Source organism: Excalfactoria chinensis, chromosome 3 (assembly GCF_039878825.1).
Source record: "Excalfactoria chinensis isolate bCotChi1 chromosome 3, bCotChi1.hap2, whole genome shotgun sequence".
NCBI classification, from domain to species: domain Eukaryota; kingdom Metazoa; phylum Chordata; class Aves; order Galliformes; family Phasianidae; genus Excalfactoria; species Excalfactoria chinensis.
This window is the reverse complement of record NC_092827.1, coordinates 67171595-67315773: the sequence shown is the minus strand read 5'-3', so window position 1 is coordinate 67315773 and position 144179 is coordinate 67171595. Positions and strand designations below refer to the sequence as shown.

At 40.7% G+C, this 144179-nt stretch overlaps 1 protein-coding gene across 1 annotated transcript; it reads left to right on the top strand.

Moving 5' to 3' along the window:
* The first annotated feature begins 46001 nt into the window (after nt 1-46001).
* On the top strand, nt 46002-134853 carry GALNT2 (polypeptide N-acetylgalactosaminyltransferase 2). The gene is made up of 16 exons (XM_072333084.1): nt 46002-46205; nt 91814-91904; nt 96595-96748; nt 102478-102576; nt 103146-103213; nt 104048-104113; nt 106954-107075; nt 113048-113135; nt 116835-116922; nt 118053-118156; nt 122693-122819; nt 126303-126395; nt 126566-126649; nt 128459-128585; nt 131758-131877; nt 133196-134853. The coding sequence occupies exons 1-16, from the start codon at nt 46089-46091 to the stop codon at nt 133349-133351; spliced, it is 1704 nt and encodes a 567-aa protein (XP_072189185.1). The 5' UTR covers nt 46002-46088; the 3' UTR covers nt 133352-134853.
* Nucleotides 134854-144179: the final 9326 nt, after the last annotated feature.

The window sequence follows — 144179 nt, the reverse complement described above, 5'->3', positions numbered from 1 at the left end:
ACATCTCACTCGGTTTCTCCCATCCCACTCCTAGAGACTACAGCTGCACAGAATCACAGAATCATAGAATTGTAAGGGTTGGAAGGGACCTCTAGAGATCATCAAACCCAATCCCCTGCCAAAGCTAGCTCCCTACAGCAGGTACAGCAGGTATCCCATCCTCCCCCTTCCACCCTCCAAACCCAACCATGTTTTTTCTTATACATTCACGGCTCTTCTGCTCAAAGCACACTTCAGCCAGCAAGTGAGGATGAGGGGAACACCTCAGTGCTGGAAGAGGCAGGGGTTAGCAGGAAGGTTTCTCGTTGGCTTTCTCATGCTGCTGCCAATTGCACTGCATATTTTGACACCTCTGGTGGTTATAGCTGTGGATATGCCATTCCCCAGTGGAGACTGTTTCTCAATTTAAAAGCCATCATGTTTTGTTAAGATGAAAGAAAAGCACCTCTAAGTACTAATATTTGCAGAGCCACATAGGCAGATGGCAAATACAAGTTGAATGTTCTTTATCAAAGCACACTTTCAATGTACCTTTATGAAAAGGGTGGGTTTGTTTGTGCACTGGGCAAGGGAGGTGCATGTATTTGTTTGCATTTTAAGGCAGGTAGGTAACTCTTACTGATGACTTGATCATTCCTGCTTCTCTGATTCTGTTACTCTACTGCTTTTCTGAATCCAGTGCCTTAAGTTTTAACCCTGATACGAGGAAGTACATTCAAGATTGAACCTTAGCCAGCAAGCTGCCAAACAGCTGTATTTCAGCAGCAATTAGTGTTATGCCTGGGTAACTGTGTCCCAGAGCTGAGCTCCCTGTCACTGCAATACTGTGGTAGAAAATGTCATATTGGAAGTAAGGGTCGATGACGTCATTAACAAAGTGGCCTTATGCAGTGAGGAGTCAATGCATGATGGTGCCCAAGGGTTTTCCTTAAGAGAAGGCTCTATGGTAATGACTGGTAATGCGGAGAACAACAGCATATTAAAAAGGATTTTTCCAGCAAGCCCACTGTGACTGAATTTCCAGGAACAAAAGAACTTGCCTCAAGCTCATGCCAGCGTTTGTGTCACCTAATACATGGGCGATATCAGGAGGCTGTTCTGACCCTGTCAGAACCTCATGGATTCCCTTTCTCCTCTTGCTTCCCAGCAGGCTTATGGACAGTGTGGGCACTCCTGAAGACCAGGCAGTGAAAGGCAAACAGCAGGTCTGCAGAGGATTTGGCACAACAAAGCTGTGAGCAAGGCTTTACCACCAAGCCATAAACTGCTCCCACAGCATATCCTGGCTGGATAATGGCACACCTAATAGACTGAGTGAGTACACATGGATTCACTGACTTGAAAATCACTGTCCCTATTATGTATGCACCGAATGAGGTAGAAGCTCAGGCTCTTCAAGGCAAAGTAGATAAAATAACATTAAGATCTAATCTTCTCCAGATTCCTACAAGCCTCTGGGAAGATGTGGGATTCATGATGGGTTTTTATTTTCCGACAGATTTCTAGTCATACTTCTGTTGCCTCCTATGACACACATATGTTTCTGCCTCCTCCACCATACAAAAAAGAGAGAGAGAGAGAGAAAGTGAACTGGGGGGAGTCCAATTACTGGAACTTAATTAAAACAATTTAAAAATTACTTAAGCAATTATCTAACAAGTGATCTCTTTGGTAGCAGCTGTACACAGGCAATTTATTAGTTAGTGAGGCCAGCCCTGGTTTTTTAATACAAACAGAGTAATTAATCGGTGGTTAACTCTTGTAATGACCAACTCTGGCATTTAATTATTGCTGCTGTCATCAAGCATAATCACTTATTTCCCAGGGTTATTATACAAACTGCCAACAGTGACCAGTCCGTGTGAAGTTTAAAGTGCTTTCCCAAATTGTCTCTCATTTCCACATCCTCTGGATTTGTTTAGTGCACACGTTTTTCCCAGTGTGAAAGGTTCCACGCAGCTTTTCAGCTCTGTGGCAAATTTCCAGGAATGCTGAGAATTTTCTGGGAAGAAAACCTTCCCAACTCTTCCAAGCTTTAGTTGCTGGAGTGGGAAAAGAGAAGAAAAAAGCATTTATTTCCCACATTAGAAATCATACAATGATAGAACCATAGAAAGGCTGGAAGGTTAGAAGAGACCTCAAAGATCACCTTGTTCCATCCCCCTGCCATGGACAGGGCTGTCTCCCATCAGATCGGGCTGCCCAGGGTCCCATCCAACCTGGGCTTGTACACCTTCAAGGATGGGGAATCCACAACCCTCCAAAGGAGGCACAAGCATTAGGTAAGGCACAAAAAATCTCAGAGGTGAACCTGCCTGCCTGGAAGGTCCATCTGTGACCACCTGAGCAGGTGCAGAGTGCTGACCCAGTGTAAGCTGTGTGCTTACACTGCAATTACCCAGTCCTGTGCACATTATCTGGGAGTTAAAGATTTTTTAACAGATTTAATAAACCTGAAATGCCCAGCAACAGATGCCAAATTTGATCATCTCGACAGAGCTGACAATAAAGAGGTTCACACAAACTCAGTGGGAAAGAAAGCAGAGAGAGCAGAGGAACTATTAGTGATGGCACTAGCATGAAGCAATTGCAAGCGGCAGTCAGTAGGGCAGTAAAAGCTAATAAAATCTTGATGTACAAACCAGACTAATCAAAGAGCAAGTCCCGTGTATGTATCTCCAGTCTCCTTGGCCTTCACGCTGCAGCCAGTGGGAATAGCTTGATTGCTTCTTTAGATAAATGGATCCCAAGAAAGCAATACCCGAGCATCTCTGTCAACCCACTGGACTGAAACAAGACTTCAAAACTGCTGAAATGAAGCAAACAGCTTCCTCGAGTTTTTAGGCTGTCAGCTCTCCGCAGCCTAGTGACAGAAAAAGCCCTGGGTTGGCTTTGAAGGTCTGAGTCAGCATGGAGGAAGGGAGAGGCTGCCTTTTTCCAGAGCACGCCTTCTGCAAAGGGCAAACAAAAAGCGTTGTGCTCTGCTCCACAGAACAGGGCAGGAGAATGAGCCTGGATCCAGCCCTGGTCATGCAGACGCAGTGTGGAGCTACCAATGGGGACTTATGCCCAATATGCCCTGGGGAAAATGGAAGCAGACGGGGGTCTCTTTTGCCCACATTTTCTACAACCAGACTTCTTCCCAAAGCCAGACTCCGGCTCTGACCACACAGTGAGTAATAAGGGAACATTTCTGTGTGAAACCTATTACAGATGATGTCAAAGCACTGCTGTTGCTGCGCTCCACAAGTGCCACCTCCCTGGCCTCGAGAATGGCAGACCTGGTCCTGCAGTGCTCTAAATGAAGAATACAAGCAGTGTCACATCAGTGCTGGTGAGACAAGAATTGGGCGATAAAGCTGTGATTTGCAAAGCACCAGCCTATTAGACAGCCTACATTAATCTGATGAATGCAAAGGGAGAATAGGTAGGAGTTGCTGTAATAAACCTAAGCTAGTAAAGACCCTAAATCCCCATCTGCTGTAAGCACCTTTGTCTAATTCTTAGGCTGAAAACACCCAGTCCTCCTTCTTCATCAGATGAACTCCCCCATGTCTGCACTTGAGGGAGATTAGATCACATCTGGGGATCACATCTGGGTCTGCTTCCTCAGGGCTCTGAGTACACATCATCACTGGTCATGATGGGACTGAAACTTGATGGAGGCATCCAGCCCTGCTCCTCCACCAGCAAGGGCAGAACGGGCAACTTTAATGAGCGCTTTGAACTGAGACTGTTATTCCTGGCAGGGAAACGGTATTAAGTGGCTGAGCATCCAGATCTGGGGTTAACTCTGCTTCCATCTAACTCAAACAGCAAGCCCAAAAGGGAAATGAACAGCAGCTTTTCTGGCTGAAAACACTGTTTTTGTTTTTGGTTTTTTTTTTGCTGGTTGGTCATATTGCAATAAAGCAGCATATGGCCTGACAGCACAGGCTTTACTACCCATCAGTGCATGCATACACAGCTGTAGGCAGGCTGCCTGCATGCCAGCATGTGCTCTCCTTGGTGAGGAAGAACCATAAACCAAACCTTTCTCTAGGGTCATGCTGTCACTGGAGGTGACAGGAGGTACTTTGCTGGCATCAGTGGCTTTGTGCAGGTGCAAAAGCAGTCTCCTTGTACAAAGGCAGAAATAACTCCTGCAGCAATGGATCAGGCACCTGAAATCTGCACCTCCCAAGCAGCAATGATGCGTGACCTACCTATGATCTCTGGGTTAGCCTGTGCACTAGGCAGGACAGCAGATGCATTTCTGGGCTCCAGCTGCCATCACTGCAAATTTCTCAGTCATCTCAAAGCTCTGATGACTAAGAAGTTCAGAGAGGAGAGGGCAATCATGGCATTATTTCTTGTTTCTGTGCCACAGGATGACTCTGGGAGCACAGGTGCTCTTGCGGCCCTTGATGCTGGTGGTGCAGAAATTAGTCTGACCTCAAACATCAGCTTTATGCTGAGCGCTGGGAGATACTGCTCCCTCCAGGTGCCAGCAGTGCCAAGAAGTTTTGTAAGCAGTGTTAGTATCTCCCAGCAGAAAGTGCACAGAAGTAGGGCAGCCATAAATTTCCTCCAATTTGGCATTCAGCTATGGGCAGAGAACAAGCATCATTTCCATGCCAGGCTGGAGGTGTAATGGGAAAGCCATCCAAAGGTGAAAAATGAAGTGGCCCCTGACACATGCAGATACTCCCTCCCACCTACCGCATCCTTCCTCTGCTCCCTGGCATCTCTGTAATATAAACTGTGCTCATTTTGCAGGCGCACTGCAGGTTGAATAGCTGTTTATTGGCCCAGCCTGTACTGCAAACACCTGCAGTCCTTCATCTCCTAGGTGAGGCAGCGTTTCCCTACATGCTGCAATATCCAGGCTGCTTGCAAGCCAGAGCGGACTGCAGGTGCTGCAGAAGCACAGGCTTCACTGGAGGCTGTCAAAGCATGATAGGGTTCTGGGTATATCCTGGTCAAATGAAAGCCAGGCTCCTTCAATCCCACTGCTGCTGGCAGCTGAGCCAAGCAGCTCAGCCATGCCTGTGCTCATCCTGGCCACGCTACTTGGCAGTGGACTGGATGTCCTGAAGATGCACTTGGAGGACAATCTTGGCGATGGCAACACAGCACTTGGTGGGCTGATCTTTAAGCTAGCAGCACCCCTGGGGTATTGTCCTTGGGCAGCCCGTTCTATGCCCACCAGCAGAACCTTTCTACAACCCCCACTGCCCCTCCCCTGGCACAGCTCCATGCCGTTCCCTCGGGCCCTGTCGCTGTCACACAGAGCAGAGCTCAGCGCTGCCCCTCTGATCCCTGTCAGGAGCTGCAGCCGCCATGAGGCCTCCCCTCAGCTCCTCTGCTCTGGGCTGAGCAGACCTAGGGATCTCAGTTGCTCCTCATACATCTTGCCCTTCAGAGCCTTCACCATCTTTGTAGCTCTTCTTTAGACACTCTCTAATAGCTTTGTGTCCTTCTTATATTATGATACCCAGTGCTTCACACAGTCCTTCAGATGAGGCTGCACCAGCACAGTGCAGAGCAGGACAGTCCCTTCCCTCAACCATCAGTGCAAGCCTGGAGGAATCAGTCTTTCCACAGTGGACCACTTTTAGATATATCTCCTCACCACCAGGGATGTGTTCCCTTGATCCTAAAATCATTTAAATGAGTTTCATTATCAAAAGAGTATCTGCTTTGAAAGAGGTTATTTTATTTAACACGTTCCTCTTTGTAGTCGTCCTATCTTGGTACCACAGCCTTGTTTTTGTAATATTTAACTTCAGCCTTTGTGAGGTGCCTGTGCTCTTATTTTGTCTGCTGGTATGCCACACATCCTCACACGAGTATCAACTCACAGTGAGAGCAGTCTTATTTTAATATCTTGAGTATGTGCTGTTTTGATTAAAAATTAATATTTGATAATAATGAAGTTTTTTACAACAAGGTGGTGAGACTCTGGAATAGGTTATCCAGAGAGAAGGTGGATGCCCCATCTTTGAAGACACTCAAAGTCAGTCTGGAGAGGTCTCTGAGCAACCTAACCTATCTGTAGATGTCCCTGTTCATTGCAGGAGAGTTGGACTAGGTGACCTTTAAAAGTCCCTTTCAACTCAAATGATACTATGATGATTCTTTGAATTTGTTCATCTTCAAAACAAAATGCATCCTTAGACCTAGACCAGCATAACTGATGAGCAAAATGATGCTGTCACTATGGCTTGATTTGACTTTACCACTTAAAATAAATGCATCTGCTCTGGTGAGGCTTGCACAGTGTTTCTGCCGACTCCTCAGTAGCCATTACATGGTGGAGCTTGATTAAAGGAATGTGGATTTCAAAATCATGCTCGTACACATGTTCACTTCAACTGAATGTGAAACATTTAAGTATGCCTGTCTGGATTGCCTTCATGCTAATCAGTCACCGAGGGGAGCTGACACATCATCTGTCCTCTAGCCAGCTAGGAACCATCACTCACACATTCTGAGTTCAGTATTGGGCAAGATGGCTGTCCATCAAATGTGAATAATAGATTGGAGGAGTTAATGGTCTGTTCCAAGATATTTTATGAACACAAAAAAATGCCCTACATTTATAGAATCAATTATTCACTATGAGCAGTTCTCCCCATTTTTCTCATTCAAAACACAAGGTAGTAAAATACATACCATTACCCTCACTTTTCTAGATTCATGTATCAAAAGGCCAAGGGGGTAATTAAGATCATCTAGGTTGACCTCTAGCTTAATACAGGCTAAAAACTCTATTCCGATTATTTCTGCATGGAGACCATCCTTTCTGCTTGAGCAACAGCACATCTTTTAAGAAGACAGCTAATTATGATTTGAAATCATCATGTGTTACGGAGTCTGGTACATCCCTTTAAGCTGTTTGTATAATTAGCCTTGTTGCCAGCATTTTTATCTTGTTTCTAATCTGAATTTGTCCTGCTTCAGCTTTCAGCCACAGGATCTTATTAGATCCTTACATCACTAGATTAGAAACCCCTTTCATAATGGTGTTTGTGAGTCACCTTTTATCTGCTCTTGAATAATCTAACTACATAAACTTCATTGGCCTTTTACTATACAGACAGTTATCTGATCTCCGATTATTCTTGCAGCTTCCATCTGAACATTTACCGGCCTTTGCTTTTATGAGGCAAGCACAAAATTTCCTTAGAACTGCCAACGAACCATAGCTGGCAATCCCCTTCATGGGGATGGCATCCAACCTTGCAGAGTTCTGAACTAGACTTTAACTTGACAAGTAAAACTCTTTGGGTACACAGCTGAAAACTGCTGGTTGCTGAAACTCGGGTGGTGGTGGATTGAGAGTCTGCTATATTCAAAGTCAGCAACACGTAAATATTTCACAGCTTAGAAACCCAGTTTCATGAAGCTGCAAAAGAGTGCCAAATTATCTTGGAGAAAGAATTTAACAGGCAAGATATCATAATGGTACAAGCAGTTTTTGTTTCCTTACATCTTTAAAAGAGAATAAGAGAAGAAGAGAGGTTCAGCAAAGGATGAGAAAAGTGAGCACAAAAAAGGCCAAAATAATTTTGTTCAGTGAGCAATTAAATAGGCCAAACTGTGTCAGCTTGGAAAGCAGTTGATTGAGGAGCAAACATTATGGAATACAACCAAAAATGATGCAAAAAAAGTGATTGGAAATGACTGCAAATGAGGATGAGGAGGCTCTCATAGTGCCTGTGCTGCTCTGTTGTATGCACCCCAGGCAAGCTGGCTGCTGCTGGAGGCTGGCTTAGTGGTCCTTTGATCATGCCTGGTCCAGCTGTTCTCGCCTTCCTAAAATGTGAAGTGTAATTGGGAATTTTATGCAATAGTTTATTTCATGCCCCAAAGCCACACAGCTGCCCAAGTGAGAGAAAAAAACTTACACTGGTAAAAAGAAGCAAGCTAACTTGAAGTAAGCGAATGCAGATGAATACAAATGCACATACATACACACATAGGGAAAAAAGAGGTAGTAGTGAATACAAATTAGAAGGGTGGAAAATCAGAAAATGTCTTTGTGAAGTGACAGGACACAGGGAAAAACCCAAGGCAAGAGAGCTAATGACTGTTAAACTAAGTTTTTAATATGCCTGTTAATACTACAGTATCCTGACAATGATTCTAATCTGCACAAACATGTTTTTAATGTAGAAATGGCAGATAGATTCAATATATCTCATTGCTCCAAATGTTTTTTGAAAAGTCTGCATGAAGAATTCACCAAGGATGGAGATCTGTTCCCTTCCAACTTGGCAAGGTGCTAAATGCACTAATAAGCTGGCTGTTTTTACCCAGTAGGGCTGGTTGCAGCAGGAGTTTTAAAGGGGCTGCGTGAGGAGAGCTGCAGACTATTAATCCAGTAAACCATGAGGACACTAGAAAAACTTGCTTGTCTGGAGATACAGAAGACAAAAATAGTGATAATTATAGGCATGCTGACATAAACAGCGATCCCCAGCAAAATAGTGCAATGTCATTAACAACAAGGCAAAAAACAACAGAAACAACAAAAAGAAAAGAAAACAAAAGAACAGCCGAACAACTTTACTCAACAATAATCAGCTTAGGCTCAAGGGAAACAAGTTGCTCGGTATCAGCATAGTATCGTGTCTGTCTGATGATAGAAATGTAGGGAGCTATGCATTTCTATTTCTCTCAGCCGTTTGTTACGGTACTGGAAAACCTTTATTTATTGAGAACTACCCAAATGACCATGTCATGGTAAGTGGGACTAACAATAATTGAGTAAACTAGGCTCAAAACATACTGTTAAATATAGAGCTATAGTGCTTTTCACAGACCTTTTGCAACCTAAATGACCTAAAAGAAAATTTACAAATATTGCTGGAGGCTGAGGGGAAAGGATGGTGAAGAAGCCATGCCACTGTGCTGAATTACTTCTTAAAATGGGAACCTGCAAATATTCCACTGCAAACAAAACTGAAGCAGTTTGCCTCAGGAGAATGCAAGTAGGCTGCACCTACAGAAAGGTGATACCCACTGCCTTGGGTATCAGTGGCCCTGGAGGGACTGGAGAGCTGGGGTGCAGCGTCAGCTGAACACAAACCTCCACTTGCTTTTCTACAACGAAAACAGTTGTAGTCATCCCTGGCTATAAAAAAAAAAGCTTGTTTTTGCCAGCAACATCCAGTTCTCTTCATGTGCCTAGTTCTGGAAGCGTTAAAGGCATCAGAGGAGATCTACGGTAGTGGGAGAGTGTGCTTAGCAATGGAGGGGGTTGGCAACAAGAAGGGTCAATGTCTGACCTCGCTGCAGCCCACATAGTTACACCAAGGGCTCTGGTGACAGAGGCTCCTCAACAAACAGCCTTAAAAGGATCCAATAATTTGAAGCTGAAGTTAGAATCTCCATTTTGAGATAAGATTTACACTTCTCAACACTCACAGACTGAACTGCTTCAGGACTTCAAGCAGAATCTTTGTCACTGTAAACCTTCATTTCAAGAGAGCATCTCAAGGTCTTTTATTCAAGAGATAAACTGGATCAGCAACTTGTACTTTTTTCAGTTTATGAACTTCTAAAATATTTCATATGCCTACCGTTCTGTTTATGCTCTGCAACAGAATCTCTAAAAGTGCTCCATGGACCAAAATTTTCCTAAGGAGACCAAATTGGGCAACTCAACTTGTTTCTACTGCATAAGGAGCCAGTGTGTGCCAATGGCTCTGAGCTGGCCTCCCCCTCACTGCTTTGTACTGAAAACATCTTTGATGGTTTTTATGATTTGTTTCAGGTGAAAATATGAAACACAGATGGCTGCAGACCGATTACAATCGAAGAGCTTTATTGTCCAGTCTAACTCCTAACCATCTAAGAAGGCTCTTTGACTTCAGTAAAAGCTGAATTAGGATTTAATCAAGAATGTAATATTAGAATTGGGATTACGAATTATTGATTAGTTTGATTTTTCTTCTTGGACTGCTAGACATCAGTTCTGTCTCAGTTATAACTGAAATGAGTGACAAAGCCAGGATTCAACCAAGTACAAGAATGAAAGGTACAAGAAATGATCTTCAATCTGACAAGATTGTTTCTTTCTGTAAAAGCTCACTAAGTTCTTGTTTGTTGTGTGTGTGTGTTTGCCAAACTGAGAAGTTACAGACAATATTGATCTGGGAGTTCCTTGGAAGCAAGCGCTGGATGGAGACCAAGAAGGCTGACATTTCTATGTGATGCCACTTGGGTTCAATGGGCTGTTCTTCAAGGGGGTAGCCTCTTCTTCTCAGCATTTACACCTCTGTGTGTTGTGAGGCTGTGGGTAAAGCTAACAGGTGGCAATGTTGTCTAGAGACCAGAGCTGGAATCTGAGGGAAGGGCACTAGCTGTTGGCTTGTGATTTTGAGCTCTCTTGCTGAGATGGCAGGTGATCCATGGGAAGTCCTGAGCCTGTGGGATGGGCATAGTGTGGCACGTGGTATGATTGAAGTGTACAGGGGGCTGAAGATGAAAGCTGAAAGATAAACAAGGCCTAAGATTCATTATGAATTTTCATAAATCCTTTCGATCAGTATTATCTTTTCATATCACTTCATAATTGTGTAAACCAGTAACTGAGACCTTCTTTCTCCAGCCATGGGATGACTTAATCTGAATTGATTTGATTTTTGTTTTCTCAGATAAGCCCTACAAGATTCCACAGTGATTGCTCAGAGGTGATTTCAGACAGGTGAGAAGAAATAACACTTCTTGAGCCCTTCTGGGCTGAGCGCTTAGGCTCGTTGTGGAAGGTGATGTCTATGTAAATTAGCAATGTTTTGCCATTGGAAAAGGGGAAAGCTCATTGTCAGACCCAGCATTTCTCTTTTACCAAACATCTTGAAGATGTGAATTTGAAATCTGTTTTCCTCTTTTATAAGCAATGTAATTCCTATAATAGCATTTGCAAAGCTTATGGCTATATCCATTTTATATGGGCTACAATCATTATAAAGTGGGCCAAAGAAGGGCAAAGCACTCCCAGAAATGGATACAGTATGAACGACCCTGCATGGCCCACAGGAAAAATGTGGTTTACAAATTCTTTGCCTCCCGCAATGTTCCGGGTTCTTGGCTAACCTCAAGCACACATCCATTTCAGCTGCGTGTGGAAGGCAGGATTTTGCTCACATCAGCATTGTCTGACCTCTCCCTTTCTGCTGAATATCTGTGTCCCCTACTGATTGCTCTCTCTGTAAAATAATCCTCCTTAAATTATTTAGTTGCATATTCTGCCTGCCCCTTGGCTTGTGTTCTAATTCTGGTGAGCAAAATGACCTCAATTAGAAATTCTTGCTTAAACATACAGTATCATGGAGATGGTTTCAAGTTGTCTCGTCCCTTCTTCATTTTGTTCAAGCCTCGTTTTGTATGTTTTTGTTCATCTGCAACTCGTGAACTCCTGTCATTTCCTTCCCTTAAAACAAAACTTACTCAAAGATAATTATTTAATTTGCAGAAAGGAATTAAAAATACCATAATTAAGGTTGCAGTTTTCCTTTTTAGATCTTGAGGGGATAGTAGCTGCTCTAATTGTATAATCACACTAAACCAGGCTCCATAGAAAGATACATGCATTTTTAATATCAACATAATTTATTTGGTTTCATTAGAAATGCTTGTAATTTATGGTGGTAAAAATGAGAATGGTATTAGGGCCATTCATTTTTTAAGCTGGAGCCTTTTATTGTTGCTCAGGTTACTGTACTAATTGAGGCACACAGCACTGCATGTCTCTTAGCCACTTTGTTTTATTCTCATTTCCAAATAAGTTTTACATATTATTCCTATGTCAAAATCAGTAATAGAATCGTTCCAGAAGCAGTTGTTTCCTGACAGCCAGAGAGAAAGGACTGCAGCTTACCAGTTCTTGAAAGAAAATCAAATTTCACTCCAGCATCCACTTACTTACACATTTTTTGAGTTACTTACAAATTATCTGGCACTTAACTCTGAAATTAAGTTCTATATCTCAGCAAATATCTTACCGCACTTGTATCTTTTAATTCAGTTGCAGTAAGCTTCTGGTGCTGCTGCAGTCATTCTTTGCTACCCCTGAGAAAACCAGGGTCCGTAGTACTGAGTAGTTCTGACATTAAAACGAACCACGACTGGACAGCGTGTTTGAGGCTGCGCATGGCTGTGACATCCACGTGGTCTGGAGTTTATGTTAGGGGAGAATTTGGCTGCATTTTTACCTCATCTTTCCCAAAGACAGTAATTTTGTGGAGGAACCATGTCTGGCTGACATGATTTGCCTTTCAAAAAACTCTCCTGACTCATGATTAATAAATAATTCTCTCAGAATGTACAGCTTGTGGTCCAACTGTTTGATCCCCAATCTCCAATATTAACTGTGAGTTAACTCATACTTGCCTGGTGTTTTCTATCTATATCTTACACAAGAGGGTCTTTTGCATGTTCATTAATCTCCATAACCTCCAGTTTGTGCTTGTTAGTACCCACACATTCTCTGCAGGCTGTTAATATGTTTTCCTAACAAATTCAGAGGCAAAGAAAACATTTAGCACCGCTGTCACTTTTTCCTTCCAAAAGCTCTATTTATTGACCCATTATTTTTCTGCAGTTTTCATTCCTCTGTTATATTGATGGCATTTCCCATTTTTAAATATTTATGTGCTTTCTTCTTGGTTTCTTTCCCCCCCCCCACTTTTCTCTTCATGTTCTACAGTTACTTACGTTTTTGCTCACAGACTCCTCAGATTGCTGCACTGCTTTTCTCTGGACCCACAGTTACACCATGGCTTCTTTACTGGAATACTCCACATATGGCCGAATTCCACCCCAACAGGATTTGTTGGATTTGGCAGATGAAAATCAAACAAACCACATCTGGCATCAGTTTAATATGCTGATAGATTGCAAACTCATTCTTACATTCACTTCAGATATTTACTGACATCAAAGGATACCTTTCTTTTTCTTCCTTCCTTACCCCTCTCCTTTCTCCTGTAAGACAAGAGCCGTATATATTCTATTTATCCTAAATCACTGCATGCTGAGCCCTGGACAGTGTTGTTGGCAGCACCTCTCACATCTCATTTGGGTGGCTTTCTTGCTTGTAATTCCAAATACACCTACCTTGCTCCTGTTTAAGAAGGCTTAATGAGAAGAAGGCTGCTGCCTTCTGTTCAGACACCAGGGTGACAAAAAGGCAGTGGGACCTGACACAGAGCTGCTTAGAATCATAGAATGATAAAATCATTAAGGTTGGACAGACTACTAAGGTTGTTTAGTCCAACCAGCAACTCATGCCTGTGACCATTCCAGACCATCTCTCTCAGTGCTACATCTCCATGTTTCTTCAGCCCATACCAATATCTGACCACTCTTTATGAGAAGAAATTTTACACAATATCCAACCTGAATCTCTTCTGGAACAACTTTAATTCATTGCCTCTTGTCCTACTGCTAGTTACCTAGGAGAAGAGGCTGATCCTTGTCTTTGTAAAAGGGAAACAAGGCATTTAGTGACTCTGGAAACTGTTCAGATTTGAGTTTTTTCCTGTCTTGTGTAGCTTCTCAGTGAAAATCTTAAAAAATTATCATTTAATGAGAAAAAGGGATTGATTAAATAAAGTTATTGTGGTAAAAATTCTGTAAAAGAAAAATATTTGCAGAAAAAAAAAGGAAAAGAACTATTTCAAGCTCACTGAAATGAAGATGACTTTGCTCTATTTTGTAAAGCAAAGTCTCTGATTTTCTATCGTTTCTAGAGGTATTCAGGAAGAATGCTGATGGGAGCAGAGATTTATCATGGAGAAGTGTTCTCTATGGCCAAAATATGGGTAGGCTTTCTTGCTGTCCACAAACAAAGTTGTCTGAGATGACACAAGCCCAGCAGCCTGCAGCCTGTGGTGTATAACTACAGGAGAATGACCTGGCAGGTTTGTTATCAGTGTAAACTTACTGTGCAGATAAGTGTAGAAATAGCAGAACTTGTGCCTGAGTACACAAATGTTCAGGACCTTGGTATTCCCACTGCTGGTTACTGCATCCTCTACTTGTGAAATCTCCCACTGGCAGCAGCATTTCCCATCAGTTTTCTCCACCTGTGGGAGAACAGGAGTGACAAACCAGAGTGGGTTACTTACACCTACTGTCAGTTTTGGTATACTTATGGTGTTCTGTCATTTTGATTAGCGACAGAACTTTGAGACTCCACCGTGTACTGAAGCCCCGCTGTGCTATATGCTGTGAAAGGACAAATCAAAAAGATAATCCTTGCCCTGAATAATTTACCATTTTTTTTTTCCTTCTTTTTTCTTTTCCTTTAATAAAAATCCTCCCAAAGAATAGAATGAAGTAAGGGAAGAACAATCACCAGAGCAATGGTGAAGCTGATTGGATCAGGATGCGGGTCTGTGCAGCAGCAGCCATTCAAAAGCATGGGGACAGGATCTCTTTAGTCAAGTCGTAGCTGTAGATGTTGCACCAACAGAGATGTGAGAAGATAAGGAGCCAGGTAAGCTTATCACTGGGTGATTGCCTCATATTCTGTTAGATAAACTATGCAAAATGAATCTCCAAGTTCTTCATAAGCTGGTTATGTCAGAAGTGACTTGGGTAGATGTTACACGCATGGCAAGCTGAACCAGTAAGGTGGTCTGCAGTGATTAAGCAAGGGGTTTCTCAGGATGTTTGACAGAGTGGAGGACAGAAGAAGTATCTTATTTAGACCTCTGTGTGTTGAACTGACATCTGAAATGGAAGACTGGCCATGATTTTAGTCTGGACTTTAAGAGACGAAACTGGCATACCCAGTAGATGTGAGAATGATGAGGAATGTGAATTCTGCTTGCAAAAGGAACCACCTAGAGATAGAATGAGAGAAGAAGGTGGGACAAAAGGCAGAGCCTTGAAGCCAAAAAAGCTGAAGGAAGGGCAAAGAAGACCTCCCACCTGAAGAGGTGGGGAAAAGACATGAAGGGAAGGGTGTGGTTGCTGGTGTTGGGTGTGATGGGCAGGCCATGATAAAGGAGGATGAGGAGGGTGGAGTCCTGCAGTCTGATACAGAACAGATCAGCACTTACCTGTTGGTAAATACCTTTGCTTACCTCTGACCCTAGTGACACCTGTACAACAAAATAATGCAGTGTCCATGTCCTCAGTTCCCATGTGTGAGGCAAAGAAGTATATTTACAGCTAGATAGAATAAGCAGACATCAGGTTTCCTGATGGATTTCCTGATTCTCTGGTGGAGAAGTGGGGCTGTGCAGGAAGGAGGAAAAGGAAGGAGGAGAAACAAGGTATTCCTAGCTACCTGGTGCTGGGAAGAGGGAGTAGTAGGAGGCACTCCCAGAAGCTGAGAGCAGCAACAATAACTGAAGGTGGAAATGGTGTGGTCCAGCAACAGTGCTGAGGCTCTGAAATGCATGTGAAACAAGGAACATGAGGAAGGTGATGGATAAGATGATACTATCATTGACAAGGGAAGAGCTGAAGCCCACCAAGAGATCAAGACCATTGCTTTGAGGTGGGAGAGGAAAGAAAGAAGCCCAGAAGATAAGGGATGGGATCATGCCGGCACATCCCCATGTGTTTGTGGACAGCAGCTCCTGGTTCCTGTGCTGTGACCAAAAATATCAATTTGCTGTCTTCTCCAAGGAGGCTGTGCAACGCCAATTCTGGACAAAGAGCTTGGCCGGAGTCAAAAGGTGCATGGCTGACATACAGCCAAAGGCTGTTTGCTATGATCTTGCTCTGTTAATTAACCACCTCTGCCCCAAAGCACACGTGTGACACAGTCCACTTTCTAGCCATTGCATATGTTTTTAAACTTTCCACCAATTGCTATTTACACAGACTTGGTGACATTTATATCCAGTTCTGTTTCTCTGTTTCCTCAGATTTGGATTTACACTGCTGCTCTGTGTTATATGAGATGGGGAGAGACTGTATAAAATATATAGCAGACAATGTTTGTTAAGAAAGGGAGAAAAAAATGGGAAGTGAATGATTTGGTACAGCAACTCAATAAGCCATGACATATTTTACAAAAAAACAATCGGCAGTCATGTAGTATAACATCACACGCTGAGTAGGATTCGTGGCTGTGCATAAGTTAGAGCAGTACATTGACAGATAAAAAGATTAATGAAACCTCCCCTCCCTACTCGCAGAAAAAAAACAGTTCTCGCAGATTCCTTCATATCTTCAGTCATTGCTGAACTCCCCTTTTCCTTCTCCATGAACTCAAAAGCTGAGGGTGAGAAAGCTTAGAGGAATGTTGCCAACCTCCAGCTTCATATTTTCTGGCATCAACATGTAATTATCTCTGCAGGAATGTGGCAGGCAAATCTGTTGCTGTACAGTTTTTATATACAGAGGATGAAATTTCTTGTGCTGATTAGAAGGTGACACCTGAGGTGAGATGAGGAGTTTCACTGACTTTTAAAATAATTCTCTGTGCATCAGCGGTAGCATGTAGGATGCTTAAGAAGGAAATAAAATCTAGCTCCTGGTGGTTATTTTGAGCCTTTGTGCTGGAACTGCTGGAACTGCAGGACCAAGAAGGAGCTTGTCCCAGGTAACTCTGGGAGTCTGGGGCTGGCCCTTGCCTCCTGGTGAGGACAGGTTTTAGATGCCTGCAGGTTTATGGGTTATGTGGGCCAGGTGGTGCTGAGCCAACAAGGTGGGCACTGAGCTGGCCCTGACGGTCCGGCTTTCCTCTGGCACCGCTTTCCACTTCCAGGTCACTATGATAACACGAGGGACAATGATGGGAAGAGATGAAATATGAACATGGCACCTGTTGCTTTTCCCTGGGCAGGACCCAACTGCTAGTTCTACTGAGTGCCCTGAGTTGTTTAAACCTTGTCCTCCTTCACAGCTGCCCTGTTTGCAGCTCCATGGATTGGCAATTGATTTACTTATGCTTCTTTTTTTCCCCAATGCAAGAATAAAAATTGGAGTATTGAGCAGATCAGTTTTGTATTTACAAGAGATAGACGTTCTGGCAGAAGGAATAGCTACCCAGCCTGCACTGCCTTCCTTGAGCAGTGCCTTTTTGCCCCCACCCATTTCCCTCCCAGCCCAAGGTCTGTGCCATGCTGTCACTGTGCAGACAGGAAGGCAGGGTGGGCTCTTCTGATCTTTGATGCACTTACCCAGAAGATCCAGCTGACGAATGATCTTTTGGATACCACAAAGCAACATCTGCAGTGTGACAGTGTCAACATGGCCAGTGTCATACAGAGAAAAGAAGGTGCTCTTTGACAAACAATACCCGAAAGAGGACAGAACTTCTGAAAGGGACCTTTGTCCAACTTTAGTTTTTGATGTTAAAATGATCCCTCTGGTTTATTTGGAAAGCTCTTCCCCTGGTAGACTTTGTTTTCTTTTCCTTCTTGCACAAAAAAAGAAAAAAAGAAAAAAAAGTAATAAAAAAAAAAAGAGGGAAATAAAAGTGTGAAAATATGGAATGATGTATTTTCCCTCATAGAACAAACCAGAACTGAATATTTTCAATCAATTCCCCTAACCCACAGAGAAACAGAGACATGCATGGCTCTTTACAATGAGAAGAGTGTGTAAAAACGCTTAGCAAGCTCTTGCCTAGACAAATATAAAGCTGTGAGCCCAAATTTTCCATTTGGGTGGGTCATGCTGTTATTCTGGCGTTGGGGTGGGCTGAATGCCAGAACCATTTCTCTTCTACCTTACTGGATCTCCTGTCCGTGCACAGCCTGTTGCTCTGAATCCCTGCATCATCCCCAGTTTACTGCACAAGCACAGGCTGTTTGTACTGTGCACTGCCTGAGGAAGGTGCCTAGACACCAACCTCAGGTTTTCTATGAGCACACTGGGTAAACATCTGTTAGGACAGCATTGGGAAGGCTTTGAGTATGCTGAGACTTGATGGACTTCATGGTTTGCTGGGTCCCCACAGCCTTGTGGTTATGTGTGCTCTCCATGACACTCATGGCATTCTGGGAGGCCACAGGAGGTGGCCATCACCAGGACAGTCAATGCTGCCTGGTCCCCGCAATCTTCTTTCTGAGAAGCGCCTCCAGACCAACTGCAATGTGCTGCCTATTGTAGCTGGCCCAAACAACTCGATCACTGTAGTCATTCTCAAGAGAAGTAGTACTGGGAGAAGGCTGTGGGCTGGGTGAAAAGTCCCAATGGTTTGTGTTTGGTCTAAATATGAACTGTCCATTTGGTTTGCAAGATGTGGGTGCCTCAGAACCTCTCCAGGTGACACACAAAGGTCAAAACAGGAGTAATGCAGAGTAATAAGAGTGGAAGAGACCCACAGCTATAACTGTCTTGCGTAAGCCTCACTTCATGAGCCACTTGATCTAAGATTTTGATGGTGGATGTTGGGATTTTCTTGCCATTTCTCTAAGGAGTTAGTTGAATAAATATACAGTGAGGAAGCTGTCCTTGAGGCAGGAGGTGACAGGACAGACGGCACTAAACTGGAGTGGCCAGTAGCATGCAAATTTTCTCTTGGAAGAACACCAAGGGCAACAGTAGATGAGGGATGGGGTCAGAGGTATGAGGAAGGGCAGTGACAGTGCATAACAAGGGTTAGAATGTGCTATAGAAAAGGTGGTACATAAGATCCAGACCTGTAGAGGAGAAGGGAGGGTTAGATTGCCAGGAAAGGAAGGTATCCATTAGACGGACTTATGTGTGTGGTGGCTTGGGGAAGGATTATGATTGTTCTATGGAGATGGGGATGAGGTGACAGTAACAGCCTAGAAAGTGTTTGGCCCAGTATGAAATTGCAAGCTGTGTCCGTAAGTTTTAATCACTCTGGGAAACATCTGGCTGCAATTAGCATGTCTATGGCCAGAGCAGCTCCATTAGCCATCCCTTCAGGGAGGGTGAGCCAGCTGGGTGGCCATGGGTGGCACAAAGGAAAAGGAAGGGATAAAGGCTGAAGCTCATAACACAGAGAGAGGTTTCCGCCAGGACCTCCAGGCAGCAGTGTTGTTGGATGCTGTTGCCACTGCCACATCAGTGCCTGAAAGTCTTGCTCTTCTTAAGGGTTTGTTCACCTACACGGTCTGCGGTGAAAGGGTGACACAAGCAGCAGCAGCACGTTGGTTGACCCCAGTGTGATCTGAGCAGTACTCAAATTTTCAGGGTGCTTGGTGATTGCATGTAGTGGAAACCAGCAAATGGTTTCCATATGCTATTCATGTTCTTATTGTTCATCTGACAGGTGATACCTTTTTTCCACTGAAATGGTATCCCCTCATCGTCGAGCTGTGGGTCTGTGAGGGGAAGATGTGGTCTGTTCCAGTTAATTCTGTAATTGCGATCTAACTGCTGACAGAAAGCGTTTGGAAAGCTTCTTAAGCAATCCTAATGATTTTACATTGTGTACACCTAGAAGAGCACTCAGCCTTTCCAGCTCCGTTGGTGCGTTAACATGTCATGTAATGAAACTATTCAGCTGAGATTAGAAGGAAGCTGGAGGAGCAGGCAGTGGGGGAATTGGTTAGATGCTTGGCTGTGTCTTCCTGACACTTGTATTACCAGGGTCACCGACACAGGTAGAGTGGGTCATAAAATGAGTACATTGCTGTTAATTTGTTAAACAAGACAAGTTGATATTAAGCTGTCAAAAAGAGAGTACCTTTATCCAAAAAACAGCTGTTGCAACACCACCCACATATACACCTATACAGTGGTTTTTGCCCCAGGATCTTGAAGCAAACCTTGCCTTAAACACTGCAGCTCTCAGTTTGCAGATGGGGGGTCAGGATATCAGGTTTCAGTTGCCCACTGCTGATCCACAACCTGAGAGCAATACTGGGTTTCTGTGCAGGGTCTCTGTGCTGTTTCAGTGCTGAAACTCATTGGTCACACTACTTCACTTGCTATATAAATAAGCAACAAATCATCTACCTAAAAAACACCCCTCTTGTTCAGTGATGTCTGTTCATTTCAGACAAGTATTAGCATTTCTGCACGACAGCCACCAAAGATGCCTATAGACCATTAAATTGCAGTGGAATTAGATGGCAGTTTTTGCTCCCCAACAGAAGCCTCCCCCACATCCCATTATTAATAGATTTCAAATGTTGAAGTTAAGTCAACAAAATTGCAATTGTTTTCCCTCAAATCTTCCAGCCAAGGGAGGGAGGATTTACACAGATATTGCTTGGACTGTTTGAGAAAACGTTTGTTTGTGGTTTTCAATACAGGACAGCAGAGCTGTCCTGGGTTATTTCACAGTCCTGTGCATTGGGAATTTGGCCACAATGGAAGAGGAGGGCAACCATCTGCAGCCTCACAAATACTTTTGCTCCCATGAGTCTCTCCCAGTGGATTCAGGGGGCCAAGTGTGTGAGCACCACTAAATACTCGCATGGATCTCAGTATTTTCTATGGACAATCTGGAAGGGAAAATTCATAGAGAATGGAGTTTCTGTGAACAGAAGAAATTATCTTTCTTTTGTCCATTCATTCATTCAGTCCTTCTCTTCCTTCCTGCCTTTTCACCCTCCTTCACTTCCTTTCCCTTCTTTCCCTCTCTTCTTCAATGCAGATAAATGAAAATCTGTCACCTTGGAGTTCCTTTGTCCCTTCAGAAGGTTCTGAGCAGTGATTCCAAAATGGCCCTGTCTGCCCTTTCAGTCCATAGTTCATCATCCTGATTATTGCCTCCTCGCTGCAACCCAGATACTCAGATGCAACATTAAGGAGAGGAAATCAAGAAAATGGAAAAGGAACAAAAGGAAAGGTGGGAAACCATCAGGATATATTAGAAATAATAATAATCCAGAAGTCTCCTTAGTTCTCATGCAGGTGTTCACTTACACACCTTACACCCTGGCATAGTAGTTTGCATTGCTATGTGATGAATGCACACAGAATTAAGCTATTCTCATCACTGAGTGCCTGCTGTGGCATAACACCTTAAGCCATGAGTCAGTGGGTGGAATTATGTGAAGACAGAACTATGAACGACACTAGAGATGGAGTTTTGCAGTTGCAACCTCTAATCTGCCTTTAATTTTAGTCACATTCAACACTGGAAGCTGCAACCTAGCATCAGCTCCTCTCTGTACTCTGCAAAGTGTCACCAACTCCAGCATCAGGGGAGAGGGCTTAGGTGGAATCATGAGGGGAGACAGCTAGAAAGCCAAACAGGTGAGAAAGAATCCTGAGAGCTGGAATAATTGCATTAATACATACAGGTCTGACTGCCTGCTCCTGCTCCCTTTGACATGAGTGGAGAATTCTACTGTGACCTCAGGAGAAACAGGATCAAGGATGAGCAGATCAGGACAGGGTACAGAAAGCTTGGAAATGTGATATGAATCCTGTTTGTTTCTGATAGGCCCATGCAAGGATGTCTGAGTGATTAGATTAGAAGACAAGATTTTCAGGTCCCCTTGGCAAGAGAAATGAAACAGAGAAAGCCATGGGGTTAGAAAATGTAGTGATTATCCATTCATCTTGCCTATTCCCTTATGCGTATGGTGTTCAGATTAGTGTTGTGCTTTATGCAGACTGGTTTTAGTCTTGATGCTCCAAATACTGCCAGCAAAAAGAAATAAAGACAGTAGCACACTGAAAGCCTTTTGAAAGCTTGCTCAGCTGTGAGAAAGAGGGGTTAAGTCCTTGAAGTCCTTGATCCAATAAAGTGTTTGAGCATACACCCTTATTTTGAGCACGTGAGAGGGCCCTTTGATTTACACTCAGTAGTCCTGGGCCCCTGGCTGGGAAGTGTAGCAGTGCACATGTTTGGCTTTCCGCTTGTGCAGTCCTGTGACTTTCCTAAGGAAACTCATGTGTTCAGCAGGGCCGGGCCAAAGGGGTTTTCTGGGAGGTGCTCAGTGCTGCACTGGAGCCAGGGCTGGAAGGAAAAATGTCTCTGCTCTGTGTCTCTGGCTCAGCCATCACTTCTCTTCTGGCTGTTGAACTCTGTTCAACTACTCGTAGCTTTGGGATAAACAATAACCACCGAGAGAGTTCCTTAGGAAAAAGAAACACAAATTTTTACTCAACATTTTGGCACTCAACAGTTCTGGCCTTCAGCAGACATGGAAAAGAGAAGATGTAGCCAAGAAGTTTAGAGTCTTGAAGGAAAAGATACTATAAAAGTGGTTTTAATCAGGCAGGGGTGTTTCAGGAAGCAGAGAGGAAACATCAATATGGGTCTAATTCTGCTCCTTCTGGCAGAATAGCCTCCCCTGCATGAGATCACTGGTATGGCTCCTCTTCAAGCTGATAACAGCAGTGCCTGCTTTGTACGCCTTGTTCACATGCTCAGATGAACAAACTGTCAGATTTGGAGACATGAGGGAATTTCCCCTCGGGTCAGGCGTGCCGACTTGGTTTACCCCTCCCCTGCTCCTTCAGAATCAGGGTGCTCCGCCAGCTGTCTTCCTGGGGCCATTTGTGGGAATATCTTTTAGGCTTTTACTGCAGAACTGAGACTCATAATAGGATTTTGGGAAGATCCGCAGGGTGGGGTGGGCCATCCTCCTGTGTTACATCTCACAGGATATTGCCTGGGATGCCAGGGGCCTGGGCTCAGCGGTTCCAAGATGGCCCCTTCCCACCATAGGCTTCTAACATCTAACTAGACCTAGATCTTAGTGGCGGGAGTAAGGCCTGCTACAGAGAGTAGCAGCTGGGTGTCTGAGAGTAAATAATACCGTAGGAAGGGGACAAGGTGAATGCACAGCACATGTTTCGTTGAGTCATTTTGACAAGTGAAATATCTTCAGATTTGCTGCTCATGCACGAGCGGAGCTCTCCTTTCAAAGCAAGAGCCAAGTATCTGCACAGGGCAAGTCACAACCTCTTTGGCGGGAGCTGAGAAGTGTGAGTGCTTTGAGCAACCCACGTGGGGAAGACAGATCTGCCAGTAGAAGGAGTCAGGGATGCTAGGGATGGAGGATGGAGGAGCTGTCTGCAATCCCGTTTCCTTGGGTCTTGCCCAAGCCTCTGCAGTTTGTTTATACTATAGTAATCCCAAGCACTTCACGTGACAACTCCCCGGTGATACATTTCAGAGGAGTTAGGTTGATTTACACTGCTGGAGGCCTTGGCCTATATTTTCCAAAGGATTTTCCACAATTTTCTAATAAAAAATACCAGAGTGGTCTAATCAGCAGAGGGCTGGATTACCATGGTCCTTGGGGCTGGATGTGCAGAGCCACTCTTCCCCTGGCCTCCCATGGGACAGCCCCAGCCCCAGTATGCTGAGTGTACAGACTAGGTCTGTGGGCACTGGGGCCACATCTGAGGGGTCTCGCCCCATCTGTGATGCTCCCATTTGGAAAGCTTTAGTGAACCTCTTGGCAGGCACCAGGTATAAATATCTTGAGGTTAATTAACTCCTTCGGCCTCCCTCACCACTCTCCATCTCCTTGCACAGGGCTTGCTATCTAGGCAGGAGAGATGTAGTTCTCTCGTTTCTGTGGAGAAGGGTTGCAGGAGTGGGGAAGGGCTGATGAATAAACAGAGTGCAATCTGAACCATACTGTTCATCAGGATTCTGAAGTCTGTCTAAAGGTATTATTAATACCTTGACAAGGCTTGCTTATTTTTCCGTCTTCCTGTTACAGGATTGCAAAAATCTTTTCCAAACAGACTTCTTTCTTTCCTGTTATTAAAAACAACAGAAGTTATTTATATGCACATTAGAGAAACTGGGATCATATGAAGAGAAAAAACAGCCGTCCTCTCCTCCACCTGTATATGAACTTCCTCTCCTTCTGTATTCTTCCCTGGAGGTCAGACACACAGTGAGGCTGCTGTGGATTCTGGGCCTGCTGTCATAACTTAAGAGCACGCATGGACCCAAGAGGAGCCAAGATTTGCCTTGTTCAAGACAAAAGCCCTCCCTTTTTTACTAACTGGAAAAGGCTGAAATGCTGAGTTAGGAATATTACTTTCCTACATGCAGTGAGGCTCAGTTTAAAATTCATTCCACTCCCTTGTCCTTGAAGACAGATTCCCAGGGGCTTTTGTTGACTAACTCCCTGAAGAGCTGGAAGTTGGCTTTCTTAAAATTTACCATCCTGATTTTACTTTTTGACTGTCTGTTATCCCTCAAGAGTGTGAAACAGCATTGCACAGTCAGTACAGCCCAGGCAGCCTCCAATACTGATGTCACCAATCAGCTCACTCATGTTGGTAAGCTACAGGTCCAGCACTGCTTATTCCTGATGGAGTTGTCTACTACCTGGCTCAAGAATTTATTCTCAGTGTGTTTCAGGAGCCTCCTGGATTGCCTATAACTCCCCATGGTACTTTTCCAGCAAATACGAGAGTGACTGAATTCCCCCAGCAGGACAAGAGCCTGCAATCATGACACCTCTTGTAGCTGGAGAAAGAAGGCTTCATCAACAGGCTCCACTTGATCAGCGACCTGTGTTAGACACAAACCACAAGTCTCCCTTTGTTGCCTTGGGCTCTGACTCTCACCCACAGGCTTTAGTCTCACAACAATTATTTAGGGACAGCTCTTTACACTCAATTCCTTTCTTGACACAAAGGGCAACTGACGTAGAGGTGTACAGCCACTTCAGATGGGCTGCCAGCCTTGTTGCTTTCATGGAGGATACCTCCTTATTTCCTTTGAAGTACTGCCCTTGAGTTTCTTGGTTGCCTTCTCCTATTGCCTCAGCAGCCCCAGGCTCATTGTCCTAAGATTTCTCAGGGTAGCGGGTTGAAGGCCTCTACTAGCACCTCGTCCCTCTAACCTAGCTATGCTGCTTAGACACACCTTTTCATGGACAGGTTCTTTAGGGATCCGCTGTCCCCTTCAAACCTAGTTTAAAGCCCTGCCTATGAGCCCTGCCAGCATTTTCCTGGGCCTGACAAAGCCTGCAAGTCAAGAGCAGCACATTCCTGAAGCAGAAGCTCAATCAAATACTGCCTCTGTATCTCTGTTCTGTATTCTCATCTTCTGTCTGAATCAGATAGTGATTCACCAGCAGACTTGAGGTCTGGTGTTGGCTACTGCAGACCACAAGCAGGGGCATGAACCTACAGACCCTGTGTGGTGGCCTGGGGTTTTGCTCACCACTTGCACTGTGTCCATGTGGTGGGAGACGGGTCAGACTTGACTGAAGCGGAATTCCTGAGGTGAAAGGAGTGCCCAGGGAAGGGATTTGTCAGGCTGGAGCAGAAGTTAACAACAGATGCTGTACCTAATGTGGGTGGGAGGATTTTCTATCTGAGGTTGGCAAGGGTACACTAATGAGTATCATCAGAATTAGGTAACAGCGCGCTTCCATGTAGGGTTGCCTAACTCTCTTGCTGTGCTTTCAAGCTGAACATATGTTTTCAATTATTAACGTGATTAATGGGAATGAGGTGACTTGAATCCCAATGAGCTCTATCTTGCCATCGCATGCAAAGCCAGCAATATGATAACAGTTACACAGTGTGGAAATGTGTAATTTCTTTCATTGAAAGGGGTCTTCTAAGTTCTGGGTGCCTATCTCTTAGCAAGTTTAAAAGTTCCCTATTAAAGCCACTTGCTGTATAAATCCCTGGGAGGCTCTTTGGTACTGTGATCTGCAGACAACCAATGCCCAGATGGTTCCCACTTCTGCCTCTCCAGGAGCACAGGATATGGAAATGGCTGTGTAGGAGCCAGTTCATACAGCACTGTCCCAGCCTGGTGTGGTTTTTGGTCCCATCAGAAGGACTGGGAGACATGAAACTGTCTTCCATCATCATCTAAGACAGCTTCCAGGATTCATAAACCTCTGGTTTAGGTAAGACTCTCTCACCATTTTGTGTGGGCTCTAAGCTACCCTGTCTGCTCTTGATGGGCAAGTGTTCTAAGGTGTGCATCATTTTCACTACACCCTGTGTCTTTGGGAAGGGAATAAATAAGGCTCAGAATGGGGAACAAAAAGAAATCAGACTTGGAAATTCTTGTATTGCTTAATACCACTCCAGCTGCAAAACTCAGAAGTCATCGTTGCACTTGGACCATTTTCCTCCCATCAGTTAAGTCCTGGTCTAATTCTTTCTGACATAAATATGTACATCACTCACCCTAAGTATGAAATTCTCTCTGAAAGGGAGTCATTCAACCCCTCACAAGCAGAAAAATGTTGGGTATAAGAAGTATTGTACAAGATGAGAGTGTTTGCTGAATGTCCAAGCCAGAAATTGACAAAGAAATACTGTTCAGAATGACAGAACAAAGCTGAGTTTTGAGTGCTGGAATTGATAAAGTCAGTAGTCCCATAGTGTTGTGTCTGGAGGTTGAGCAGAACCTTAAACTTCCCTAAGATTGCTAGAGTTTTAAATTTGCTTTATCTTACAAATTCGATTGGTTAAGATGAAGGTAATTCATATTGTAGATTTTAAATAAGGCATGATGTATGTTGGGGCTTTCTCCTGTCCGGATGCCTAATTTTATGGATTTTGTAGGAAACACATTATCTCCAGGTGTGGTTGAAGCTGTTAAAAAGGTGTGGAATTTCAAGGAGAGTGAGCAGGCAGGATGAAGGATGATTTCATAAATCATAATTTCCATGGGAAATGTGACTAAGTATTGCTATACAGTGCAAGCACAGATGGTTTTTGCAGTACCAGCAACATATGCACATGTGTATGTGCAGATATACAGCGTCAGTCACCATCAAGAAGCTGTGTGACTGAATTTTCAGTTTTGAAATATTCTCTCTATATATGTGCATATGGGTATATGCACTTACATACAAATGTTATATCCTTGTCTGTCTCTATGCATACATGTGTGTACGTGTGCGTTTTTCAATCAGAGCACTCCATCTAAATTTAGACAGAGTGCGTAGCAAAGTTGGCTGTTGTGGGATTATTTGTCCTGCTGCGTGATTATTTGTCCCACTGTGATTCGGATATGGGCTTGTTCTTTTCTGATTAATCAAATAGGTTGCATATAAGGACCCTTAAATTCAACAAAAGAGGAGTGTGTGCATGCTAGAGCATGTGAGTGTGTGTGTGACAGGCAATGAGTGGCCCAAGGTTGCAGGAATTTACATGGGAGATGGTGACATAAGGAAAAGCAATAAGGCCATCTCAGGTGAGCACCTATGGCCACAACACTGACCACAGTCTGAATGCCTGTATGCTAAGGGAAACTCCACAGTAACCTGTACATTTTCTGTCCTTCTGTGAGTAAATTTCACTGTTAGCAAGCCCAAAAACTGTGGCTAGGGGAATGATCTGAGAGTGCTTATGAGTGGAATTTCCATGTGTGACTGTAGCTGGGATAATACAAATAAAACCTTACCTAACAATAACCTATGGGTTCCCAAACTGTAAAATACTTAAAACTGAATCGGCAGTCACTGCTGCTGTGCTTAGGCAAGCTGACCTGGAGGAGACTGGAGCAACACTGGTTTAGTAATAGCACATTAGCAGGGAATGCACTCCCTGCCATCACTGATCAGTGTGTGCAATCACACAGACGATACTGTCAAACAGTACCAATTTTTGATAATTGCCAAGCATGGTGGGAGGCAGCAACACCCTATATTCCATTACCCACCCTCTGAGACATCCAGTTTTGCTGAGGAAGGGATTTTTCAAAACTATTTTTAAGGTCAATTGGAGCCTGAAGAGATTCCTTTTTTCTGAAGCTGCATAATGCACAGCATCTGCGAAAGGCGAGGTGGGGATCTGCTCCTGCGCTGCAGTGTGGGCAGGGGAGGCTCTGCAGGTGAGAAGAGACAGAGACCCCCACGTGCTGGAGCCAGCACTCTGCATTACCAAGGTGCAGCGCTGGGGCAGTGCCCTTACCTACCTCATGCACTTCTGCTCACGTTTGTAGTGAATTTTAAATAGTTGGACATCGTTACACACGAAAACTTCGCTCCTGTTGTTGTTTTTATTTATTTATTAATTGTTGTCACTTCCTGCACATTTCACTTTGTAAGCAGTACTTGAACCTCCCAGTTTGAAAGATTCAGACCTTCTTTTATAGCTAAGTGTAGACCCTGTGCCCTCATTTCAGTAAGGAGCATTTTGATGAATCCCCACGCAGACTGAACATAAAAAAGGCAAAGCATTAAAAAGACCTCACATTTACTTCTGAAGGGACCACACAGATACAGCTAACATTAGAGATATATTGATGGTGGTGTAAAACTGGCAGTCCTGTGTTTGTTTTTGGAGATAGAACAACACTGAGAATGCAGCATTTATTATGTCTGCACTGCTGTTTGCATGGGTCAAAAATAGCCAGCTCAGGCAGATGAAATCACTACTGGGTGTTGGGAGGTGGTACAAAAATCACAGCTTGGCTGTTGAAAACTGTGTGTTTAGAACACTGCGGTGGGGGATCCATGTCATATTTTTTAAGCACGTTACATTTAAATGTTTGTTTGAGGGGTTCATTTGGAGAATACCCCCCAAAACCACTGGCTGCTCATCATGGCCAGGATGGGAAGCATTTGGCACCCATCCCCAGAGCCCCCAGCAGTGTGAGTTACAAACCTCTGTGGGTGCAAATATAACAAGGTGCAGGTTTTTGACCAGTAAGTTTTCACTCAGTAACTCATGGAACGTGTGGAAGAGAACCAAACTATTCCTGAATTTCAGTCAAATCCATCCATCAAATCCCAAGATTTCAAAATAGTTTGTGTTCCTAGTTTGAAGTTGAATGTTTTGTTTGGGGAATCCCATGGAAACATTTATTGTTATTGTTATTATTACTACTACTACTACTAAAGGGTAACATAATTTGAGACAGAAACAAAATATTTCAAGTGAAGCAAAACATTTCTGGGGATGATATTTGTCTCACAGAAGTTCTGATGCATTCTGATTTGCTTAGATCTGAGCTCAGATTGTGCACCACACTGAAAAACCAGGCACAGCAAGCACGCATCTTTCAGCTCTGCTTCCCCAGTTTGCACAGCCCTCCATGAATCCTGACACAGCTTGGGCGGCTGTGGCAGACCCTAAAGGAAAAGGACTCACCTCTGATATGTGGGTTTTGTCTGACACCTGTTCTTCTAGTGCACAGCCTCTTTGGAAAGAGCCTATGATCTTCCTACAGGAGATCCTAAGTTCTCTCTATTGCCCAAATTTTGGCCTAGGAGCTGTTGTCACCTGGTGCAAACAGTTTTGGGGATCCTTATCATCTGGTCATTCAGAGTAATTTACTGGCTTTTACGTGAGCAGGGCAGGAAAGTCAGGAATCATCCAAAGGAAATTCTGTATTGGAAATAGTGTGTGGGGGTAAACATTCCTTTCTGCAGAGGGATGGAAGACAAGACCCTATAGCAACTGCTTTTCCAAGAGGTGACTTCTGCACTTTCTTTCCTTCCTGCGTTTGTTTAGCTTGGAGAAGAGAAAGCTATGGACAAACCTCATTGTGGCCTTCCAGTACTTAAAAGGAGCCTACAAGCAGGAGGCTGACCAACTTTTTATGTGATCTGATAGTGATAGGACAATGGGGAATGGCTTTAAACTAAATAGGAGAGATTCAGATTAGATGTGAGGCAGAAATTCTTTACTCAGAGAATGATAAGGCCCTGGCACAGGCTGCCCAGAGAAGCGGTGGATGCCCCATCCCTGGAGGCGTTCATCACCAGGTTGGATGGGGCCCTTGGCATCCTGAGCTGGTGAGTGGTGTCCCTGCCCATGGTAGGAGGTTGGGGCTGGGTGTGCTTTAAGGTTCCTTAGAGCACAAAGCATTCAGTGATTTTATGATTCTACCAGTCCTATGATTCTATCATTCTATGATTTTTTTTGCTCTGTCACACGCAGAATAAATTTCTCCAACTGATTCATAGAAGCATTACTCTGTCTTCTGCAAATCTTATTTCAGTTGTGAAGCGCAGTCAGCTGTTCTGAGTAAATACTTATTAGACACTAATAACATGGTTCAGTATTTCTTAAGTGTATCTCTAAAGAATAAAACCATATAGACACCTGGCCGACACAGAAGTGTCTTATCATTTCCAATCTTCTTTCTCTCTTTTCTTTCAGTACAGGTTTTCTACTGGTGCTTGATGATACCCCCTAAACCTAGTTTAAATGTATTTGATCTAGGGACATTTGTCTGTGTGATTCCTGTCTTGCTGAAGTATTAATAACAAGACAATATTTTATTATCATAGCAGCAGGGACGATGTGGCCCTGTAGTTTCATCCTGATCCCAGCTGGGTTCTGTGGGAAATCACCCTCATCTACAGTGGGCGCAAGTCTGAGTCTATTACAGTTACAAGTCATTGGTACTGCCTGTCAAGAATTTCTGGCTGGTTGAGAGCAGAGCTCTGCTGCCTTGGTGTCTGCAGGGATGTCCTGTGCCTTATGCCACCCCAATCATAGCTGAAGGCCAGCAGCCAAGTCAGAGGAAGGTTGCTTACTTGTTCCAATCCAGCAATGCTTCTAGTTACTCTAGGCTGAGCACTGGCTCTTCAATGCAAACCTGAAGTAGATGAGATGCCAACTGGTGTCCAGTAGCTTCCAATACACAATACTGACTTGCAGTGTGAGGCTGTGCAATAAGACCTGGACAGACTGAAGAGCTGGGCATAAAGGAGCCTGTTGAGATTTAACAAGAGTGAATGTAGAGGCTTGCACATAGGGAGGAATAACATCAGTACAGGTTAGGGGATGACATGCTAGAGACTAGGTCTGCAGAGAAGGACCTGGATGTTCTGGTGGACAGTAGGTTGGGCATGAGCCAGCAGTGTACCTTTGTGGCCAAGAAGGCCAATGGTATCATGGAGTGCATTCTGGGCCCCCCAGTTCAAAAAAGACAGAGATCTCCTAGAAGGAGTCCAGCAGAGGGCCCCAGAGATGATAAAGAGCCTGGAGCATCTCTTGTATGAGGAAAGGCTGAGTAACCTGGGTGTATGGTAACTGCTGAGTCACAGCCTGAACCACTGATTGAGCACATGGGAAAAGGAGCCGGTCAGCCCTAGGAGCACAGGTGAAGGCAATTCAGCTGTGAGAGTGGAAGGGGGTGGAGCCTGGCTGAATTTAAGACCTCATTTAAGGGCTGACTGCCACTGGACAAGGGTCTCCTGGAGGTCCCTTCTTGGTGAAGTTTTATCCTGTGAACCTAGACTCTTCTAATATAGGTAAGCAATCTTCATTTACAGCACCTTTCTATGGCAGTGGTCCTTCTGTTACCACACCTTTGTTGTAATGCCTTTCCCTGTGTGTTGCTCTGTCCAATTGCTACACCTGGGTCTGTTCAGCCTGGGGAAAAGAAAATGGAGTGGGAGTCTGATTAATATTTATAAATATCTAAAGAGGAGTGGGAGGTGAAAGGAGGTGGCCAGGCTTTTCTCAGCACTGTGTAGCAATAGGACAAGGAATAGTGGCCTAAAACCTGGACATAGGAAGTTCCATGCAAACATGAATAAGAACTTCTTTATGATAAGGGTGACAGAGCACTGGCATAGGCTACCTGGAGAGGTTGTGGGGTCTTCTTCTATGGAGGTAATCAAGATTCATCTGGATGCCTACCTGTGTGACTTATTGTAGAAGACTTGCTTTAACAGGGAGTTTTGACTAGATGATATCAAGGCCCCTTCTAACCCTAGCAATTTTGTGTTTCTGTATAGCTAATACCAGCTTGCTCCAACTGGAGCTTACCTGCTTGGCCATAACCCTGGATTGTTTATCTCACCCATTAAACTTCTTATTGATAGAATTTTATCTTTTGCGGTTTGCATTCACTTTCAAAAGAGAAGTAGCAATCCATAGAAAAATCTCTTATGTCAGTATCCTGTGAGTAAAAATCCCTTGCTTCACTGCAGCATTTTGGAAGAAACAGAGTAGAAAGGATAATTTCTGAGATGGATGTTGTACCATCAAGGCCTTTGTGCCTTCTTGCTCATCCAGCCTTTTTATTTTCCCCCAGTCCTCTCTCACAAGTAACAAGCAGTGCACTGTAAGCAAGCCTGGCAGATCACCAAGATGCAAAGGTTGGGCTGTATGTTAAAGGAAGAATTCAGATATCTTTAATGCGTCACTCATTATCTCTAGAACATCTTCTGTTTGGTTCGCAGACCTGCACTATAATCTGCCTGATGACTTATTGACTATTTGACCCACCATAGCCTCAAATTATTGTTATTACTGACTCAGAATAATAGGTATGAAGTAACAATTGCCTTACTATAAGACTACAATGGAAGTGTATTTCACTGTGCTGAAGGCAAAGAGTTGTATCTAAGGGAATCTTGTGCACAAGTCATTTCCATGTATCTCATGCACAAATCACTTCCATGTATCCTTCTGGTTATTCTTCAGATTTTGTTATTTATTTATTGAGCACAGCTAATGTGCTCAGTTTCCTACACTGTGTAGGAACAGCATACAGTGTTTGACTCTCTGCCAAATTAAACTAGAGTGTTGTGCTCTGGTGAGTTTGAATATCACTCCCTTATCTTCAGGGCTTACCATCAAAAGGTTTCATACAGCTGTATTAAGTACCAACCTTGTCTTTGTTTCATGTGCTAGTTCTACATTCAAGTACCTTTGGGGATCTGGCCCTGCTGAGAAACTGGGACTTAAATCAGCATCAGTGGAAACTCCAGGACTTCATTCCTAAACCGCACTGGCCTGGTTTTCCTGTTATTTTCTTTCATATTTTTTCTTTTTTTAATCCCCTTTCTTGTGTGTTGTATGTTATGAGAATTAAATGCCACAAGGCTTCTCTTATTCTTATGAACACAAAAGCAAAATCCTCGTGGGCACAACTATCATGTGATCAGCTTTTGGAGATGAGAGCTGTTACCCAAAACATCAATCTTCATTACTCTCTTTCTGCTGTGGACCCCTGAACATTGCTCACTGTGGGCTGTGGAAGGTCCTGGTCTGCCTTGGGGAAGGTTATTTCTTTATGAACTCTGTAGGGAGCAATCATAAGTCTGTGAGACCAATGCCCTGTACTCCCAGGCATCTGGTGAGCTCTATGTAAGGATGTGCTGGGTCATCAGTGAGCTGGTAAAAGGGTGCGTTGGGGAAGGAGTGCACTCCCTCTGCCATCACTTCTAGGCAGGATCATTTCTTCTGGATGCATTACACTTGGACTGCATTCCAGCTGGGCTGCTTCATTACTTGGAGTGTTTTGGAGCAAGATGTGATGGGAGAAAGTAAAAGTATCTAAAAGCTGCCATGATCCAATCATTACTTTGGGACCCATGCTGCTTCTGTCAGTTGTTTTACTGCATAATTATGGCTCGCTTGGGCCTTGAGCAGCTGTTGTAGCATGAAAGTGAACCATCATTAAGCCCCCATGCATTTATTAGGATCTTAGGAGGATCTTGCAGTCTGTACTATATCCTTCAGAGCTCTGGTCCCACTGTTAAAACTGATCTGACTGAAGTCTGGGTGTCTGGTCAGCCGCAGCTGTGGTATGCCCATAGCCGGAGGGAAACTTCCTCCAGCTGCAGGGATGTGAGCCAAATCTGGGAGCTGATGGGAAATGTGAGGGCTTCTGTGAGGACAACAGCCAAAAGCAGTAAATATATAAGTAAATAAATCAGTAAGGGGCTGAGGAAATGTATCCCTAGGTGTAGTAACTAAAGGAAGTGGAAGAAAGGATAGGCTTAAAGAATAGGGCTAGAAGAGAAGTGAAAGAGACTGGGGGGGAAAAAAGTGAAATGTATTGAGTTCATCTCTCTTAAGGGAAGCTGGGAGGGGAAATTAGGGAATGGGAAGAAAGAAGCTAGTGAGAAAAAAGCTATTAAAGAAAGGAGGAAAAAACGATACTGAAGGATATTAAAAATGTTAACATTTTGCAGGGTGGCCTGAGCTCGCATGTGTGCATTGACTTCTCACTGATGTCTCAGCGGCTTGTTAGGAGCAAGTTAGAGTTTCTGGAGCCTTTCATTTTTCAAATTTGAAGTCTTTTTTTGAACTAAAATGTCCTGTGAAAATGCAGGCAATCACACATTCCTCCTCCAACCCCCCCTTTTCTTTTTCTTTCATTTAATTTCCAATAGAAAGAATCATAGTGGTAAAGCTTCTACATCTTATTTTATTACCTCTTCACACTGTGGGGGCAGAGGGAGGATATTCTCCAGCCGTAACAGAAGCCCTGCAGGGTGATGCAAGCAGTTCTTCTGTCTGTTTACCTGGGTTGGCTGTGCTTCCCAAGGCTGCTATCCAGCTTTATGCTCTGTGCTAATTGCATTGCTGGGTTTTTTTAGGGTTGTGAACAAAATTGTTTGTAAAAGCTACCATGAAGCAGGGCAGATCAGCCTGCATGGTGCTCCTTCCTCCTTCAGCTGAACTGTTTCTCATAATTTAAAGCTATCTCACATACAGATGCTGCACCACAGGCTACAGCACGTGGCAGAGCAGATCCAGGCAGTGTCTCATGATCAATGCACTGCATCCAACAGGTCAGGCTGCAAGGCGGCAGCATTTTGGGGGCTCAGGCTTTGCGTTCAGTGGGGTGGAGATCAGGGCCTGAGGGTCTCCATAGGCAGCTGAGCCCTGAATAAACCTTCTCTACTTTCCACTTTCAGGATGACCTGGAAGAAAGGATAGACTTAAAGAATAGGGCTAGAAGAGAAGGTGGAGTCCCAGCACAGAACAATATCTGAGAGTGTTTGGGAAGGAATTAGTTATGATCACTCAATTGTAGCTATTCCATATAGCTGGTAGCTGGACATACAGTGCACTGGGGGTAAAGGGGGGGTGGAATGCAAGCCCCCACAGCTCTTACTGCTGGGAAACCTATGTATGCAAGCAAGGAGCAGAGCAAGATTATAGGAGTGCTTACTTCTTGCTCACCTAGAGCACAAGAAAGGAAAGGCGTCTGATTCCATATTCATAACTGCTGAATAACTGAAGAGACAGAAAAGCACCTGCAGCTGAACTTCAGCTGTATGCAGCTGCAAATGAAAGCTATTGGATGGAGCTGTTGATGAGTCTGAGAAAGCTGAGATGCTGGATGAGTGCACTGAGCCCATGTCCCTGCTCCAAGGGAGACTGAATACACCTTTAGTACTGCCAGATCTACTCCTAAAGTCTTCTGCTAGCAAGGGGTCCCTAGCCTCTTCCAGAAGATTTTCACTTGATGCTATATTTCCTATGTAGGATTGTGCTCATGTCTGAAAATCCAGTGAGTAATTCCCAAGGATTATTAGGCAGCCTTGGATTTTCTGCCAGTATCTGACTTAAATCTGTTATTCTGTAGGATCTAGTTGATTCTTTCCTGAAAACTAGGCAAAGGGAGTAAGTGGTTGTTGTCCTCACTTGAACAGTTCTTCCACATACTGGTAAATTATTATCCAACATCCCTTAAAAGCTTCTGGAAGAATCAACCTAATTATTGGAGCAGTTTCTGACTGATCACATTCTCTAAGTCCCTTATATTCTTGTTGCTCTTTTTCAGGCTTTGCAGAACTAGATCCAATTCTCCAGCTGTGTGAGGAGCAGTGCCCTGCAGAGCTGAATAATCCTGTTGTATGTGATGCTCATGTAATAATATATCAGTATGAGATTTGCCTTTCAGGAGCTTTTTCTGCTTTGCTCATATTTGCTTGGAGTCCTACCTGTAGCTCTCACATCATTTTTTTTTTGCAGTCTTTTCACCTCTTCTGCATTTTGTATTTGTACATTTGATCTTTCATTTTCTGTGTGCAGTGCTTTGTACCGCTTGGTACTGAATCCCATCTTGCTCATTTTGGACTATTTCTCTAATGTCTTGAGATCATTCTGAATTCTGGTCCCATCATCTGAAGTGCTTGCATCCACTCCCACCTTCGTGTCATCCACAAATTTTATAAGTGCACTCTCCACTCCATCATCTCTGAAGATGGCGAGAAGATATTGAGCTAGGTAATAAAGCATCCTTTTTTTAAATCTTGCAAGATAAATAGTGAGTTACCCTCTGATAAAGAACACTTGAGGGTGGGGAAAAAAAGCTGTAGGTATATCTTAGTTCTATGACTTCTAATCCCTGCTTGTGTGGGTAGTTCACGGGTGTTACATCCACTAGCAGAGACTGGAAAAACAACCCTAATTTTTGTGAGTGGATTTCATCCCTTTCTAGCATGAGTGCAAGTGAAAAGGAATGCCAATAAACAAGAGCATAAAAGGAGCCATATTGTAGAGCACAAGGCAGTCCTAGAGAGAAGTTTAGTATTCTGGGAATATATGGCACTAAAGTACTTGTCAGTGTTGTGGTATTTTGACACATAAGTGGGACACATCTGAAACCTTATCTTTGCCCTCCGCTGCCTAGTGCAAAGAATTGGCACGGTGACCAAATTCATCTTGATCAGGAGTCAAGATGTTACAAGAGCCATCTTTAGAAGGGGGGAAAAAAGGAGAAATAAAGAAAAGACAGAAGTATCACCTTTTTTTTGAGTCTTACAGCCCTGGGTTGGCAGTTGCAGCACCTACTTGTGACAAGCCTGAGAGATTTTGTCTCAACTCAAAAAATGTACAATTTGTGACCTTGCTCTCTGGGGAAATGTCAAAGAAGCACTGAATGAAGAGGATACTTTCATTAGCCTTTGGGACTTTGCCAGTGCTCCCAAACTGTTGTCAGCTTTGCCGCTGCTCGTAAGATTTTCCCATCTGTGTAATCAGTTGTCAAGATGTATCTTTTTGCTTCCAGAAGGTATTTGTTCTGCCTATACCTGATTGCTATTTTTCCTGTGTGGGGTTGTTTTCATGCCTGAAATTCTAGAGGAAATAATGAGCTGAAAATGCAGTAAATTCCAATTGCATCTGTTTTGTTATGTTAATGGTAGTGTTTTTTTTTCTGTGTTTTTTTTTTTTCTTTTTTTCCTATTGGTCCTACTTAAATTAGTGGTTCTGAATGGTGCTGTTTTAGCAGCCTTTATACTGATGTCCTTCTTTTCAGTAGAGCAGATACAGGATCTGTGCTGGCTTTAATAAAGCTCTCAGCAAGACTGAGGGCAGAATACACCCTTGGTTGTATTCTTGCAACAACTAACAGTGAAGGAGGCTATTTACTACAAGTGCAAACATTGTTCGTAGCATGTACAGTAGGCTCTGATCCACCACAAATGGCCCAACAGAAGCCCATTTCACAGCTCTCCCAGCAGCAGGATGGGAGTCCATTTGTGGCTGCAGCTCTGAGTGCTTCATGTGGAGTCAAAGGAAAGTCTTAGCAGGGAGACTTAGATGAGATGTCAGTGACTGGTTGCGTATTATGGAGAGGCCTTGACCCAGCTAAGTGATTTATTCAGACTTACCTCAGCTCGTGGTAATGTCACTTTCCACAGGGAGTTCAAAATAGCCTACTACAGCTGTGCTTCTATCTTACATTGGAGAGGTCTCTGTATGAAGAGTTCATTCCTCTGGAATCAACACAAGTCTAGAAGAAGAAGCTCCTGCATGTGATGAATCTCAGTGCAGACCTCTCATGTCTGTGTAAGCATGAGCCCTTTTATTTTGCATTTCTTCAGCTGTCAGAAGTGTATTGACTTATCTCAGACATTAGGTACTGCCTTCAGTTCGCTCTGGGACAGTGGGCCTGAGGAGTCAGAGAATCACAGGATCACAGAGTGGTTAAGGTTGCAAGGGACCTCTATAGGTGATCTGGTCCAACTGTTTGAGCAAGGATACTCAGAGCAGACTGCCCAGACCCAAGTCCAGGTGGCTTTTGAAGATCTCTGTGGATGTGACTCCACAGCTTCTCTCTCCATAGCAACCTGTGCCAGTGCTCTGTTACCCGCATGCTAAAGAATCTTGTCAGGACTTCTGGTATTTTATTTCAAGCCTTCTTTTCTGTGCAGTATCTTTGTGCAATTTTTCAACAACTGAAAGAATGACATGTGCAGACTGACCCCGATGAGCATTCGAGATCTGAATCCGTTCATGTCTTCCAAATGCAGACATCTTTCCTCTCTCATTGCCAGCAATTATATGAGCTCATTGCTGATCAAATCCAGCAAGTAAAGTACCAGTGGGATTCTGAACTAATTTGGTGTCCCATCAAATTCTTTGATATAGCTGTACAACAGCTCAGTGTTTCAGTGAGTAGAGTTTAAAAAAACAAAACAGAAAGCCACCAAACAACAACCTGCTCTCCTGGGTGTGTTGGGCCTGCTGATGTTTTCTTGGCTTTTAGAACAGAAGATCTAACTAAAATAATAGCCATGTGAACTAGCTCATTTTTTCCTATTTATTGTTACTCAAGCACATGGCATGCCTTAAGGTAAGCTAGCCAAGAAAGCAGTGTAGACAAACTGAGAGCAAGCAAGCACTATGGAGAAGCCAGCGCAGAGCATCATGATCCAACCCAGGGAAACTCCAGCTGCTGGGTTAATTATTGTTATTTAGTCATATGCCAGAAAGCATGTGATTAATTGCAGTGAGAAAATGCACTGTCCTTCATTGACTTTAAAAGAATTCTGCCTGCCAAGAAGAAAGATGAAATCTGTGAAGTTAATAAGCTGAAACATTAAAAAGGAAGAGAGAGATAGAAGTTGATAGTGGTTCTGCAGCAGGTGAGGCTTTCCAATTGCATCCAGCCCTGCCAAGGTCCCATTAGGGAGCAGGAAAACTCTGGCACCCAACATGTGGAATATTGCTTTTGTTCTGGCTGAAGTCCTCTGACAGAGCTTTGCAGAAGTGTGGGAGTGCAGGGAGTTATTTCTGAAGCAGAGGGCTTGTCTGTGGTGTGTAGATGTGTGCCTGGCTAGTATGCTGTGATATGAGCTTCCTCCTGATGGGATCTTTGCCTTCAGGTGTGGCAGTGCACACAGTTTCCTGCAGCCAGCTGCTCTGCTCTCTTGTCAGCAGGAGCCTCAGGTCTGACCTGCTCTGCAGCACTTAGCAAGCATGATACTGAAAGGGCAGATGACTCAGATCATGGTTTGAGTAAGGTGCTGCTCAGCTTGGCAGAGATTCTGCTGTTTAGAGGTAGAGTTTCAACTATACTCCATGTGGCATATGGCTGCCAAGGTCAATATTGCATGTGCGCATTTGTCTCTGCTCTGTCCTACTGCACCTCTGCAGGCACATGTGTCCCTAGACAAGTATCTAGTGAGCTCTTCTGTAGCAAGGACACATAGAATTTCTGGTTTTATACTGTGCAATGCAGCCAAAGATGTTTGTTCCTGTAACATTATCCTGGGACACTCATACAGAAGGGATCACTCAGGTAAGGCAATCAAGAAGTATACAGTAGAAATGCTACTTACAAAGCTGGGGAATCAGAAACAGCAGTTTTCTTGTTCATCATCTCAGCATTCCCAATTCCCAGCATTGCAGCAGAGAGTGCTTCCTAGAATGTGAGATTTTCTCCTTCGCCAGCAATGGTGGAAGACAGCAGTGTGTAGGCATGTCTCTTGTGGTGGGCTGTCCTAACACAGTCAGAATATGTTAGCATGTGCCCAAGAAGAGGGCATGTCCTCTCTTATACTCTCACTAAGAAAGCTGCTTAATTTTCTCTACTTACATCACTTTCATCCTGTTGCAGAGGAGAGGCCTTCTGTAGAGTTGGTGCCCAGTTTACATCAGTGCATGTGAGATGACAGCTAGAGCAGGTATCTCTCTCAGACTCGAAGAAGGAATAACCTTGCTGGAGAGTTTCTGATTGCAAAAATATTATTTCAGCTGAGAAGGCCTCATTTACACCCATATGGACAGGAAGAATCTAATTTACAAGTAAAAGTCACATCATTATCTGGCCATCTCTCCATGCCGTGCACGTCTCTCTCAGTTCAGCAGTAGTTTTGAAAGCCAGATAAAACAGCGCATGGTGCTGCAGTAGAATGAGAAAGGAAAAAAGATGTAGCATCAGTTCACAGACCTGCAGTTCTGCAGTTCTTCAGCTCATAAAAAACATGATAGAATGGTCTTTTATTTTCTGTTTGTCTTCTTGGAAGAAAACACTTGCTACTCTACCTGAAACTCTTGAAAACCAAAGGGCATGGAAAATACACAGTCTCTGTGGGGCAATCCTTGTTTCTCTTTTGAATTATTTTGGGTGGTAGGTGCTGGCGCCAAGTTCATCGTGGTTCAGAAGTGTTACACAGAGGGTGGATCTGGCTACTGCCATGGGAAGGGGAACGCTGTGCAAGTGATTTCTCATGATTTGTTGGTTTCAGCCCTGTTTTCAGAAACAACATCTTTCACGATTTCAACAGATGATGATAAAGGTTTGAAGCCAAAAAGGTCACAAAGGCTACAAAGGGGAGGGTCAATTTCCATCCCCTGTGGTGAGTGAGCCTATTTACTGTCTGTTCCAAGGTACTGAAAGATTAAATTTGGGAGGAATCAATATATGACTTCTACAGAGTATGTGAACTGAAGCAGCTATGAGCATCTCTTCTGCCTTGCACAAAATATGCTCTTAAGCGTGATACATAAGACCTATGTAATTTGTTATAAAGACTGTGAGATCTAAACACCACACTTTATGAACTCGCAAGTATGCAAAAGACCGGGATAAAATGGCATGTTTGTTTTTAATGTGCTGTGGGAAGAGACTTTTAATTGCGCAATGCAGAATCTTCTTGAGCAATATCTGAGAGTACAATCTAGAGTATTGATAAAAATGAATCACTGGGATTTATTTGTTTGGCTGTGCTTGTAAAGGGAAAAGAAGGCATGGTGCTATGGCAGGTATGTCTCACTTGTCAAACATGGAGGAGTCTTTGGGGATGTGCACCACTTCTGACCATCTGAACTCTATTCAGCCTGTCTGCTATGGCACCTCTGGAATTACCTTGTCACTGTCAGTGATTAGGGCACCTCTTTAGGAAGCGGGAGACCTGCTTTCAGTGGCTCTGGCTGAAATCACTTTTTTAATGCCTACCATAAGGGAAGTGAGGACAAAGTAAGGAGATATTTTCCACTATCCAAATGAAACTGAAATATTATGTAGAAAGAAAAGATTTGCTCTCTCTACCTTTCTGAAACACGTACAGTCACTGAAGAGAAGCATTTATGGTACCTACATTAAGTAGTTGATAAGCATCATCCTCTCTCTGTTGTCTATGTGAGAAGGGAGGGTCTGACATCCTGGGGAGCAGGCCATCTGAATCACCATTCACCCCACTACAGATGCTGAAGACAGATAGTCTGAATACAGCCCTGTGATTTTGAAAGGGAAGGCCCTCCATGGCTTCCTTGCACACTGAGCTCCCTTCCTACCGGTCTTCCTTCATTCCTCTTTCTGTTTTGCCTTTTCTTCTTCATTCTCTCATATCTCATGTGGTGTGCTGGTGTCAGTGCAATTAGCTAGGAAAGATTTAGTTAAAGAGATGAGGAAAGCTGCTTCTGGCAGAATGCTTTGAGTTGGGGAAACCTCTTTCCTGTTCTCCAGGAATTTTGCTGTCAGCTATTTTAGCAGAAGTTTCTATGCTTTTCTGTATCATGGACAGCCTCACATTGTTGATCTGGATGATAAGTTTGAACATATAAAACACCAGCTTGGGTTACAGAGACATTGTGTGTTGAGTTTACATCCATTTTTGTTGCTCAAAACCAGACTGCTGTGTGCATTAGCACTCTGTGTTCACCCCTAGCCTCAAGTGCTAGTATATAGTACTGTGACTGCACTCCAATGTGACACAAGTGCTTGGGAGGAGAGGAAGGAATTTCCTGGTGATCTACAGTATGAGAAAGGGCAGTCTTCACTGCCCCTGGCAGCAATGAGGAATCCAGCATGACCCTGAGAATTCAGATAAATGCAACGAATGGGGTTCAAATTACCCCAATCAAAGGTGAGGTCATTGATTTAGCAAGTCTCTCTCCAGGGCTGATTGTCACCCACCTATCATCACTCTCCTGTGAGAGATGCTTCTGAGTCATATCCCATTTGGAAATCTGACCACCAGCCTCCAGAATGCTTCAAGAGGGGTTTTTTGTGGTTTTTTTTTTGTGTGTGAGTGCTGCTGAAGTTCAGTCCGGCTCACTAAGTGACTCAGCTCAGGAAGAATAGTTGGCAGTGTATCTGTAGTTTGTACTGGTTGCTGCCATCCTTAGCAGGAAGCCTACCGAAGGCTGAGTTGTTCTTTCTTTGTCTTGTTGTGGTTTAACCCGGCAGACAGCTTAGCACCACAGTGTTGTTTGCTGTGTCCTCCCACTGTGGAGTGGGGGAAGAGAAGTAGAAAAATAGTGAAACTCGTGGATTGTTAGAAAGACTGTTTAATAGGACATAGAAGGAAAGGGAGATAATAACGATGATAATAATAATGACAGAAGAACATGCAAGACAAGTGATGCACAAAACAATTGCTCATCATGCTTTCACTCTGCCCACTCGGTTCTTCAGCTGTGGCAGTTCTCTTAGCCAGCTCCCCCAGTTTTATTGTTCTACGTCACCCTGTATGATATGGGACATCCCTTTTAACAGTTGGTCAGCTGTTCTGACTCTGTCCCACTCCCCCAGTCTCCATGTGTGTTCCCAGCCCCTCGCTGGCAGCACAGCACCAGAAGCTGAAATGTTCACAGCTTAGCGTGAGCACAGTTTAACAACTTAAGTATGGTTGTGTTAGCAACACGTACTTAAAACCTAAATCCAAAACATAGCACTGAACCAGCTACTAGAAAGAAAGTTAACTCTGTCTCAGCCGAAAACAGTTTAGCCTTCACCACCCACAGGGAAAAAGGCCCATTTCCTCTGTTCATAAAACAAACAAACAAAAATCCTGCAAGGAATGTTGAACTCACAACTTTAATAGGGAGGAAGAACCTCCAGATTTGGATTATTTGCCTTGGAAGCACATGGGCTTAAGGTGACGCTGTAGACCTTTGCGAGAAAATACAGCATTTGCTTTACCCACATCGCATGATGGAACACATGGTTTGATCTCTAGTGAGGAAACAGCATAAAAAAAACCCTGCTTCCAGGGGAAATAGTTATTGCTGCATGCTTTAAAAGCAAAGATACTGCCTTATTGATGTTAAAGTCTGCAGTGAGAGAGAATTTCAGCTCTAATGGACCTGAAAGTACTCCGGCATTGCAGGGCGTACTCTGTGGTCAGGCAGGATGACACAGTGTTCTCAAGGTAAAACTTGCGTGATACAATATTTGCTACTTGGGGTTTTAACAGCTCCAACAGCGTTCTTGGAGGGTAACAAGATTTTCTGGAAGTGAGCCACTCCAGAAGTCTGTTGCCAGCCCGTCTGCCTACTCTGGGTAGCATCAGAAACTGCACTGAAAAATTAAACAAACACAGTTCTTGTCATCTTAACAGATGGGAAAGGACACGTTGACTCCCATGTCTTTTACTAAGGAGGTAGGCTGTGTCTCATTGTTACCACTGTGCAGTGAGGAATTGCAAAACACCCACATAGATTTTCAGACCTGTTAGCTGCACTTAACCTTTAATCCTGCAAGTACTCAGCCATGAGCGTATAATTTTAAACATCTGAGTAGTCTGACTGACTCCGGTGGGAATATGCGCTGAATGAAGTTAAACATTTGCATAAACGTTTGCAGGTTCAGGATCTTTCACTACAAACACGATTCTCTCACTACAAACACAAACTCGGAGCGGGCTGAGTATTGAGCTCAAGCTCTCTATGTATTAATAAACCTTTATCCCCGCAGATGTATTTTACATTTCGTGTTAATATGCGGTTTCTGTGTTATAACACGTCTTACATCAGCCTAATGAGTAACCATTTTCTTGAGGGAGAGGGAATGATATACCTTCTGACATAACTGTATGGCTTAGAAACAATATAATCTGAAATGGATCATCTATGCGCATTAGCTTCTGTATACCAAAAAGGTTCAGGTAGCTTGCTCAGAATTTGGGCCTTTTAAAGTGCTTAAAGCCTATTTGCTGGGTTTTAGACCTGATCTGATAAACTTCACTCCCATCTTTCCAGGGGCAAGATTGTGTGCTTGAGTAAGTGACTGACTTGCTTATTCCTAGAGAGGAGGCCTGCTTTCTGTTCTTGCTGCTGGAGGATTCATTTACCTCAGGCTAGGTCATTTCACTCCAGAAAAGGATGAGCGATGTTTGTGTGGTATTTAGTTACAAGAAAGTGAATGCTAACACCCCAAATTAACCTCTGATCTCACTTGTATCTGTTTCCATACCTGCTCTCAAATGCACGTGGAGGAATAACCTCTGGTTTATTCCCTAGCTAAACAGAGCAGGATTCGGCCCATTGAATCTAGGTGCCGCATTACAGATCAAAGAAAAACTTTTGATGACTCCTTCTGCAAATTTCACCCCTATTTGTACTCTCACATGATTGATCTCCCTTTTGTTTAAAGCACCGGTGGTTGATACAGAAGCATTTGGATTCAGTGAATCATTCCAGCAACGCTGCTCTTGAAATATGCTAATATTTTCTTTTGAAATGAGCTAGAAAAAAAAAAAAATCAGTTTTAAATGTCTTACATTTTTGTCTCCGATTCCTTGCTTTGAAGGTTGCTTTTTTTGTGTGTCTTTTTGTTTCTTCTTTTGTGTGTGTGTGTGTGTGTGTCTGATTTGCTTTGCTGACTAAACATGCCAGGACTTCTGAGGCAAATGCATCGTAATACAACAGGCAGCTTTTCCTAGAGTTAAAGCTATATAACATTTTCCACCCTAAACCTCTGTGTTTCCTGTGGTCACTGAAATAAAAGTGCTTCAGAAGGAAATCTTCCGGCTTTTTGGACTCTTTCCAAATGCGAATAATTTGGAAGGATTTGAACAGAACTGGTTCAGCCAGTTCAGAATATCAGGAGTGGGGGGGGAGAGGGGGAAGTTTCTTAAGCTAAGTAGGTCCTTACAGCATTTATTGAGCACTTCTGCAACTTTATCAGTAGAAGGCCGAGAAGTGAACTCTGACATGGAAATAGCCTTCCTTTAAGTAGATGTGCCTTTGCTTGTTCAAGAGGAAATTAGTTTTGATTTGGCTGAGTTATAAGCCTTTGAAAACTGCGATTGGGCATGTGCAGTGGATTATTTCGGTAAGCTTGTGAAGTGTGCAGCCACAGAAGGATTTTCTGTACATGCATGGCTGGCTAATTTTGCTGGAAAGGGAAAAAATCTATCTAAGCGCATTGCTAAAGTCAGTGAAAATACCTGAGGCTTCAGGAGGACCTTTGAAGGCTGTCTCAACATCTTTTAGACTATGAAAAGGGCAAGAAAAGATTCCATAGGCTTTGCAAGGCATTTGAAGAGTAAGTGGCCTGCAGAATGTGTAAGGTTAAATGGGATTATGGCTCCAGAATCGAGTACTTGACACATCCGTGTGTGATGTTTTCTGTGCAGAGCCATAGAAGGAACAGTGCTCTCTCCCCCAGCACATCTGGCTGGTGAAGGAGTCCCCACGCAGCAGGGAAGCTGCTTCACCATCTCACCTCCAGCTGATGACAAGAGCTGGAGTTTATCAGCATGTTGACAACCTTGGGCTGCCGAGACTGCTCCGAATTACACTGGAAATGTTGGTAACGAAAATGTAGCCTTTGGGATGATGTGTGTGTGTACGTGCCTTTTTAGAAGCAGTTTTTTTTGCAGTTAAGGTGCTCCCTTGCATCAAACTCTCTTTGGATAAATCAAAAAATCCCATCCAGAAAATGTGTGTGTCTCCTGGCAGCCCGTACTCCCCAGTGTGCCTCACTTCAAGGGATGCCAGCTGTTTGATTCCAGAACCTGCGTTCTGCACAAATTGATACGTCTCTCCAACTCCCTCCGAACCCAAGAACTGTAAATCATAGAATGGCCTGGGTTGAAAAGGACCTCAGAGAGCATCTAGTTTCAGTCCCCGTGCCGTGGGCAGGGTTGCCAACCACCAGACCGGGCTGCCCGGAGATGCATCAAGAACCAGAACATTGAGTTTATCTGAAAGAGTCATTGGCATGGAAGGAAGAAGTGATGTTATTTTACGCTTCTGGCTGGAATACTCAACTCACCGGCCCCACCGCCCGCCTCAGGGGCCTCAAGGGCACGAGCAGCGGAGCAGCGGAGCAGGCTGAGCCCCGGTTCTGCCCGCCATGCGCGGCGCGCTGCTCCGAAGGCGCGGGGCGGCGGCGGCCCGGCGTGCCGCAACCATGGCGACGCGGACGGCCCCGCCCTTCCCCGCCCCCCGCGGGGCCGGGCGGTGCGGGATTGGTCGCGGGGCGGGCGCTCGCCCTCTGCCCCCTGACCCTGCGCGGCGGCGGCGGCGGGCGCGGCGGCTGCTGCTGCTGGCCGTTTCCTGGTGGCCTGGCGGCGGCGCGGGGGACGATGCGGCGCAGGTCCCGGCTGCTCCTCTGCTTCGCCTTCCTCTGGGTGCTGGGCATCGCTTACTACATGTACTCGGGCGGCAGCGCCGCGCTGGCCGGCGGCGGCGGCGGCAGGAAGGTGAGCGCGAGGCGCCGTGCCCGGCTGCGAGCCCCCGGCGGGCTGCGGGGCGCCCTCGGCGTGCGCTGGGAGGAAGGGGGGCGCCCTCCCGCGCCGCTTCTCCCCACCCTTTCCCCTTTATTTTTACGTTTCTCCTCCCGCCCCCGGCGCGTTCCGCGGGGCGGGCGGCTGCTCGGTGGACTTCAGACCGGCTCCCGCCCAACCGCGCCGAGCCACGTCGCGGGCCGGGGGCAGCGGGGCGGCGTGGGGCGTCGTTCTCAGCCCGGGCATCTCCTCCCAGCTCGGGGATCTCCTCCTGCCCGCCGGAGAGCCGGGCTGATCGCGGGCCGGGGCTGCGTCGGGCTTTTTTTTCCCCCTCGTTGTGTTTTAATTGTTTTAATTATCCTTTCCCCCGGCATTGTTCCGGGAGAGCGTTTGGAGGTGGTCCGTCGTTGAGAGAAACCGAACGTTCCGCCGTTCCCGTCTGCGTGGGTCAGAGCGGTGTTACATGGCAGCAGAGCGAGGTGTGAGGCAGCGCCTTCGCCCCGTAACTCCGCTCGGAAAAATGGATTGCGAATACGTGGATTTGCATGTGCTTCCCCCAAAGTCGGGAGCTTCCAGAAGCTTTCCTGCTGCTGTGGCAAAGCCTCTGGGAAGTGAGCTTTATCGTAAAAGATCCCCCCAGACCAACCCAGAGATGGGCAGAGGGTGAGGAGCAGAGCGCTGGGTGGCTGAGCCGTGCTGTTTGTTTAAAAATGGCACTGTGCTGTTAGGTGAGCGGAGCCGTGCTCCTCCATCCGCGCAGCCACGGGGATCTCTGTACGGTTACTTTGATGCTCATCGGTGTGCGTGTTCCGAGTGAAAATCTGGCTGGCTCCTGTGCAAGCTATGGGAGCAGAGCATGCATGCTGACTTAGGGAGTTACTGAGGTGAGCGGGGATCTGGGGAGTTGGCCGCTCTCAGACTGCCTCTATGCTCTGTCGTGTCCTCTTCTTTGCCCCCTGTGGCCTCAGGACAGTGGCTGTTGGCACAGTATGTTAAAGTGTTAAGCATGTATCCTACATACAGGCTCTCGGAGCAGATACAGTAGCGGAAATAGATGAAGCGTGAGATAAAAAGTAAGGCAGTACCCTAAAGCCTCTCTTGAGGAACCGCCAGAGTGTGTTTAGAAACTAAAAGCAATCTTAGGCTGCTGCTGATGCATAATGGGATAAAGCAAAGCTATCAAAGGCGCATATATCTGCAGATAGGGAAATAGATTTTTAACTCCCAGTATGTTTCATTTTGAGTTCCCAGTCAGATTTGCAGCTGAGCTCAATTCATTTTTACTGCTGGGGAAACGGCAGCGTGGGGATGGTGATTTGCACAAGGTCACCTAGAAGATCAGGTGAGAATAAAACAGAACAGAAACCAGTTTTTTTTGAGAGCAACTCTGGAGCTTAATCTACTAGAACCTGCTGCTAGTCCTTATTGGTAGTAGTACAACTTTCTGTTATGGGTTGAAGAGATCTATGATCCTGAGATGCTTGCTTCAGCCTTATAACTTGTCATCGTTCTGCTAGGAGTTTAATATACCGTACTGATCTGGGCAATTGGAGAGTTTTAGCAAAGATGAGTTAAAGTAAATGAGATATTCTGCCAGTGTGAGCCGAAGCTCAACGTTAGGTTTAAAAATGTGGAAGCTTAAACTAAGGTTGTGGTAAGGAACAAAATAGGTACTGTGGCCATGAGAAACAAGTGGGGAAATTAACAATTATGTGTGGATTGGTGATTGAGGATTCTATTTTCTGTCAGCGAAGCGTAAAATTTAATCCTGGGCCTCAGAGTAGGTTAGCAAATGTAAGTATGGGAAGATGTGTGTAATGTAATAGCTTTTGAATCTCAATAAAAGCCTTATTAACTTAGTGTCAGACCCCGGTACGAAGCAACAGCACAAACTGCCTTAAACTTATGAACAGAAACCCTGCTGTAGTGAATTTCTTGGTTTGTCTGACTTCATGTAGTTTTCATTATTTTCCCACTATTTCAGTGCAATGAAAACGGTTGCTTACAGAAGAGCATCGCTTCTTATAAACTGAAGTCTATGCCCTGTTGAGTCTCTAAAATTACAGAAGCCAGAAGGGGATCGTTCTTCATTTGTGTGAATGAGTAATTTGCATGTTAATTACAGATCTAGCTAGACAAACAGAATGGTTTTTCCATAAGGGTGTTTTTCTTCCATGCTCAGACGTGATGTATTATCTGGACACCCCAGACTTGTTTGGTACGACACCCTGATGGACATCGTCAGTTTCCATTTCTTTTAGAAGAGGTGAAAGTATTTGCCCTTTTCCAGGATCACACCTGAGAAAGAGAAGAATGCTTTATATTTTTCTTAGTAGAGGAGTGTCAGAGTTGATATAAATGTCTTCATATTTTGGTTCTTCATTTATAACATTCCAAGCCATTTGGATGCTCTGGCATGCAGTATCCTTGCCCAAGCGTTCGGCCTCTGTCAGCAGTGATGGGAGTTGCAGCCCTGTGTGTACTGCTCTGGCTAGGTAGGCAGTGGGAGCTGAGTGTGCACAAATGGAGCTAAAGCACACAAAGTAAAAGAGCCGTCTCATTAATAAATATGTGAATAATAATAACACGCAGGAGAGATGTTTCTTGTTTTGGAATGAGGCACAAAGCTGTAGTGGGATGAAATTACTTCTTCCACTTCTGGAATTTAAGGTATGAGAGCACTTTTTCCTTCTTTTCTTAAAAGGAAGAGGGGCAGAGTTGAAGCCTTTCATTCAATTGTACTTAGAGGTGACAGAATCACTTATTCATATTCTTTTTCATCTCCAGTGAGAGTGACTGTAAGCATGAGAACTAGGGGTTCAGCTTGCTCCTTGTCCAGCCAGGTCGCTGGGTTGTAGATTGGAAAGAGTAAGTCTGTCTCACTTGTTTAATGGTTAGTGAAATAATTCCTCAGGCAGAGTCTGTGACATAGAAGAAAGCAAGTCGCCAGCCCAGCAGTTGTGAGACTGAGAGAAATGTGGCTTGCTCTTGTGCTCATTAATTGTACTTTATATTAAACAGCCTTTGGAGAGGAGACTGGAACTTTCCTTCTTGTGGGCAAATGTCTTAACTCATAACAAATGCAGTTTGTGCTCTGTGTCCTGGAACAAAGTAGAGTGGCTTCTTCAGCGTGGTTAGAAGTGATGCGTGCCTTCCCAAACTGGAGTCATCTTGGTGGTGATATCCCACAGTTATATTGCCCCAATCTTCAAGGAGTGGCGTGAATCAAAATTGGTGTATTTGGAAATCATTTAACTTGTTTCAGATTTTGTTTTGAGTCCTTTAGCAACTAAGTTCTTCCACAAATGAGTGACGACTGGGTATGAAACGACAAAACAGCTTGTCCTTCCAAGCATTACAGCAGTAGGCCTGCTGAATGGAGCCCTTCAGGCAGGACAGAGGAAAGCACCAAACACCTCACTGCTGCCAAGAGTGAAATCCTCATAGGCGTACCCTGGAGGAGACCTGTAGGCACTGAGTGTTGTAAGCAGAGGCATCAAGAGGAGATGCCTGCTAGGCAAAGCTACAGCCGAGCCAATGTTTGGGGTCTCCTCCGGGGATTTAGGTACCAAAGCACTGACAAACTTTGGTTTTTGTTGCTATGTGAAGGTGGTGGTTTGGGGTTGTTGTTTTTTAATGTAGACCTCTTCTGCCTCTCTCATTGCTGTGCCTCCTCTCTTCCTCTCCATGCACTTTAGAGAAAGAGAGTAAAACAGTTATTAGGTAATCAGAGCTGGGTAACTTCTGCCACGTTTAAAATTAGAAACTGCTTTTTCATTATATCTCCTTTTCCAAAACCAAACAAAAATCAAAAAAAAAGGAAAAAGAAACCCAGCTCTGAAATGCTTTGGACTAAAGGTCCATTAAGCTTCTGGCTTGTCGGGTTTTTTGGGTGCAGTGGAATGAGTTGCAGGAATTGATTTTAGCTGAGCCACAGGGAGGCAGACTGCTCCTGCAGAACTGTTTATAACCTGGTGTGTTGTGCTGCTCTGTGGTTTTTCCTTCAGTTCCCGGGGTTTGTGTGTTTCTGGGGCAGGGAGGGAGCAGAAGTGGTTTGTTTTTTTCCTTTTTTCTTCTATCAGCTTTTGATAGTGGCTGTACCATGAAGTTAAGGCGGAAGAAATTCAAAGGTCAGCTATGATATGTGGAGTATGTGATTGACTAAAAGTAACGCAATCATTTGGGGAGAGCAGGGGGGAAAAATAAGGCAGCTGCTTTCTTTGGGATTTTACAAGGATACAATTTTTCAACGACCCCTTCCAGCATTCTCTTACTCTTCTCTCCATTTGGAACGCACAAACTATTCCAGTTAGCGTTAAGTGAGGCTCTTAGGTGTACCATTATGTGTATATAATGACAGGAGAAGGAGAGCAAAGGGAGCTGTGTGTGTGTTTGACAGTGTTAGTGCACTTGAGCTTCTTTCTGAAGGTTAGGGTAGGAGGGAAAAGGAAGTGTGTTTTAACTGTAGGTGCATTAGCCAGTTTTTGTCAGAGAATGAAACAGTGGAGTGCAAATTCTTTTGACTGCTTTTCCTCACAGCAGGAGAACTCCTTTTTGGAAGGGGATTGAAAGTAATGGCAATTCTGTTGTCTCCTTTTGTCTAAGGAAGACGTTGCTAGTTTTAACGGCTAAGTATTGAAAGTTTAGTTTATTGCATCTTTAAGGGTAACTGCAGTGCCTTGTAATGATGCCACATTGGATGTGATTTCCAATATCTCGATCTTTAGACAAATGAAGACATGTTGTCACGTGGATTTGCTTCCTAGGAGGAGCAAGAAGACAGAAAAGGATGTTCTGCTGTTTAGCGGGTAGCTATTTCCTGTCCCAAAGGTGTTTTTCTGCTGTACTTAATTCTATAACAACTGAATGAAATGCCTTGGCACTTTGATAAAGCTGTCCTCCTCTTGCTGGAATGTGAAGTCTCTGAAGTTTGTCGTGTGTATGCTTTCTTCATTTCAGATGTCACTTGGAGAAATTACTGCCTTGTCTTTGTGGGTTATTTCTTTCATGCATTTAAGTTCAGTTGTGAGGAGAAGACAGCCACCTGCAAACTGTGTGCAGCTTCTCTAGGTCTATGGTTGCATGAGGCTCTTCCTTTCCTCACCCATGCAATCTGGAAAGCTTCCAAGTAGAGGTTTGTATGTTTTTTCTTAGACATGAGAGTGCTGTGTCATCCCCCACAACTCACCCATCAGTGTAGGAACTGATGACTCTGGCTTTGGTTTGGATGCTATTGCTCTTGAACAGTTGAGTCTATTTTTGCTGCTTAAACAGAAGGGGAGCACGACTGTAGGGATGATGGAAGGGGCTGAGGAAACAAGAACGGCTTACTCTTAATGGAGTAGTTAAGCTGCTTTTCTACTTTTCATACTGTTGTAATAGTTAGCTGTGCTCCTCCATGTTATTCCACTGCTGTAGTTTGTTTCTTACTGTGATCTCAGCGTACAAAACTTTGTAAATTCTAATAATGATGTCCTTTGAGAGATGTAGGTTAAAAAATTAACTAGGAAGTGAACAAAGAGTGCCACGTATTCTACCTGTTTTTGTCTTGTCAGTCACGCAGTTTGAAATGTGTTGTAAACAAATGTCAGTCATTCTTTCAGTGTATTCCAGCTGCTTCCAAAAATGCAACTTAAAATGTAATGTAATTACACTGCTTTTTTCTAATTTAGAAAAAGCACAATACTACTTCATGCTAAGTAAAAGAATGCTCAATTTCTATCTCAGTTGTGACTAACAAAATAGTCATCGCTTGGTCCTGAGACCAACCTAGAAAAGTAGAACATTGATACGTGATGGAGAACTTCTACCTTCAACATTACGTGATTATTTCATTTTGTTTTTCTCTTCTCTTGTCCACTCTTTTGCTTTCCATTATGACGTGATATCTAAGTGCTTGTGTGTAACTGATGCTGTTTATCAGACGATGAGAGGTCAGATAAGAGATCGGATATTATCTGCTAGAAAGGCTGCTCACAATGCTGCTCTGTTGCAGAGAAGAGATGCCTTTGTGTCTGTACAGGCTGTGATGAGAGGGTAACCCTAGTTGCATGCCTGGAAACTGTTTCAACAATAAGACCTATGCATGGCCTAGAAAATGTGGTTTTACTTGATTTTTTTTGCAACTACATATATTTCTGTGAAGAATTAATACATAATACCTTAGGGTAAAAGTGTATCTATTTGGAAACAAAATGTTAGGATGCAACTGATCCTGTGCAACTCAGGTGATGAATTCAAGCTGCTCAGGTAGTTGTTTCAAATGATAAATATTCACTCGTGTTTTGAAGTTGGTTTGGGCCATTTAAATCCTTTCTTAAATAACCTTCTCAGGTGGCTGTTTAAGTTGCAATGACACCCATCAGTGTGTAGCCAGGTGGTGTACAAATGTTCCTTCAATGGACTGGACATTGATAGCTTGTTAGTAAATGTGATTTTTAGTAGGAGCTATTGGAGGAGCAGCGCACTGCCAGTATGTTGGCAATGCCATGTGTTGGCAATAGACTTGGATTCTAAAAATGAATCTGCAGGAAGTAGTGAGACACTCTCATCTGTTTTTTTTTCCTTCAGTAATAAGGAATTGAATGTCACTGCCTGCATATATTGGGGTGGGGGGAAGCCGGATATCAGAGTGGGTGTTGCATAAGGTCGTTCTGTTGTCATCGTGTAATTCAAAGCGATGGCATCTTTGGCTATATGAATTTTAAAATCTGAGTGCGTTCTGTTATGCTGCTTGTTTTGAAGTGAGTGTGCGCTCATCTGCTTTTCCCTTTCCGTGAGCTTCTAAAGAAGTAGGGGATGAAGTGAGGAGGGAAGATAAATCACTGTGTGTGACTGGTGCACACTGAGTGCACGCTTACCTGTCATTCCTAAGAGTTCCTTTGCCAAACAATCTTACCATGAATGAAGCAGGAGTACTTACTGAATGCTGCAGCAGTTATTAAGAATCAAGAAAGCAAAAAATTCAACATCTGTTTTCTTTCTTATAGCTGTAACTTATGCTTTCCTTGTTGGAATATAGTGTATTTTCTTTGTGGCTTCATGGTAGGTTTTGTAGGAGGGGCTTCTCAGTGTATTAACTTGTTCGGGGTAACAACTTGTTTGTATGATAGCAATTTTCAGAGGCTGTGTTTGAAGCCTGTCAGTGCTTTATTTTTCCAGTTGCTTTTCCACATGTTTAAACTGTTTACTTTTACCACTTTTTTAAACATTGGGTTTGTTAATTGCCTGGGGTACGTTTATTGTCATTTGAGTGAGTTAAAATACTAACTCGAATCCCTGAACAACCTGGTGGAGAACACAGTCTATCTGAAGGGGCCATCTATATGAAGAGACCATCCCCACCCATAATAATTCTGAGCTCTGCTTATGAAACTCATATGGAAAAAGGAATGAGATAATAAAAGAATGTAGTCTGAATTTTAGAGCGTTCCATATATCCACAGAAATTACTATGTAGTATTCATCAAAAGCAATCATTTGGGTTTGTCATCTTTATAACTGTGGTCTCGTATGGAAGGAAGAGCCTATTGAAAAGTTTACAGATTCAACTATTGAATAACTTTTAGAAGTTGTAAAGTTACCATACAATGTGGGAGCTCTCTTTAAGACAGCACCCAGAGATTCTGCTGAGTTTGGGCCTTAGCAAACTGCAATAGCTTGTCCATACTGAGTAAAGGAGCTGTTTGAAACAAAAAGAATGTAGTTAGGGAAAGATCTGACAAAAAGTTGGCACTGAGCTAATGCTATTGTGAACAAATCCTCTAAGAGCCATGACTTGATGAGAAGAAAATGTTTCCTTGTCGTATGGAGTTTCAAAAGTTTAACCACCCTGAAAACAGTCTGCGCAGCTGAAATTACTTCTGGTTACTAAAATAATTTGCTTTAGCTGCCCCGTTGGTTTAAGGATGGTCAGCGTGTGGGTATGGGTACGTTTTAGTGAGGTGAAATACTAGTTTTTATATAGCTTGACTTTTTTTTTCTCTTCTTTTTTTTTTCCTTTTCTTGAATGGAAAAGTCTGCTCACTCAAATACATTCAGGTTCTCTTAAGACCTCAGTAAGGAAAATTTCCGTATTTCATTTGGTAGCTAGCTGCTACCAGCTAATGGTGGATTGGCCTGTGTGATTACTGGTCTTTGTCCAAGCACTGGGGAATGTCCCTCTCACAGAACCAGGACTGTGGGAGGCAGACCTATCATAAGTGTGGGGGTGATTGGATTACAGTATTTTCTGCAGGAGTATTCCATGAAATGAGGAGTTGCATATGTTGTCCAGACAGTGTATTAACTCCTTGTTACGGTGCTCTCCTGTTACAGTGTGTTACAGTGGAATGCTTCAGACTGTAGCAGACTGTGCATTAACAGTAAGTCTGCTCGTTTTCTCCTGCATTACCTACTTGGGAACAACATGTATTCTTTAATCGTCTGACCTGTGCTCACACAACACAGCATACGTTGGGTTCTTGCCCTGCTGCTTTGCCAATAAAACACCACTGACACAAAAATGAGCCGTGCCATTAGGACTTAACAAATGGGTAACTGGTGTTCTAGTGTATAGAATAGTTATTACCCAGATACATGGTTGGTTGGTGCTTTTTCAAGTGTTAATTTAGAAATGTTTGTTCAACTGATGGCAGCATCTAGATTTCATTCAGTGTCTTTTGTAGGTGATGATGAGGAATAGTAATGCTTAGCAAGTGCAGTGAGAGAGCTGGAGCTTGGTTCTCTTCTTACACTCTCAAGAGCTGTTCTTAATACCTTTTAAATGGATAGATGCCTGTGAAAGACAACCTCTGCCCCATTTGCTTAGCTGTGTCAGGTTGGTTAATGAGCATGTCATATGTTGCAGGTCTTGCTCGTTATATTGAAAAGGCATTTAGAACCGGAGAGAAGCGTTTCAACTGAAAGTAGCTGGCAGCAGCCAAGCAAACAGTAGCACTTGTTTGTCTCTTTAGGTTTTGTACTGAAGCTGATGTGTGAAAAGTGAGGGGAGAGAGAGCTGAGTGGAAGTGTTGGTGCTTCCGCTGTGTGACTGCGAGTTAGAAACACATCAGGACAAATAAACCTCTACTGATCGAGGGAGGGGAAAAAGAATTCAAGGACTCATCTGCAGTGACTGTCAGGGTTGTGAGACATGTTGCAGTGGTGCATTTCCTTTGGTTAAGGTGCAGCTGTTCAGTTATTCCCAATACATACTGAACGTTCTCTAGTATATATAAAAGAAGAAAAGGCAAAAGATTGATCTTAATGCTCACGTTAGCCTGGGCATGAAGTACCTGACTTGATATTTAGTGGGAGCTATTGGTAGTAGGTGAACGGTTGGAATGGATGATCTTTTAGGTCTTTTCCAACCTTGGTGATTCTATGATTGTAAGATATACAGTGAAAGCTGTTTGCTTAAAAATCCATTTTGGCTACCTACTGTGATAACTAATGCAAATTATAGTGGTGTTCCAGGAAAGCACTACTTGCATCCTGGGAACAATAGCTAGAAAGGTAAGGTAACCTCATTCTGCACTCACTTAGTTCTCTCTCCTATGTGCTTGCCACCTCAAGAGCAAGAGACTTAGGCCAATCCTGTTTTTATATACATGCATGGCCTTGGGGTGTGAGTTACTTATTTTTCTTTTTTAATCTTTCCTTCATGGTTGTAGATGTTTCATATGAGACCATGATTGTGTCTTCATTTAGTACTGTGTTAAAATGGTCTTTTTTCTTTAATGAAGCATGCAGCAACTATTTTTGATTTCAAGAAGTAGATTTTGCTAAGTTGTCCGTGTGTGTGTAGTGATTTTTTTTTAACAGCTCAGCTGTTGCAAACAGTCTCTGACAATATTGGAAAGATTGGTGGAATTCAGGAGTATTTTGAGTGTTGTTTGCCTTATAGCACTGTCTGGAGTCCCAGTTCTGTTGTGCAAAGGATTGAGTGGTCTTGACAGGCTCTTTCTACGTAGTGAGTTTAGAAAAGGGCTTTTTCCTAATGGTTATTTAGATATGTGAGTGAAGCTGTGGTCTTACAGTCAAAATTCTTTTGTGGTCATCTTTTAGGGGCTGTCTTTTGTTCCAAACCACCCTTTTTGTCCATGCATTTCTCAACAAGGTATAGTAGAGAGTTGGCTTGTGTGGGTTAAAGCTCAGTAATGGAACGGACTCCAACAAATGATAATGTCCCAATTTGTACTCAAATGAAAAAGGATAACTCAAGCCTTTCAGGCTTTGGTATTGAAGTGTGATGTGACCTAGCATTACTAAGCTTTGAGGAAAACAGGACTGGACTGCATTGTGGATCTGGGTACAATACTGTGGGCGGCGAGCTATGCAGACAACCATGGATAGTGCCTAATTTTACATAGCTGATGTTCACCACTTCTGAAACCTTCAGTTCATGCATGTTCAGTTTTGTTTAGGATTGTGATATTTCAATGTTTATTTCAAAGAGCAGCTACGGCTCAGATGCAGGCGATGGTTTTGAAATATTTTGGCGTTTATTCTGATTAACCGTGACTGTGGTTGTCCTCTCACAAAACTGTTGTCTCAGAAAGTTTCCAGTGACAGATTTGGATAAATATGCAACAGAACTGCTGAATTTTGTGTATCTTATAATGACTTCCTCCTCTTACATAACATAAATGCTCCTGCTGTTCCAAAAGTTATTTAAAAAAAAAGAACACACACAAAAAACAAGAGGCAATTTAGGTAAGTTGTTAGATAACTCTTGTAGTATGAGAGTACTTCAGATGTTGCTTTCTTTGAGTACTTCACAATTCCTGAACCAATGGCTCTTCAGTTGTATATTATTTTGAAGACTTTTTTTTTGGTGAATTCCTGCTTGAGTGACTTTGTAAGTCATGTGAAGACTGATGAAACCATGTGGAAAAAAAAAAAAACAAAACAAAACACAAAACAGCTTTAGTAATGAATACAGTTTGTAATGAAAGCCAGTTCCTAATGATGAGTAATCGAGGTGTTGCTTGGATGGATGTTAGTGGGAGTATGATCTTATTATTATCACTTTTTTAAAAGGTGTGACTAGCATGACTAAAGGAAATACCTTGTGATTAAAATAACCGTTTCTGTGGATTATAAGAAATCATTCAAGTACAGAAATTACAGCGAAACCTCCAACCCACCTTCACACCCCCAAAACAAACCAACAAAAAACCTGTAAGCATTCATTTATATAAGCAAAACAGCTAAAAAGCGTCTACAGTTTTGCTTCAATTATTAATAATTTTCTGTTTCGAGTGTCACAAACTGTGTTCTTGCTTTGGGTGCATCGCTAATTTCCAGTAACTATATAACTCTTTCGCTTTACTCTATTAGAGTCATGATTCTTTGTGAGAGCATCATGACACAAGGTAGACTGTGTTCTAAAACACACTGTCTTAGTGAAGACAGGTTTTTAGGTAGAGATTGTATTTTAGTACACAAACAAGGATAGATGTAAAAATGGTTTCCCTCCCCCCTCCCCCCCCCCCCTTTTTTTTTTTCTTCTTTTTTCTAGAGAAGAAATTGGTTCTTATGCAGAGTAGATACTTCATTGCTGTTTCTTGTACAGTATTAGAACAAGGTGACTTTGTTCTTTTTGCCTGCTTCTCTAGGTTAAGTGGCACTTCTCTTTATGGAGATGGAGGAAGGAGTGCTGAATGATCAGTTTGGAAGATGTATTTTTACTTAGAGATCTACCAGAATTATCATGGGCATTTAGTTAAATTCTTTTGGTTTTAGTATGATCAGTTAGTGCTTGTGGATATCAGTTTTCTAGCACCAAATTTGTTTAGCTGACTCTTCTGCCAGTTGAAGGAAGAGGAGTCTCCAATGGGAGAGATTTTGGAAGTACAGCAGCATAACTCTGCTCCTGGCAACTGTGCTGTGTTTTCATCTAGGCTATTCTCATGTTCCTACTGGCAGTAGACAGCAGCAGCTGGGATATCAGCATGTTTGCTTTCTTGTGACGTAGTTTATTCTTCTTTTTCAGGCGTATCAGTTTAAGATAATAATTTTAGTATTTTTTTCTGTGTTTAAACAGCCTTTTGCTATTATACAAATAATAAAAAAAGAAAAAAAAGGCAACAGAATGGAGGAAGTGCTTGTGCTTCCTTTCTAGTTTTGGAAGCTACGGTAGCTATTGAACTTCAGAGTGCTGTTTCTTGCCTGTAGTTTGATGACCAAGCTGTTGATTCTCTCCTTCCCTTTCTGAATACTGAATTTTGGTAGAAAAATAAAAATCTTCTTCAGAGTTCTATCAGTAAACAACAGTGCTTGCCAATTGTTGCAGTGATTTTAGTATGGGTAAGAACCAGATGGATGGGAGCTGTCCCAGTCAGACTGTATCAGCTCATGCGGTCATAGTATGGGCTGTGTTTTCTGCAGCTCCTTTGAGTTCTACTGTGCTCAGGTACATGGCCTTAGTTTGCTCATGTTAACTTCAAGATTACTTCTCTGAATACTGAATCCAAGAGTATTTTTGTTTTTGTTGTGGAAGTAGCAATTATTGGCTCATAACCATTAGAGATGCAGGTGCCTTTTAGCATCTTATCGTTTGAGTAATTAATCCCTACCATGGTACTCATAGTCAGTCAAAGTCTAGGATGTGATGGTGGTTGGCTGGAGAGAAACAAAGTGCATCTTGTGTGAACATTCAATGGAACTGTTTTCTCATTCACTGGGGCTTTGTTGCAGCAAATAGTTGCAACTGTAGGAACAGGCTACTTCCAATTCTGTCCAAAACCAGGCAGTTTCCTTGGAGGAAAAAGGGCTGCAAGAATCTAATCATTTTAATAGTATCTGGAATGCACCAACACATATCTTATTTGTGTTCTGCAACAGAAACAGGAAAGAGGGTGATATAAGCTGCTTCTTTGTTTTTGAAAACATAGTGTCTGTTGTACGTAATTATTTCATCAGTTGCTAACAATGCATCCCGTGTAAGAAAATAAAGGAATAGGGGCAGATAAGCAGGAGGTCAAAAAGGGGAGAAAGATATCCTAGAGAAGCTCAGCCTTTTGCTTCCCTTCTCTGTCTCTGAAAAGCATCCCACGCCCTAAGAGAATAAGTGCACTTCGTTCTACCCTTACCATTAGCATTGCAGGCTGCCTGTGTTACCTGTTTTCTGCGTGGAAGTCATAACTGGTTCAACTGAAGAAAGTCTGCTGAGAATACCACGCTGCAGATTAGTTTGTTTGCTTGTTTGTACTGGCAGCAATGTATACTTTCAGTTATCCTATTAAATTCGCTTAGCTTTGATGTTTATAAAACAATAAATAGTCTTTCTGTGAAGAGCAGCAACGCAGTTTTAGAGTAAGCTGTTCAGTATGCCTGTTTAGGAAGTTCACTTGTAGACAAATACAAATATTTCCCATTAAGAACAAATATGAGTAGAAAACTGTTCTTTTCATGTTTATATTTTGTTGTTTATGCTGTTTTATCCCTTTTCTTACTGTCTGCTCTCTACTTGACAGCTTGACTCTGATTTATTTCTTTTTCAGTTATGTTTGGATTTGAGGATTTGAGTGGTGACAATTACATTTTATTTTGTAGGCTTTGAATACCAAGGACATGGAATCTTTCAGCTGCCTTAGATTAGCATGAGTAGAGGAAGAAGCTTTTAGAAGCAGAAATCACCTCCATATTAATATTTCAGAGTCTTCTTGCAGCTATAAGATGTGGTGTATAGAGAGATTAAATATGTGGTACCCAGACATATGAAACAGAGGAAGAAAGATATTGGCTAGTTATGTTTCTTCAGCTAGGATGCTGTGTGCTCTGAGCTATACCGCTTCTGGGGCTCAGCTTTCAGAAAACTTACAATCTTTAATGATCTGTGAAAGTCAGAGTTTTATGTAGCCACCAATTATGCTTCAGAATCACTACAAAGACTGAGTTAAGTAGGAGAAACCTGCAAGCCAAGTTATGGCTTGAACTACAGCAAAACAATGTAGTAGTGAGAACCCTCAAAGAGAAGGGTCAGTTTCTTCTATAACCATCACTGGGATGGTCACTGAAACAGTGAATTTAGAATTTAAGGGAATTTAAGTGAAATTTAGGGTAGAATATGTATCTGAAAACTAAAAGTATGCCGCTTGTTTTTCCATTGATGACTTTCTTAAGAATTTGTAGTAACTTTTTGGCAGATAGTGAATTAGATTCTACTGAGAATGGGCTTTCTGTGTTTTCCCCAAATTTCAGTGTCTCTGCTGCAAAACAATTAGAGTAGAAGTTGGATTTCACTTTTCCTTTGCTCCTCTTCCATTGCTTCTGTGAGTGAGTGGTACTGCTGCCAGAAATGTGCATACCTGCCTGCATGGCTTTAGCTTATTTCACATAGATCAGAAGGTGTTTTTGAGGGATCTGCAGTTATGAAGGGGAGATGAAATTGCCGACTGAATCCTCTCCCATGGTTAGGTAGCTACAAATTTTAACTTGACTACTATTTTAGAATGTTCTTCAAACTTAACAGACCAAGTCTACTATTTAAGTGAAGTTGTATTTCTTAAGACAGTACTCATTTACTGAGGTTCTGCTTTCCAGCTGCCTTACTAGTGATGAGGTAATTCTGAATGTGTTACGTGTTCATCATCCCTTGTCATCCACCTTTATTATTTAAAACAAAACCTGTTTTGTCACACTGCTGTAAAATAAACTAGAATGGAGATTTCTACTATCACAACAAGAAATAAACACCATTTGTTCTGAAATACTCTTAATATTTGATGTAAGCCCTTGATTTTACTTATAAACTCCGTGTGGAGCGAATGTGGATAGTATTATGTCCTTTATTATGTCCTTTAAGAGCAGATTAGCTTTTCTTTGATTTTTACAAGTGTGCTGTTCTACAGGATTCAAGGCCTAAAAATACTGGAGCTTTTTCCTTTTTGAGAATGGCAAAATGTCCGATTCCCTCTTTCACATCACCATATACTCTATGCTACTGTTTGAAGGAACAGCGGTGTGGTGTCAGAGCTTTCAGTTCTCTATGCATGCCTGTAGATCACCATCTTATTTTCTAGATCTCAGGCTATGAGATGGCTGTGGTTGAACATGTTTCCCAAAACAGGGAAATGCTGACCTGAAGCTTTGTGAAGATATGGCCGAAAAAGTAATTTCTTCCATGAAGGATTGATAGAATTAAATCTGCTTGAAAACAAGTTTTTGTACTTTATTTTTGTACATAGGCAAAAAATACTCTTACTGAATTAGCTTACGGTGTGGTCACATGGTCATGATTTATGCACAAGTAGACATAATTAAAATTATTGATAACATTTTCATTTCTTTTCGCTTGCCTTCCTAGTTGTGAAGTGCAAACTTGTAGGAATAAACATCAGTCATCTGAGTACCTACAGGTTTTCTTTGAGCGTTAGAGAAAGCAGGAGTCTTTGGGAGTCGTGGTAGAAGCCTGCTGTTCTTCACAGCTACGTGAGTCACTCAAAGTAATGCCTCCTATTTATTTCCACAGAAACTACAACGGGTAGACCGCAGTAATGCTATTTGATGGAGCAAATTCTTAGCTACAAAATGCTATTTTAAACACAGTCATCGTCAAGTTGAAACAGATGTTGATTTTCAAGCTGCTCCTTAAATCAACCTTCTGTTCAGAGGGTCATTGCTCTCCTAAGGAGCACGGTCAGCTCTGTTCTAGGAAAGGGGTTTTGGTTTGGTTTGTAAGGATCACTGAGTAGCAGCTTCTGTCCTCACTGACTTGCTTTGCATCCAATAGTTGTGTTGTCCCTCTGACTTCTGTTTTCTCCCATCTATCTGAAACCTCTCTTTTGCAAGCAAGTAGCTGTGTTGTTTCTGTCCTCACAAAGCTTTTTCTTTCTGTATCTTTGCACAGAGCTATACTGTTTTGTTGTACCTGGCTTTTCAAGCATAGAGCTGCCAGTGGAATTATAGTGGGCTGTCTGTTTTATGATAGTGCTTTTTTCTGATGCAAGCCATGCATTTAGTCTCTGATTTCACAGTGGAGTTATGGCTGTTGAATTTTGTTGGATGGTGGTGCAGTCTGCTACCCTCTGTATTTCTGAGGGGAGAAGTCGAGTAATAAGTATCATTGAAATTAAACAAGAATAATTTCTCTTCTTGCTCAGAGAATTCTCAAATTAGCATGAAAGGGGGAAGTTCAGAAACAAAGAGAAAGAAATAACACGCTTGTTTTCCTGCTCGAGGGAAAGCGTGACATAGTGCTATGCTGATGGTAATCAGATCCTGAGCAAATAAATGGTCTAACAAAAAAGTAGCTCTTCAGACTGTGGGTTGCAGGGGGAAAGTGATGAAGCTTCAGTCTACTCTGCCAGACAAACTGACACAATTTCAAACCGAACTTCAGCATGGATTTATCAAGGAGGCCTTTTTTCTTTTTTCTCTTTTTAATTGAACAAGGGAGTGGGGGGGTTAACTTACAAATGGCTTCACAGTTTCTGCCAAATGTGAACTTGTAGTCATTGTGGGCTTTCTTTTTCCAAAGGAATCTGTTCTAGTAGCATTCTTGGAGTCTGTGTTTGGTGTGGCGGAACTCCAAAGCACTGGGAATGCGTTTCTGAAGAGTGGTGATGTAGCTGTTTCTTTATTCTATTCGCATACAAAATCAACCATCTTTGTTCTGCTCATTCTAATATATTCATTCCATAAAATAGATATAACCCTCAGTATTTTTCCTTGAAGCTTCTCTTTCCTTTGTGACATTTTCAATTGCTTGACTTGAAAGGAAGAGCTGGCTTTCAAACCCAGAGATTTATATTTATTGGATATAAGACTACATTTCTGCTTCTCCTATCTGAGATTGGTCCGTGGAAGGTACTGACAACAAGAATATAGTTATGTGAACTGAAGAGTAATACGCTCCGTTAGCATAGATTATCAACAAAGTAAATGTATTAGTAGAAATTATCACAGTGCAGAACCTCCCCCCTCTCTAATTTAGCCTCTGGTGACGAAGCTGTACATCAACAGCTAGATGCAGGAGCTGAAACATCGCCTGGTGTTTAGAAGCAGTTGAGAACAGCTTCTGGATTGTAACATCTTATTAACATCTTTGACTCTAAGTGAAACCCTTGTTGCGTGTCTGTTCAGTGTAGCCAGTCTGAGGTGAGCAAAAAGCAATCCATTCAGTGACTTAGGAAAAAATAGACGGCAGCACACAAGCATTCTTCCCTCCATTATTTCCTGTCTATCCAGACGGCTGCTCTGAAGGATTTTTGACAACCTAATGCAGTTTTTTCAGTGCAGAGGTCAGATCTTTCAAGCAGTCGTTCCTTGCCATTGCCATAATGGTGGTATCCCTTTGCTGTGCCATGCTGAGTTACTTGCTGTCTGATCAGAAAGCAAGTCGTTACTGCGTGGCTGCTTACCGGTACAGTGCTGAATAAGTGGCCTCAATTTGCACAGAGGGCAAGTAACCAGCAATGGTTGTGTTCATAGGCAGATTACAAATGTTCCTAATTTGCTGTGATTATCAATGGGCTGGTTCAGTAACTGGCTGCTTCTCCAGGATGTGCAGCCGGTGGCCTTAGCCTGCTGGGGAGTGCTCCTTGCCCGGAATTCTTGGGAAATGTTACACCATTTATCAAGCTGCCACTGACTCTTAGGGTAATCACACTGGAAAATAAGTGCTCCTAAACCAAGAGCTTTCTAAATTGTCGTGAACTATCATATATGTTTTTATAAAGGGGAAGAAACCAAAACTTTTCCTTACCCAGAATTTAATTTCTTGGGAAATGTGTGCATTGGGGGCAGTGAATTTCTGAAGCTGAATCACAGTATTGATGTTCCTGTGTTTTTAAATGGTTTTTGGTAGTTTTAACTGTTGCTGTGCTTCCGGTAAATGTGCCTGGAACAGCTGAGGAATCTTTCACTATTGTTACAAGACTGAGAATTTTCACTAGGTTTGAACTTCTCGTTACTCCATATCCTCTTTTAAAAGAGAGTGAGAGCAACTGTTCATCTGTACAGGAAACGTTTGAATGAAGTTTTTTCTTTTGAGCAACCGCATTGAGCCCCTTGCATTCTTCTTCCCACACATCTCCTTCCTCTCTTACTTGAGGTGGATTGAATTGATCACTTTTAAGCAGATTTTTAGATACAGATCTTGGTATTTTGCTCTGGAAAAGAGAATATCAGGAGAGCTGAAGAGTATTATTAAGTACAAGGGGAAGTCTTGTGTTAGACTTACTGTATTTTCTTGGTGCGTCTTGCTCAGTCAGCTGTGTTTGATGGAATATGTTTTTACAAGCAACTATCAAGTACTCATTCTTTGAGGGGAGGGTTGGTGAGAGGCTTCATGGTTGCATGTATTCTTTTCAGCGGAAGAGCGTATGTGTGTATATATAGATCAACATATCTTCAAAGTTCAGGGAATAAATCTGTCATCTAATACTGGAGGCATTTTGACACTTCTGAGGTTTCTTCCTGGGTGATCTAGATTTTCTTTTCCCTCCCATTTTGGAGGTATGTAGTATGATTGGTAGCATATTGAACCCCATGTTTTAATCTGCCTGGTTAGATTCCAGCAAGCAAGTCTATGAGCAATTTCACAAATACTGTGATTCTTGTATTATGCTGGAAGGTCTTTTGCCTTGAATTTAAAGGCAAATGTAGAAGGAAGTTTGAAAACCAGGCATACGAATTTATTTTTTTTCTTTGGTTCTGCTTTATTGCATTGTAATATGCTTAATCTATAGAAAATAACTCTTATTTTTTAAGCTCCTACTTGTTTAGTTCTTCAGTAATGTGACAATTTTCCATTTTCCTGTGTATGCTCTGATATGGAGAGACCATGAACTCTCGCTTCCTCATATCTGTAACGGTCCTGGTGTATGCCATTGGAAAAGGCTATTGTGGTTTACACTGGCAGGTGGCTTAGCACCACTCAGTCATTCACTCACCCTTTGCTGGAAGAGAGAGATTAATCCCTATATCCTCCAAAACTCCTCCTGCTTGATGTCATGTAGTGTGGAATATCACTTTGGCTGGCCTAGTGCTATTCCTTCCCATCTCCTTGAGGCCTTTGCTGAGAATGGCCTTGGCTCTGTACAGCACTGCTCAGTAGCAACTATATTCATCAATGTATTATTAACACTGTTCTTCTCCTAGAACCAAAACTTAGCATACCAGTCACTGAAGGAAAATCTATCTCAGCTGAAACTAAGACAAAGGCTGTTGTAGGTGGAAATATGTCAAAGTCATTGCTGTTGCTTGCTGATTTGGCTGTGGTTCCTGTGAGAATTAATTGTGGAGGACAAAACTGCAGGACCACTGCAGCGGATCCGGTGAAGGTCTTGGACACCTAACAGCATGTCTGTCTTGCAGTGGAGGTTGGTGCTGCTCTTCCTGTTTATGAATGACTGAATGCTGTTGTCCTTGGCTCTCTGAGGTGAGTGGGATATATTTTGCTGTTCTTTACCTCATTTAGATGGCTCAGGAATAGGTTTTTAGGATGTGGCTCACAAGGTCAAACAAAAGACTGCATTTGGATGTGAGAGTGCTGCGGAATAAAGTTATGTGGGGTAGAAAGGAGATTCTAGAAGCAAGCATGTTTGAGGACTATTCATTTGTGGATCAAGTGAATGAATATCACTCTCCATTCAGCTGTGCTCTGCAAGTAGGAAAATGTCTACATACAGTGTATTTTGTATTGCCATGCTGTTAAAGCTTTGTTGCCGTACAGTGTGTGTCACTAAAGTTTGTATGGTTTTCCAAGAATTTTGAGCCAGTCCTTTTATCTTTGTCTATAAATTCTGGTAAGGCAACGCAATTTGGAAGCAAAGCAATAGTGATAAGGAAGCAATTTTCTTTTTTACCTTGACTGTCAGACTCTGTAAAAGCAGTTTAGCTCAGGTGAGTGCCCTGTGTTTTTTGTTGCTAGATTCAGCTGCAGCCCTAAAGCAGAGAGGGAGGAAAGTCAGAGTTGGCGAGGGGGTGAAAAAGAGGCTCAGAAAAGATGGTAAGGTTGAAGAAGGGCAAAAGAGGAAAATAGGAAAGAATGTATGCCAGTTGAGTGTCATCAACATAGCTCAGTCAGAAAGGCTGCTCTGCTTTAGGAGAAGAGTTGGCAGAGCGCAGGGAGTGGGCACTGTAGAGATGAAGAAGCAGATGGGTCTTGGTGAAAAGCGGGTAGAACATAGAATGAATGTGAGCGTGTTATTTTTGATCTTGTGCCTTTAAAGTGGCAGTGGGCAGACCAACCACCTGTTCTTTATCATCACTTTTTAGAAAATGTAAATAAGCCTAAATGTTAATTCACTACTGAAATTTCATGTCAGCTTACTTATAGAATATTTGCTGGTGTGTTTGCTTCATACGCAGATGGAGAGTTTTGAGGAAAAACTAGAGGTTTCTGTGAAGACGAGCCTCCTGACAACTTGCTGTGATATGCGATAAATTAAGTATTAGTTAACTTAAGAACCCATCTAGGTATTGGCATATGTGTAGCTCTGATGTAAAAAACTGGTTGGGTGCAAGTCCTTTTGGTTTGTGTGGTGAAGAGTGTTGATTGCTGTGTTCTGTTGTGATTCTGGGTTTTTGTGGTCACTCTGCATTTTTTTTCTCTTAGTGAAGTTTGCACTAGCTATCAGTTCTAGGAGAGCTGGAGTGAGCTACATCTGCTATTTAAGTGTTAATGTTTTTAACCAGCTGTTATCTGCCTACTGAATATTCCACTTGTTCCAGATAAGCAAAGCAAAAACATGGGGGACCCTTAGGAAGATTAGAAGCTGTTGTGACACTAACTTTACAGGGTCAGATGTGACATATTTCGAAGCTAAAGTGAGATTGAGATTGTTGGGACCTCCCTTAGAGTTCTTCCTCTGCAAACAGCTGATGCCAAAACAGTGTTGCTAGTTATAATAGTTGCTTCTGTCCTGTAGAAATATGGGGGTTCAAGTTCAACATTCAGTATTGATCAGACTGGAAATCTGTCTGCATTTATTATGTCAGTACGTCTCTCTAAACCTTATTACTGAATTTTCTTGTGGAAAGGGAATTGCATGACATAAATTTACTCAAATCTTGGGGCTTATGTTTTGCTTGGTTTCTGATCAGGAGTAAGGGGTATAGTTGAGAAAGTGATTCCAGTCTGAACTCACGTATGTTCTTAAACTCCAAACCACTCTTTTTCTTAAAAAGAAAAGGGTTGCTGAAGTTAAATCAGAAAAATTAAGACGCAAATATGATGGCAAACAGATTCCCTGGATGTCGGCTTTGCGTGTTGTTTGGTGCCTTTTTTTTTGTTTGCATCTGTATGTTCTTTCGTTAGCAATCAGTATATATACTTAAGCATAAACCTTATGGATTTACATGAAGGAACAAGTATCACCTGTGCTTGATTATTTGCATCCTCAGAAACTTCTAACTCTAAATTGTTGTGTTAATTTTGGTAAAATTAGAGCTCTGAGATGTCTGTAAGGTACTTCTAGTGTTAAGCTGTGCAACTTGAAGTCACAATTTTTCTAATCATCCCTGATTACATCTTTGTTTCTTGCATAGCAGGAATAATTAAATGTTGACTGACTATGGTACTTCAGATTTTGCTACCAAAATCTGTTCTCAAAAGTGCAAATTTCTGTTCCAGTTAAGTCTTCCAACCTATATTTTAACACAAAATTATCACTTGCAGAGTTGATGTCAAAGCAAAAATGAAAGCATCAAATTTTGCATGCATGTCGGCAATCTGAGATGCAGTGAAACTGTCTGTCCCCTAACTACAGTAAGCTATAGAACTAGCTGCCCTCAAATGGTGGTACTCATTGGGCACGTCTTTCTGTACAGTACTTGTTTTTATACCTGTCAGTTGCTTTTTGGATGTCAGGGGAGAGTTCTTTATAGAGATGGTGGTGAGGTGCTGGAACAGGCTGCCCAGAGAGGCTGTGGATGCCCTGTCCCTGAAGGTGTTCAAGGCCAAGTTGATGGGGCCTTGAGCATCCCGGTCTAGTACCAGATATGGAGGTTGGTGACCCTGCCTGCAGCAGGGGGGTTGGAACTTGATGGTTCTTGGGGTCCCTTCCGACCCATGTGATTCTACTTTGCTATCCTGGACTTCGGCATGAGAAAAGGATCAGGCCAAAGCAAGGGGGTTTTAATTTTCACCAGTGGAATGTAGAGTGTTGTCTAAGTGGGAGAGCTGGGTGAGATTGTGGGGGTGTCCCTGTTGCCTTTCAGTAGTTTCACAATGTTATTCTATGTCCCCTGCCATCCCCAAATACTAGACGTTCCTTTCCTATATTTCTTAGTGCTATTAAGAGACATAAAAAGACTGAAGTTCTAGATGTACTTCTTTTTGAGGAATCTGACTGCTACAGTTGAGTGTTTTCTGCAAGGAGCTTAATGGCTGAATTCAAGTGATGGAACGTTCAGTTATGTTTCATGAAACAGCAAGTGAATTTGTGCCGTGCAGCAGCCATAAATCAGGTGTCTACTTCCAACTTAGTGAGGAAACGCTGTGCTTTATTGTGCACAGCAGCTGCCTATGGAAACTAGTAAACTGGTTAGTGCTTGAGGACATCTATTAGAAATACAGGATGAGCTTATTGTGAAGCTCCTCAGTATCGTAAAGAGTAACACTTCCTTTTTGGTATGCAAGTTGGCTTTAAAAAAAAAAACTGAAGTTTTGAATAACTTGTGCACCTGAAAGTGACTTTCTAGATGAGTAGGTGAATTCTGTGTGAGTTCAAACCGCTCTTGTTGATGTGCTTCTGTAACGTTCTCTTCGTTAATGTGGCACATGCTTTCAGGAGTTAAGGCAAATACTTAAGACATGTCTTTAGTTCCCAGAAACTAAAAGTTGTATGAAAATGCAGTTGTCGGTATCTTCTGCAGAATGTAGTGAGTTACCATACTTAGAATCATTTTTTAAGCACAAACATAAGTTTGTACATAGTATTTCAGTAATGATTACTAAAAAGTGATTACTAAAAAGTTGTGTCATATGTAGTCTTACAGAAAAAATGACTTCTCTTACTGTGGATATATAGGGTTCTAATTTTAGGCAAAGGAACGTACTCTTGACACTTGTGATAATGCATCTTTGGTTGACTCAGAAGAGAGAGATTGCAGTGATTTCACTGCAGAACAACTGCAGAAAAGTTATTCTTAGTACTGAATAAGATTTGAGTGTCATCTTTTTGTTTTGCCGTAGGATGTGCTCACAAGAAATTGTAAAAATAAACCTTGACTCATCTAGCAGGACTGTTGTGTTAGAGGAGTATTGATTGTTCTTTAATTGATTTATAGACACAGCTTGCTGTGTGCCTCTGTGATGACTACATACAATCTGTAGGTCTGTTCCAAATGTTTTTCAGTGTTTGTATCACAGACTCCCAATTGTTCGAATGGTGTTGCTGTTCATGTCCTGCCCAGCAAATGGGCAGTGCTGTGTGCCAGCTGAAGGACTGATACAACACCCCCCTTCTTGAGAGTGGGATTTTCAAAGCAACTTTTAATGCTTCTGTACTAGGCTCTGAAAGCATCTTACTGCGATCATAAATGCCTCCCTATTCCTTAGCAGTCCGCTTGTAAAATAGTATCAATAACATTTCCTTGTCTAATGTTATACTAAACAGATCAGTTATCTTGTTCCTGCAGTTTCAGAGCTGCGCTTTGTCTTCAACTAATAAACAGTAGAGACACTTGCATACAAGTCTGCCCTTTTCTCAAGATTGTTTTGACAATTACATTTCGATCTCTGTCTCTGAAGTCAAATGCTGTGCTTTTTGTTCTGTGCTAATATCTCTTGAGTGATAAGCTTCGAGAACTTTACTGTTTGTTAAAGCCAAGTCTAAGTACTGTGGGTGGGAGTACAGTGGAGCCTTTTTGGTATGTTTTGGTTGGGTTCTCTGAACTTGGTGGCTTTTAACTGCAAGATTACATTTGGCTCTATGTACTCCAACTTGCTGTCCTGTCATTAACATCCTGCTTCCTTATATTCTACTTTATTTATCGTCTTCATTCTCATCCTTAGTCACTTTATTCCTTCCTCTCTGTCCTTCTGCAAGAAAAAGGCCTGGTAGGTATGTATGGAACACATATAGTCTGCTCTTCCCTCTCTTTACAGGTTTTGTTGGCACTTTCCATACTGGGTGTAGAAGTACCTGTGTTTAGCCAGGTTCCTAATACTGCCCCCCAGCTTCACTGGATCTTTAACAGATCTTTATGGTTTTTCAGACTTTTTTCCCCCTGCCAACTTCTGATCAAACCATTGGAAGAGGGATTAGTGGTTTTTAACCTGGGGAGAAATGGGTTCTTCCATCACCTGCCAGCTGGCTTTCAGGATGGTTATTCAGTTACAGCACTTCTTCCAGGTTCTGGGGGCAGCTGTGACATCCATCTGAACCTCCACTCTGTCTGAACAGTGAATGTGAGTGTTTTCTTCAAGGGTACTGGGAAAAGGTCTCTAGTCTGAAAAGCTGTCATTGGTTTTAATAACTGCTTTAGAGCAAGCTAGTGGCCAGATTTTTTGTAGGTTGCACAGTTTCCCAGATGACTGATGACAACATCTTTCAAATCAGTAAATTTGTATTTCTCTCATGATTCTGGCAAGTTTTGAGTGACAATATTGGAATTTGAGCAGGGATGCTTCACTGTAAATTTGCATTCTATTAATGCCTAAAGGATCACAGGTAGGAAACAACCACTCTGTGATGAGCGATCCTCTGAAAGGAAGTCAAGAGTTGCCCTGAGACCCTTTGTTTTCTGTTATACTTCTGGTTCTAGCAGCCTTTTGTTAGGAATTGTTAGGAATAATATTAAAGATATTTTGGGAACTTGTAATCTTTTGAAGCTGTGAAATCTACAGCGGTTTGGACTCTTGGTTAAGAAAACATTTGTTCAGTGCCGCACTGATAAATTAAGACAAAGCTTCCTCCTTCGGTTTGAGCAGGAAAGGAATGTTGTTACTTGTGAGGATTCAGTGGTGAGGTTAGCTGGCCTAAAATGTCTCTCCAGGAATGCTTGTTAACTTCTTTCAAAGACTTTTTCTTTTTAAGAATGCATGGTATTATATACCTTTAAAGATAGCTAATCTATATCTTCCTGGAGTTTAAACAATTTAACTGTTGTTCAGTGTTTATGAACTGTAAATTCATGTCTAACTCTTACACGTATGCTCATAAATCTCCGTGGTTAACTTGCCAGTGTGGTTATCAGTCTGTGCCTTCTACGAATCCTCTGCCTGATTTCCATATTTCCTTCTTTGTTAGATGAATTTGAGTTACTCTGAAGACAGAGCAGAGAGGTCAGGTTTTCCCTAAGGCAACTCTGCAGAACTGTAAGCTATTAGGAATGCCATAGTGCTAATCTTCAGTATTGCTTCAGCAATTAGGTGGGTCTTAAATGCCCCAAATCCCTTTACTGGTTAATGAGGACAGACTTGTAACAATGTACATCTCTGAAGGGAGTTTTAGGCTAAGGACCTACTTTTTACCTGACATATGTCTTCCAACATACTTGCAGAATTGGTTTTGGGATGTACTACTTTATATTAAAAGTGAGGATAAACTTACACCAAATAGTCCTAATGTACAGTGTATTTAAGATTTACCTATGTTTATTGTCTATTTCCACTAATTACCAGGCTACAAGTATCTTACCTTTGGCACTGATGAGGCTCATTTATGTTGTATTTTGGGTGGGTATGTATGTACCAGAGATGCTCTACTTCCCTTCCCCCCATATTTCTCAGGATTAGCACTTAGTTTTTAAATATAAATGAATAATATTATACCTTTGACCTATGCCTCCTTCCTGAGTCACTTCTTTCCACTAAGATCTCTGCTATAGCAAATCTCTATAGGCTTTATTCCTTAGGCACTTCTCTTACTGAATTTCACCTGACTTGAAGTTTAGCCTATTGCATCATATGGAGAGTAATTAATCCTTTCAGACTTCAAACTTCTTTCTGAATTCTGTTCTTCTGCAGGTCAGTGTGGAAGCACTGCTGTGAATTCTGCCCAAAACACAACTTTTCAGATTAAGAGGAAAACTAAAGCTTATTCATGTCTTTGTTTGTGCTGGCAGACTGGTTAACAACTTAATTCAGCTCTTGCTCTTCACTTAGCTCTGAAGATAAATGCAAATTGTGTTGCAGAACGTTGCTGTTGTGCCCTCATTCTGAAGTCTCCACTCTCCATGTAAATTTGGGCAATAAAAATAATTGGGAAAATTCTAGTATTAAAATATGTATGTAAAAATTTCAGTGTTGGTAACTTGCTTACATCCTCGACTCAGTGCCTGGGTAGTCAGAGAGGTAGCCTGTATTAAGTGCACTGACAAGCTAGCTGTTGCTGTATGTTTGACAGTTCTGTAATACCCTGTTAGCTTTATCTCATGAGCAGTTGGAGCAGTGTTTGCAGCATGCCTTCCTTCAAGCGTTTAGGAAAAAGTTGGAAGTCCTTCTCTTCAGTCACCTTCTCAAGATGGAAAGAACCACTGCCTAGATAAAATTGCTATGTATAAATTAGATGACTCTGACAGACTTGCCAAGTTAATCTTTAACTTTTTCATTGATGAAACAGAATTCTCGTAGTAGGCAATGCCCTAATCCATAAACCAAGAGGTGTGTAGCTAGTGAACAAATGAATCTGTAGTTACATAGAGCATTTTTCAGAATGGGAATCTTGTCAAACCACAGATATGCATACATACAGAAACTAGGGTTAGCAAGTTGCTTTTTTCCTATCTCAGTTTGATAAAGCACTCTTTTCTTGTTTACCTCTCTATAAATTTTATCGGAAATGTAATTAAAAAGTCATTTCAGGGATGAAATTTTTTCTTTGCATGTGAGTCATTGGAAGGCTAATACAAGACCTTGATAAGATCATAAGTAGGAGTAAGAGGAAGCCAAACTTGTTTTTTTTTTTTTGTGCTGCAGCAAAGCTTGGCAGCCTGAGAATTCTAGACTTTGCATTCCTCTATTAATATATTTCTCATAATGGATGACATGCAGTATGTTTCTTCAAGGATAAGAGAGGTATTGATTGCCAGCACTATTTCACTTTATTCTCTCCTGTAATTCTTTCTTCCTGTGAAAGGGATAGATTTCATTACAGTTTTCTGGTTGTGCAACAGCAACAACAAAAGATGTTCATCTGATCTTTTTTTGTTGTTGCTGTTGACCAGGGATTTTTTTTAGACTTCTGCTGTGGCATTTGGCTTTATTGTAGTAACATGTGGGACCAACTTTATTCATCAGTATTAGACCAGTATGATCCGTTAGTGTTGCAGCATGACATTGAGAATGAATACTCATAGCCTGTATTAACTTCTGGAAAGGAAGTCTGACAAGGAACCAATTTCTTCTTTCACTATTTTTTTTTTCTTGTTTGTTTGCATTTTTACTTTTAAACAGGAATGTTATGATGGAAATTAATGTGATTTTGTTTTCCAGCAGGTTCTTTCTTTGTTACAAATCTTTACTGCTAGCTTATAAGGATGAAAAACCTGTTTAAAAGTTTGCCCTGGAAAATGAAAAGCCAGATCTCAAAGCTTCATATCTTTTACAGGTATTACGTATGTACTGTGACTTGTTTTTAGTTTACCCTTTCATTTTCATATTGTGTGCTCTTGAGAAAACACATCTGTTCGTTGGGCTCAATAGATGTCTCTAAAATGCAAGTTTTGTTGTTATTCTTTTCATTCACTGAAAACCAAGCATATTTAATTTATCAACAGTGTGATGTTGATATTGATCTTCCAATAGCTGTTTTACTTAGGTCACCTAACGCATTGCGCATTATCTTCTTCCTACATTTTTCTTTCCTCTGACTTCCAAAGCTTAGCCTTTAAGTGTTTGGAAATAAACACATTCTTTTCCTAACAATTTTACAAGATTTCAGTATAATTTCTAGAAAGTTCAGAGCCCTGTAGCTTGCACCGGTACCCTCAAAAAAAGACTGTTTTCATTAGGGATGCAGTCCTCCTCCTTTTAAGGAGATGAAAATGTAAGAACTCAGCTATGCAAAAAAAGAAAAAAACAACTGGTATTTTATTTTGTCTCTGAAGGAATGATTTCATTAAGAGAACAAGTATTTATTTTCTGTAATCCAGAATATATATTATTCATTCCACTATACTGTCTACTTTTTTTAGATATTATTAAGATTTGTGTTGGGCTTCAGAGAAGTTATTTTTGCTTGGTAGTTTGTTTCTACTGGTGCAGAACTCTTAAATTCCTTTCCATTTTGCTGAAGCATGATCTCTGCTGCTTTCCAAAAGTAGAAATAATTTCAAGATGTGTTTATTTTCCGTAATTAAACCTGAGGGTAGAACTTCTTATTTGTCTTTCGGTGTATGAATTCAGGGTTTGTGTAAACTGTATTTTACCTCTTCCTTCTCCCAACCTTATCTTCCCTCTAGTGTGTTCTAGATGAGGCACTTCTGGACAGTCTCAACAGCATACAGTTCTGCAAATGCTGTGTTTTTTGCCTCACAAATTCCTTCATTTTCACTGTCACTATAGACTTTTCTAGAACTAGACAGGTAAAAAGAGACATGAAGGACTAATTGGGATTAAAAAGTGAGAAGCAAGTTTTTTGTCAGAATGCAGCGCTCTTTATGTAATAATGTGTGAGGACTGATGGGTTATGTTCTGCAGATCAGTTTTTGTAAGGACCATTTCTTTCCCTCATCCTCTCAGCTCTGCTCACCTTCTTTGTTCTGACTGAGGTCTCCAGCATGTGGGGGATGGCTTTTGTTAGTGAATGTTGCCCAGAATTATCCCGAGTTGCCATCAGGTCTGTAAACTGTTCGGAGGTATCATGTGTTTTTCTGTGGTACGGAGGATGGCAAACAAGAATAAGCAGGTGCGTGAAATGAAAACTTCTTTGGGGACAGTCTTTATATTTATTTATTTATGTATGTATTTTTTTGCCATGTCTTTGTAGAGTGATTTAGAATCACAGAATGGCTTGGGTTGGAAGGGAGTCTAAGGATCATCATGTTCCAACCCTTCTGCCACAGGCAGGCTGGCCAGCCACTAGGTCAAGCATTAGGTCAGGTTGCCCAGAGTTCCATCCAACCTGACCGTGAATGCCTCTAGGGATGGGATATCCACACCATCCAGCCCTTTGAGCATCTGTATGGCCCTCCTCTGGACCCTTTCCAAAAGCTCCACATCTTTCCTGTGCTGGGGGCCCCAGACCTGGATTTCAGATAGGCCTCATGAAAGCAGAGTAGAGAGGAACCTACTGGCCATCCCTCTTCTTATGGTCTCAGATTACAGTTGGCCTTCTGGGCTACAAGTGCACACTGCTTACTTATGCTAAAGGAAGCCAAGAAGTACAAGGTGCTCTTCCTTATTCAGAAGGCTCTCAGTGAGGTTGCCAGAGAACTAGTTCCAAATGCTGAAATCACTTAGACAAGACTTGAATAATTGAAATACTTCAGGCTCAGAAAGTCAACTTTGCTCCTTACTTGCAATGTTGTCAAGCCCATAAATATAGTTTTACTCTTTGTTAAAATATTTCTGGAGAACAGTGCAAAATAATACTTGAAAGTCTAAAAACTAAATTGCCTTGTTTGTATTCAGTACTGCTAGCAGCAGTCATTCATAGGTAGGGAAATAAAATGGTATTTATTGACAGAGTCAATACCTTCTCTTGAAGTGACATGTGAACTGCTGTATACAAATTTTGGTGTATGTTCCTTTGCCTCATGTTGATTTCATACACGATCTTACTGTGTCTATAACTAATCAATAAACCTATGTTAATTGCTTTGCACAGTAACCAACCGGTGAACCAAGGTTATTCTCAAGGTTATCACTTGTTTTGTGTTTAATAAGGCATTCTTACTATCGTATCTGAAATGCATTTAAACTAATAACCTGATTAAAAAATAATAATAATAATAAAAAAATCACTTGATTAAAATGGTGTTCAGTGACAGAAAACCTGTTGTAGGTTATCAATTTAACATATTAAATATTTAAACCGTTTCCACCTACCTAACTCCATTTGGAAAAAAAAAATGATTCCCTTAGCAGTAATGAAAGCAGCTGATAATGGAATAAACCCAATAATAATGTTGTACAACAGGTGTTCAAAAGCAGCTTAGAATTCTTGCCCTTATGAAGGGAAGCTGTTGTTCAACATGTGTACCACATGCTTTAATCAGGAGCATTTCTTCTTGTATGAGAAGACTTAGAGGCTAAATATGTTTTAGATCAACTCAGCCTTGTCTCGAAGTATGTGATGTTGTAATTGAAGGTTAGCGTTGGGTGTGTAGCTGATAAAGGACTCAAGTCATTTGCCTTCAGTGTGGATGGTAAAGGAGTCAAAAGGAGTCACCAACACAAGAAATAGTGACGTGGATGGATGAATATATTGCTTTCAGTTAGGAAAACAAGAGAATGGTGCTTAGTGTGTTTTGTTCTTTTTTTAGAACCATGGCCTCAGTGTGTAGGTTTTTCAGGTGCAGCTATTGCTGACAGTAAGCAACCCCTTTTAGAGATGCAAGCAGTGCAAAACATTTAGAGAAAGGTGAAGGGACAGGATGAGAGCATAATTCTGGTGTTAGATTGAGGTGGTAGAGCTGGCGGCTCTCAAAAGCATTGTGAGAAGCCACCGCTATAATCTGCTCTTATTTGTACTGTAGCTTGGGTCGGTGGGATGTGATCAGTTTGAACATCTAATAACTCAGCTACAGTTCTAACGACTGGTTCATCCTCTTAGAGGGGGTGTGTGTGTGCTTGCATGTTTGACTGAAAAGAATGAAAAATGGAGAAAAAGCTGGATCTGACAAAGAAAATGTACCAGAACTTGGCTTTTGGAAAATAGCATTCAACAGCTGGAGAACTTAACATGGTAGATCAAGTCCCATGTTCACCCATTCCCCTCCTCTCTTTTTTTATAATTTTATGAATGTATCTTTAAATGTTTGTGTAAATATAAGGGATTTTAACTCAGAATTTTCTGTAGCTCTTCATTTTTTCCCCAACTTTAATCTAAGCACGTGAAGACTATCCATCAGCAGAATGGCACCTGCTTTAAGAGCAGGTGACCTAATCTATGTCTCTGTCCCTTATCAGAGTTTTCCTGCAAGTGTAAAATAAATGAGTTTTCAAGGAGTCTATCTTTTTAATAATAAACCTTTTAAAGTCGTTTTTTATCTGAAAGGTGTGCATCTAGTAGTGAGAATTAAATGTCAAAGAAATATTTGCTTTGAATTGTTGCTTGGTGGTTCTGAAACTTTTGTTTATTTTCTCTCGGGGCTCTTCTGCGTGTGTGTGTATTTGGGTATTTATTAACCTACTCTTCTTCCTTCAAGAAAAGTCTTTCAATGGACTCTTTCTTTCCTTCCTTGTTTTTCTTTCTCCATTAACTTTTGAATCTACTGTTCAATTCAGAATAAACTTCAATATTCTGTCCAGTTGCAAAGAGCTTGATAGGTGTTGCAGATAATTGCAAATGGGATTATGACTTTTCCAAAGGAACAGCTGTATGGTGAACCGAAATATTTGTAACTCCTTATGGGCTAATACTGTTTCTTATGGCCTCAGCACTATAAAATGCTGACACGTGTAGTTTTTTTCTGTTCTAGTCCAATAGAAGTAAAGTTGCCTTTTAGACCATATCTCAACTATTTATCTATGTGAATCAGAATTTAAGAGATGTTGACAGATTGTATTTACTCATTAGTTTAGAAGTTGCTTTTGAATTATTAGTGGGGGTTAATGAGAAGCATGGTTGTACTATCCCTCTGATACCCAACTTCATTTTGTGTGCTGTGTCCTTGTTGTACTGTTTTCAGATGCAAACCTGTTTGTTTGTTTTTAAGAGCGGTATGGGTTGTTTTAAAATCTGGCCTAAAAACTGAAGCCAGTTAACTCTACCTGTTTAATTTCTCTGCACTATCCGAAACAGTTCATCAGGAAGATAGGGCTATGACTGAGAATTTCTGACTCATGCAGTTTTATTCAGCCTGAGTTTGATGAACAACTTGTTTCTTATTCTATCTTTTAAATCTCTCAGGTGAAACAAACTGTTCTAGGACTTGGGATATATCCAGAAATGACTGACGATTTCAAGAATGTTATCAGTTAGCCTTGAAGTAAAAGAACTGGCTCATCAAAGCTTTCACTTCAAAGGCCTCATTGTGATGAGGAGGAGTTACAGATGATTCAAAAGAATGAGAGACAAAGTAGATTAAAAAGTAAATGAAGCAAATGTCTCTCAATATCTACATCTATTATCTAATGTTACTACCTGTTCCCTTTATTCTCCTCTTGTCTTAACTGTTGGAGCTGAACAGCTGCTCTGTGTTTGTAAAGAATGAGCCTGCTTAAAAAGCTACGTAAAATGAGTTTCTGTATAAAACAGATTAAGCTCTACAATCAATAAAAAGTGGAAAAATACTGCCATATCAATCTGACTGCACAATCCAGTGTTTAAAATCATTTCATGTTTGTTTTTTTTTTTTTTTTTTTTCTGATGAGCTGTATTTGATGAAGTGCTGCTGTGTTGACTCAGTTTATAGTGGAGAGACTTCTTTAAGTACAAGCAGTCACCTTTTTAGTCAGAAAGAAGGTTGCTGTCCAATAGAGATGATGATATAGTTGGATAGCAATTGGGAAAGACCACATGAGTAAGATTTCTGGTTACAATGAAGTTACTGCTGTGCAAAACTGAGGACTGCGTCTGCAGTTAGTGGAGGCATAAATAAAACCCACTTCAGACTAACGCAAGGAAAGAAAACATCGCCGCTCCAATCATGTTTTTATTGAGTGTTCTTTGGAATTAGCAATACTAAAATAGCCCCTACTCCTTTTCTGGCACATCAGCTATTTCATTCTGCCAGTCGCCTTACTGCTTTAACTTACAGAAAATAAGTGAAAAACAGTGAGAAATATGGAATCTGCTATTAGTGAAACATGAATTCCTTATCATCATGAGAGCTGTGCTGCTTCTAAAAATGATTTGTAATGTTAGATACTTATTGCATTACTTGGTTGTATATGTATTTGGTTGACTAATAGCATATGAATAAATTAGTAAGTCGATGCTATTTCACACGTTCATTGTAGCATAGCTGCAGCACTGCAATGATCTTTCTAGAATATGAAACCTTCTGTTCAGTGGAAGCATCGAATTGATGACTGTATTTTTACTGGAGCTGATTTATTTGGAGCTGTTTTCTAGTGCAAAAAACATTTTTTTCCTAAATATGATGTAGTCCTTACTCCCTCGTTATTATTTATTTTTAATAAGCACTTTTCTAAACCCTCATTACAGTGTATTTTTATGGAAGCTGATGATGACACTCGTTTTATTGGCTAAATTTGAAGATAGTACTGTTGTTATTTCAAGACAATTGATATTATCTTGAATTTTTCCATTTTTTTTTCTTTTTCTTTTTTTTTCCTCTTATTTTTGTTTTTATCTTAGAGAAGTGTCTCTTAATTTTGTTACTATTCTCCTATGGTTAGGAATTCAACTTCTATCTCACTTCCAGACAGTAAGTGTTTTTGTATTCTGATGGTAGTTCAAGTTACTCTTCAGGATTTCTGCTGCAGTTATAAAGGTGTGCTTTGTGTATAGGCATGAACACATATGGAGTTAAGGTCTGCTTCTCCTGAAATCTTGTTTTTATAATTTTGGGATGCTTTCTGTCTCAAATGTCAATATAAGTACATAACAAATGAGAGGGTGAGAATTCAGTGTGGTTTTACTATCATGGAAATAGAAGATCAACATTATGTTTTGTTTTGTTTTTTTTTAATCTTTTTTGTACCAATCATGAGTTCCAAAACAGATGATAGCTTTGACTTCATCTTATGGCATTCCCAATATTAAGACTAATATTCTGTTTCCAATTTGGTAGTAGAAAAACACTTGAGGTAATGAATCTTTGAACGTGGTAAATCATAAAATCCTGCAGAAAGATTTAAATGTCAACTTTGAAAACTTTCTGATAGTTTGAGCAGTTGTTCAGCAGCCTTAGAGTAGAATCTGTGTGTATGAATCTTTTCTGTTGCAGTCTTTTGAGTTGTTAAATTCCAGGACGCTTGTTATTGACGGATTTGAGAGCGGCACAAAAGCTTTTCTGTGTTGCACCTGGTTTATCCGTCATGCTTGGATCAGTCTTTAGTTCTGTTTTATTTCCTTCTTAGGTCAATTTCTATTATAAAGCTTCTTTTGTAGAGTTGGTGTGTGATTTCATTGAAGAGTGCGCAGTTGGTGACCTCTCCTGAGGGATTTCGGATGAATAGGTCTTAACTTGTGCGCACTCGTCTTCTTGCTAGGCCACAGCATTCAGGAGGTTTCTCACCACTTTTTAGAGCCAGATTAACTTCAGCGTGACTGTGTAGTTTGAAGCTGGCTTCCAACTTGACGCTTTCAAATGCACGTGATTCTTGGGATGCTTCAGTAAAGGGCCGGGATTGTTTCTGAACACCTTCCTGCCTGTCCCAAAAAACTTGTTTGGTTATGAACTGGTTTGTGTGCTTCTAGCTGCATGTGGCACTGGGAGCTTACGTTCTTGCAGGCCTTAGAGATGCATTAGATATACTGTGAAAAACTGGAGGCTTTGCACACAGACCTAAACTATTTCTGAAGGGCTCCCTTTATAGAGTTCCTATAGAACTTAGCTGCTTCTCTGCATTGTGCCTCACTATCTGTTTGTGCAGGACTGAGCAAATGGGGCTGGGGCTCCATCTGCAGGAAGTGCACCTTCTCAGAAACCGGGGGCAAATTAATGAAGCAAAGCTCAGTGGAAAAGCAGCACAGGGTGCCAAGAGCAGAAACTACAGCAGTTATCTGAAGTAAGTGGTTTCCTGCCTTAAAGGTGTGGGTCTGTATGTGCTTTACATTTTACTTAATGGTGATTTGTGAGTTTCTTATAACAGTTCACACCCTTTGAAAGTTCAACAAAGTTCAACAACTTTGCCTCCATCTGGCAAAACTGAGAGATGTTATTGACAGCTTTGCATGAAATTCATACTACAGAGCCTTCAATGTTTAACTGCGTTGGTAGATATTGCTTATTGGTTGGAATTATTGTCAGAATTCTGGAACTAAACTATACGAATGTCGGCATTGTTTTTCATTTGTACTTTTTTAATTAGTATCTGAACTGCAGGTTCTTAATAGTGATACTATGTGTACTACATCATGTGTCCGGAGTTGCAGAGTTGATTGTAAAGACTAATGTTGGAATGGAAGGGAAAAATGTAGAGAACTGTTGAAGGCAGAAGCTGTCTGTCAAACGCTAGCTGGTTATAAATTTGTTTAGTTAAGGGAGTTATGAAGGTCTACAGATAAAACTTTTCCTATCTGTGTTCAAAAGATGTCCTTGAAAGAGGTAGAAAGAAATGGCTCCCATGTTCTTCAAAGGCTCAGTCCCTGAACAACCTGAAAATGAGCTTTTCCCGTTCTTTTAAAGTCCCCTTCCTTTTTGCTTTCCAGTTGTTTTTTTCTCTAAGACATTGCAAAAGTACTTTTGCATGATATACAAAGGATTTAAGACTGATTGAGACAAAGTAATTAAAGTTGCTGTCTACAATTTGCTTTTGTACCTGTGTTAACCTTCTGTTATGTGGTATAAAGTTTTGTTTCTTCACTGCGTCATAATACTGCGGTTCCAGTCCAGCAAAGCACTCAAACTGTCAAATGCGTTTTTCTTCCTCTCTACCTCCCCCTCTTGGAGTAGCTCTCTTGGATCCTATTTCTGTGTTGGTTTGTTGTAATAAGTCACCTTGCTCCCTTTACTAACAAACCATGGATGTGACTGCAATAACAGTTCTGCCTTTAGATATACTTGTATATCTAATAAATGCATGTATCCTTTTGATCTCGGTTATATTTGCAGGCTTAAATATTTATAAAACAAAATTAAGCTGAAAAGTGTATAGTTCTGATTGCGCTCCTTGTTTGTTTTGACTTCAAGATGTGTGAAAGGCATGAGAATTTTTCTTCCATTCTTATTTTCTGCCCAGCTGTTTTCTGTGTTGCTGATGAGGAATTGCTTTCTGCTTCCTTCAGAAGGGAAATTGGAAATACTTGGGTTATTGAAATAATTGTTATTGGATTTGCACTCTATAAATTGAGATCTACCTGCTTATTCAGTCCTTAGCTTACTACCAGGGAGCTCAGAAAAACCGGAGTTATTAACTGAAAGAAAATGAAGCTTTCTCATGTGTAGAAGTAATAAATCAAAACACCACACCCGTTGCTTTCTGTGCTCAGAGAAACCTTTTTTCTCCCTTTCCCCCACCCCCCCACCCTTGAAGAAGTTAGTCTTGGAGGTAAGAACAAGCAGTGATTATTTGTATTCAAAGAGGATTAGAGACAGGACTCTGAAATGCAGGCTAATTCATTGGGCATTTCTGATATTGTAGAATTAACAAGAGTTGGCATTAAATCGTGCCTGAACGTTTGTTGGAGTAATTGTGTATTTTTCTGCTTGAAAGCAGACGGTGGTTTTGAGTGATAGGTCGTTTAATGTTGTAGATAAACTTTTAATTCTTTACTTGTGCTGAAAAGGCTTTTCTCATCGCCCTTTTCTCAGCTACCCTGCATACGCACACCTTCAGCTGCTGCCCTTCATCAAATCACATAACTGTGGTTGATATGGTAGTTTAAAAAAAAGCCCAACCATTGAAGTGGTAGGTACACATGTACTTCTCTGCTCTGGCTCCAAAGCTCATTGTTCACTGCTGAAGGAGGCCAGTCAACAAAGCTAAGAGCAGCAGCATCTGTAAGGGGAGAAGTGGGGACCATCAGCACATGCTCGCTGTGCAGAGCAGGGCGGCAGCTGGAGGCTGTATTGTCATTGGATTTCTTCCTCTTACTGGACTGCTTGTTCCATGGGATCTCTTAGATCTGTGGGACAAGCAAATCAAACAGGGGTTCTGGCATACCTGGTAAATATTTTGAATGCTAAACAGGCCCACCTGTTATCCCTTGGATCTAAATTAAAGCAGGTGTTACTTGTGTTAAGCTACTTGAATGTTTGGATTTCACCTCTTGCTAAGCTTTATGGGGAAAAGCAGAACGTGTGCAAGTAATGTTCAAATTAGAGTGATGGACTTGGGAAGCAGCCTTTTAATGCTTCCTCTGTAGTGTTTCTACTGCATTAATGGTCTTTCTGGTGTATGAGACTTTCCCCACACTTCAGCTTTCTAGGGAGAGGTAACTGTCCCAACTGTGAGTTAGAGTCAGACTGATTAGCTTTCTTGTCCTTGGGCACTTCACAGCAAGTGCTGTTTGTGTATTAGGCTGTGCTGAGCCTTTTGCTTGGTTGGTCAGACTGCTTTAGGCAGGGTAGTAGATTAAGGTTAGCTAATGTTATTAGAAGTAGCCTCTGATAAGAAGGTGCGTTCCTACCTACAGTTAGTTTAAATGAGCAAGTATGTTAATATTATTGCCCTTTCTTTGACTGTCCTCTGTTCGAGGACTTCTTCAGTTGCAAAGTGAAAAACGTTAGGGTTTGTTGGGGTCATTGACTGTTCTTGTGTGTTTGTTTTGTTTTTATTTTGTCATATACTAGCTTGCCAATTTTGGAAGGCAGGCAATACTTAGTTTTCTTCTGATAAATGATAAGGTCGACCCATTAGTTAAGGCTCTTGATGAAATCTCTGTGCAAGAGAATATGGCTTATCAGAGAGTCAACATCTTGTGATGTCAGATGCTTATGGAAGAATTTGCCATTTGTTGTCATGTATTGCAATACAATAAAAAACTGCATAGCATTTACATGCTATTCAATTAAACCAGTGCAGGGATTTGAGGCTTAAAACACACTTTTCATTTTAGGCTATCTTCAGATTCGTTTTGTTTTGTTTTTTTCCCCTCAAAATATACAGGAATGCAAGTCTTTGTATTAGAACAGTTTACCTATCTAAAATGCTACTCTGCTCTGACCTGAGGGTTTTCTGTACCTGTTGTCACTTTCCAGTGGAATAAGTTTATAATGCCCAGGAATCTCAAATTAAGCTTAACCAGAGCTTCCAGTTTTCGCCATTTGCTGTACCAAATTAGTTTTCCTCTGCAGTGTTGGATCAGGCTGTCCTCAGAGAGAATGTGTATGTGTATGCCAGAAACTTTAGAGAAAGCATTATTTTTGTCTGACTTGATCTAAGTTTATGAAATGTCATGTCAGGTTTTATAGTTGTTCTGACACTTCAAATAGTGCCTGTAAGCACTAAAATATGTGCTTTGTCCTAACTAAAAGTAAACTTTACAGATAAGTGAGACTCAAAGGGACTTTGTTTTATAGTCTTGAGACTGTAGGTTATAGTAGCAGGCACTATCAAAATGCTTTGTGTGCATTCACTGAGCCTGGATCTAAACATGTGGAACTATCAAATTATAATTTTCACATTTCTTGAGAATTTGAAATTGCCTTCTTGTATGCTTGTGTGGTGATCATGTGTGTTTTTGTTCTCCTGTAGTGGAAGCTTCTATTTTACTTAAAGTATTCAGATGTATGAAAAGAATGTACCTTTGGCAGTAATTTAAGTAGAGCAGGAATTAAGAGGAAAAATAAGTCCTTTGCTGTAATAATATCAGACTACTTACAAATATGTAATCAAATTTTGCAAGGTGTTTTCAGTGCTTCTTTGCTTACTTACATTATGCTTCTTGATGTACTTGGAAATGTTTTACTAATGCTAAGTAACTTGGCATCCACATGAAGTCAGCATTTGTTTATGGGATATTTCCTGCCTGTTTTGCTTGTAAGAATCACCATTCTAGGCATTATTAAAGTATGCTTTGTCTGCTTCATACAAAATGTTTTTGCTGACAAGGGAAGACACGGATGCTCCTTAATGTAATTAAATTAAATTGCCAGAGTACTTGTCTGGCATGTAGGAAAACTAGGATCATTTACTACAGGAAGAGTCATGAAGCCTTATTTCTTGAGACGTCCTCTTAGATGGCAGCAAATCAGAAAGCAAGCAGATGAATTTGATTCTCCTTGCTTAAGTTTCTGTAGGACTAGGAGTTACTGGTGCTTCAGAGCCTGAGTAGCTATTCTATGGGCATCTCATGTGATGTCTGTTAGTAAGCTTGTAAACTGGGTTGGGGGAAAAAAAGTAGCAATCAAGATTGGACTTTTGCTGCATCCATGTATAGCCAGCTTCGAATCTTTTCTCAGGTAACTAGCTTCTGCAAGGAGCCTTGGTCCTTGGTGGCCATCCGAATCCTAGCAGGCACTGAACTGTTGCAGTGCTAAGTACTGAGCTATGTGTAACATCAAGGTGCTTATGCATATCTGGTTCCAATGTACCACTAGAGCAGAAGTATATGGAGTGTTGGGAGATGTGTCTGCTTCAGTGAGAGCACCTATTCCAAAATCAAGTAATTTGACTGATCTCTACTGTGCGGTGCAGAAAAGCCTTCTATTAGGCTGGCTGGATCAGATGATGCTTTGAGGATGCTGCCGTATTCAGTTTCCTTTTAGAAAATGTTCAGTAGAAGGAAACTTGCCTGCAATTGACCCTTGGCCAGCATCTTAAAAGCAAGTAGTAGCTGATATTAAGCTTTAGCATGTATTTTGTCCCAATATTGCCTCTCTTATTCTATCTTAACATATGTTAACGTATGTTACCAAAGTAGAGCTTTCTGGTTTAATTCCATGCTTTGCATTCTGCATTGAGCAACACTGAAATGTTGCATTGCTGCAAAGTGATGAGCAAGGGTGGTCTTTTCCACATTTGGCATGCATCTAAGGTGGCTGGATGGCATTAGCCCATGGGGTAGTGCTGTGTGTTTACCCATGTGATGGTTTTTATCTGTGTTGCTGCCATTTCCATCTAGGAGACAGTAAGCAGCTGTCTTGGTAGTGTGTGGTGCAGTCACAACTCCCCAACATCTCTTGTGCCTTAATGTTGTGTGGTGTTCAGCATCAGGGTCCACAGTGATAAGAAAGACTGGAGTTGGATGCATGCTGAGCTTCCAGTTGATATTTTTAACCACAAGAGTTTTTCTGTAGTCTGTGTGGACTTGCCACTTATAAGGCGTGCGAAATCTTGACGTATCTAGCAATGGTACATGTTGGAAAATTGTTTTCTTGGTGATGGGAAGTCAGTGTAGGATAGAAATCCTATAATGAAGTCTAATATATCACAGTTAAATGTCAAATCTGTGGCACTTGAAATGTGAGTTTAAAGAAAAAAAGACATAAATAGGAAAAACAGTAGTACAGCTATAGAGCAGCAATACCTAGAGATTTGAATTAGTTTAATGTCTTTTTTGTGCCAAGTGAAATAACAATTGGCGATACACTAATTGCTTTGAAACACTTCTAAGGAATGTAGCAGTAGATGCAAATAAATATACCCAAACCAGAAGGGGAAGCAGTCTGGATGATCTAAGTAATGCTAATGAAATGATCCAATAACGTATGTCTGTGTGTAATTACAGCTTTCTAAACTGAAACGGCACTTATCTTACTTTTCTTGCTGCAAATGATGACATCTTGCCGTAGATGTGTAGAAACGCTGTAAAAATGAGTTTGAATCTTTCTTAGAATTTTTACTAAGTGCCTCATCCTCCTTTCCCACCCACCACTCAATGAAGTCTTAAATGTGTAACTAATCATTCGATGAAGGTTTTTTTTTACTCTTTGTAGAAATTAGCTGAGCATCTGAATCCTGAAGCTTAAATCTCCTACTGCGCCATTTTTCATATTACAGATTGAATGTACCACGTTGTGTTAACGGACTGGATGAGTTGAGCAGGAAAAGGGGCAGTGGCAAGGCTTATGAACTAATGTATGCTTTTTCAGGTGTTAGGGACATTTTAACTATTTCTGAACTAAAAAGTTGCTGTACTTTAGTGATTAATCAGCCTTAATCATAATTAAAACAACAACAACAAAAACACCCAAATAATAAAAACTTTTCATTCAATTCTAACTATAACAAAATCTACCCTGAGCTATGTGTAGGCTGCTCTGGAAGTAATGCCTCCCACCTATGATGTCAGCCCATGATGTTGGAGCGATGGCAGTAGAGGCGAAACCTTCCCACCAATATTCTGTTGCACTTAGTTGCTGTGTGATAGATGGCTGCTGAGGGGCGATCTGAAGAAATGGCATCTAGTGTGGAAGTGCTGAGAAAGCACAGGCGTGTCATTGCGTTACTCCAAGAGGAAAAAATGGCACCCACTGACATTCATTGATGCACGTTGAGTGTTTCTGGAGACCACAGAGCGAATGTGATCATGGTGAGGCAGTGGGTGGTGTGCTTCAGCAGTGGTGACAGTGGGTCACATCTGCTGTTGCAGATTGTTAGGAGCACAGCATGCAGGCTTTGGTGCAAATGCACAGCTACTGGTGGTGACTATATTAAAACCATAGAATAGAATCACAGAATCACTCAGGTTGGAACAGACCTTAAAGATCACTGAGTCCAGCCGTGACCTAACCATACTACCATAACTAAAAACCCTCTGCTAAATCATGTCCCTGAGCTCCACATCCAAAGGGTTTTTAAACACAACCAGGGTTGGTGACTCAACCACCTTCCTGGGGCCTATTCCAGTGTTTAACAACCCTTCAGGGTTAGCACTCTTCAGGTATTGGAAGATAGCAGTAAGGTCTCCCCTCAGCTTCCTTTTCCCCAGACTAAACAGCCCCAGTTCCTTCAGTCTCTCCTCGTACAGAATATTCTCCAAGCCCTTCACAAACCTTGTTGCCCTTCTCTGGACCTGCTCCAGCACCTCAGTGTCCTTTCTGTACTGAGGTGCCCAAAACTGAATACAGTACTCGAGGTGAGGACTCACCAATGCCAAGAACAGGGGCAGGATGACTTCCCTAGTCCTACTCACCATACTATTCCTGATACAAGCCAGGATGCCATTGGCTTTCTTGGCCACCTGGGCACACTGCTGGCTCATATTCAGCTGACTGCCCATCAGTTAAAAAAATAAATAAATTGAAAAAGAATTTCTTGCAGCTGAGAATTTCCTCTCTCAAATAGTATTATTGTGCTCTTTGTAGCTGTTGTAATTTCTACGGAAATAAATAGGAGGCATTACTTAGTGACCTATGTATTAAATCCAAGTAGTAAGCACTTTTTCCTTCTTCCTTATTTTTGCTGAAAAGTTGTTGATTTATAAACAAGAAGTGGAGTTGGGTAGCTTTTTAAGATATCAGTTTATTGTAATTTTCAGTGGAAAAAATTTATTGTGGTTCTGATTTACAAGGAATGTTTTAACAAATTCGTAAGTGTGCATTGTCTTAATTTCTGAGCTTCTGGAGTAATGGAAGTGTAATTGAATTTAAAGTGCAATTACGGTTCAGTGTTAGGTTTGTTTGGTACATCATAATGTCAGATTTCCCTCTGAATGGAGTCAAAAGCTTGCAATTTTGTCTCTTTGTCGATCATCTGATATTGAATCAAGAATAATAGAAAGATGCGATGTGTGAGAGTAAATAAAATTTGATGTATGCTAAAAACCCAACACCTGCATTATAGTTAAAAGCACTGATGTAGCTTTATGTGTCCTGACCTAAGAAAGTAACATCACTAGTGAGGACCACAAATATTACTGTAGTGATGTTGCCCATGCATCTTATGTTTGGTCAGCACCTATGATGTTCACCTAGCTACCCTTTAGGGTTTTTTTCAGCAAGTTCAAAATACTTGTCCAAATAAAAAATGGCTACAATTTGCAGCTTGATGTTGTCAGCTATTTTAGTACGCCAGGAAAATAGTATTATGAAGTGTTAAATATTAATAGTGTTAATACTGTTTTAGCATTGGCCTTTTTCTGATTTTACTCATTAAATCTCTTTAATCGTGAGAGCTTGGAACTATGCCTCTGAGCAGTTTTGGTTGTTTCGATCTTAAGCTTAGATTTCTATGTGAATGACTTTTGTCAGAGCAAGAATTGTACCGGTCTGCTAAGATTATTCATCAAATGCATTCAGCCTTTTAAGATTACATTTAGAAATTGGTATTTTGTTTCACTGTAAGAAAGCTGAAAATGCAATGTTTTTCTGTGATGACAACATAGGAATTTTATCTGACCGTATGTTTCGTTTGTGTTGCATTGAATTAATACTGTGAAACAATTTACAGTTAGAGATCCAAAGAAACTGGTTGATCCTGGTATATTTATATCTATGGCATTAATGTCTGCTTTCTTTCCTTTTCATGTGCTTTGAGTTCTCTCTAAAGGACATAATGTATTCTTTTTCCCCTTTAAAGGCATTGGATGGCTACAAATATCTTCAAAATGCTTTATTGGTTGAAAGTTCGTGGTTAAAATAGAACATCATTAAAATAGACTTTTATTTATTTATTTATTTATTTATTTTTAGAAGAAAAATACCACAAAGCCTTAATTAAAGGCATGAAGGTTAGAGGTCAATATTCCATACTCTTCCATCCCTGTTCTGTTCGATAGTGAGACTGAATACCCAGCAATCTGTGTTAGGAACTTCCATCCTTTCAATGTGGCTTGCCTGAGAATTTCTGTAGGCTGTACCGGAATAGTTGGGTACAAGTCTCTTATTCTAAGTATTCAAAATTGCATTCAACTTTTCTAAGTCTAACTTTTGTCCTTTGTAGTTTAATTAGGGAGGTGGTTGGGGAAACAAGGGGAAAGAGCTTAATATATAATCATGCCTAATGACATATGCTCCTATGCTTTTAAGCTCAGTAGGAATGGCAGAGCTTTTCCCTAAAGACTTTAAAGGTGTGAGGGTGGAAGAAAAAAGAACAAGAAGGCACTCAATGCCATTCCTTAACTTAATGAGAAATCCCTCCAGTTTCTTTTGGATGCTTAATTGATGTTCAGCTTTTATTTTTCAATTAACGTATTTTTTGTCTTGGTCTCATGGGGCAATGAAGAGCCTAGTAGAATTTCTGCAGAACTTGACGTTCTTGTGCTGGGAAGATTTTCTACCACCTACAGTTGATATTTGTAGTTATTCATAAAGCATTTCCATAGTGCTGCTGTCTTTAAAAATGGCACGCAAAATCGAATAGCTAGTAAAATCCAGACATTCTAGAACCAAAGAAAGCTTTTCATTCGGTGTGCTGCTGGGGCTTAAAGCACACTAAGATATACTTTCATTCACCTACATGAGCAGTGATAATTCTCTTGACATGTGTTTTCTTATTGTCTTAAAGTTTTTTTCTTTTTACTGACATCCGCAGGGCCTTGTAGCTTGAAACACAGACCGCATGGCAAATCTAGTATAAGAACCTGAACAAATTCCTTCTCTGATATCCTCGATTCACGATTCTGTGAAAAACATGCATTGATAGCACTTTGTTTTTAACTTCAGTGTTTATATAACTGCTTCTCTGGAAATGATTGCTAGCAATAAAACCTCAACGTTGAGTTTTGCATTTTGGTGTTTTAGAAATATGAGACATTACATTCAAATCTCCAGTTATTAGTTCTTACTTAATGTAGACAGTTAAGCTGAGTTTACATTGGGAAGTTCAGCGTTTGTGCCTGGGGACATGCTGAAAAGCTGTCATTTCTGGTTTAAATGTTCTCCAGACTGAATTTGGCTCATTCTAACTACTTATTATTCTAAAGACGTACCAGATGCAGCTTAGGAGTTACAGTGGTTGAGACCACTCACAGTAGGCAGCTTGCATACCATCACCTTATTCTAGAGGCTTGGGCGGATTACTAGAAGAGGTGCAAACAATTCTGCAGTTCATAGTAAAGATGTTGCCTTTAGCGCGGTTGCCCCCCAAAACCCAAAGCTTGTAATTAGAACTTCTTTGATGGAGAATATAGAAAGGGCAATAAAATTTAAGTGTCTGAGAGCAATAAAAGTGGCCGGCTCTGAAATCAGTTGGCTTAGTGTGCGGATCAGCATATCATTACTAATTATCTTCTTTTTCTAAAATTTACACTCTTATCCACTCTTATCCAAGTATGTAATATAATGTGAACCTAAATTACACATTCACGTTGTGTTTTTACAGTAAGGAAATAAGAGTACGAGGTTGTGTTTTTTTCCCTGTTGAAAGGAAAATGAGAGTTTGAGAATAAATGTTGGAATTTGTTTAGGGAGGAGGAGAAAAATCTTAATGTTTTTTTGTTTCCTTAGTCCCTCTAAATAGGTATTATCCATATTCCTTTAGTAACGTATCCATCAGAGTTACCCATAGTAACTTATACCTAGAATAATTTCAAAAGAACATGAAAGTAATACCTTGTGAATAACAACTTGGGAGGCTTTCCAGTCAATCAGAAAAACTGCCACTTGAGATATTATTGCTAGATAATCTGACTTCTTTTTGAGGTAACATTCATAGTTGTGTTATTCCTTATTAGAGGAGTATTTTCTTTATGTTTCATTTAATTTTTGCCTGCCTTGCACATATGAGTATTTGTGGTCAAAATGTTGTTATTCTATTTTTACTTCTTAATTCTTACTTCCTCTGGGCAAGCATTGTTATATATTAAATGCAGAAGTCTACCTCAATATTTTGTTGATTTCTTCATTTTTTTTTGAGCAGTAGGGGAAATGATCATCTTTTATCTTCCGAATTCTAAAGTTGGCTCTCTTGGACTACTAAATACACTTAAAATGCGGGAGCTTAGATATTGCTGTGTTCTTTGAAAACACAAAATTAATAATCTCTAAAATAATATTTCTGACTGCTATACTTTATTTTTCAGGAGGACCCAAATGACATAGATGCCAAAAGGAAAGATGTGCACATCAGCGACGGGGAGGACAAAGCACAAAGTATGGAGACATTACCTCCAGGTATTGCAGTGAAGTTTTTGATGAAAGATCCATAGGCATAGCGTGCAGCTACTTGATAGCCATAAAGCAAACCAGTTCTTCTGGTTCTAATCATTCTTTATAGTTTGGAAGTGATAGGTTTAGTATGTATCTCTGTTCTTAAGGCTTCAGCTTCCTTAAATCGTACCTGCTTCACTATTCCTTTGAGCTTAAAATCATAGGAAGAAAATTACTCTTTGCTGGTACATTTTTGTCATCTTGCAATAGGTTTAAGCTGCTGTTAAAGCATCTAACAGAAAAGTCGTCCATTTCTCTGTGGACAGTGCTGTCAGGAAACAGGCAAGACACCTTGGAGCTATGCTTCTGACTGAAGATTCAACCAAGGTTCTGGCTTATCTATCTATCTATCTATCTATCTATCTATCTATCTATCTATCTATCTATTTTTGCTTCATGTAGCATTTGTGACAAAGGTATGATGTAGTAAGTGTTTTCTTTTTTGAGCATGCTGGTGGTAAATCTTATTTTCCCTTATTTTTCCTGAGTGTTTGTCACATATTCGCAAAGAAACAGCACGGTATGACTAGATATTTGAAAGAACTCATAACTTGAACATGAGATGGGATAGTTTAATGTTACAGAACCTTCATTTGATGTGACTGCTATAAAAATTCTTCTGCTGCTTAACTGCTTCACATCAATGAGATTTAATGTATAGCTAGAATTGCTATAGCTAGGAGTGCAGAAGGGCTGAAATGGATTTAAATGTTTTACACTGTATTAAAGAGCTTTACAAAAATGACACCTGATCAGATTGCTTCATAACTTTTTTTTTAAAATTTTTTACTCTTTCAATTAATCCTTAATTTTTTTTTACCCCTAAGTAAGTCAAGCATTTGAATTTGTTTGAGATCTTGAGGAAAGACCTGACTAAAGTAAACTTCCTTTTAAGCAACTGGAAACTTCCATGCTCAATCATATGACTTGTGATTCTTGTTTTACAGTGATAAAACCCTTTCACTGGATAAGCTGTTTAAAATTCATGGCGTTTTTGTTCCTGTAGCCTTTGGATTGCCTCGTCTATTGCTTTCTGGAGAGGGGAAATGAGGCTCTGGTTATGTATATGTGCTTTTTGGTATTTTTTTTTCCAACCCCACTTTGTTTCTGGCAGACTTTTCTAAATACTTTGTCTTGAACAGAAATCTCTGTGAATTGAAGGAATATTTTTTCCTGAAACTGGGATTACAGGTCATCCAGTGCACATCTTCCAACTAGAGTTCTTCTTTCCACTAATATTTATGTGGAAAATAAGACTTAAAAAATCATAAATATTGAATATTTGTGTGTTTTGAGCCAAACCGCAACTGTGTCTTTGAAGATCTTCTTTTCTATGTTGCTCAAATTAGCTGTTTGAGTATTAAGAGGTGGAAAGTATTATAGGTCAAAAGGGAGAGAGATCAGAACCTGGTAGGTTAGAAGCAGAATTAGATGTAAAGTAGGACAGGTCAGGACTCCCTCTTAATCCATTGATTAGCAGTCTCTTTAAGTCTTGATTTAACAGGCTGGATAATCGTTACTGCAAGGTAGCGTGAATCTCAAGTCAGACATCAAAGGCTACTCAGAATTTTGCACTCTGGAATCACCATTTTGTTCATTTTCAATTTGAGTAGGTGACTTTTGAATTCATACTTCTGCAGATACTTTTGGGGTGTTTCAGAATGAAATGAATCACATTTTAGGAGAGATTTGGTTCAAAACAGCCTTGCTTTTTCCACTGAGGTTAGGAGACCTGTTATTTAGGCTTTGCCACTATGCAGTACAGTGTCTTTCAGAATCTATACAGAGTAAGAAATTATTTGCTCTTCTTAAAAATTACTTACAAAAATAGTAGTTTTATCTTTTATACAACCTTCCGTGCTACCAAGTTGTATTGGTTTTAAATGTACAGATGGAAACAAAATGTACAGAAGGTATATAAGTGAATGAGTAAAGGGAAAACTCACCAACGGTGGTGCCTTGACTGAGGCAGCTGAGGCAGTCCTCCCTGGTGAGCGATCTCCAAGAGATACTGCTCCAGTGGGAGTCAGCCCTTAAATGAGGTCTCAGAGGGGATGGAGTCAAGCTCCACCCCTTCCGGGAGCACAGCTACATCACTCTCACCTGTGCTCCCACAGCTGACCCCATACTTGCCTCAGCTGATTAATCAGAGGTTCAGGCTGTGATTACCAATCTCCCATACACAAGTATATAAATCTTTTGTCACTTTATGACCTCTTTGTGTTGGAAAATTGTCTTTCTTGATTTGTGCAAACAGTGGTGTCAGCTTCTGTAGTAAGACTGTCTGACCCTGAGCCCTCTGCATGAGTAACAAAAGCAAAACTATATAACCCATTCTTAAATGCTTTTTTTCAGCCTTGAACAAGCAATGATAGGAGTTTCAGCATCTAATCAGCTAGCTGCTTCTGTTAGTTAACAAATCTCTTTATGTCTGTAAGTCAAAATGATCATATTCATATTAGGTATCCTACTGCTTTTAAGCTCATCTCAGTCAGGAAGAGGGAGCATAAGCTATTTGTAGCATTCTGTGTTTATCTATTCCTACACTTTGAGGCCTGCTGCTTGGTTGCACATAAATTTATCTGCTGTGCTTTTTTCCCCTCTGTCTGACTTCAAGCTGCTTTTACTGTTATCTGAGTTTTTCCTAATGGATCTGATATGTAATATATATTCCACACAGTTGACAGGATCTTCTGTTGGAGCCAGAGCCAGTCTTTGCCTGCCTCTTGCCTTCTGAAGCCAGATTCACTTATCTTTTCATTCTATGGGCTGGCATTGGTTTTCAGTAAATTCGGCACTGTGAAATGGTCTACCTTCTTGACTTTCTTCCTTGAACAAATCCGCAAAACAAGCACTATTTTTTAAAAGTAGAGCTACTTATCATTTCACGGTTTAATTAAGAGAAAAGTCCTGTATAAAACCACCCAGTGTATTTAAAGTATGTGTACATATTGACTATTCCAGTTGATTGCCTTCTCTGAGACCTTAGAGTTGGGAAATAACTGTTGCTGTTGATGGACAAAAGGCAGCCTTGTGATGTTTCACTTCTTTTTCCTCTTATCTCTGCCCAGCTTTTCCATCTCAGAACAGATGTACTAGTGATCACCCTAAAGCTGAGGAACATCCAACCTTTGCATCTGTAAAATAAGCACTCGTCAAATGCATGTTCAGCATTGCAGCTTACTCTGGCTCCAGATTCCTAACAGAGTGATTTTTTGGCTTTTTTTTTGACTCAAGTAGTGAACTCTGCAGTTCATCTACCGTTCGATTTATTATCATGTTAGGGGTTTATTATCATGTTAGGGGTTTCAGTGAAGGTTGCCTTAAAACTCATACCTAAGATTGAAGTTAAAACCTTCTCAATTTAGGTTTTAGGTAAAAAGCATGCTGTTATAGTATTTAATAATATTATAATAAAAGTTTTATTTCAATATCGGGATCTCCTAACAGAAGTTCACCTAAAATAATTAAAGCATGTTTTATGGATGAAAGCTTAAAATGAGGAACGCCTTAGTTTCTGTGCTTCAGAGATTGAGAGAAGGAATAAAGATAAGCCTTGAAATGTCTGAGTAATCTCTGACTCTCATTAGTAGTGGGGTTGTAATGGTATTCCTCTGCATGTATCAGTATACTGTAGGATATGCCTGGACTTCAGTTTTTGCCTATAAGGTGACCCTAAGTATATTATATTAGAATGTGAACTCTGCATTTATTTTTGAGTTACAGGTGGTATAAATTTGCTGTAGGTAACAAAAGTTTGATGTTAGTACAAAATTAAAAAGAAGTTCAATCAAAAGTAAGAAATAAGAGCTTTGATACATTTAATATTAAACTGTTTTACAGCTGAAGGTGAATATTATGAAATTTTGATGCAAGGGAATGAATGTTAATGTAACTTTCAATTTTAGGTATACAAGTCCGAGTGCCACAGTCAGCTACATAAATAATACCCTCTTTGTTAAAGAGTAATTAATCTGTGATTTATTTTTAATGTAAAGAAGGTTGTATTTATGTCATGTAATTCATATTGGACAGCTATGTGCTTCTCTGCCTACATGCTAGCTTTGAAGAATAATCTTAGAATCATAGAATGGCCTGGGTTGGAAAGGACCACAGTGATCATCTAGTTTCAGCCCCCCTGCTATGTGCAGGGTCCCCAAACGCCAGACCAGGCTGCCCAGAGCCACATCCAGCCTATGTCCTCTTACACTTCTAAAAGCCTTGGTTTTTGAAGCCTGGGTTTGCTGTTTGAGTAATGTGACAGTAGTAAATTAAATTAGAATGTCTTTGAAGCCTGGACCTTTAAAAAGATCTACCGTGTTAAAGTGTATGAATATTCAGAATGCATTAAATTATATTTTAAATTGAAGTTGTGGTTGCAGGGGCAAAACCAACAAAATAGTGGATAAGATGATGTGTGGCCATCTGATGATTAGTTGTGTGAACTGAGAGCTGTGAAATGGTTCAATTTCATTAATTCACTGGGCATTCTGGAGCAACTTAATGTGCAAAAGTGAGTGTGACACTACAATGTTAAAAATACTGTTGGGGATTAATTACTTCATTGCAAAATAAGGTCAGTTATATTTGGATTTCTGAACTCTCTTGATGTTGCAGAGGTTAAGCTGAATATTTGTCTGTTTTTCTTTTATAGGCAAAGTTCGGTGGCAAGACTTTGATCAGGATGCTTATGTTAGTGCTACCATGGTGCGATCTGGTCAGGATCCATATGCTCGCAATAAGTTCAATCAGGTAGAAAGCGACAAACTACGAATGGACCGAAACATTCCTGACACAAGGCACGATCAGTAAGTTCCCAACTGAGCCATGTTTGGCTTGGATTAGCCTTTTTGTTTGCATATTTTGAGCAGAGAACTGTTTTCCTGCAGCAGAAGTTCTCTAGCTTTCAGGATGTAAGGAACAGCAAACCGTGCTGTAATCCTTAAACAGTAAAGAACAATACATCTTGTTCAAGTTTTTCCTGTTTCCAGAACTTCTGTCAGTGTGTATTTGGCATCAGGACTGTTATTGTATTTCAGTCTCATTTTGTCCCTGTTTATCTGATGACTTTTCTCGGTTTCTGTGTTTGTAAAGGGTTATGTCTTAGCTTCACTCCAGTGACTGACATCTCAACAAACACAGCTCTGATCAGTATCCCTGCAGTAAAATGCTAACATTATTTCTGGTCTCCAGAGACGTGTGGTGCAGTTCTTTACATGGAGTTGGCTTGCAGGTCTTTCCCACACAGCTGGGCTGATTGCTGAGCCACTTTCCCATTTCTAAGGGAAACCGTAGGCAAGGTGTTGCTGAACATATGCAATTAAAATAATTACTTCAAAGTCAGGTGGATCTGACATGTTTTTTCTAGTATATGAACTGTCCTGAGTTTATGGCTTCAGAATTCATTCCAGTGGTTGATTTGTTGTGTAGCTTGGGAATTATGCTGGATTGATTGCTTAGTGATGACAAATTTGTTTCCCCGGGTTTCAGGATTCACCATTCTATATTTGTGGTGATCTTTTCCTCTTGCTGTAAGAGTGAGGTAGGCAGTTGCTGAATGTGGTATTCCATCTAATAGACCACATATATGTAAACAGAAGGATGCTTTCTTCTTTCCCGAACCACGAAGTTCATCTTACCTACTTCTGAGAGAGTATGGAAGCTTGCTGTGTGTTAGTGTGGCTTTGTGGATTCTTTGAACCTATGGAGTCTAATAAGCAAGTATAGAAGCTACTTCTGATGGCGACCAATGTGGAGCAGGAGTCAGTACTGGGTCCAATACTGCTTAATATTTTCATTGATAACATAGATGGTATGGCAGAATGCAATCTCAGTAAGTTTTCAGATGATACAAAGCTGAGAGAGAGTGACAGGTATACAGGAAGCACAGAGTCCTTGGGAAGAGATAACCTCATGCACCAGTACCATCCAGGGGCCAAACTTCAGATGCTTGAAAGCTTTTGCCATGTCTCTCTGTTTGTACTACTTCCTGAATCAGCACACTTGAGAGCAAGATAAAAATGTTTTTCTCATTTGGAAGAGACTGACATTTGGTAAGGAAATAAAGTGATCTGGACCAACCTTGTTTAAGCAGATTTGATTAATATCAAAATGACGGATGATCATTATGACGTCAGTAACTTGAAAAAAGAGCTGGATTTGATAATTACAAATATTAATATTTTCTTTTAAAAACAAGACAAGTACAGCCTCAAAGCATGAAATTAACCAGCTGTGTGTAGCTGAATTGCCTAAGTAATTCTGCAGCTAGGATGAGTGTACATTCACAGCTGTGTGTAGAAGAAGCTAGAGGAGATGCCAGAGAGAGAAAAGGAAGGTGACATTTTTCTTCACAGTGCTCTCTTGTGTGCAGTGGTGTAGCAGAGGAGGTATGTAGAAAAACGTAGATATTCATTATGTAATGTTAAATCCCTTGTATAATAGCATGGTTTTAGGTTCCCCTTGAACATGCGATATTGCAGATGACGTAAAGCAAGTCTTGTATAGTCTGGCATTAGTTGACCTGGAAAGTAGAAAGAATCCTGTGTTTTATTTGTTGCCGTGAGAGCACTGAAAATATGATGCTCACTGAGTAGTAAAGTTTTTTTTGTGTTTTGTTTTATTAATTACTTCATAATTGTCATTATTAAATATACATTGTTTTTTGCACAAGAAAACCATTCAAACTGGTTTGAGATCAGTGTGGTTTCCCCCCTCCCCTTGCTGGTAGGGAAGCTCAGCTGCTAGCATCCTGAAGCTTTCATAATTTAGGCTGTGTTTGGAAATTTCATAGATATTTAATTAGATATTAAATATTCTCTAAGGGGGTTCTAACAGACAAATGCTATCCTTTGTTGAGAAGAGCTTAGATAAGAGAGATGACAGGAAACAAATTATATTACAGTAGCTGTGGTTGTTGTGACTTTATGATGTGGCTTCCTTATTTTTAATTTTAGTTTATTCTTTTTAAACGGTTCTAGAAAAGAGCCTTGCAAAGAGGTGTGAGAGATGGTTCTGGGGAAAGGCTGCATCTGCGCTGGGCTTATTAGACTTTGGTATGAAGCAGATTTAAATGCCCATCAATCTGTAAATAGTCATCTTTTTAAAGAAAAGAAAATTACTCGAGCAGTAATTCCTGCAAATTGTTCATGGTGCTTTCCTTGCTGTCTTGCAATTAATTTTCCTTCTATTTTGGCAAGGACAGTAACTGCAGAAGCTGAAAACACTGCATTAAATACTGGTTTGAGATCTGTCTAATGGAAAGAGCAAGAGTAATAGCTATGGAAGGAAGAATATGTTAAAGAACCTAGGATTTGACACTTGGAAGCATGTTATTTTCAGTAAAAGCTGAAGGCAACTGTGTTAAGATTGGTATTTCCTTTGGAATTGCTACAACATTTTTCTTCAGGAAAACTGAGGAAATATTTGTTTCTATATATGCAGCTTTACTAATTGACTACTGTAAAGGCTATTTGACTTTAAAGTAGCAAAATAGTAATACTTTTTTAAGAGATGAAATTGTCCAGATTGTTTAGAAACTGTTGAATGTGTAAATGCATTTCTTTTTTTGTACCATATTGCTTAGGCTTTTCTGGCTCTAACAAATTTGTACTAGCATCAAGACAAGTCTTCTAATTGGTAATTCTGTGAAAGCTTGTCAGCAGTACTGGAAAACACTTTGGTTTGCCCCTGTAACCTGCTTGCCATTGTTTAAATAAAAGGGAAAAGTGAGAAACAGGCAGATATGTCATCTGAAAAGTGAGAAGGTCTGGAGGAATGTAAATGAGATGATGTTCATGTCACTACCGCTTTCAACAGGTTTGAGAAAGCTCTGGGTTTCCTCTGTTACTGTCTGTTTATAACATGTCTCAGGCTGAGAGCTGACCTGATTGTGGTAGATTTTGGAGACCCAGAAGGTGACTGTCACAGTCATAATTAGAAACCTCCAAAGAAATTCTTTTGTCAGTGAAAAATAGTCTTCCAAGTAGGAGCTTGGTGGAATACTCCATGCTTTTGGGTCTTCTGAGGACCAGTGCCTTCCCACAATACAGATCAGTGGCTTTTGGTAATGTCTCTCACCTGATATCTTGATGTGATTCTTAACAATTACTGGCAGATGCTTTATTTGGATTAAGCTTCTTTTTCCTGGACTCTGCAAGTATTAGCAGGCTCTGAACTCATGTCCAAATTTTCATTTCAAATAGACAAGAAGCAAACTTGCTATCTCTTTAGTACCTAGATATCATCTATTGTAGTGAATGTGTCCTTGGTTAAAGTGAATTTTTCTACCAAAAAGTAATTTCAACAAAGCTCAGAGATTTCAAACATTTGGCCAATGATATGAGCTAGCTCTGACTCAAATTTCTGGGGAAAAAAAAAAAAAAACTTTTTGTATCTCATTAATTTTAATAATATTTTCTAAGCACTGAAGGTCTAATATGATATTTTCAGTTCAAGTTTTATTTTATCAAGGTAAGCGCTGCGAGTTGAGGGAAGAAATTCTGCATCCCAAAACTGATAAGGCTGTTTCTTTGGTTTGCTGAGTTTAACTTCAGCATTATTGACACCAACATAAAAGGAAGAGAAGTGCTTAATTGAAGCATTCCTCCCATTTTATTTCAAAGTCTAAAAATCTTTTCTTCCTCTGAAATATGTAGTAGTGTTGTTCTCCTGAGGTTGTTTTTTAAATAAAAGGCTTCATTGCCATGAGTAATTACCTCTTTAAATGTGCTCTTTTATGCAGAGAGAACACTATAACTATTATTATTATTATTATTCTAATGCATTTAATTTAGCATTATGACTTTCTTGCGATAGGCTTGAACTAAATTTACTCACTTTCCTGACCTTATTCTAAATTGGTTTGATACAGTATTCAATTAATTCTTGTCATGCTAAATTGTGATCTTCTAGGGTCGCTTTGAATTATTGAGCGTGACTTATGATGCAGATTTCAGTGGAACATTCCAACAGATTAAAATTTCAAGTTTGGGTTCTGAGTGCTCATCTGCAAAGTACCAAGCTTGATCTGTGCCAAGGCTTCGTGGGATAACTGTGTGCACAGTAGGCTTGTCTTGTGTGGGTAGTTTGGAAGTTGCCAGAAAACAGGATAGTTCTTTTAGCATTGTAGGCTTTTGTGTATAATAGCTGAATTTATTTCAGCTGTTTAGATGAATTGCCAAAATCTCATGGTAGAAGAAGTTTTAATTCTTTATTTTCCGTGAATATTTGTGATGTATTGCTAGAAATTGGGTGCTAGTGGAAATGCTGTCTTGTACACCCACCACTGAAGGAACAAAGCTAGATAAGGCCTTGCTAATCTGACATAGAGCAGTTGTAGGTTTGGCACAAGCTTTGTTTTTCTTCGGGGCAGTGAGATCACAGTGGCACAATAGCATTTTGTTTCACTACCAGTGCAAACATTTGTGTGACCTTATGGACCTATTGCATTGAGAGTGCTGTACTTCCTTGCAATTCTGGAACATGGATGAGGAGAAGGAACAGATTGCACACTTTAATTCCTTGAAGCTAAAGGTTGTGTGATTTATGTTGTAACAGGTGTTTCATCAGATCTTTTATACAAACATTTGGCTCATTTTAGAAGTTAGGGTAGTAATACAACTTTTCTCTCTTCTCATCTTCCCTTAATAGCTAGTTTGATTCTTACTGCATAGCTTACAGTTCCTCGGTGACCTTACCACTAGTGTTCCCTAATTCACCTGGGATTGTTCCCTCTGAAGATGTTTAGGCGTGTTGGAACTCTGCCCCAAATGTTCAATAAAGCATGTGTGAAGAAATGCATCACTCATGTTGCTGCACGAATGAAGATTATGAACTTGACTTGTCAGACAGCAATGATTTTAACACAAAAAAACACCGTTTTTTAGTATGCTATTGTCATTGCATGAGAAAGAGTCCTTTTTTAGGTTTATTGCCAAGGTATTCATGTAGCTTAATTTTATGTAGATGTAGAAAAGTTCATGTATTTTTAGAATTGTGGGGTTTTATTGCTTGTATTATTAAAAGAGAAAAATGAGTTAGCATAGATGGACTATTGAAAGTCTCAGTCTTAAGCTAATGAGAAGTCACATGCACAAGCAAGACTAGGATGCAGTATTGAAAATAAAAGGGAAAGTGGATGAGTGCTTTCCTAAAGGAGATACATACAGCTTGTGAACCTCTGCTTTTTTTATTAATGTGCTCATTTACTTAGACTTATGAATTGGTCTTGAAGTGAAACAGAACTCTGGTTTCATATTCAGTTGGATGAAAGGTACGTACAGTATACTACAGTGATTGTAGTACAGTGACATTTATCTCCAAATCTGACACTGGCTCAGTCTGTTGTATACAAAGACAAATAAGAGTGGTAAAAGAGGAGCTGATTATAAGTCATTACATTTGAAAACAAGATACGTCGTTCTTTCAAGGTAGATACAGAGTGTACACAGTTTAGGAGATAACTGCTTTTTGATGAAGACTGTTAAGACTGTAATGTAAATATTAGATTGAAATGGCAGGTTATTATGTCTTTCAGGTGTCAACGGAAACAATGGCGGATAGATTTGCCAGCCACTAGTGTGGTGATCACCTTTCATAATGAGGCAAGATCTGCTTTGCTACGAACTGTTGTCAGGTATGTCTGGGAGGCAGTCCTTGATTTTTATTTTTTTTTTTTTTTCCCCACAAAAAGCAGTTTATGCCAGAGTAGCTTTTGGCAAAGAGAAATAGCAAATCCCTTATCCAAAGCAATCTGTTATGCTTTTCTGTACCATTTATAATGGGTAAGGCTGGATCTTAATTTCATTGATGCCTCCAGTTCTTACATCCTGAAATAATGATCTTAAACAAACATGTGAAAGTGTGAGATTAATTGCAAGAAAGTATTTTGAAATTGGTTGTATAAATGCTCTCCAGAAAAATATGGGGAAGATGGATTTTCATGGGCTCCTTTATCTGAAGATATCTGCAAAGCTTCCATTTTCCAAATTGTCTAATTCACTGATTTCTGGAGGCTGGAAATCTGAGGGAGGAACAACTCTGTGTTCCTTTTTTCACAAACTCTTTACTGAATAAGCCAATAGCTGTTGTAGATAGGATCTTGGACTAGATTAAACTGTAGTTTAACAAATAATGTCATTAAAAATACTGCTTATGGGAGATGGAAACTGCTTTGTATTGAATGTTTTTTTTTGTCTGTTTCAGTGTCCTTAAAAAAAGCCCATCACATCTTATTAAGGAAATCATACTAGTGGATGACTACAGTAATGATCGTAAGTACTTTTATAGTGTCCAAACGTTATTTTGTTTACTTTGCTGAGACTTTCCGTAAATGAAAGTAGGTGACTCAGTTGGGAGTTAGTCATATGAATGGGAATTTGCATGTCTGGTACTAAACCAGCTCTTAATTCTTTTGTGTTTGTCATTGTGGAAACATGAAGAGTTCTAAAATACTTCAGATATATTTTATTACTTCCTGCTAGCGGAAGAAGCAGAGTTTAGAGTTGAAAACAGCCTTCCCTTAGTACATAATAATGTAAAAATAGAACCCATGCATAGTGCTTGCACTAAGTGTTTCTTTGCAGTTCTGCTGCTCTCCATCACTTTTGGAAAATTCTTAGTGAATAAAGAAAGTCAAGATTTTAAAACTTTAAGGATATCGTAATAGTAATTTGAGCAGTGAACCTCTGAATAGCACTTTAAAGGAAGTCAAGGTCTACCTTTGCAATGCTGATTGATACTTTATGTTAGTTTAAGCCTTAATGTTGCTTAAAAACTTTCATATAATAAAGAAGACACAAGTTATGATCTTTTTTCTTAAGGAAATGTAGAAACTACCCAAGGTAACAAAAAGAGCATTGATTGAAAACAATACGAGTGTAAAATAAAATTAGTTTAAAATAATATAATAATGGTGGTAATTTCTTAGCCTGGTCACTTTATTTCTGGAGAAACAAACAGGCATTTTGTAAGCATGAATCTTGTAACTATTTGTAGCCATGATGACTTTCCACTATGAAATTTTTGTTCTGTTTCTGAAGAAAAGCATACTTGTGGTAAATGAGACTGCTTTTCATCACCTTATTTTATTGTTATTATTTTGTCAGCTGATGATGGTGCTCTATTGGGAAAAATTGAAAAAGTGCGGGTTCTTCGAAATGATCGCCGAGAAGGTAGGCTTGAGTTGGACTAAGGAAGATGCAAGTTCCACCCTGTTTCCTTATCTGCTAATCTACATCAAGTCTTCTAAAGGAATGTTCTATATTGGAAGGGAGGATTTCACTTCATAAATCACCGTACAAGTGGAAGGAATAAAAGCTGTTGTATTTGTGTGATTAAAAATAGTAATTCTAATTAACTTGCTGTTGTTGTGTGCAGCTGCACACATGACGACTTGATGCTTTGCCTCTCATCCTCAGCCCCTTGTTTTTCTCACTCCAGTAAATCCTCTGTTAAGCTGCTCCAACTGTATGCAAGGTCTCACTGTAAGTTGTATGCAAGCCTGCAAAGATCCAGCTTAAAAATATCCCTCTTCTGCTGGTTCCCTTATGAGAGGTGGTTTTAAGGATTCACTTGATGGACAGCCTGTCAGACTGTTTGGCAAACTTGAGTTTAAGCAGCCAGGAGGGCCGGGGCCACGTATGCCAGCTTTCCTTGCATCTTCTTCCCTTTTATTGCTTTGCACATTACAGCCTCATATCACTGAGCCCTTCAGTCACAGCTTCCTGGCTGTGTAGCTTAAAGTATTAGAGGCAACTGTTATTCTACAGCTGTTTGAAATAGCAACTAGGAGCTGACAGTTGAAATAGCTGACTGAGTTAGCAGATACGTGCTGTTTGTTTTTATAGGCACTGCGTCTTCTAGGCTGACAGACTGTGGAGCAGCAAGAATGATTAGATTGTCAGAATCTGGAAGTAGCATGCACAAAACCCCGTGTTATCCCATAATTAAAGTAATGACTTACTGGGGATTCTTAGTATTTAAGCATTTGTTTGGAATATGCTTGTAAACAAAGGCTTGTTAGGAAAGCAGGCCTTTTATGACTTACCGTGGTTTCGGGGTTCTGAGAGAGTTGATCTCATCTTTCTAACCAAAGCAGTGTTTAAAGACTGTGATAGCAGTAATGGAAAAACTGACTGAAATAACACTTTGATTTTTTTTTTTTTTCCATGTACTATAAATATTCTGTACAGTAGATACAGAGTTTTCATTCATACTTCAAAATAAGCACTAAAATGTGTGAAAAGAATACATTTTGACCAATCTTTCGCTGTCAAAATTGAAGGTGCAGTGCTAGTTTACTTGGTGTTTTTTGAGATTGGAATGAAGTTATTAGCCATGAAAGCCATTTAGGAAGCTATTTAGGAAAACTGTTTAGGAAGTTTATCCTAGATGTGTGTTTATGCCGCCAGGTAATTTTCTTTAATGAAAATATTTTCTGATTTCATTTGATTGCTACACTGTTGTGATGGAGCTTTATGTTAAGCTTGCCTATTGTTTTCATATGAAGACTTTTACTGATATCTCAGGCAGGGATGCCACTGGCTACTTTTCTTTCAGAAATAGGAGATGGTTGCTTTAGGTTTCATATGTAGAACCAGTTTGCTATGGGAGCAAATACATCTTGGGGTGTCTGGTGTGACTGAATGGTCAGGGAAACCTTTTGGACTCTTTCTGCTTTATGGCTCCTTGCGATTGTAGAGAACTCGATGACCCAAATGGTTACTTCCACGTTCTCCAATGTAAAACAAGAAATTGGATTATATAAAAACAAAAGTTAGAAATAAGAAACTCTGGAAGGAAGAATTGCAGAAGTAGAACAAACATAAATGGTGTGCTTGGGGAATGGTTTGTGAAGTAACTGCATGGAAAAGTGCTAGGGTTGGGTCTGAGGAGAGAACGTAAGTATACCTGATTAGCTGCAAATGTACAACAGGTAAAATAGAAAGCACTGACATGGAGCATAACCACAGAGCGTATCTACAGTACCGAAGTACTCTTATGATAAGAGAGCACAAGGATCTTCATGAAGGTGTTTAGTTGCTGAATGTTGGGCAGAGCAAGCTAGTTCTGTAGCTATTTATTCTTAAGCTTTTGTTCTCTTTGGCAGTGGTATTTTGCAAGTTTATTTTGTGAAGAGGATGAAAAGAAATAGTAGTTTATCATTTGGTTGTTCCGTTTGTTTTTTTCTTAATAGAAACAGTTCTTAAAAAAAAAAAGTGTAAATGAAATCAATGAATTTTGAAGAGGGGAGGAAACAGGTATCAAATTTGTAAAGGGGTGAGAGCACGCTGAAGAAATGACTGAAGAATACTGTGGGTTGTTCTAGGGTATGCATGTGAATGTTACAAGGGAGTTGAAGGAATAGTGAGGTCATTCAGTGAGCAAATAATAAGAGTGAAAGCAAGAAAGGAATAGGGTGAATCAGTGAGGGGATGTGTAAATGAGGTGCTAAGAAGAAGTAGACAAAAGAATGGACAGACTGTTCTTGAGAGCTGCTAAAACAGGGGAATGGAGGGAGTGCAGAAAGATAGGTAGGATCTTCTGTTCTACTATACTGCCATAGAGGTAGGGCTTCTTCATTCACTCAGCATGAATCCTTCAGTTGTGCTACTAAAATCAGGTGGTGCTGTATCTTATTGTAGATATTCACCCAGTAATAATAATAACTTTCTGTATTGATGTTAAGTAACATTTATCACTATCAATGACATCTGCTGTATTGCAGACCCAGGTGTACTTGTATGTTGCTTTTTATGTTTTAAAGGCGCTTCAATTCTTCTGTTTAAATAAGATTAGAACTTGTAAAACTGGGTGCAGTAGTTAAAGATGTAGGCTTTTTTATTACAAATTGTTAACCAGCATCTTTTCTTAAATGGAGCTTGTGTCTTTATGTCCTGAGTTAAAGTAATTAAATTCATTACTATCTTGGAATGCGATCATCTGTCTCACTGCTGTTGATTGTTTTCTTCCAGAACCTACTTCAACTGTTGGGTTTTTTTTTCCTTCTCAGGCTTGATGCGCTCCCGGGTCAGAGGGGCAGATGCAGCACAGGCGAAAGTACTTACTTTCCTGGATAGTCACTGTGAATGCAATGAACATTGGCTGGAGCCGCTTTTGGAAAGAGTAGCTGAGGTTAGTAAAGAGTTCTTCTGAAGTAATTTCCTGAAGGAGTAGCTTTTAAATTTTAAAGCCATCTGGTTTATACTACATTAATTTTATGCATTTTTTTCTAAAGAAGCTTTTCCTCTGAAGTGAGATGATGGAGATGATCAGAATGCTCCGTGATTAAAACTTGCTTTTTGTTCATTTAATCTGGGAACATAGGAACATAAAATGTGAATATTTATTATTACCTTCAAAAATAATTCAAATATATGCTTCTTTGGTTCTTTAGGGACCTCCTTAGTAATCTTCAGAGCAAAACATGGTTCCCTTCAACCAATATCGTTTCAGTGTAATTCAGTTTACCCTGAATATTTATGCCTCGTTAACATTCAGTGTGATAATGGAGAGAGGTTGAGCTGTAAAACCAAAATTCTCATGGAAATTAACAGGGACCGTGGGCTCTCAGCTTCTGTGAAAATGATGTTTTGCCTGTGTCCCAGAAAAGCTAGTGACAGGGCTGAGAGTTATACGTTTTTTCCGTGCTCTGGAGGAACTCAGTTGATGTAGACAGTGAATCACATGTAATCATGGAGTGCTCAAAACAACAGGGCTATTTCCATAATTGCATTTTCTTTCAGGTGAACGCACATTCTAATTTAACATATGTTAGTCTGGAAAATCTTTCCTTCAGAGTCCTCCTGGTCAACTCTGTACAGTTAGTGCCCAATTTCTTGCTTATCCTCCATATGCTTTCCTTTGCATTTCCTCCAAAAGAGAGGGGGAGGATGAAGTCATATCCTCAGTATGCCAGGAAGAAAAGCAGTCATCACTGTCAACTGGGAACTTCTCTTACTCCTTTAGGTCCTGCAATGTTTTATCATGTATTCCAAAATGCTGTAAATTGTCTAAGGCACATCAGCATTTAAAATACTATTTTAGGGGAGAAATAACTATAATCAGTTTAAACCTAAATACTTTTAAAGCGTTTGGAACCCACAAAGCCCTTGAGCTTGAGCAGCATAACGCTTTGCAATCTTTTTCTATTTCTTTTTGGCTAATATAGTGTTGCAGCCTTAGAAAGGAAGCTCCTATATAATTCTTAACCAGGAGAATAAACTTGAAGGCATTAAATACATTTCAGAAGGTAGTGGAAAATGTTTTCTGCTAAAGCAGTGTCTTGACTCTAGGATGCGAGAAGTGTTTTCAAGTGTAATTTGTTTGAACCATCCACTTCTTTGAGAAAAGAGAAGACAGTGATAGTTTTGGTCAATAAAGCCTTGCTTTTAGCAGGACAAATATTTTACTGCTTGTCCTTTTTTGTTTTTTTTTTCCCCTTTTTCCTCTTGGCGTACTTATTCAGCTTTCTGAAACCGATCTGGGATGTGAAAGTGTTCATCATAACAGAATGTAAAGCTTATTCAATTGCTGCCAGATGAATAAAGATATGGCATGAGTGGTATACCTGATAGGAGAAATTGGTGCATGGGTTTTTGTTGGTTTTTTTTTTTGTTTTGTTTTTGTACCAGCCACTTTTAGAAGCAAAGGAATGATTAGATCTTTTAAAACTTGCTCCTCACAATTGCCATGGTGATAAATGCTGATTGTGAGCCATTCCTCATCTATTGTTAAATTAATGATATGGTTTTCCAGTTTGCTTTTACCTGGGAAGGTTCCCAACCAGCAGTTATGAAGTTTGAACAAGCAGAAAGCTTAGAAGTACCTTTAACAAATCATTAGTGTATATCACATAGCCTGTGATAGTTCCTTCTTATTTTAAGTGGATTAATTTTGCTCACAGTGCAGATGGTATGTTACTTGATATTAATCAGCAGCATTTTCTTAATGGTCTTGGTGACAAGAAGCTGAATAGATATGAACTCCTTACCTAACTATGAGGCTGAGGAGTATTTTCATGTCAGGACTACTAAATATTTATGCAGGGTTCTCTGATGCTCTGCTGCATCTGTTCTGTGTGTGCGGCAGAAAGGTTACCTTTTCCTTCAATTTCAGAATTGCCCTCTTGGCATTTAATACTATATGAGTTTTAGGAGTTTTGTTAAGTGTTTTACAGTATAAAAATGTAGATCTGCCAAAAACAGTCTTGACTGGAATCCATTCTGCAATATGCTATCTGATGTGCTGTGTGTTTGACTGCTTATGTGGTCACCTGAGGCACTCAGATCTCTTCAGTTGAAGAACAATCCATTCCAGCGCTTGCTTCTTGAACTAGTTTCCTAGTTAGAATGTCCTTGTTCATTGCCCATACTTGCTTGCTGTTCCTGGAGGGGTTGGCTCTGCTAGGAATCTCCTTCAGCAGCTTGAACAAAGGCCTAAAGCAACAACAACATAAATGCAAGGTGAAAATTTTAGCACTCAGGATGGACAGATAGCATACTGTAGCTGGTATGCCTTCTTCCTTTTTGCTCCCTACTGCAGAGATGTTTTCTGCCTATTTGCACAGGGCTACCTTTTGTATATTCTAGGTGTGTGTGGGTATTAGGGGAGATAAAATACGCAGTCTTGAACACGTTGTTTTATTTCATGAACATTTTTCTACTTGACTTTTTCCATTTCCTATTTCTAATCACTTTGTTCTATTCTTACAGCATATTGACTACAGAAAAATAGAAATTGGAAGGTTCTGATGCAGAACTGAACTCATCTGTTTTCATGACATAACTATAAATTGTCTATCACTTTTGATAATATTTTTACGCAAAAACATCTTAAAGGAAGAAAGAAGTAGGATTAAGAAATGATATGTGGATTCTTTTCTCATATCTCTTAGATTCTGCGACCTTGAGCAAATCACTTCCAACCACTGCGTTGATGAAAGGAAAATATTTGTATTTTCTGTGAAGAGTTTTGTGAAGTTTAATATTTGAAGTGCTTTGAGATTTTTGGATACTAGATTGGGGGAAGAACAGTGTATGCAGAATCTTGAGGACAATTTCAAATTGTTTATGAGAAAAACGAGTAGTAGTAGTAGTAGTAGTCTAACCCTCTAGAGCATGTATAACCTCCTTATGAAATATTAAAATAAAAGTCTACTACAAAATTCCAGTTGCGAGAGACCTGCAGTGTTGACAGGCTATTTCTTTCCAGTGGCATCACTGAAAAGCACAAGGTTTCCCAATTCTGTATCCTCTTATGGACATGGTTTAGTGAGAGCTATTGGTAATAGGTGAACGGTTGGACTGGATGATCTTTTAGGTCTTTTCCAACCTTGGTGATACTATGATTATAAGTTATAGTATGAAACCTCCAGAACAAAATGAGATGATAAAGGGAGTTTGTTTTTGCTTTTATTTTTTCCAAAGCACGTGTCAGGTTTCTGCTGTAATGACAACGTGCTTTAATAGCCGTTGTGCTTGAGAACAATTTAAGAAGAACAGGGTTTTAGTATTTTAAGTGAATGGTTTTGAACTCCATCTGCCTTAGAGACCCACTGGCTCTGTTTCAGTAGTCTCTACATTAACAATTCTGCAGCGCCCCGCAAAGTGTCATCTTAGGGATGTGCAAGTGATTTGTCTGCTTTGCTGCTGAACAAAGGTATCGCTTTGAAGCATGGAGGGGGCAACGTGTTTCCAAGGCCAAGGAAGTGGCAGTTGTACATCAGACTGAGTGGCTGCAGGCTTAGGTATTTGTGTGGCAGAGAAATAACGAAGTTATTTGCCTAAGTAACACATTAAGTGTTGCAAATGGTGCTAGTTTGCCATTGCACTGATATTGACAGAATTAATCAGACCGACAGCAATGACCTGAGGAAATCCTGAACGTGTGGGGACTGTGCTGCCTGCTTATTCAGCGTTGTGGGGATGTACTGGAGATAAGCTGTAGCCTCACTGAAGCTCTCCCTAATGTGACAGACGATAGGAAGTTTTTACCACCACATTTAGCTGTATCGAATATAATCGTTTGAGAAAACACAGATTTTTGCTGGAGGAGATTTCTCTAGATGGGCATGGATATGTATAAGCCAGCTCAGTTTCAGCTGAGGAAGGAAGAAGAAAGAAAGGGTTGTTTCATATTCATTTCTATTTCATGCTGATGGGTGTATTGTGAATACTGGGTGGGCTGGATATCTTTAGAAGACATCAGCACTTAAATAAAGGAGTTTTCTAGTTTTGACACTACATATCGATATCTAGAACAGGGCCATGGGTGCACCTGACGTGTTTTAATGTTGTAGGAAGGCACAGCAGAAATCTGTGGTGTTTTGCAGTTCAGATGCAGTAAATCTTAATTGCCTCCCAAGTGAAGCGCTGCTAGTAAAACCATATCCTTGCATTATGAACACGTAGACTTGGGTCTACAGCTAACATAAACGTGAGCTGAAGATGTAATCAATGGCAGAATAGGACAGGATAGTCTTCTATTTTTGTTTCTAATTCAGTTTAGGCCAAGATAATTAATATCTATAAAAGATGTGATCACATCTTGCATTTTATCCTTCATAAAGTGTCACATGGTATAGCTCAAGTTCTGCTTAACAGGAATGTAGAAGCAATAACAAGTTGTCAGCTTTTAGCTCAGTCTTCAGCTTTTAGCAGGAGACACAACTCAGGTTTTTCTTCTGGCTAATACAGGGGGAAAGTGACCTTTTGTTTACTGATATAGAATGATGCAATGTATGTCAGCTATTTAATTTAGGCTTACTAAAATCTGTACAGATTGAGTAATTAAGATTCAGTAAACGAGAATGGGAGTTTTTAATGTCATTTTTGGACCAACATTTGACTAAAAGAACTGCTTTCAAGCCTCCTGTTATAAGTTCACACTATATTCTCCTGGTAGTTTAGTACCAGTCTGTTCTGTATAATACTGCAGTAGCAATGAGGATGCACTGTTGAACCCATTTAGAATATTTGTATTGCTGTTTGGAGCCATACTTTACAGATAGGTTCTTATAGTGGAGATGTTGAGGTTAGTATTTTTTTTTTAATCATAAGAAAAGTTTCTCTGTAAAGCAGTTACCAAAATATCCTGTCTATTTAAAGCATTTTTATATTCGCAAAGTTGGTATTCTACTGTTCTGGAGTTGCCTATGCTCTGTTGCTAAATCATGGTGTTTGAAGTTCTACTTTGAACGCAAGCTGCCTGTTAATCAAACTACCATAGAAGTCAAACTTTAGTTTGTAAATGAATCTTTTCCTTTTCTTTTCTCTTTTCCCTTAGGAGGTACCTCACAGAGAAGAACTGGTTTAACCACAATACTGCGTTTCTAATATTAGATGATTCTCTTTTAGAGTACAGATGTCTTATACCAGTAGATGATGCATGTGGAATTGCTGGAAAGACTATTTTTTTTGTAACTTAAAAGCTATTTTGACAAACACATAAGCTAAGGTAATTAGTGGTGCTCAGAATAGTATACGAGACCAAGTTCAGACAGAGGAATGCAGAGTCCATGCCACTGGAATTTTGGCTGCCAGAGGTTAATAGCATTCATTAGTTTAAGAGGATTTTTTTCTTTTTTTCCTATTTTGTATCTGATTGTGAAGTGTGATTCTTCTAGTGTGAAATCTGTTATCATTAACCTGAGACTTTTCTGATTGTAGAAAGGTCAAAATGGCCCTTAAAGGTTAGAGTAATAGGACCCCAGTACATTATGGGCTAGGAATTTGCTGTGAAAATATGAATTACCCGCATGGTTCTTTTCTTTGCACTGGTTTGAAAAGTAAGACTGAAAGTGCTGTTTGCTTGTCTGTCTTTTGAAGTACAAGTTTGGTGTCTTCTTCATGACTAAGCCAGAAGAGGCTTACCTATGTATAAGGTAGCCTGGAATATAAAGGGTATTCTCAGCTATATTGCGTGGTTTCTGCTCTCTGAATGAAGTGGTGGTGAGCAGTGCTACTCAGGGCCAGAAGCTGAAGCAGGGGATAAGTTGGGGGAACAGTATTCGTGTAATCCTGCTGAACTCCACAACATCTCATCCTGTCTGAATCTTTACACATTGATTTCGTTATTTCAATATCACTTTCTAATATTTATTTTAGGACAAGACCAGAGTTGTGTCTCCTATTATTGATGTAATTAATATGGACAACTTCCAGTACGTGGGAGCGTCAGCTGATTTAAAAGGCGGTATGTACCTCTGCTGGAGTACAAATATAATGAGAAGCATCACAAGTCAAAGCTCATAGTCATGGCAGTTGTGGAATGGGCAGTTAACACACTGCTCTTCTCTTTTGCATATCTGGCTTAATTTCTATATATCAACTGTTTCTAGGCTTAGATTTTAATTGCACTCTACTTTACAACAGTTTGTCTTTATTATACCAATTCTTATAGGTTTATGCTGCTTTTTACCAGTATGCAAGAGTCACTCCAATGTTTGCAGCATTGGAAGCAGCTTATGGTCAGAGCTTACAGTTGCCTTTTTACAGAAGACAATTTAATTGCTCTCTTGTTCAGAAGTCCATCAGCGCTGCAGTGCCTACGAGTATGTTTTAAGATGCTGGTTTGCTTAAAAATAAATCTCCTGTGAAAAAACAGAAAGCTCAGGATTTTTTTTTTTTAAAAGGAAAGGTGTTTTGTTACCCGTGATCTGTAATTGTGAGGAGAATAAAGCATAACCTTGGTGTTTGTAGTGTTTGTATCTTTACTGTTAGAAAACTCCCTGTTAAATTCAGTTTAGAAATGATACAGTTTCATTGTCTGGTTAATGCAAACTGTTAACAGCCGATAGTAAAAAGCCTTGTAAAACCCTTCAGAAATGATTATTTCCCTCCTTTTCCAAAAGAGGAAGGACAACTTTGCAGTAAAATCCTTATTTATTAAGTTTTTAAATTTAATATCACTATTAGCAGGTGTCTAGCAATTAGAATAGCTGTCCCCAAACCACTCCACAATAGCTGCTCCCACAACCCTCCAAACTGTGCTGTCTGTAAAGCAGATGTAAGATAAGCCACAGTATTGAAATTATGTGGTACTGTTTCCACAGTGTTTCAGCTTATTTTGAATGGGCTCTCTCAAATGATGTAGGAGAAAGCAGTTTTAAGCTCCTTCTGTATGTGAAATCCTAGTTCGTAACTGGCCACCAAGTGTTTGTTCCAGTAAACTGAAGTAATATTTGCATAATTTTGCATGTCCTTCAAGTTCCAGTCATGATCTGGAGGTGAAAGTTTCTGTATCCTTTTAATTAGTGTTCTGAAAGAATGTCTGCCATGGATATATTCACAATATGCTAATACATAATACTATGCTATTATCTGTCTGCTAGCTTTATTAAAACCTTAAGGCTTTTGCCCAATCTATTCATTTTGTAGCAACTATGGAAATCTTTATACCATTATGTAGTTCTTATTGTTGTCTGCAGCGGGAGGAGGAGTTTTCATTGAAACCTTAGATTGGTTCCTGTGGGGTTCATGCTCTTTAGTTCTTTCCAACTGAACTGGGAGAGGATTGAGCGATCATTCTACTTGTTACCGCTTTTCATGCTTCATCTATGAAACTATGTTTCCCAATTTTTTTCTCCTTTTAGTGCTCATTTTCTCTTATACACAATAGATTCTTTAAAGCGCATTGAGCCTCTGTACTTCTGGACTGAGAAGTGAGAAGCTGCCTTTTTAACAATAGAAATTTTTCACATAGCAATGTCTAAATGCTATTTGGTGGTATGTTCAAATGTGAATAATATATTCCCATTCAGCTCCCAAAGGACGGATTAGCACATTAGGGGCACTACAGCATTTGGCATCATGGGACGCTTTCATTGTGGCCACGTCTAAACATGGAAATCAAACCATGCTTTCAACCTTAGATATAGTGTCTATGTGGCTGAAGCATGGAGAGTTGAGACAGCTGGGACAGCATTTGTGCCTGCTCTGTTTTGCAAGACTTAATCACCCGAGGCAAGCTATCTAGCAAATTCTACAGACTAAAAAGTGGACAGGACTGAGATAATTCCTATGTCTGGCCACTATTAAATCCATGCACTTCACATTATAGGTTTTTTTTTGGAAGGGAGGAGGTTTACAGAACTATTTACATCCTGAGTAACATTTTAATTACTGGAATAAATTGTAGTTAATGGAGATCTAATAACCTAGGTTATGCCTATTATGAAGTTTACACATGATAGAATTTCATACTGGATATGCACTTGCGTTTAAAAATATTCCTTTTACAAAGTTACTGATACTATCTCATTGCGTGCAATTTTTTTTCCCAGACTCGGTGAAAATGGAGACAGAAGAACGGGTTTTTTTTATGAGTAGACAATTTATACACTTGTTCAGAGTTTGCAATGCAGTGCTGTGTTCCAAAAGAGACCCCTTGTGTTCACTATGGTGTACGTAACTCTATCTCTACCACTTGTGCTGGGGAACAGTGGGTTTTTTCAGTTCTTCCCAGATGTAAGTAATTTTGCTGGGGATATATGAAGAAATGAGATTTATTTTTTTTTTAACTACATGGAAATATTGGAGTTGGTTTTACTTCTCATGCTGGAGGCTTTGCACTGCTATCAGCTGTGGCCATTTTAATGCTTTGAAACTTGGAGTTTGAGAGCATTTAGATGGTCTTTCATTTTTTACGGTGTAACTCTGTACAGTTTTACAGCTCAAACCTGCAGTGAAAGAGTTGCCATGCACGTTGTAGAGACTGTTCAAGATAATTTCTGTGAGATAGACACATCTTGGGAGTTAAAAACGAAGCAATTTTCATTTTAGCTCTCCACATCAATCCGTACCATGCACGTTTACAGATCCAGACAAACAGTATGTTGCCTGTTTAGCTTAATTTTTTTTTCCCCCACTTTCCTCAGAAAGTAATTGCTTTATCTTCATACTGAAGAGAGAAAACTATTGACATCTGCGCAACAGAAATCTGGAAATCATTTATTACATGACCTCATAGGATCTAAATGCTTTTGGCAGCCTGCAGTCTTTGTAAGGCTGGTTCGCTATGCGTACTGGGAGAGCACTGTACAGCCCATGGAGCTTTTTCAATAGAGGTTCATACCTAAAGGTGTAACACAGCTCAAAACCATTTAGTCTTTCCTATAGGAAGTTTATCTTGCACCTGTTGTGTTGGTGTTTGTTTTTTTTGTATTGGTGCCTAAAGGAAGGCAGTTCAAAATGCTGTAAGTGACTCATTGGCCTTGCCTGTTCTGGTGATCTTTGTGTTTCTGTATTTAACTTGCAAAAGAACCAATCTCTTGTGTGCATGCAGACGCATGTATATACGTGTTTAGAAGATGAGTAAGCTTTTTGTCTCTGTAGCACTGATCTAGATTTTAAAAAATGCTGCATGTGGAAGCATGCAGTAGGAAAGGATGCAGTTATGTGGGTATTAATGAGAAGTAACCTGCTGTACCCTAGAGATAGAGGGTGTGTGATGGAGAACTGATGCTGATAGAGAAGAACAGTGGGTTTCTGTAATCCTAAGCATGATCATACGGTAACATCTGAGATGTGACAGTACAGTAAGAACTATTAAGGGCAATTGTAAAGGGATGAAGATCTTCACAAGATGTTCGATATGACTTACACATGAATCCATTATTTCATGTATTTACAGCTTATGCTTTCTCATCTGTTGACTGGGTTTCTTACAATTGTGCAATAGATGTCAACAAGAAAAAGCAATATTTTTTTTAGATTACTTTTTTATTGTCCTGTTCAACTTTTTTTTTTCTTTCAGGCTTCTCCTCATTTGTTTTCTACCTAGAAGATTGTACAAGTTTAGATTTCCTTCCCAGTGATTTTTGTTTGATATTACGTTACTACAACTTGAACAATTACCACAATCTTAACATCCTACTCTGTTTTCTTCTTAAAGGCTTTGACTGGAACCTGGTATTCAAATGGGACTACATGACACCAGAGCAAAGAAGAGCACGGCAAGGAAACCCAGTTGCTCCCATAAAGTATGCCTACATCACTGATTCTCCATTTGATAGATAATGCTTATTTTTGTTTTTTTAATTAAAAAATGTATTGATTCATCTTCATGGGACTCTGTTCCCGTCAGATATCTTCAGTGCAAATAGATTAGCATTGGCTGGTTTATCTGATTTAAATGCATAATAGAACAGGCTGAGTGTAATATTTCTATAGGACATGATGAGAGTATAGCTTGAAGCAAAGTTTACCGCTAATACTGTTCTGTTTTTTAACTCAGGACTGTGAGGTTTAGTTTTGTGCGTGTCACTGTCTCAGAAACTAAAACTGATATTACCAGTTGGGAAAATTCAAATGGAGACAATTAGTGCAGGCAGTCCCTATTTTTCAAGATTAGAGTTTAAAATAAGCAAAGTAGTACAGAATTTGCATCCTTTCTGTTGTTGCTTAAGGGAATTTCATTTAGGTTTTTTTCCTATCTGTAGCATTTCATATTTTACTGTAAATGACATGCATTGAAATGTAGCAACTGTATATTTACAATTAGACTTGACATATATGAAATAGAAATGGATCCAGGACCAAGTAGCTTATGAGTTAACAAAGCTCATTTTATCAGTCTGGAAATGAACCTCAGCTTTCAGGAACATGGTAACTTCATTCATGTTTGTGCAGCCTTATGATACCCTGAGTGTTTAGAAAAAGCATACAATAAAAGAAAACAGCAAAAATCTCATCCAGCTTTAAAGTTCTCCTGTAGATTATTTAACCTTAAAAAAAAATAAAAAAAATAAAAAGACATTTTTTGCGTTAAAATTTGATGTTTTATATGTTTTGACAGCTAAAAATACAACAAAAAAGTTTTTGCCATTTTACTGCTGGCACAAGTTCCGGTCTTTCAAATAAGGGACTTGGGAGCCAAATGGAGATGTGGAAATTCAGTTTCTGAGGCAGTGGGTGATTATAATGCTGTACACGCCATAGAAATGTTGCGTGATGATGTGCAGACAAGCTTTGATGTGATGGATGTAAACTTAGTTGCCTTTGAAAACACTGCAGCTTTTTTTCAAGGAGGTATTAACCTTGACATGCAAATCAGTTACCTCCCAGTTCATGGTTCTGTAGGTGTTGAATTTAATTTTTCTTGTCTGTTTAGGACACCTATGATAGCTGGTGGGTTATTTGTGATGGACAAATCCTATTTTGAAGAACTGGGGAAGTATGACATGATGATGGATGTATGGGGTGGAGAAAACTTAGGTAAGTGCATGGTGTAAGTTCAGATCAGTTTTGAAAGGAAAGCAGGTTTCAGCTTTGCTTTTACTTTCATAGTTTCATGGTCTTCATGGTTTTGTGCAAAGAGGATTAAAGAACAGTCGAAGCTTCAGGTGCGTTATTGGCAAAATCCAGAAGGTTTCAGTGTGTAAGAATTAACATTTAGCAATTTTATCCTATGAAGAGACAGAAGTATTTGCTTACTGTGCAGTTAAGCAACTTGACAGGTAAAATGAAATAAACTAAGGATGCAGATAGGAAATTCTCTTCAAAAACGATGCCTTATTTGAAAGCTGTATCATCCTCTAATGTTATCGATTAAAATACAGTGTTAAGTGCTGACAATTTAAGGCAGGTTTTAAAACGTTGGTGAAATTTAGTGACAAAAATCAGAGCACGGGAGTTCGTGAGTTTAATGTTCTTAAATACACTTTAAGAAATCAATCAAAGCATCTGTCCAAAAAGTAATCTTTTTACCATTAATCCTATTGTACTGCCTGGCTTCTAAACTTAGGGTTTGCATTTTATACCCCTGTTATAGCTCAACAAGATAATTATGCTTGGAAAGGCATTTTTTTTGGAATTCCTTATATTCAGATGTTTGAGTGGGGTTTGAGGAGGAAGGAGGAGGGACCAAGGACTTGCACTTTAGCCATTACTTTGACCTTGTGGTTAGATTTGGCTTTTGGCTCTTTGCATTGCAGTATTATCCCTCGGCTAAGACTAGTGTGTTTGTAGTCAATGAAATATTTGGGTGGAGCGATTGCTCATGAGTTACAGTATGTCATTAATTTAGTTTTTCAAGGTAGAGATCATCTCAGGCATTCTAAATAGCCTGTTTAGGACCAATTCTGAGGATTAAAATGCCTCTATTGCTGGGCTAGTTGTGAAATCCTAAAATACCTTGAACTTGTAAAACCTCATGAGTGTTTTTAGCTACTGAATTATCTGCATTAGGCACACATGGCCTACAAGAAAATGTCTTTTTCATCCGGTACACCTCTAAATACAGAGATACTGTAACCACTTGCTTAATGCTCACATAAGGAACTGGAATGCTGGAAGAAACATCCTTACAGTCTCCTCTGTCTTTCCTGTGCGGTGCTTACTCTTTACTTATTCTGAGCAATTACTTTCTGTGGATTTTACCCCCCTTGCTATTTGGCTGCATGTGGCTAAATTGTATTAATTTTGAACATCATTGTTGTTTTTCATGTTTTAAAATGTTCTGGAAAGTCATTGAATAAATTTACTGCAGCAATACTTTTATCCTCTGAGAACCTCTTCTGACACCAGAGCACTTAAATATCTGATTAGCTGTAAGCATGTACTTGAATCGCTCTCTTTTTTTTCCCTGAAAACTTAGCAACTGCTCGTATGCTTTGATAATTGAGGATTTTATAGTAATAAATGGCACAAGCAACAGCTCATTACTCAGTGTGAAAAGATGGCAAGCAAAAAGCTCTTTGTTTCCTCTGTTGCTTTCAGTTTTCTCTTTTCCGCAGTGGGAGGGAGGGGAGATGGAGCCTTTGGGGTGCATCTTCTCTGCTCCCTGAAAATACAGGGTCTATCAGAGCAGACAGCTAATTATTTGTTCGTAGCTGCCAGGTTAACTGAAAAGGAATAAAAATTGCATGGCATATGATTTAATTACCGATAGATCACATGCACCAGATAGTGGAAATATGTTATGTGTGGTTCAAAATCTAATATGCATATTTGTACAGCCACTTTATTCTCAGGCATATCTCTCAATCAGTCAGTTGATGTTACATGCAAATGATCTTCTAGATGGACTTGTAAAATAGATCTAAACATACTTCATTTAAATTTGCATTTTCTTGCAGGCATGTACAGAGCAGTTGTGAGATTTTCTTCACATTAGTATAAGTTCAACTATACTCATATAATAGGTGCGTCAGCTTGCAGTATTGTGCCTAGTGTAAATCCTGTATTAGCCAAGTGACTGTTCTTACTGATAAGATATGGTGCATTTTCACACAGTTTCCAAATTTGACTGATAACACTTTTACTGTATATGTATATGTATATGGTGAAGAAGTTCTTCATGAAGTTTAGCTGGAGTCTTTTGTGTTCCAGTTTATGCCTGTTGCTCCTTGTCTTGGCAAAGAGCACCTCTGACCACTTGGCAGGCTCCCTTCAGGTGTTTATAGACACCTGAGGTGTTTATCCCTCCTGAGCTTTCTTTTCTCCTAACTGAACAGTGCCTGCTCTTGCAGGCTCTCCTCATAAGAGAGATGCTCCAGTCCCTCCATCCCTACATTAGATTCTTGAGGTTACATCCATGTCTCTTTTACTGGCTGGCCCAGAACATTTTACAGTATTCTAGGTGTGGCATCACCCATCTTAAGTAGAGGGGTCAGGTCGTTGCTCTCAAGTTGGTGGTGATAATTAGCCTAAGGAAGCTCAGAATACTATCAGCCTTACTAGGAGCAAAGGCATGCCTCTGCCTTGTGTTCACCTTGATATCCACCAGAACCCCCAGGTCCTATTTTATAGAGCCTGCTTTCCATCTGGGTGGCCCCCAGCATGTACTGGTGCTTGGGTTTGCTCCTGTGCAGGCCTCTGCACTTCTCCTTTTGTGAGATTCTTGTCAGCATACCTTTCCAGCCTGTCAGTGTCCCTCCGAATCAGACGCTCACTCCAGTTTCATGCCATCTGCAGATTTGAGGATGCACTGTACCCCATCATCCAGATCATTAATGAAGATGGTATTGATGTTTTGGATGTAGCATTCAAAATTCATCATTTTAACAAGAGCACTACATAACAGCACTTTTTTTTTTTTTTTTTTTGCTAGCTTAATAGAGATACTGAACAGTCATTTATTGTAATGCCCAATTTTTGTCGTTCTTAGCACAAAATAAGAGATAAGAATAAAGTCAGTGCTGTGAAAAATGTGTGGCGAGAATGCCATGTTCAGTTGCTTTTATAAGTCATTTGCCTATCCTCTCATGTTAATTTAGCTATAATATCAAGGCCATACGTTACTGCCAGAGATAGTGCTGTTGTCATTAATATTTTTTTGAAGACTGGATGTCTGCAGATTGGACTGTGTTGATTATCTAGATATAATATATATATATAATATGACTAACTGGCCTTGATTCAACAGAAATTTTTACTGAAGTAAAATTAGAATTCTTGCAAAGAGCAAAGATCATTCAGAAGAAAAGCAGTTAACTCGCCTTGTCTTAGTTTGAAATGACAGCACCTATTCTTCTTCTGGTCAGACCAGTCGAACAGGAAAGAAGGGGACAGATTCTTTATCAGAGTCTGTGGTGATAGAACAAGGGGAAGTGGTTTCAGGCTTAAAAGAGGGCAGATTTAGGTTAGATATAAGGAAAAGGTATTTTACAGTGAGGGTGGTGAGGCACTGAAACAGATTGCCCAGTGATGTGGTGGATGCCATTTCCCTGGAGACATTACAGGAAAGGCTGGACCAGGTCCTGGGCAACCTGATCTGGCTGTTCGTCTCCCTGTTCATTGCAGGGGAGTTGGACTAGATGGCCTTTAAAGGTCTCTTCCAACTCTAAGGATTCTATGATTGAGAGGACATGCTTGCTGCTAACCTTTAGATTTTCTTGCTTTATGTTTTGAAATGATGAAGTTTAAAGACTTTTATATATGTAAGAGGAGGGCTTCTGGAGGAAGAATGGTACTTACATATAGTTTATAGTATAGTTTGAAAAGTGGAATTTGACTTTGCATTACAGTTGCTTATTTATTTATTTATTTATTAATCTATGGAAAGATACTGAATGATGATTAATAGACTAAGGGTAGGAGATGGTGACCTGCTGCAGCTGCTAGACTAAGAGGGGGAAATACATCCATGTTGAAACAGTACTACTGCAAGCACCCTTGTACTTCACATGAATGAAGACAAGTTCTAGGACTTGTACTCGGTCACTTCTGCTGTCAGAGGTCTAAGCTGAGAAACATGCAATATATATCTAGACCTTGTCTTCGCTACTGAAGTTAGCTTGCTAGATTGGTTTAGAATGATAGTGTCCATAGCCATTGATTTATATAAGTTGTTACTCTGTGTTCAAATCAAGCCAGGAGCTTGCATCTGTTATTTTATCTTGCCTTGAATATACTTGGTATTCTTTTTAATCTTCAGCTTTTTTAAAATTATAGATTAGATAATTTATGCTAAATGAATCCACTGTTATTTACCATTTACATAAAGCACAGCAACAGAACACACAAAGTTTACTTATTCTGGCAAATTTCAGCATCATTTGTGAGTTTGTGGAGAGTACTGCTCAGATGAGAGAAGGCATGCAGTTTTGCTTCTGAGTTAATGCAGTTATTTCTTCTGAGTTTGGAGAATAATAAACTAAAATATGCCTTGGTTTTATCCCAGATTTTCTCAGAAATCGATCTTATTGATCTTCTCAGCAATTACCGGTTTCTTTGTTTAAAAACAACCGTACAAAATTACAGTATTTTGTGATGTATTTTTGATGTTGTTCTTTTATGTTTTCACTGTAGAGATCTCGTTCCGAGTTTGGCAATGTGGTGGGAGCCTAGAAATCATCCCTTGCAGCAGAGTGGGTCACGTATTCCGCAAGCAACATCCGTACACGTTTCCTGGTGGGAGTGGTACTGTATTTGCAAGGTAACTCTTCTGCTGATCCTCAGCTAAATAGTGATAATTTGAATTTCTTCAAAATGATCAGCAGGTGGCAGTAATTTAATTTTAGGGACCTTTAAAAGAAGCACCATACAGTCCCATACATCTTTTTTTTAGAAACAATTTCATTATTCTCTAAGACCCAGAATACAATAGGTTAGGTTAGGTAGGTTAGGAATTTGCTTTATTTTTGTTATTAAGGAACCAGTATGAGATACACAAGTGATCCTGTAGGCAAATTCTGGCATATTGTACCAGGCTGTTGGATGCTTAATTCTTCATTGTATCTTCCTTTCTCATAACGTGACTAAAATGCTTTTTGTGTAAACCTAAGAAACATCACTAGTAAGAGCATAGATAAGCATGTGTGTTAATTTTATTGTTGATTTAAAAACATGGAGACAAATGGAGATGTTTCATCTTTTTTTCTGTAGAATGAGAACAGCAATTCCTGATTCACGTTCATAATGTTCTAAGTCATACGGGTTAAGGCAGTGAGCGCTGTATGACAGGGATTTTGACCATGGCTCTGTCAGTTCTGGCTTTGGAAGCATTTTTGGTTTAGAGAACTGGATTTCATACTGCAGGGTCCAAAGAAGCTAAGTCTGAGTAAAAGCTTTTGCAAGTTAAGAGCTTCAAATTTAAATCATTTCTTTATTTTTGAAGAATATGGAGCCACAGCGCAGAGTGAAAATGTGTTTAAGTCCGTAAGAATGTTTCAAGCTGCCAGTATATTTGGAGTAGTGCTTCACCTGAGCTTGAGGAACCACCTTAGGGGTATAAATTTTCTTCTGCATAGGTTATACCTGCAGCACCACACTAATCAATTGTCATCAATTTAGTAGCCTGGTAATATAAAGTCACTGTCGTTGCTTCTTGTAGTAGGCGTAGGAGGGATTTTCTTGCTACCCTATAATTTGAGTTCTATGTGCTACAGTAAAAATGTAGTAAAAATGAACAAGAGCATACATCACAAATGTATCATTTACATTGGTGAAGATTCTGCATTTATATTGGGATGGCAGCTTTTAGATTTTGTTGCTATTAAGTCAAATAATCGCTGTGATTTAATCACTCAAATTTCCTGACAGCTACTGTGATAGATTTTTTTGGGGATACATTTTGTTTTCTTGTTATTTATATTCGAAATGACTTTAAAAAGAGATACCACCTGGGCCTGAATGATGAGGCCAAGTAAAGCCCGCGAACTTTCATCTTGGGCACTTGCATCCCTCTATCCAGATCTATCTTTCTCTGCAAGTGGTTTATTGCCATTGTCCTTGACTGTCCAGCTGTCTCAAATTCTGAAGCGCCATTAAAGTTCTTTGTTTCATTGGAATTATTTTTGAATTGACCTAGAAAACTTATATATCGCTTTACAGCAACTTGCCAACCTTGCTTTTTAGTTGAAGGTTGTTTCTTTCTCAGACAGCTGCCTTGTGTGTCAAGCTAATATAACAAAATTCCTTTAAAAAAAAAATAATGTATTTTTAGCAGTGAGAGAATGTGAAACCCAAGGTAATGGGATACCCTCATAGTGCAGACATTATCAAATGTGTGGAGCCATGGTGCCAAAAAAACTTGGTGCTTGGAATCACTGCTTGTGCAGTTGGGACTCATTAGCTTATACAATCATCTGTCCCTTGACTGTATGTAATTTGTTCTGGAGTGCAGTGGGTAAGCGTCCTATTTTTAGCTGACTAGCCAGTATGCACTGCCTTTGGGCAGCCAAAACAAATCGATCCTGGATGAGAGACTGGGAGTCGTGTGGCACAAGAGGAGAAAAGGGGTGACATCCTGGCTGAGTGGTGTGGGCAGATGCAGCTTGCTTCTAGCAGAATGTATTAGATTAGGTTTGCTTTGCACATATATACGCTTTACTGCTTGAGGGCCAGCTGCTTTAAAACACAATTTCATCTGAGTTAATAAACCTTACAGACCCTAGTCTGGTGTGTGCAAAACTATCGCTGATGGCATGATGCAAAGTTTCATCATCTGTGGTTTAATCAAAGTGCTGAGTGTTCCCTACACTGTGTAGTCTGGCTGCTTTGGGGTCTTACAAATTTGAGCAGTCCTCAGCATCTATACCGTTTCCATATCCATACTGCACTGTGTCTGAGTTCTTAATCTTTGGTTGTGTAAAAGTGTGATGCAGAGATGCATACTGGCCTTGGAAGTGCCTTTTGAGTTGTTAACCCCCCTGGCAAACCAATTAGTATCTCTCCCACCACCAAAATTGGTTTAGCCTGTGAATAGATGATAGCCAAGCTGATTGCTGAGTGACAGTCATTAAGGCCTGACAGATTACAAAAGAATTTGAACTAAAATAGTCTGATCTGGATTGAATGGGCTTTTGCTTACCATAAAAACACACAAAGGAATCTTTGCAAGGAAAATATTGGTCCTCAAACAGCAAATGATTGAAGTCTGCCTTGTGTTTTTTTGTCTTTATTTTTTTTCTCTTTCCCCACCTCCTCCTCTCTTAGCAACTTGCAAGAAGAACTGAAATTGTCCTGGCTAGTTCTGCCTTCTAATTTGGAAAGAATCATACCAAGAAGTTGCTGGCTGACTGCATTTACTCTGGCTGCTTAGGACTGAACTTACTGCCAAATGTAAAATAAGCTTCAGAGCATGACAGTTGCAAGGGAAGTAATTCAATGAAATTACAAACAATAGAAGGAGATGAGTTTTACATGGAAGCCAGGAGACAGGGAAAAAAACACCTTATAATCTCACAGTCCAAAGGGAGCTGTAAACACACGGCTTGCATAAATGCAGAAATTTTAGTTAGCCATTTGATTTGAGGCAAATAATCCTGGTTAGCTTTTTTTTCCTTTACATTTACTGCAGTAATTCATCTCTGAATCTTCAAGTATTGAAAAAATTTTTCTAAGCACTGTCTGCTCTGTTACAGTAGACTTGTTTGGTTCATAGGCTTTGGATGTCACAACAGCTTATGTCTTCTTGGAATGTTGAGTGCTATGCTGGTAGTAGTAAGATGCAGGCTGAAAATGTGTTGCTGAAGTTAGCATATCTGTTTTCAGCAAGGTGAAATACATCATTAAATATTGCCAATTGTTGAGATTTTGTGTTTCCAATTAGCTTGCTTACTCAGGTGAAGACTCACTGAATTTGGTCTGTCAAATCGTATTAAACAGCAAAACCAACAACATTCCCTGAAGCTTACAGAAAGAATTCCAGGACGTGGATTAAATTCCAGATGAAAATATGAAGCAGCAAAGAGTGTGGAAAAGGCATTAGTTCTAAATTTATTGATTTCAGTCATGTGATTTTTTTTTTCTAGTGATTTTCTGTTACTTGGGTCTTTAATAGGAAATCTTCTGCCTGGCTTGAGGCAACTGATGATGTAGTACTAAGAAGGATTAAAATCAAACCAAGAATAAATTACATTGTTTAATTGCAGTTGGGGGAAAATATAACATTTTGTTTTCATGTGATTGTCCCTAGAAATACACGCAGGGCAGCAGAAGTCTGGATGGATGAGTACAAGAATTTCTATTATGCAGCAGTGCCTTCAGCCAGGAATGTACCTTATGGCAAGTAAGTCATAATTACTTCTTTCTCCTCCTTCAAAAAACAGTGGCTTCTGAGGTGTAAGTAGTGATGGCACTTATCTCCTTAAGATGTAGATCCTCTGAGAAACCTGGGTTTTGTTTATATTCATTAATGCATCCAGATCTTGAAAACCATTCTTCATTTTCCCTTTCCAGTATTCAAAGCCGCATGGAACTCAGAAAAAGACTCAGCTGCAAACCCTTCAAGTGGTATCTTGAAAATGTTTATCCCGAGTTACGGTGAGTTTCATCTGAATCTGGGATGATGTGGAGTTTTGGTTTGTCTTATGAAATCATTGGTTCATCTTTCCCCTCTCTTGGAAGTAAAATATAATTGTGGGCTTATTTGCTTTTGATATTGTTTTGTTCTAATTCCTAAAAATCCATTTTATCCAAGTAGTCTTTTCCACTTACATGGAATTGCGGCTGTAGTTGCAGTATTTCAGAGAACAGCATCCAAAGCCCTGAACTCGTCTGAGCCTGAAGCTAGTCTCCTACATGGGCTTTTTTTTTTGCTTGAGGGTGCATTGCTCTCTATCCTGTTGTCTTCCCTTTTAGAGTTTTGCCTTCACCAAGGCATGTGACTAGCTGAGTGAGAAAGCTGAATCTCATACAGCAGAAATAACAGAAGCTAGCAGAAAAGAAAACCGAGCAAGTTTTGTAAGCATTGGTAAATGCTTTGCTCTGAGAAGCTATGTCACATGTTGTATTATCACTTACTCTGTCAGTGAACAAGAGCTAACCTTTATGCACGTGTAGAGGAAAAAACAAACTGAAAATATGGGTAACATTACTAACACTTCCTGCAAAATGAATCAGTGCTTACAGCATTGACATAATACATGATAGAAAGGGATAATTTTTGCCACAGAATGTATATGAACTGATGAAAAATCCTCAAAGAAACATTTTTAGCACTTCTTAAATGACAAGATTTTCGTTCATTAATGTGTTAATAGGTATGTCTGTAGGGTCACAAAATCACAGTGTCTTGAGTTAAAAGGGACATGAAAGACCTTCTAGTACCAACCCTGCTGCTTTGGTATCTGACTCTATAAGCTTCTTTGTCTTCTGTTGACATAACATTGGTTGCACAATCGTGAGATACTGTGTGTGCGATTCATGGGAATACTTCTTGCTGAGGACACTTTGTGTCAGTGAAATTGGGTTGTTAGTAATGGAATACGGGCTTGGAATGCAAGAGCATCAGCCATTACAGCCTTGGTATACGATGTACAAAACCATGTGTGCTAAAGAGTCTCATGAACCAGGATAGTGCTGAGGAGGAAAGTTATTCTGTATTTCTCTTATTAAAAGTGCCAGAGGGTATTTATTTGTATTTAATTTATCAGAAGAAATATGGCTTGCAATTTTTCTTGGGAAATATGCTACAATAAGCATTACTGGGGTGTAATGTTATCTTATTCTGCGTCACCTCCCTTGTGCTCATTCTGCTGGGTTGAATTATGATGTTCTTATTATAGTCTGAAGTTTTTAAAGGAGTTTGTGCGCTCTTGCTTTTCTGTTTAATATGAACTTATGGTCTCCCTGCCCCACAAAGGTATCTGAATGTGTTTGCCCATGTACTTCCAGACTATATGAGTTCCACCTTATATGCAACTGTTTAAAAATAAGTATGAGTAAAACACTCTTATTTTTTTCCCCTTCAACCCTAATTTCTAACATTTCAGTAAAGAGCAGTTTGGGACAAAAGTAGAACATTTCTGATGGCTTGCCTGGAAAAAAAACAAGGTGTGCTCATCTGAACTGATAGCATGAAGATATGAGTGACCTCAAATGATGATGTTGTCACCTTTAATTTGATCGTCATGCTGAGTTTGTAGGTTCATCCTTGTTTTCTGCTTATGTCCTAAGCTTGCAGGTTTGTGTTTGATCAGTTACTGATCAGAAATTTGTCTTCAGAAGATGACTGGAATTTCCAGAGAGTAGTTATCACTCATATCTCTCATCTTAAAAATACTTGGTGAGAAGCTAAAAGAAATATCAAAGATAAACTGATTGAGGTAGATATTTTTGGTTTTATTTTAGGGTACCCGATCATCAGGATATAGCTTTTGGAGCTTTGCAGCAGGGTACCAATTGCCTTGATACGTTGGGCCATTTTGCAGATGGTGTTGTTGGAGTTTATGAATGTCATAATGCCGGAGGAAACCAGGTCTGTATGATATTTGTGTTTTTTTTGTTCCAACATATGTGGTCTTAGGATTTAAAAATAAATTGAAACTAACTCAACCATGTACTGTGTGATGGTGGTAGGAACACGAACTCAGATGAACAAATCACTTATTTAGGCAGTCTGATGTACAGATTTCTCCCTCAAAGGCAGTTTTGCATTTTCAGGGTTAGAATCTGAGCAGAGAGGTTCGTTCAGTAAGATCAGGTTAACCTCCTCCTTTTTTGTCTATTAGTGTTTATTTTTATTCTAGAGGCCAGTGATCTTTCCCAGGAGTTTTAGGCTTTCACAAAAAGCTTTAATCCGTTAATTGGTACGTTTGATTTTGGAGGAAGTTTTCTTGAGAAAAGATATGGATTGTTGAGCATGTGGCCTAAGGTCAGCAAAGTCAGAAGGGTGCTTTACTGTGATGCCGTATTAGTAATTTCCAGTTTGTGGTAGTGGCATGTAAAAAATGGCTCAGATTTCTGTTCAGCTCTTCCAGAAAACAGAGGTGTCTAAACTTCCATCTCCTATTTGCTCCTAGTAAAGGCAGTGCTCCAACAAAACATGTCTGATCCTACTTTTGATCCCATTGCAATTTGTATTTGATCCTACTTGCAAATATGTCACATCTGTAGATGGGGACATTATTGTAAAGGACCTAATTATGCAGTCATGGCTTCGTCGTTATTGACAAAGTATGTGAGTATGTACTCACTATTTTGTGTGGTCACTAAAGTTTTCAGAACCAACGTGATTATAAATATAATAAATTTAAAGCTGATAATCAAATGCACGTGTTAGATCAGAAGCCTGACCAACTGCAGATCGACTATTGAAAGAATGATTGTATCAGGATTTTGTGCTCTGATTTAGATTAGAAGGGGAAAACCCTATAATCAGATAAAGCCTAACGTAAGTAAGTTATTTCAGGCGGTGTATAATGTTGATTTGAATTGCCATTGTACATCTGAGATGTGTCTTCCATATCATTAAAGGGAATATAATTGGGGGGGTGTTTTCTCTTATCTATCTGATAATGCATGTCTTCAGAACAGCACAGGATTTTATTGTATTTTTTCAGAAGAAAGGATAACTGTGTCAAAGAATTGCCTCAGAGCAGAAGTTTTGGTAGTTTCTGGTTATCCTGTATATTCTTTATAGATACGTGCAGGCTTCTTTCAGTCCTTCCCTCGTCCAATACTGAAGCACCTGTACATTCTGTTTTACACTACGAAGGGCCTTCACATAGATATCTCCAGCTGCAGAGCTTGGAACCTGTGTGAAGCTGTAACTTTTGCTTTTAGATGAGCTGGTTGCTGGTTTGTCTCGGCCTTTTCTGGTCTTCTTATGGAAGGATAAAGATGTAAAAATCGGTATCTTCAAGGCTTTAACTTCCTTTTGCTGCAGGATTCTTAAACCTGAATTTTAACACAGTATTTTCAAATGTCATTACTGAGTATAAATCTTCTTTTTCAGGGGCACTTGTGCCTGCTGATGAGCTCTAAAAATATTTGCTTACTTCCTTAAGTTGTTAAAAGTGGCTGTTAATGATGCTAGTTGGCCTTGGACAAAAAAAACTGAGAAGGCAAGTCATTTTGTTGTCATCTGAGATTAAAACTGAACAGAATATTCTGAGTTGAAAGGGACCCACAGTGGCCGTGGAGCCCAGCTCCTGGCTCCACACAGCAACACCCCGAATCCAAGCCCTCTGTCTGAGAATGATGTCCAATTGCTCCTTGAACTCCAGCACTTGGAGCCATGCCTGCTGTCCTGGGCAGCCCGTTCCATGCCCACTGCCTGCTGGTGCAGAACCTTTTCCTAGTATCCGGTCTGAACGTAATGAAAAAAAGATGCATTGGGAACAAAAGGAAAAGCTTTCAGCTTTTTGTTTTGGAAGACAAGAAAAGGGATATGCAGATTTGTCTTTTTTGTTTTGCGTAGTCAGTTGTTATTATTTGAGAGGTTGCATAATATGGTGGCCATCTAACGATGTGCTACTGGGCTTGCTTCCTGTACGATGACGATTGCTGGTAATCACATTGGAGAGAAGTTCTAATTGTTTCCTGAGCATCTGTTCTCAAAGGAATTTAATCACTGTTAAATCTACTGGGTTTAAGTGATCGTGCAAGCTGAACATCAGTTACAGCATCAGAAAATAAGCTGAAAAATTGGATGGGACTAGGCATCTAATTTCTTTCTGAAACTCTCACTGCTTACAAAATAACACTAAATATAGCCAGACATGAGCTAGTATATCTAGGTTCTTGTGTTACACAACCCCGATTCCTTTGAGCTCACTGGAGTGAAGTTAATTTTTCCTTTTTAAGTAGCAATGAGTAAGAGTTAGTGTGGCTCTAGTGAGAAAGGAGATAAACTTCCTTCCTTAAAGGATAATGAGACGCACAGAGACCAATCTGGATCCTGGAGACCAAACTTTAGGGTGAGAGGCATGCAGAGTCTGAACGTTAGGGCAGGATCAGGTCCTGTGTAGGAGGACACTGAGGTAAGACCAGCTGGGCAGTGGTGCATACAGAACAGCTTTTCTTTGCTCATCATTTAAGAAACTGCTTGCTTATATGCATTTAAAGGAAATTCTGTTGTACACTTCAGGATGAAAGTCTCATTCTCCTGTTATCTCTGAGCTTGGCTGCCTTGTGTTCTGCTTTCTGGTGACCTCTATCATTAGGAACTGTTTTCCCTAAAGACATATGTGCATTACCTAGTGTGTGGATAGGGTGACCGATGACATTGCAGAACAAGCTTGCTTTTTTTCATATATGTAATGCAAAAGTTATATATAACCTATATAGCTATAGGTAGATACATAGAAAATGTAACTGGTTAGATAACTTGCTTTAAAAGCTGACCCTAAACTTGTGGACCTGTGACTTGCTGTTGTACCTCAGTAAAGCCAGTAGAGGGAGCAGTCAGCTAGCCCAGCCTGGCGTCAATTTGGGGCGACTGGAGTAAATGAAATTACTGTTTGAGATGTACCATTTTTCTCATCCCCTTCTCTGTCGGAAAACAATAAATTGTACTAATGCTCTTACTGAGCCATTCACAGGAGTTTAACCTGTGCTGTGGATGTAGACATGGCAGGTGTAACTCATGCGTAACTTAGTATGACTGATTTTGTATACTGCTCTTATATTTTACTTCCTTTTCTTAGGAATGGGCCTTAACAAAGGACAAGTCAGTGAAACATATGGATTTGTGCCTTACTGTTGTGGACAGAGCGCCTGGTTCACTAATAAAACTTCAGGGCTGCAGGGAGAATGACAGCAGACAGGTCAGTATGTCCTGAGTGTACTCTATGGAGAGTGGGAAAACAAGGGTTGTGAGTGAGAGCGCAAAAACACACACTGGTGTCTGTATTCTGTTCTAAAGATTCTACTCTTTGCTCTGCATCATTCTTTGCATGCATAAAATTTGGATACGTGATGTCCTGCAGAGAAGCAAGAACAATCTCGTATATTAACCTTTCCTTTCTATAAGCCAGTGACAATCTTACAATAACGTATAGAGCTGTTATCTCCAATTTGGCCTGATATAAAGGCTTCACCCTTCACAGCGGCACTGATGTGTGGCAGTCTTCAACCATCCCGTCCATTTTCTGAAATAAAGTATATGTTCCATGATGTGTATTTGAAAGGCCTTCAGCGAAGTTTGAAGATAACGTAGTCAGTCTCAGGAGGGTGGGTTAGCTTTCCTTTCTTCTTTTCAGCCGTGACCTGTTTATAACAGTACTAGACTCCATTGCTAGGCTCCTTACTAATGCAGCAGTGCTACTTCATCTGTCTGCCACGCCTGAGGAAAATTGCGTTTGCAGACTCATATCATCTTTTTGTTGTTGTCAGTTGTCATGTAACTGTTCTGTTTCTGCAAAGTCATCAGTTCTGATTTTTTTTGTTCCCTTCCTTGTTTCCGTATTTCTGTATTTGCAAACATTTGCCTGAGATGTTGATGTCTTGATGAAGAAAAAACACTCTTGCCGCTTTTCAGATAAAGAAACCGAGGAGGTGATATTTTCCTGATAAGGCTTAAAGGCAGAATTCAAAGGAAATACAGCAGAAAGTCTTTTCACATCTTACATTTTGTATTTACTCTGCCTGTCCTTGGCATCACCTTGGGCAACAGTGCTTCTGGCAGCACAGACTAACCAGTTGGTGTCTTTGTAACTGAAAGGCATCTGACTGACCTTTGCTCACCTTTGGTGATTGTGCTTCTCACTTCTTTATGTTCTGAACTGTATTAGTAGTGGTGATGTTGCGGATGGGTTCTGTGACTTACTTTCTTCCTCAAACCGAAGGCATCGGAAAGTCAAATATGGTGTGACAACATATTTGAGAAGTGCTGAAGCAGAGGAAAAATGGTTTGGTGTATTCTATATCTCATGCAGTGCATTAGCTGAAAGAATGGTTGCTTTGGCAAGGCTTTCTATAACGTACATACCCTTAATCAAGGATTGTCTAAACTGCATTACTGCAGTATACACATCTCTCCTAAGTACGAGCCAGGAAAGCACATGAAGATTTCAATTGATGGGATATAGAATGCAATTTTTTTCCTTGATTTTTAACGCTTAATAACTTTATTCTCTCTTCCAGAAATGGGAACAAATTGAAAGCAACTCTAAACTGAGGCACGTTGGCAGCAACCTCTGTCTAGACAGCCGAAACGCCAAAAATGGTGGTCTCACTGTTGAGATCTGCAGTCCTTCCTTATCACAACAGTGGAAATTCACACTTAATCTTCAGCAGTAGGACTTACAAGCAAAAAATGCTGTTTCAACTCATAGACATCGGGCAAAGTTTTGATTGAATTACTGATGTATTTCTTAAAACTTTCCACGGAACTTATATACCTCAGTATTCCATCTTTATCTGAAAGTAGGAGAGTGCTGAAGCGAACACCAGGGAACCGGTGGACTCAGAGCACTGCAAAGATTTCACTGAACGTGGCTGCAGCACAGCTCCTTCTCGGTGTGAAGACTTTAAACGGTTCCTTTCTGTCTTCAGTTACGTACTTGCACAGCAGATAACTAACTCTAGGAACAACCGATGTATGATAGAAAACGGATCTTGAAAAACGCCTGTGGGGAACAGGGTCTGGGAGGGAGGGTGGGAAAACTGCCAGGAGAAGGTCATTTGAAATCTCCATTTACATAGAAATGCATTGTTTGTTGTTTCCAAAAACAGAAGTGTCATTTTGAACGGTTTTTGTTGGGTTTTGGTTTGTTTTTTGTTTGTTTTTTTTTTTCCTGTGTGTACTTGGTAATTTGAATATGAACTTTTCTATGATGGACTCTAAATATAAATATATAAAACATATATATTGCCAGCTCCCAATGATTTATATCAATTTTCATCACCCTGTAATTATCAACGATGTCGTTGATAATGTTGACATATGATGTAATAACCAGAAATTGGATCGGAGTGCTAGGAGAGTGAATCTTAATGAAGGTGCAGATTTTGTGCTGCCGAGTATGATGTCCGTGCTAACACTGGATGCTTTTGCTTTGCAAACTGGATCTACTTCTTGAAGCTTCACCCTCACTGGAGATCATGAAACTCAGGAGGAGAAAGAAAATAGCAGAATAAGCCAATGCATCTGCACAGATGATTGCTCGGATTGTTTCTTCCAGCTTGGAAATTCATTACATGTGCTCTGGATATCGTTAATCTTGTACTTGATATTTGTGTTGATGATTTCTGTAACATTATGTCCTGAAATATTCCTCTTCATTACCAAGATTGTACAAACGGTGCAGATCTTGCACAGATGCAGCCATGTGGGTTCAGCACAATGTTATTCTGGGCCCTCATCACAAAAATTTCCTTGTCTCAAACTCTCCCCTCTTGAGTTCTGAGAGTAATATGGAAGGGAGCGTCACTGTTGACAGCACGAGGTCTGAATTTTAATTTGCAAGGATGAGCAGTTAGGTAATATCTCTGAATTGCACTTACTTAATTTATAGGCCTGCTGCTGGGGAATTTTCTTGCTTTTTTTTGTTTCGTTTCATTATACGGGGCTTTTTGGGTGGATTCAGGTTCGGCTCTGGGAATCAGTCTGGATACCAGCAGATCCTACGTGGTGTTTTTCACCATAGAGCCCGTGAGTTTTACAGCTTCGATTCAGCTGATGTCATTTTTATATTAAAACAACACTGTCAAAGTTAAATCAACTTTGACCTGTACTTTATGTTTGCATAGACTATGTACTTTTTTAAAATTAAAATAAATAAATGCTTGAATGACCTTTTAAAATGAAAAGTGAGTAAGTAGTTTCAGCACTGATAAGTGACGCAGCATTGGTGGGAGGTGAAAAAAAGAAGAAACAGTGCAGGCATGCAGTGCCAGGAAGTGGTTTTGGTAAGATATGGATCTTGGGGAAAAATGTAAGTGTTGGTTGCAAGGAGATGAAAAACATCTGCTGTACTGTACAACTCCAGTGCAGTCCCCTCTTTATTTGTTTCTGGAGGTAGAGTAGTTCCTTATTCTTCAGCTTCATTTGGCTGCATCTGTACGTTAGGTACAGAGGTGGTATTCTTCTGGTCAAAAATGGCTCTAATTGTGTCAGTCAGTGTGCCACAAATATCTTGTGTCTCTGAAGCTATGACCTGCAAGTATCTGCGTAACTTTTGGATGTAGACATTAAATCCAACTTCTCTCATCCATCTGACTTTTTGTTTTTTGATATGTGGGTAATTAATACTTTTTCTTCCTTTTTTCTTTTGGTTCTTCACAGTCTATTTTGTCCAAATCTAGCCTGTTTTAGAGGCCATGCAGGAGGTAAACTAGTTTCCATCTTTTTGTCTCTGCGTACCTGTAGCCTTTTAATCTAGCTGAGAACTTGAAGAACGTGACTCATAACATAGCAGTAGATTTCTGAATTCAGGAGAATAAAAGCTGAAATGTGGGCTCAGCAGCAAACCAGTTCTTGAAGTTTTGGGGAGGCAGAATTTAGGAGAAAGCACTCGGCTTCTACCATGGATATTTCCACTTGCAACTTCGATCATAGTAAACAGTGCTCAACTGAGATCAGAAGTTGAGGCTCTGAGCATTGGCCTCTTAAGTCTGAGGTAGAATTGGAAGGGAAAAAAAATATCTGTATTCCACCTCTTAAGTCTGTAATGCCAACTGGTATCGTAGAAAGTAGGAATATTTTCACTAACTCCCCGTGGATGCTGTGCACAGGGGCTTTAGTACAGAAGCTGTATGTTAAAAGACAGCGTTACTTTTCTTTGAGAGAACAGACAAAAGAAGTGTTATCCTTTTGTTATGTTTACATAACGGTGTGCCAAAGTTCATTACTGTGATTTTAAAACGTATAAAAGATTTAGGAAATTGGCCCATGCGAAAGGTAAATTAAAAGCCCTCAAAGCAAATTGTGTTGGAGTCTTCTGAGAACTTTTCTTACCGTCTTCAGAGCAAGAATGGTGATATTGTTTGTTTTGCAGATTTTCAAAACTTAGTTTGGAAACTTGTTTTTTTTTTTTCTTTTTTTCAGTTGGTTTGAAAAGTCTGCTGTACAGAGCTTGTACTTTGTTCATTTTATAGATGGAAACCATCCTTGAAAAATTGTTTAACTTAAATAAAGAAGAATGCTTTATAGATGATTGTGTGGTGGTTGATGCAATTAAGCAAAACCAAAGGATCTGCCTGAAGCTTGGTTGGTTTGTAATTGTTCCTGTCGTAAAAGTGTGTGTACGTGAATGTGTATTTGTATTTAAGAAAAGAGAATCTGTATTTAATATGACAGCTTTGAGGAAATCCTTATTTTCAAAGCTGTTTCCCATTCGGTGAGTTTACTGTGACAATAGTTACCTGAAAATACGTGGTTAAGGCACATCCCCTACCATGACCCAGTTAGATCTGATCTTCTCAAGACTAATGCTGTCCCTATTTCCACTTTCAGAAAGTGCTGTTCCAAGCATGGCAGCGCTTGCTTCAGCCTGGAGGGACTCGAGGAAGATGACTGCAGCAATGGCTCTTGTAGTTGATTGGCATGCCTGTCCTCATCTGCCTGCATCATGAAGAAGGGCAGCAAAGCTGGTGAGAGGTCTTATGGGGAGTGGCTGAGAGATCTGGGATTATTTAATCTGGAGAAGAAGAGGCTCAGGGGAGACGTTATTACTCTCTACAACTCCCTGAAAGGAAGTTGTGGTGAGGGTGGAGGTCAGCCTTTTTTCCCAGGTAACGGTAATAGGATGAGAGGTAACAGCCTCAAGTTGAGACAGTAGAGGTTCGGGTTGGATATTAAGAAAAAATTATTCTCCGGGATAGTGGTGAGGCATTGGCACAGGCTGCCCAGGGAGGCAGTGCAGTCACCACCCCTAGATGTGTTCAAGAACCGTGTGGATGTGGCACTGAGGGATGTGGTTAGTGGGCACGGTGGAGATGGGCTCACAGTTGGACTAAATGATCTTAAAGTTCTCCGATCTTAATGATTCTGTGATTCTACGTTTCTCTCTGTGCTTAATCAGAGATTTCTTCTTTTGTATGCTGGCTGGTAATTCAGATGTCTGTGGTCGTCTTGAGGCAAGATCTGAAATACGCTCAGAAACAAAACTAAAAAAAGACTCCTTTTTAAAAAAAGTATTTTTCTCGGGGGACAAGAACCTCACAGGTGTAGTTTAGAGAGTTCTTCTTTTCTACTCAGCAGCATACAGAACTGGAACACTTGCTCCTGCTCTAAGCAGCCTAGGTTTGTAGTCAGCCCCAAGGACTTATCAGCTACCATAACCTGCAGGGGCATTTGTAGGAAAGGTATAAATGCTTTAATTGTACTGACGGGAGGATTTTTGCCTATCAAGCTGTATGGAAGGAAAGGAGAGTTGTTTGGTGTAAGCTTACTGTCTCTGTGTGCTGGAGGTAGGTGACTGGTTGGCACCTCTGAGAAAGTTTAAATGAAACCTAAATTGAATTTTCTATCAATAGACCACCGATTAATATTTATGGTTGGAGAAAATAAAATTGCCCTGTCAAACTACAGTAAACAGAAGCAAACACCTTGTATTTACAGACTGTATTTGAGAATTCAAATGAGGGTTCTCCGTCTTAAATGCCTTTTGACACCTCTGAGCTGGCAAGTAATACTAAGAAGCAGTTAGGGTTCTGGGAGTAGTACCTTTGCAATCTAATCCAGTGATAAATGCGGAAGTCTGTCTCATGTCTGCGTAGAGCCTTAAGCTTTTTCTGTGGGTGCTTTTCCTAGTAAGCTGCTTAATGTAAGTAAATGAACTGTCCAGCAATTTCTGCATTCCTTCTGACTAAAACTTCATTGTTTCCTCCGCCTTATTTCCAAATATATATCAAAGTTTCTCATCTGCTGTAACTTCCTGGCTGGAATGTCAGGTCATGCTTTTTCACCTGTTTGTATGCATGGTTTTTCTGTTTGCCTATCACTATGCTCACAGTCAGATATTTATACCGTTTTTATAAGGGGACATCAAATCGTTTTTCTTCATGTTTAAATAAAGTGTATTTTAAATATATGATTTTCCAGGGGATCCCTGACTGTATATAGCTGAATACTGAGAGATTATAATGCTAAACTGCTCGAGATAAGGGTGGTTGTCTTAGTTGAGGTGTGTCCTGTAAATTGCTGTCCAATTCCTGCCTGGAATAGGACAACCATAACCTTAGTTAATTTTAAGCTACATTTTTATATGTGGAAAAAGTCTACACTGTTTTACTTGTATTTATATTAAACATAGATATGCTATAGAGTAGCGTGATCCAGTTGCATGCACCGCTCTCCTCATCCAAACTGAAATACAGTGAAATATTTCATAGCAATAATTACAGAGTGCTCTAACGAGAGGCTTATTCCTGTACAGAATGACTTCAAATGAATAGAAGCCACTAAAAAATACAGTCTGGGATAATAGGCTGTGATTACGGAATGAGCAGAAATGTTGGAGTTGTATCTCTTGTTAGACTGCACATTTGATTTACAACTTATCATCCAGCAGCTATTTTAAGCTCTGCCAGTAATCAAGCTGAAATATTGGGAATTAAGTCAGGGCACAGATGTTCTCTCTGTACGCCCCTCCAAGAGGTTGTTGGATGAATGGGTGCAAAATACCCTTTGAACTGGATTTGATTTCTTGCATAGAGAGCTACAATATGCTCCTATGCTGCAGGAAGAGGGACCTGTTTGATTTCAGTTTGTTATTTCTACCCAGCAGATGAATGACCTTGTTTTAATTGAAAGAGATCTTGAATTAGGAAACACGTATGTTTACTGCCATGCTCACATTATTTAAAGAAAACGAGGGTCCAAGTTTCTTCAGTCTGGACCCAAACTTCTCCGTTATATTGGAGCTTCTGGAGTCTGATTCTGTCATCTCTCAGCTCATGCCCTTACAGGCTGAGCCCAGCAGCAAACAGGCTTTGCAGATCATGATGTTTTGCTACAGCTGCCGTTCTCTGAGCAGATGGAGATGAGGAATGACTGTCCTCCTGCTCCAGAAAAAACAGAATTAGGTCCTTACAGTTGTTACCTGTCGGATGCCCACCAATGCTGACCACTCACGTTGTGCTTTGGAACTGGTAATAGAGACAGACAGATGTTAGTGTGTTCTGAGAAGCTCTGAATCAATGATACCAAGGGGATGGCAGATCTTCCTCGACTTCCAGAAATCCAGCACAGGGGTATAAATCAATGTTCCACCTGCAGGCAATAAGGCAGGTTTGTGTGTGCATGTGCAAGCAATAAACAAAACGCTATTGGATATCCAGGAGCAGTGTTTGCATCTCAGGCTACTGATCTGAAATGGTGCTTCTCAGGGCTGACAGTTTACTTAGGGAACATCCCCCCAAATCATTCTTGTTTACCTGCAATCTGTGACACGTTGTGGTTTCTGTTTTTCTGAACAAGATTATGTGCTAGAGTACAGTAAAAAATGTGTTCATACAACATGTCAGTAAACCTAAAGAGGTGTAAGGAAAAGACACTGAAAGGTTGTCTCTAAGTCCGAGATTGATGGGAGCTCGGAGGGCAAGTGGAGGAAATAGTACTGTGTTAATCTCATTCCTTAAGCACTTGCTGTTGTTGAAGTCTGGATGCTGGGTTAGATCATCCACTGGTCCCCACTGGCTAATGTTTTCCAGCTGAAATACCCTGGGTGGCTCGTGTCACAGGTGGACAAATGCATGGATGCACAGAGAACAGCATGTGAGTGCATCTCCAGGAATGGGCAGGGTGGCTGTGCTGATCGAACAGAGGAGTAAGAACTGAGCAGCTGGTATACGATGTGCTCTGTAGAGAATCCCATCTCCAGCTCTTGTTTCACATTGGCTTTCTTTTGCCACAGTTTACCTGCAAAGTCACCTGTTTAACGTCATGCATGAAATGTGAAAGAGGGAAGCCAGCATTTTCAATAGCATCTTGGGTAGACAGCACCTTTGACATTCTGGTGTCTCCTCATTGCACAGTTCCAGAGGATAGGTTTCTGAAGAAAACAAGGTTTTATGGACTACTGAAAACATGCCATGGAATTTTCCACTAGCATGAATGCAATGATCTTTGCTGTGCATCTGAATTTGGGCCTTTATCAGCAGTGCTTGGAGAGAGGCTTGTATGAATTTCTCGATATCCTTGCCTGGAACAAAAAGGGAGTCTTGGCTGAAGATAAGTTAGTGGTAGGATAGGATGAGAGGTAATGGCCTTAAATTGTGACAGAGGAAGTTCAGGTTGGATATTAGGGAAAATTTCTTCTCAGAAAGATTGGTGAGACACGGGAATGGGCTGCACAGGGAGGTGGTGGGGTCACCATCCCCAGAGGCATTCAAGAACTGTGTGGATGTGGCACTGAGGGACATCATTTGGTGGGCATGGTGGGGGTGGGTTGATGGTTAGACTTCGGTGATCCTAGAGGCCTTTTCCAAACTTAACAATCCTGTGATCCTACGATGTGGTACCTTGGGCTCCATTGCAGGATAAGGGGTGATAAAAAGCAGTGACTTGTTCAACCAGAGAACTGGTTGCACTGAGAGATGTGGCTGGAACCAACCCCACCGTTTTTGTTAGTGCTGGTGCTGTACTTGGTTTGGGACCCATTTTGTGTGGATGATGAGGAGCTCTGCCTGTGCCAAGCAGGACTGAGCCTGGCAAAAGTGAGCAGCACCCTCAAAGCAAGGACCACAGAGTGACTTTCCTGGCAAAAAGAAAAGCATCCATTATAAGATATTCTTTTTCCTCATCAAGTTATTTACGTCTGGCAAAATAAGAGGTAATTTCACAGGGTGACATGGGATGTGTCCAAGCCCAGGTGAAAGCTGACTGCTGGGCCCCCCAAGGCGGCTCGCTGTGCTCTGACTGTGCCTGAACCTTTGGCCCCCCTCATGGGAAGGACTTTGGTGTGCCCAGGCAGCTCAGCTCTCTGAGTCAGAACCTGGAGCACGAGCTTCCTGAGGAAAGCCAGAGATGGCAGCAGGACAAGTTCCCTGCTGGTTCCCGTGTTCCGGTTTCCTCCTCTTGGCAGAACAGAATTTGATTTTTCTCACCACGATTATGGGCTGCGAAGAACAGCTCTTAAATTAGCCCTGAGGAGGTGGAAAGGTAGAAGCGAGCTCACCACGGGGAGTTGGGTTTGACGCATGCACCAGGCACACGTTCTACCTGACCTGACTGATGAGCTGTGCTGCATGCAGGCTCCTCTCTTTGGTTTGTTTCTGTTGTTTTAATTAACTTCTGGCCTCCGTGCCAAATGCCCGTCCTGTATCTTTCCAGCTGCTGCTGTGCAGTTAGTGGTGATCCTCAGCCAGATCCCAGCTCAGGTGGCACGGCTCCATTTTGGGAACACCCCCTAGATCTCAAGGCCTGTGTGAAGGCATACAGCAGCCAGCGCTTGCCAGATGTCTCCTGGGGACCCAGACAGGGCTGATGAGCTGGGCCTCTGTGCAGACACAAGGGGTTGATAAGAGTCTGGTATGTGAGGTGGTACTCTGAGCCCCCCCTGCACCGGGTAGAGACTGGGCCTTCCTCAGCACCCAGCACTGCAGAGCTTTGGTGTTGCTCCAGAGGGAGAGATGCCCTCTGGGGTGCTTCAGCCTTTATGCAGGGCCACACAGCAAATCAGCAGCAAATATCAGTGTTGGTTTTTGTTAACAAAATGAGAAACTGGGTTAAGTACCTCAGGCAATGCAATCCCAGGGGCTGCTGTGAGGCTGTCGTTGCTGGAGAGCCTGTCAGCTGCAAAAGGGCACCGCTGCCTTGAAACAACGAACCTAACAACATTATAAATAACTCCTTGTTACTAGAAAATAAATTGCAAGATAAAAATTCTGCTCTAGTTTTCTTCCTTTGGGGGCAGCAACAGAGCAATTTGGGTTTTTTTTGCAGGGGCCAAAAGTAGCAAAAGGAATAGGCAACAGGAAGGGCAAGTATGTAGGAGAGAGTTGCACAAGCAATAGAAAGCTGGTGCTGGCTCCTGCTGCATCCTCTTAGGTGCCTACATTTAGGGTGGACGCGGTTCCTCCAGCAGTTGAGGGCAGATGTATTTTATGCAACGTGAAAGCAGCTTCTAAAACTACTGCAGTGCACAGTGCCTGGAAACTGACTGCTGTCACACAGTCAAGAGAGAATGCTGCTGAATATGTGTGGCATGTAACTAACTGCCTGGTAGCTGCTTACTGCGCTAGCCCTGACCCCTGAAGGGAATGCGAAGGTTTAGTGACTGGTCTGAGTCCAACTGGAGTGCCTTTCAGATGCATCAGAGATGCTGTTGTCCAGCTCCTGGCTACAGAAACGCATTTTCTTGATTAAAAGTGCTAGAGCCTCTCATATTTTAATCTGCTTGTTGAACCTGACTTGCAGTATTTAATGGCTCTGGCTGTGGGTCGCCATCTGTATTTGATTTAGAAAATGCTTGATGTTATCTGTTGTCTGCAAGGATAGTAACTGTGGGTTTCTGCAGTCAGTGGCATCTTTGAAACTGCTTATCTGAGCAGAGCCCCAACTGCCCTATGTTAATCGTAGATAGGAATTGGGATGTCTCTCTCCAGTGCAGAAATGGTGCTGGACCAGGCGGTGAGTTGTTGGCCACAGCAGTGATGAACTGGGCACAATGAGAAGCGAATCAGCAGTAGAAAAATGAAGGAAAGCTGACACCTACAGAACTACCTTTTTCCTTGCAAGTGTCGGGTGGAGGCTTTCTTCTGTGATTGGGTGTGGACACACGTCTGTAGAGCAGCCTCTTCTGCTTAAATGTTCAAGTGACAAAACATGTGGAGGTACATTAACTCCTGTTTGATTTTATCTCCAGCAGTTTGTGTTAAAAGGCTTTAGGGTATAAAAGGGTATAGACAAACTAACAGGCAACACGCCTCTCCAGCTTGTGAAATTATTCTGGCATGGCTGGCTGCAGATGCTGATCTTGCAGCAAATTAAAGGAAGGTTTCCCACCTCCCTGTATTCCCTCACAGACAGAGTGTTATTTGGAGCTGTGTCTGGCTGCTGGAAGCTTGACAAGATTTTCTTGTTATTTATTTTAAATATTGTGTGTCTGTCTAAAAGAGATCGGTGTTTTCCTTCGCTCTTTCCTCACATGACAATGACGTGCTGTGATTCTGCCTCGTTCTTCTTGGCCAGTTCCAACCTGGCAGAAGGAATATCTAACTCTTCATTTAAGCTTGAAATCCAGCCCCACAAGAGTTGAAAGTATAAATGAGAATATTTTGGCTTGTTGCACCTTGTTGTGTTCACGTCACCGCTGGTTCCAGCTGCACTGGGGCAAGGGCTGTGTAGTGGAAGGAGAGCTTGTCTGCTTAGGGCTGGCTGTCATTCTGGTCTGGGGGCAGTGAATTGGGAAGTGGGAATAGCAAAGAGGGAGAGAAGTGTCTAGCAGTCCCTAGGGCCAGAGGGTGCACTTGCATCCAACTGAACAGCAGCATTTGGACAATAGTGGAGGAGCGGTCAAACAAAAGATATGGAGAAAAGACAGGTTACAGAAGGAGAAGAAGAGGAGGGAATGAAAGATGGTGAAGTTAGGGATGCTGGAATACAGCTGGGGCAAAGATAAGCAGAGGTGCCCCCATAAGGGCCCTCCTGTGTTGGAACTGTTTTTTTTCATGCTGACCCCAGGGTCCCACATCCCTGAGCTCCTCAATTTTCATCACCCTTTTCCTTTCTTAAACCCTCATTACCGAAGATGAAACTGTTGCTGGCTGTGCAACTGTCCTGCTCTGTAATCAGAGGAAACCATAACATGGAGATGGTCTGTGCAGAACGGGGATGACTTTGCTTTGTAGGGGTCTGATGAGATGCAGTTCATTAATGCATGTCAAGTGATTTTCTGAGCCTTGGATGAAGGGACTGTAGCAGTGCCTGGGCTCGGTGATGGCTGGGCAATCTGCAGCGCCTGTGACTTGGCACCTCTTTCACTCTGCTCCTCTCTGGGGATAGAGGGGCAAGTCAAGCAAGGTATTAGAAAGCACTGCAAAATGGAATGCTAAGGTTGGCTTAATTAAGAAAGACTATGTTGCTGGAGTTACTAATTGCAAATTCCCTCGAGAATAATTTAATGGGAGATTGAGTTACTGCAAGGCCTTGGCCTGATCTGAATGTGTGCCATTGTTTTAA

Coding starts and splice junctions, on each gene's coding strand:
- GALNT2 (XM_072333084.1), top strand. CDS start 46,089: ATGCGGCGCAGGTCCCGGCTGCTCCTCTGCTTCGCCTTCCTCTGGGTG. Junction 46,206..91,813: donor GCGGCGGCGGCGGCAGGAAG/GTGAGCGCGAGG, acceptor TTTATTTTTCAG/GAGGACCCAAATGACATAGA. Junction 113,136..116,834: donor GTCAGCTGATTTAAAAGGCG/GTATGTACCTCT, acceptor TTCTTCTTAAAG/GCTTTGACTGGAACCTGGTA.